Consider the following 108621-nt stretch of genomic DNA (forward strand, 5'->3'; position numbering starts at 1 on the left):
TAGAAGATTGTAATCCCTGAAACGTCAAAGATTAATCATAATCATCGTCATCACCATCACCACCATCATCATCACCATCACCATAATCATTATAATCATCATCATCATCATCATCATCATTATTATTATCATTATCGAGACTTGATCCAAACTCATGAATACAACATCAAAAAAAAAAAAAAAAAAGAGAAAAAAAATCATATGCAAAATCCAAGTAATCAAATAGAGTAATAAAAAAGTAAACAAAAATGAAAAGAAGGTGGAACGAACAAATAAATTCCGTATTGTTTCGTATTTACGTAAGGTACATGTAAAACGTGTTAGATAAGATGCTAGTGAATAAGAGATGAAACAAAACGATTCTACGACGTTAAAATCTTTACGCTCGATCGATCGACGAATACGAAAATAAAAGTTCACTCGTCGTCGAACGAACAGACGACATATATATTTTTCAAAATATTCCTACAAATTGTACGAACCTAATTGCGTATTTATATAAATCTAAAAAATACAATATATAAAACAAGCACATACATACGTATTACGATTCATTGAACGTGTGATCGAATTAAAAGGAAAAATTATTATTCATCGAGTGCAGCATCAAGAACGGAAAATAAAAACTCTCTGTTAACGATTATAAAATTTAAAAAAACATAGCTACGCGCGCACGCACACACACACACATAACACACACGTATACACTTAAATGGATGCATGCACGTGTGTGTATATGTGTTTATACAATAGGTTGTTTTAAGATAACAGAGAGGCTCTTGTAATAATAGTTACATCAGCATTGAAAGAACCACGAACCGACTATCACGTTAACGTCGTAGCAGTTTTAATTGACGCGTTGAACGGAAAAAACATTCCACCGTTCGATCCTCGTCGTCTCATCCTACCGATTAATATATCGTGTATATGTATATATGATGCGTGTTATATGCACTTGCAAGAGAGAAATACTTACTATGCAATACTGACTAGATCGTAATCGTTCGTGCATCACGGATAACTCGTCCATGAAGAGACATTTAAATAGGTTGAACCGCGAATTGGACCATGCACCTCTTTTTTTTCTTTTTTACTTTGTTTTCTTTTTTTTTCTCTTTTTTATCGTAATCACCAAACACCAAAATCCTTTCGAATTCTAAATCGCGTTTTATACTTTTTTCTAACGAGTGTACATTTGTATGTATTGTTATTTGTTTGTTATTTTGTATCTTATACGTGTATATTATAGATAATACACGTGTGTGTGTGTGTGTGTCGTGTGTTTTTCTTTAATGTATGTGTGTGTGTGTGTGTGTTTATAATACACGTGTCGTTGTTGCATAAACGAGCTTCGTATGAATATCCTCTTGCTTAGGATCGCTAAAATCAAACGATACTTTCGTGAAAATTCCGTACCCGTACCCGTACCCGTACTCTCTCTCTCTCTCTCTCTCTTTCTTTCACTCGCTCTCTCTCCTCTCCCTCTTCTCACGACGGTCTTATAAACACTGTTCTATTGAGCCGTCTTCCTCGATGCTAAATGAGTGTGAATAACAAATTTCCTAAACACTAGCCTAACGACCATATGCTCGATCTCCCTTTATCCCTCTTTCCCTCTCTCTCTCTCTCTCTCTCCCTCTTTGACTCCCTCTCATTCCCTTTCCCTTTCTAACTTTTTATTTCTTTATCAGGTGTGTTGACAAATCTTGAATTCTTTAACGGAGACAAACAATTTCTTTTTCGATCAAATTCAATTCATATGTTTTCACATAATCTTGAAAAAAAAAAAAACAAATTCGTTTCGAAGGAATAGGATAAAAAATTTGTTTTCTTAATATATTATTAATTGAATATAATCGTATAATTATCGTATATACATTTCCGAAAGTAAATTATAAAATATTTAATCTTTGTGATTAAAACCTTGATCACAATTATATGGAATTCATTCGATTCGTTCTATCTAATGTACGAATTGTCGAAACAAATAAAACGAAATAAAATCATTATTCTCTTCTTTTTTTTTGTTTTTTTCTTTTACCTAACGTACAAATGTAAATTCGTATCGTGCTCGTAATACTCTTTAAATTAATCTAAAATACATAAGCTCTTCGTGTAACTTTGAAGTCTTTTAACAAATAAATAATTACTCATTCATTCTCTCTCTCTCTCTCTCTCTCTCTCTTTTTCTCGTAATTTCACAATTATGTGAAATAAATCGCGAAAAAATGTGTACACGTGCATACACATCCACCACCAACCCATCCACCCCCCCACCCCGAACAAAGTATAAACGACAAAGGGTAACGCGTGAGAAAGAATAAACGAAAAGAGAAAAGGGGGAGAGAATGAACGGTTCAAACGAAAAAAAAATAGAGAAAAAAGAGAAAAAGTAAAAAAGAGAGAACGAAAGAGAAGACGGGGGGAGGGGGTGTATATATTCCTAAGGGTGAATTCGTAGGGATTTTCATGCGCACCGGGTACGGGGAAAAGCGCGTAGAAAACGTGCAAGTTAAGAGAAATAAAAAGAAAAAGAAAAAGAGAAAGAGAAAGAGAAAGAGAAAGAGAAAAACAGGGAGGGGACCTAGAGAGCGAGAAGAAAACTAAAGAGAGAAATGGGGGGAAAGAGAAAGAGAGAGAGAGAGAGAGAGAAAGCAGTAGGATAAGTTAAAACGCGCAGACGCGAACGCTCGGCTCGACTCGATCCATAATTTCGTTGGTGGACCCACGCACGCACTTTCCAAGGGGCTCCCTACGTTCTCCTCTCCCTTCTTCACCTCAACCCTAACCCCCGAACCCCCCGAACCCCTCCTCATCCTCACCCACCTACTCTTCCTTCACCTCTTTCCTTCTTCTTCTTCTTCTTCTTCTTTTCCTCTCGTTGACTCTTTATATTTTTCTTTTTTTCAAGATAGATAATTTTTATTTGACCCCGATGTGCTTTTAGAAAAACATATATATATAAATAACTCGATCTTACGTGTGTAACACTTTGACTTAAAAAAAAATTAAAAAAAAATAAAAGGAAAAGAAAAGAAAGTCCTCGTAAGTTTAACAAGTTTCCAACGCGAAGAAATAGATAATACGAAGACGAACAACAAGCTTGTTTGCTGTTTCTCTCTCTTTCTTCGTTTTATTATTACTTTCCCTTTCTTCGTAGTTTCGGTAAAAAAACAAAAAAAAAAAGATTTCTTTCTCAGGTACACGTGTCTTCCATTACTGTACGACAAACACAAAACAACACGCGCAAACGTTTCCGGAAAAGAAATATATATATATGTTTTCGTATTTTAAAATGATTCGTGTGATATCATATCCCAATGGTAAAATAATTTTATTATCCTTGATAAATTAAAATGATAACTATCCGGGGGGAGGTAGGAAGGGGGGCTGGAGAGAAGAGAAGAGAAGAGAAGAGAAGAGAAGATAAGATTTGTTATAATATAATAAAAAATCTTTGACAAACCCTCGTGTCCAATTGTCTTTTAAAAATTACCTACAACATAATCGAATGTTTACGAAAAAAAAAAGAAAGATATCACATCTTAATCGTGTAAATAACAAATCTCAAATTGAATTATATCGAATTACGAAAAATAAGTAGAAGATAATAGGAGATACTATGAATATATATATATATGAAAAAGAAGATAGGAATATTATAATAATAATAATAATAATAATAAAAAACAATAGTATTAATTACGTAAATTACGATGAAAGTAATTATTTAACGATTCCACATTCCTTCTTCTTTTATTATTTTTCTTTTCCCTCTTACGATAAAAGTTAAAACGAAGGGCATGGAAAAAGAGATAATTGCGTCAGCAGAGAAAAAGAAAGAGTGATAGTGATAGAGAAAGAGAAAGATAGAAATGTCGAAGGGAGTTTGTCCATGCCAGCACTCTCTCACGTAGGGGGGCCGGAAGATACACAGCGTTCGGCCCGAAAATCGATTCCTCGATTCGCTAGAGGAGAAACGACTCGACGAACGACCCTCTCCTCTCTCTCTCTCTCTCTCTCTCCTCTCTCTCTCTGTTCGTACGTACGCCCGCCGATAATATACGGTGGGTCGATGCAAGCCACTAGAATAGACAAGCACGAGTGACTGCATAGCATCGAACGAACGAAGGGGGCTGCTATCCTGAGGGAACGTGCCATATATACCTCTATTTTCGGAAACGAGTAAAATTGTAAAAACAAGATGGTGGAGAGGTGTATATATATATATATATGAAATCTTGACTAACGAACGACGAATAATAATTCATGTTATTTTTAAGTGCTCTCTCTCTCTCTCTCTTTCTCTTTCTCATTTACATATATATCGATTTTGTCTCACATTTTTCTCACACTTTCACTCTTATTATGTTTATCTTCTTCTTATACTTATTCTTATTCTTGTTTGTATTATCATTAATTGTATAATTATAAAGAGTAATGTATTTTTAAATGAAAACAACAAAATCCACGTGTTGTTATTAATTAACGGGGGATCAGTGGATTTATAATAAAAGTTAGCATTAAACAGGACAACTCGAAAAGTCGAATGAGTGGTCACAGAGGGACGGACGGGATCGAGGCCATGCCATCCTACGTTGTGTCAGAAAGAGAGAGAGAGAGAGAGAGAGTAAGCAACAACGAAACTGAACAGAACAGAACAGAGAACAGAACAGAGAACAGAATAGTGTACTATCGTATGAGTAAGAGAGAGAGAGAGAAATGGGAAGATAGGAAAGATAGAAGTAGATAGAAAAAGAAGGGGGGATAAAAAAAAAAAAGAAAGAAAATCTCGATTCATCTCACCGAACTAAACGTCGTCGCCGTCCTCACCGTCGTCGGCGCTCTCTCTATTAATATCCGCGCCTCGACGTCGCCGACACCAACCAACCAACCAACCAACCAACCAACTAACCAACCAACCAACCAACAACCAACAACCAATGAACCAACGAACGAACGACTGCTACCTTCTTCAACTAGCAAAACTCTCTCCTTACCTTCGTTAGTACAAAATCCTCGATGAGTGCAGCCCACCTCCGAATCGTGTTTTTTTGAACAAGCGTGACACGTTGGGGTCACCAAACAACTAACAAGAAGAAGAAGAAGAAGAAGAAGAAGAAGAAACAGAGGAAAACGAAGAATCAGATGATGGAAGAAGAAGAAGAAGAAGAAGAAGAAGAAGAAGATCAAGGGAAAGAAGAAACAAATGACGATGACGATGACGATGGGCGATGACGATGGTGGTGATGATGATGATGATTGTCTCCAAAAATCCGTAACGCGAAGATGTGTTCTAACTTTTGTCGCACTAAATTGTAATCACTAATGATGATAACACCGATCGTTATGGTTTCCCCTTGTGCACGTTCCCCCGCAACCTCAACTTTAATAATGAGATTAAAAGAGTATGATAGAAGGAGAGAGAGACAGACGGACAGACAGACAGACAGACAGAGAGAAGAGAGAGGAGAAGAGAGAGAGAGAGAGAAAAAGAAAGAGAGTTAAAGAATTAAGAGAGAAAGCGTTGAAAATGTGCGAGGAACGAGGTATATTAGGTACGTGAAGAAATTGGTAAATACTTTTGGTTCGCGTCAGAGGGGCACCGAGCGTAGTCGTGCTGTTGGGGCTCCCTCGACCGAGTCGCGACTGATATCATTTCCAGCGGGGGACTGTGGGGTCGGGAGTCCGAGCCCCACCAGGGGGTCTCCGTGCAACCCCCACGCGGTATCGTGCCAGTGGTCGTGCCCGTTCTCGTCCTCATCGTACTCCCCGTCATAGTCATAGTTATAGTCATAGTCATAGTCATAGTCATCCTCGTTCATATAGTTATATCCTCGTATTTTACCATAAACCTTGTTGTCCTCATCGTCATCGTTTTCTCTCTCCCTCTCTCTCTCTCTCTCTCTCTAACTCTTTTTCTTTTACTCTCTTTTTCTCTCTCTTTTCCTTTACTCTCGAAACCCCCCGTGGTAAAACGCATACGAAACTAAATCGTAGATGTGTTGGTAACGTGTATTACACTGTACGGAAGCCTTATTCTACTAACACTCACACACATATACACAGAGAGTATGTAATATATATCTCTCTCTCTCTCTCTTTTTCACTCGTGGAAGTGTATACTTCGTTCGACAAACACACAAATACAAACACGTACCCCTTCCTCCCACCCCATACACATACTGAGAAAGAGAGAGAGAGAGAGAAAGAGTGAGGTGCGCGCGCGCACACGCAGCGTCGTACGCTTCCAACTTCTCCTCCTCCTCCTCCTCCTCTTCTTCTTCCTCTTCCTCCCCCTTCTCCTCGTCGTCCTCTCTCTACCTCTTTCCTCCGTCTTCGTCTGATTAACGAACAAAACTCACTCGCTAGCTCACTCGCTCACTCGCACTTTCTACCTCCCCGCGCGTATTCCAGTTTCCCCTCTCTTTTGGCTACCTCCCCACCATGGAAAACCCTTGTAAACTCCCTCCCCCCTTCTCCTGGCTCCGCGTACCCGGCGGCTTTATCCACCCTGAACCCTCCCGTATATACATATATATATGTATACACCACGAGGGGTTGTTGCCTCGACTCGATCGGGGACTCCACCGAAGAAAAATCAAATTTCTTTCTTTTTTTCTCCCTTCTATATTTTGTTCTTTCCTTTTCTATTACACTTTTTATTTATTCGCGATTATTTATTTATTAATTTATTTATTTATTCAATTATTCATTTAATTTATTTGTCGTTTCATTATTTTTCACGAAAGAACGTCCATTTAAAGGAAATGGCGCAATCTCTTGGCGCGCGCCTACCTCGAAACTTTTCCTCTTCGTTGATCGGATATTTTCGGATTTGGATGCCACGCGAACACCACCACCAAGCTAATACCGTTGTTCGTTCTTTTATATTTTCATTTCATTTATTCTTCTTTCTTTTTCTTTTTTCGTCTAATAAAATACGTATTTTAATTTTTTTTCTTTCCTAATAATAATTGATTTTTTATTTAGGGAAAACACTTTAAAGCTTGCGCGACAATCAATTTTGATCTGCCTCCCCTCGTGCCTCATTTTTTAATTCTTTACGTTTACTTTTTTTCTTTTTTTTTTCTTTCTTAATTACCTTTCGTCAATTTTTTTGTTTTTTTTTCAATTAACGCTCGATTAAATAAATTTTTGGAATTTTTTTGACAAGGCACGATTGTTCGAATATCACGTTGTGTGATATTACGAAAATGATTTATACGAACGCAGTGATACAAATATTTTTATAAAAATTGCTCGCAGAGAGAGAGAGAGGGAGAGAGAGAGAAAGATAAATCGAATGGAAAAAAAAGAGAAAAAAAAAACAAAGAATTTTGTTAACGAACAGTTAAAAACCCGATAGCAGTCCGTGCCCGTTTTTCGTTGTCTTTGCAGACGAGAACCGAAATAGACCAAAGCATGCGTAGAATGCTTAAAAAGGAGGAACTAATTTTGTATAAATGCTGCTAGTTGTTAGAATGAATGCAGAGAGAGGTAAAACTTGCTTCTCTAATTAAATTATATAAACAACAAAAATTGAATTTTCCCTAATGAACGTTGGAAGAAACAAACTAAAAGAAAAAGAAAAAGAAAACAAAAACGAAAATGAAAACGGAAACGAAAACGTAATGCGCACGTGAAATGAGCGCAACGCACGTACAAATATTTTATTTAAATAATTATTTTCTAAAAAGAGGTAGATGAATCGAAAAAAACAACAACAACAACAACAGTTAGTTCAGTTGTATCAATTATTTGTTAATAAAATAAAATCCAAAACAAAAAGAACTAAAATTTCATCGACGTATTATTCCCAAATGCAATTCCTTTCGTCGATCGAGAACGTGTCAGTTTTATTCGATATTGAAATCTGTTAGTCATCGATAAATTTGGAAATAAAAAAAAGACAAAAGAGAGTACGTAGAATCTCTCGTTGACGAGGAGAATTAAAACACACCGTTAACCCCCCTGAAAAAGTAAAAAGAAAAAACACAAAAAATGAAATCAATTTAATAAAACGAATTACTTACGAATCAAATAATAATACGATAATATAACGTATAAACAAACAAAGAAATACACGAAATAAATTATCTCGTTCGCATTCCAATATCACAGCACATAATACAGGACAATAATTATCTCTCGTAGATAGGAAACGCGCGTTAGGGTTATTCAATATTCAAATATTATTAGTCATCGAGACGAATAATACGAAGAAGAAAAAAATAAAGTAGTACGTAAGCTTGTAAAAATTAAAGAAAACTTGTCGGCCATACTAAACGACGAAGTATGATGACAAAGAAAAGATATAGCATTGTAGATAGAAGGAAGGGAGTGGACTGAGACTGAAGGGGGAGGAAGGAGGAGGTGAGGGGGGTAAAAGGGGGAGTAAAAGGGTATTTAGGAAGGAGGGTAAAAGGGGGCAAGAGGAATAATATAAGCATCGAGACGTTAAGTTGCTCGTCTTGAGAAAGAGCTATGAGAAGAGCACGTAGGGGCCTTGGAACATGAAACTGCTACTCGTTCGAGGAATGTCGCAATACGATGAGCAGAGACTGCAACGGGGTGCTGACGTAATCGTTCGCCGCATTTATGCGTACACCACACCGTGAAAGAGAACAAGATCGTTTTTCTCTTTCTCTTTCTCTTTCTCTTTCTCTTTCCCTTTCCCTTTCCTTTTCTCTTTCTAGTTCTCATCCATCGTTCGTTTATATTTCAATTCGAAATTCGGACAGGCTACTGCTATTCAAATATATTTCTCTAAATAATTACGATATAGTTGTTCCTTAATCATATTGAATTTGTTTAAAAAACGTTTTAATCTAATTAAACGTAATTTGTAATTTTTAATTATATATAAACAATACGATAAAATAGTATTGAATTATTTTCTCTTTTTTATCGTATCGAAACGAATTATTTGATCTACGTGATATCCTATCGTTTTTTTGTTTTTTTGATTTTAATTTCTATCTCATTTCATAATGGATTAAATAATAAATATGTAAATGATGTTTAATATACGGAGTAACAAAAATTACGTCAACGTGTTAAAACATTTAAAAGAAACTGAACCGAAAGAAGGACACGTAACGACGAGATATAACATAAGCGTATTTTTTAATGACTGTTATAAAAGGTATTTTTATCGTAAAGAATTATTTAAAAACAAAATTAACGAGACATAAAGTCTCGCGTGAAGTTAAAGAAGACAAGAGAAGGTTTCGTAAAAATTCATTTCGACTTAACCGACCCGTTATCAAGAGTTCCTGATTAAGGTCAATGTAAAGACTCGACACACATGAACGGGATCGGGGGTTAACGTAATAAATTCGTTCATACGAGACGAAGAAAGAAAAATGATATTTTACGGTTAAACAAAATTCTTGGTTCGTACTTTTAAAACAAAAAAGAAAAGAAATAAAAGAAAGAAAGAAAGAAATAGAGATTAAAAGCAAAAAAAGAAATATAAAAGGGAAAAAAATACTGCGTATTTATTTACGTATAACAGATAAATTGATTTTTCGTGCAGCAGGAGGTGACCGGAGCGACCGGTTTGGGGGCAACGAGGAAATATCGATTCGTTATTTTTAGGGGAGGTTCAATCTACGGACCCCACCTATACTTTACTCCAGTATCTTCAAAAATTCAATGTTAGCGGACCATCCCTTTTTGTAAACGATTCGATCCTACGTTATATATATATATATATTTGTGCTTTCTCTCTTTTCTTTCATTTTATTTTATGGTCGCGCGTTCAAATCGCTAACAGCAGATAAAAAAAGAAAAGAAAACAGAAAAAAAAGTACGATGAAAGTACGGCGGACATCTTTCTTAAAAAGAAAACCATTAATTTATTTATTATTCGTTTCATTGACGAATTTAATTAATTTTATTTTATTTCTTTTTATATATATATATTTTTTGTATTGTTTGTTAATTTATTTAGACATACTCGTTCGTAGACTAAAAAGAAATAATAAATAAGTTTTAAATAATTGCATTGGAATAACTTTAAATAATGTATGAAATAGTAGATTAAGTTTTACTTTGACAATTCAATCGTTCGTTCGTTCGTAATAAAGTAATTTGAGAATTTGAATTACAGGCTCGTTGATTTTCATGTAAATTCATGATATATTGTTTTCTTATAAAGATTCCAATTAAAAATATCTCTTTTATATGTGTTTACGGGTTTTACTACTAACCTGCAATCTTATAATTTAATAGTACAGAAAAAGAAGAAATATAAATAAAGCAAAAATACCACCATAAATAAAAATTATTCGCCTGGACATCTAAATATATATATATATACGATTATATTTTACAAGGCACTTATCGTCGAATTCATTTAAAACTATCTCGTTGATTATCTCCTGAGAAATAATAAAGTCTCTTAAATAAATAATTATATTATTATATATCAATTACAGCCGATACCTTTAGTCATAATAATTAAAATGATTTGTTTAAATGAAACACCCATATAGAGAGAGTTTGTGCACTTTAAAAACACTTTCATTTTCTTTTCTCTAGTAGAAAATTTTATATCGATGCTTTGAAGCATCGTTAATAATTATTACGACAATGTGTATACACCATTAGAATACTTAAGCCCTTCTACAAGTTCGATTTTAGTCGGATCTGGATTACAGAAATGTCGTAACAAAATGCTATTAAATCCGCAATCGCTCAAGTTTTCTTGTCCGAATATATTTTGTTGCGTTTTCGCTACGTCCTCCGTTTCTATTTCTTCTAAGATTGTAGGGTGGAAATACTCATTATATTATTGTTAATAAAATTAAATAGAATTGATAAAAAAAGGTTATTTACCCAGACCATGTTTAGCAGCAGAAAAGGATGTCGTCGTTGACAAATGAGCACAACTAACTGAAAACTGTTCTAATTGACTTGATTTCATCAGATCGCAAAGAGAAGGTAATATGTGAGGTAAAAGAGGACCTTTCAACTCCAAAGAATAAAATCTGTCCTTATCCACTCTAACTATGCTTTCTTTAACCTTTACAAAATAATATGAATAGTTGATAATTGTTATTTAAAAATGTCAAATAAAATAAAAAATAAACAAGTGAATTAATTAGTACCTTCAATGGTCTTAGAGTAGCTCCGTGAAACGCAGATGGTGCTAACAGAGTTGGTGGAACACCAGCCAATGCACCGGTTGATGTTATAGCTGATTTACAATTAATTAACAAATTGAATAAAGCTTGAGCTTCGACACCTTTGACAAATACCAGTGACTGTCTCATACTGTCCACTTCGCTTTCCTTTTCTAAGATCATTCTCGCCTGGGTAATGAAAATTTTATGACAAAATGCACGGTCAAATATTAACCATAATATTATTAAGCATCTACCTGAGAACTATTAATTTTTTTAATTTCTGAATTCTCTACGCCAAGACTCTGCAACCATTTATCTTGTGCCTCGTCTTCTTCTTCATTAAGGACCGTAGATGAAGAACAAGAATCCAAAGTTTCGCAACCGGAATCACTTAAATTTAATGTCTTTTTGTGTTCTTTCTTTAATGGCATAGTATACTCTATCTCTAAAATAAATATGTCGTGCATAAATGATACTATTTCATTTAAATAAAAATAATATTTAGAAATTTTTGTTATACCTTCTTGTTTCAAAGCTTGTCGAAAACCACGTGTTGTAGGCGTCAACAAGGCATGCATTTCAGACAGACCGCATATACCAGCAGCACGGAAGAGAACAGTGAAATTATTTGTACAGACATAAAAATATGCACATTGTCGTGCTCGTAATAAATGAAAAAGCGATCTGAAACTATCACACCATTCTCTGTACAAAGCATCTCTTATCATTTGATTGTTTGCTACTGCGGAATTGCTTCCTAAACTTGCACTCACTTTGCCAGCAGAGCGAGGAAATAATTCTAACCACGGTAATGATGGATGCTGCCATACGAGGCAACATTGGTGAAATCTAATAAAAAGATAACGCAAAATTGAATAGCATAAATGAAACACAAAGATATAATATTAAAAAAGAATCCTATAAATTTACCTTGCATTTGGGCTAGTATCTAACGTAGTTTCTTTTTCTCTAATATCTAAACACCTTACAAAACTGGTAGTACCAGAAGCCTCTTCGCTTGTTTTCAATTTACTATTCCAAGGGAACGGCTTAGGAGACATAAACCTCATTTTAGTTTTCAACGACCAATCAATTGGAACATGCTTTTCACCTTTCTGAACTTCTATTTCTGGTACGCACACATTATTTTCTAGCTTTGCTAAGACACTGGTAAAACTTAAAGGATCGTCTGGTGTACTATCCTCGACTACTTTTTTTTTCTTAACATTAATGTTTAATAATTCAAATAGAGTATTGTCATTGCTTATTTCTAAATTTTCTTCTACTACCATATCTTTTTGTTCCTTGTTTGCGTTGTTTTTTAAAAAAGGATTTTTACGCTTTAGCGATGCTGATTGGTTCAAATTAAAATCTGAATTATTGGGTGAATTATTAATTGGTGAGGATGATCCTTCATTAGTATTACGCATTCTATTATTCATACGTGCTTGCAAAGCACGCTTCTTCATTTTTAAACGATGCATTTGCATCACTTGATCCGGCAGCTTCCATTCCAGTGTATTTGGACTTTCTACGTTCTCCATTGGTGAGTTTAAAGTTATCTGTGCCATGCTGATATATAAAAAAACAAATATTAATCATTTAAATGATCTCTTATTAAAAAATTGTAAATTAAAATTTCAATTGTAAAGTAAACTTTTTAAATGATTAGGCTATGTTATACAAAAACACTTAATATTTACGTTGACATATTTACATGGAATAATAAATATAAATTAGATTATTATTACGTACCAATTAATTTAAAAATTCATCAATAGGATGATTATCACTCCTAAATTTCGTTTTAAAACTTTAATACATGCATTCCTAACACCAAAATAAATACCCCACCTAAAGCTGATAGAGCATCCATCTTGATTTGCAATAGGCATGCGTAATGAGCGTCTACAACTTGGCGCATGTAGTTTGCAGCGCCACTCCACTGCGTACCAAGAAACTAATCGCGCGCGTAATTCAATTATAATATATAAGGTGAAGTAATAATAGCGTGTGTATTTAGCATATAGATATATTAAAAATACAATTGTAATATGAACAAATCTATGAATAATAAATTCAATTAATTATGAAAAGAATTATTTCAATAACCGAGATAAATAAATAATTGTTATACTTTATTACATATGAAAAAACAAAACAAAAAAATATCAAATAAAAATTGTATTTTCGTCGAACGCCAATATTACTTCTCGCTGTACGCGTATCGTGATAAATTTCATATGATAATCTTTCGAATTTTGTAATTCAATTTTTGCATGAAATATCTACTGACACATATTAAGGATTTGGCACGGCTTTTAATTATTCGAGTAAAGTTATACGATTGTACGATTACGCGCTCGCGTTAAGGATTTACAGATGGATACGAGTAGCAAAAAGCTTTCTATTAACAAGTGACATTACTTCGAGAACTCGTAGATAATATTTCGACATCATTACAGACCATAAATCATAGATTGGCCGAAGTTAAAAACGCTCGTCGTATGTAGTATAATATACTTCTCATTAAAATGAAGTATCTCTCTAACTGTGTGAGAATAAGCGTGAACGAAGTTAAGTACCGAGTTATAATATAAAACTTTTGCTTACTTATTATTTACTTCTCTCGAAATACTTCTAACAACGTTCGAAAATGTTCTTCTTCTCGGAAATTTTCTTTAAAATAACGTGGACAACGTAAATATATATATATGTTAGCGTTAAATTGTATAATTCAGTTAAATCGTGGTAATAACTAAATGTTTTTATGAGAAAGCATTGAAAAAAGAATTTTATTATACATTAAAACTTATTAAATTTTAGGAAATAACGATGCTATATATGAATTCCAACAAGACGCAAGTAATTAAAATATGAGATTGAAATTTGATTTGTTCTTAAAATCTATTTTTATTAATTCTACAACAATGTTCATAATTATTTCTCGTTTTATCTCATTCTGTATTTTGAAAACGAATGTTCAATTAGTCGTATTATTTTATCGGATCTAATCTACGAATCAAATTTCATACATTAATTACTCGTGTACATACATTAATTACACTGCCGAAGTATGTAATTCTGCTTTCATTCATATTTAAACAGAAGTCAGTATAATTATTATCGGATTTTATCTAGTCATTTACGCGAATTAACAGATTTACATAAAATAACGCCAACATATATAAATAGTAACGATTCGTCGATGGGGTGTATTTTATTTTCTCATCTCTTTTTTATTTCGAAACATCGATTTTCGAGACGTCTAAAACGTCCCCAGCGCTTAATATCAATGACAAAATGATCGTTTAATTATTATCGACGATTCTTGTATGCATGTACGAGTATTTGTATGTTGCGCGCGCGTGTTTGTTGTGTATGTGTATGTGTGTTTTTTTTCTGTAAGCATGATTAAAAAGGATCACAAGCATGATCGGCGCGATCCTCCTCATTATTTTTATTTATTTATTTTTTTTATTATTATTATTATTTTTGGCGGCAAGTTTCTTTTCTTTTTTTTTTCTTATTTATTTATTTATTTATTTATTTATTTTAAATTTTATTTTTTCTCTCCCTCTATCCATTCATTATCAATCGCTTGTTATCCGCACAACACAACAACAAAATGTTGTTGTTCTCATCGATTCATGGCGATTTGCAAATCATTACGTCGAGACGCGTACACAATGACAAAACATCCATTGATCTCTAAGAATTTTCTTCTCGTTCGGCGCGTAGTAGGAGTAGGAAAAGGAAGATAGGAGAAGAGCTTTTTAATTATTTTTATTTTATTATTACCTTTTTTTCTTGTTCTTTTTTCTTTTATCTTTCCCTATTCTCCATATCTCTTATTTTTCTCTTTCACTTTCTTCACGTTTCCTCCCTCCATCTTTTGCTTTCTTCTTATTCGCTTTTTAATCTCCTTTTTTGTTTTTTCGTTTTTTTTTTTTTTTACTTACACACAAATTACACGCACACCTACAGACACACATTAGTAGGTACAGGCAAACAGACATACAGACAGACAGAGACAGACAGACAGACACACGTTTCTCGCGCTCGAACGACACTTTCGCGTAAATTTTTATTTTTTTTTTATTTTTCCAACTCCCTCCTCCTTCTTTTTTCTTCTTATGGAGAAACCCCTCTCTTTTGGCACACAATCATCCGGTACTCAGCAACTTTGCAGCGAACAGGAAGGGATGCCTTTCTTCACCGTGGCCAGAGTACCGGTATGAAGAGAAACATCGATAGAATATGCGACAAGCTGCTAGTGTATCCTGGAACTTTTCCACTTGCATTGCTTGCACCGGAACTTTGAGCGGCTTCTGCTAAACCTGAAAAAAAAAGAGAATTTTATATTTATTTTTTTCATTTTTATTTTTATTTTTATCACATCCTTATATACTCGAGTATGAATAATATTATATATATATATATATATATATATATATATATATATATATATATAAATTATATGCAATAAATATAATAATATAAATAATATATATGATATAAAATATATTATTGGATCGTTGTTAATAATTTTTTTTTTTGTAAAAAACAAACGTCTACCTATTTTGTCATTTAAGAATATATATTATTCCCTTAGATATAAATAATATTAAATGCACTTATCCTTATATACTCGAGTAAGAATAATATTATATATATAAATTATATGCAATAAAATATTAATATAATAATATATATGATATAAAATATATTATTGGATCGTTGTTAATAATTTTTTTTTTTTGTAAAAAACAAACGTCTACCTATTTTGTCATTTAAGAATATATATTATTTCCTTAGATATAAATATTATTAAATGCACTTATCCTTATATACTCGAGTAAGAATAATATTATATATATAAATTATATGCAATAAATATAATAATATAAATAATATATATGATATAAAATATATTATTGGATCGTTGTTAATAATTTTTTTTTTTTTTTTGTAAAAAACAAACGTCCACCTATTTTGTCATTTAAGAATATAAAATATGTTATTCCCTTAGATATAAATAATATTAAATGTTAGATAAAAATAGAACGATATTGACAAGCGACATCGAGTAATCCACTCACCGCCTATGATAGACACATGTTCCTTCCCACGAGACGTTCTGTTCGTCAAGCCGATTTTGATCTCTGTAACAGTCAAGGGATAAGCGTTACGTCGATATATCGACTACGTGCTTGTACTAAACGTGTAAGATAGACGATTTTCTTTATTTTTAATGACATTTTGGAACACGCACACATATTTGTCACGCGTACGAATGCATATATTAATATTAAAATTATTAAAATCAAACCAATTAAAATTAAAACCAAAGAAATATGTAGAGAATGCTACGAACGTATTGTGATAAATAATATTTTGTTTATTTCTTCAATTAACATTTTTTTCTTTTCTTTTAACAAAGTCGTATTCATTTAAACCGATCCAATAAAAAAAAGTATATAGTAGAACCTTTGGTATACGAATTTTTGAAATGCATTGACTCGGGGATAAAGTTTCTTCGTATTTTCTTGTATAGACATATTCGGCATAGCATAACTTCGTTGATATCAATAAAAATTCAAAAATACTTGGGTACGTTTGAAAGTTGACGTATCACAGTGTAATTAAAAACAATACGTTGTTATATTTGTTTGCTCGGTCAAAAGTTATCGTGCTTTTAAAAATGAACGAAAATGTAGAAGAAATTCTGTACGTTTTAAAATTTGATTACAAAAAAAAAAAAAAAAAAGAAAAAATAGAACCGAGAGATTGATAAAACAATTTGTTACGTTTGCGAACATGATGCAGTATCGAGTAAGAGTATGGGCACAAACCATGGTTTAAAATCATTTGATAAAAGTTGCATAGTAGATATGAAAAAGAAATTAAAAAAAAGAAAAAGAAGAAAAAATAAAAAGGAACAATTTTTCATTCAAATTACGAAGAAACTTATTATTCAATTAAAAATTAATTATCATTGATATATCAATTGTTAAATAATGATGATAATGATGATGATTATTATTATTATTATTCATGAAAATATTTAAGGAAGAATTATTTTGACGAATAATCGTGATTAAAAGTATAATATAAAGTTACTTCGTTATTTTACATTTTATCGAATAATACATTATGAATGAATTCGTTGAAAGAATTCTTTCTTAAACGTTAGTTGCCCTTTTATCCAACATACCATACAATCTTAAGGTACCATCGGCCCTGCCAAGACTGTTAGTAGAGATGCATTTGTAGCTACCCACATCCTGTTCCGTGAATCCTTTGATCGCCAACTCCATTAGGACTTTATAACCCGATCGTTCCTCGCGAACACTGTACTTAGGTCTGTGTGTATATAACGAACGATGGATTACTAACTTAAATCTTCATTAAAATGATCCCCTAACTAAGACTGATGAAGATAAAGAATTACCAAAGAATTATTTACAAAGAATCTTTAATATATATATATATATATAAACCTAAAGAAAAGAAGTCAAAATAAAACACACAAAAGAAAGATTGACTTTTTTCTTTTTCCCTTCGTTAGATTCAAAGGATAAATGAATAAATGAATAAATAAATAGATAATAGATGGTTTCTCACCCTTCCAACAGCATCTCGTCGTTAGTTCCACGACGATTTTTCATCCAATAATTGATCGTATTTGGAAATGCTTCGACGTAACATTTTAATGTTACTTCAGTATCCAAAGGTGCTCCTAACAGCTGATTCGGTACCGTCACGCTTGGTGCAACTAATCAAATTCAATAAATACGATTTTAAATAAAATAGTATTGAAAGCTTGGCAGAAAATATTTTCTATGTTTTTCAATATAAATAATACTCTAATAAATATGTGCGAGAATGATTTAAATATAAATTTAACTTATATTAGAAGTAATAAATATCGGTTAAATTTAAGGAAAGGATTACTCGACGATTATTATGCCAATGGTGGTTTTATCTTGTAAATATGCATGATGATCCATTTGTAAGGAGTACACCATAATAGTACTAGTAGTAGTAGTAGTAATAGTAGTAGTAGATATACGTCCATTTACAGATAGAGAAGTTTCTAACGCGAAACGTAAATCCAAAGAGATAAGATAGGAGACATGCGATGGACGTTAATACGCTTTTGACTGTGTCAAACTCGAATTTTCCCAGGGTACAAGTACTACTCTCTCTCTCTCTCTCTCTTTCTTTGAACGAGAAGGTTGGATAACTTTCCGAATAATTCGTACCGTTCTGTTTATTTGAAATACGCGAGTGTATATATATATATTTATAACATATAAAGATGATATAATATACGAAAGGCTAAAATGTTTAAGATACCATTCACGAGAAAGTAACACGATCATTTTCTATATATATATATATACGTGTATATATACATGTTTTAAATCTAACATGAATATTATTCGAGGTGAAACACGTTTTGTCGTTCGCTCGTTTGTTCACTCGTTCGTTTATTCGTTTGTTCACTCGTTCGAGTACGTGGCCAAACGAAATTTTATCTAGGCAGTAGTAGATATTGTTTTATTTTATGATTTTGTTGTTGTTGTTGTTGTTGTTGAATGAAAAATATATTTCTCTCGGATGATTGGTTTCGAGGGGAAAGGAGGGGAGCAGGTTGGGAGACTAAAAAACATTTCTGACAAATAGAAATCGTTGGTAATCGAGCGCGTGTCAACGAATACATTTAAAAGATTATCAAATTTTCTTTATAACAGATTATTTTATCAGGTGAGAATTAATTCACTGGAATATTCGTATAACTCGTGTCAATTATAAATAGTAAATAATTGATATTTTTTTTTCCTTCAAATTGATATCAATTTTATTTGAAAAAGCAGAGAAACATTTTATTCTTATTAAAAGAATATCATTTAAACCTAAACGATGAGAAAATTGATCTATCGCAAAAATATTCGTACCTGCAAAAGATATATATATATAAAAATACAATAATTATTTTTATAAGTAATATTTTTGGCTGGGACCCTTCTTCTTTGCATTTAATATTCTTATCAGTTATAATATGTCAAAGTATACTTCTCTTACGATAAAATACTCATTTGCAATAAAAAATATTACATTACAAGAACAATTAACAATTGTTTAAAATATATTTTAATTATTAGGAATTAGGACTTTTTTTAAAAAAAAGAAAAGAAAACAAATTAAACATTTAATTACGATACCGAATGAATTTCTCGCGATAAGAATATACTTCTTCCTTCCCTCTCGAGATTTAATTAGATTATATTTAATATTCGAATGACTTTGAAAAGGGAAAATATTTAGAATTACGATCTCGAATTTCGTTGAAATGGCACAGACTAGTAGAGGTTGGAATTAATCACGTAAGATATCAAAAGTACTATCAGGTTATAGTATATGTGAAATTTGAAGATGTTCGTTTGTATTTCCATAAACTAAGTAACGTCGTCGTAGCTTATTTCGGTGCTGCGAGAGGAGGAGTGCACTCCAATTCTATGTTTAATTCACTAGTAATATCAAAGAGATAAAGGTAAAGGAATAGAGAGAAAGAGAAAGAGAAAGAGACAGAAAGATAGAAAGACAAAGATGGATAGAGAGAAAGAGCGAGTGGTGAGGGAAGTTGGGTGGTTGAATGGGTGGTTGAATGAAAGGAGGGATAGAAAGGTATTCTATATTTTCTTCTAATCATACTCGAGGCAACCAATTTAATTATGCACGTTGCTATTTCTCATCGCAATACCTTAATAGGAAACAAAAGCGACTCTAGCTAGAAACGTAGGACACACCGTACAGGTAAAAGAAAAATAATAATATATAGAGAAATGTATACGCGCGTAATAGAAACGTTCAAAGACGGATAAGGAAAATGAGAAAGAGATAGAAAGATAAAAAGGGAAGGAGAAAGAGAAATTATATTCTCCGAACAGTCGTTTCGAAGTCCGCATTGAAGCGCGACTCACCGATGCAATCGATTTGCCCATCCCGTACCTTGTCATCGTTGTCGTTGTCGTCGTTGTATTTTAAAACCCTTCGAAAAATCGGTTTTCCTATCAAATTTAACAAACTCGCGAGGAGATACTCCTCGACAAAGTATTATATTATATTTTACGAGATAATGTAATATGTTTATTTATTATTTGTATAAATGATCATACTTTAAACTGTCGATACGTGTTTAAAGTTAATATAACGTGACAAATAATAAAATAGAACAAATTTCAACGATATTCTAGAACATTTGAATAATCGGTAAATTTTTAAAAAGCAGCAACACCATCTACGAAATTTATTTCGTTATTACATACGTCAACGTTATTATTCGAAAAAGAATATAAAAATAATTTTTCTCCCTTGGGCAAAGCAATGCGAGAAAATCGATGATAACCGAGAAAATGAAAATTCGAAAGAAAGTATATAATATTTTTTCTGAAAAATATAATCTCAATTCACATAAATTATACTTATTTTTTTGCATTTGAAAAATTAATCTTATACACAATGAAATTTAACGCATCTTTCCGTAAAATAAATCCATTCCAAATTAAATTACCTTTTGTAATCATAAAGAAATTTGCACGAAAATAGTATAAACATTTCTTTTTTACAATGAAAAATCATAAAAGTACAAATTGTTCTTGTTAATTTTCTCTTATTTGGAAGTATATAGTATATAAATTAGAAAAAACAAATTGATATTTCCTTTTTATTATTTTTCATTCTTTTACCTTAACATATTATACTATTTTCTTCGTTAATAAGATAAAAAGTAGGAAAAGGAATAGGATATATAAAAGATACGTATAACATTTTCTTATATATATATAAATATATATACATAATACTTCGTTAAAGCACCTACACGTTAGTGTATTATCAGCAACAATATTACCCTGTAGTTAAGGAAACTTTGGTACGCGCGACAAAGTCTCGTTACATCTCTTTGTGATCGGAACAATGAACCGGAAGTATCGCGATTATGATAATGACAATAGCGTAATTAATAGCTGAGCTTTGTACCGAACAGCGGGAGCCCGCATACGATGGGATTAATTCAACATCAAAGTTTCACGGGAAAGTACGATGAAGAAAGACAGAGACAGAGATAGGGAGGGAGGGAGAGAGAAAGAGAGAGAGTGAGAGAGAGAGTCAGATAGAAAGAAAGAGAAAGAGAGAGAGAGAAATTTCAAAGACGGCATTAGAGAGAGAAAGAAAAAAAAAGAAAGGAAAATGATAAGAAAAGAAAAGAAAAGAATAGAAAAGAAGGAAAGAATCTGAAGTGATCGATAAAGAGATCGCAGGATAAAGGGGTAAGGAGAGGGATGAAAGAAAAGGAAGAGGAAGGGGGTGGTTAGAGAGGGTGGGTGGAATTGAGTTTGGTCGAAGTCGACGGTCAGCGTCTTCAACCTTTCGACGCGTCGTAGTCCGCAGTGCCAGGTCGTTACATCACACACACACAAACACACACACACCCTGACGGAATTCGAACACATACACACGTATATAGAGTAACAGTAAAGTAAGAAGGATTGTAGAGGAGGACAATTCGTAGTTCTTGTAGATATGTAAGTAGGTACAAAGGAGTAGGAGGAGGTGTGGGTACAACATTGGTTTCTTGAAAAAGGGTATTTTCGCGGTAGAAAAGAAAAAAGGGGGCTGGGAGTTGGGTGGGAGGAGGAGGAGGAGGGGGGGAGGGGTCACGATCGGAAATCAGAGAGAAGAAAAGAAGGGAAAGATATAGAAGTAAAATAGGAAAAGTAAGAGAGGAAAAGGTTTGGAATGGGGGAGGGGGAGGAAGAGGAAGAGGGTGGTGTTTGAAGGCGAACTTACAATTCACGGCGAGCGTCACTCGCTTGCTAACGGCCGGCGGCACGTCGTTGCTGGCGATGCAGAGATACACCCCCATTTGTCGTCTCTCGACGCGATGGAATTGCAGCAGGGAACCGTTGTAGCTCTCATGCTTCTCGAAAGTGCTTCCACCTGCGCGCACGTAAGAAAACGTTACTGTCAACTCCTATTTTCTACTCTTCTCAAACGCCACCACCACCACCACAATCATCACCACCGAACAAACGCCCCACCCTCTCTTCCTTCCTTTATTTTTTTTTTTATTTTAATACCGATACCTTTTCTCCCCTCCCCCCATTCCCCGTCTATCAATCACTATCAAACTAATCCCTCATTCTCATATTTTATGTTATTTTATTTTATTTGATTTGTTTCTTTTTTTTATCTTCTTATTCTTCTTTTTCTTTTTCTTTTTCTTATTCGTTTTCCTACCCTTTCTTAACATCGATCGAATCTATAAGCCCCATTTTTTGTATTCCCTTTTTATTCCTTTTCCTTTTCTTTTCTTTTCTTTTCTTTTCTTTTCTCTCTTTGAACTCTCTATCACCGATAAGATAGAGATATATTTGACTAGTCACGTAACTTGTTACCTCACGGAGTATCTCGGTTTACCCAGAATTCGCGAAAGATTCTGAATGGAGTTTTAGATAAATCGTTTGTTGAAACGTTTCGACAATTTTTGTTACCTTTTCCCTTTTTTCGTTTTGTTACTGTTATCGTTGTTGTTGTTGTTGTTGTTGTTATTTTTTCCATTCGAAATGTCATGGAGAATTTTTCTATTGTTTTCGGTCCTACGCATTTTTGTTTGCACTCAATTCATTTTTTCTCTCTTTCTCTCTCTCTCTCTCTCTCTCTCTCACTCTCTTGATTGAGATTACATTGTCAATAGAGAAAGAATTTAATTAAATAAAAAAGCGGAATCCTCTTTCTATTGCATATTGGATAAAAAGATAGATTTTGATTACATTAAATTACAATTTGTCTCTTCGTTCGCGTATTAAATATTTCTTTTTTTCTTTTTTTAATACCACTAGGGGGTGGTAAATATTGAAGATGAGTGGAAACTCGAAAGACAGGGTAGGGAAAGGGATGGCAAGGGAAGAGAAGGGAAGGGAAGACATTTCGAGTATCAAAGACCACCAAGATGAAACGAGATAAAGGCCTTAAGGCATCTCTCGTTGTAATTGGTCTAACTTCCAACTTCCCCCGGTGGAGAACGCAGATATAAACGTTCCTACCGGTAATGAAAGCGACTCGACCGGATACGGTTTGCTACGAAACGGAATACGTTAACGCGTTAAACGAGCAAAGTACGTAATATTACGTAAGCGAGACCATAAGTTTATCGATGAACGGATCGTCCTAGATTATATCCTAACATTTTATATTTATATATTAATTTTTCTCGTTAAATTATAAACGCGTTCGTTATATATTTTCTATGTTAAACAACGTTTTGAATAAACGATTACGCGTGATATGTGTTGCGTGCACGGTTTATATGAGAACGAAGAAACCAAGGATGGGGAATGGGGGAGGGGACTAGAGGGGGGGAAATTGATGAAAACGATTAAAAAAAGAAAAAAAAGAAAGAAAATAAAAATCGGCTTTGATCTTCCCGTAAAACTTCATTTAACGCTACCCGATCGAAACGTGTTTCTAGCCCGCTCGTATATTTCTAAACGAAAATTAATACGAAAATTCGTAGGATAATTCGCGACGTTATAAAAGAGAAAATTAATGAATAACAATAAAATGTTAGTACTTCGTCTTCTTTATCGTCATCGTCGATCGTCGATCATATCAATTAATAACGATTTAATATAAATGATAAATATAAATATCGCATCGATGAATATCGCGGAAAGGGATGATAGGTGCGTCAAAATTTCGATATGCACGCACGCCTCGTTGGACCGATGAAAAATTCAATCTGTTTTCAAGTTCTCTCTCTCTCTATCATTATACGCTCGATTTTATGTTCATTAAAAGGTTGAATGAATACGATATCAGAGAGAAACGTTTATGCGTGTGTAAAAAGAAAAAAAGAAGGAATGTATTGGGGTAATAATAAAAGTGTTCGCGCGTGTAAAATTATAATGTGAGAGATTTATATACACATATATAATATATTTAATATTATATACATTGTATTTTTTGTTCTTTTTTATCTATACAAATGTTAATAATAATTCGATCGGTAATATTCGATTCGAATTTCGAGATAAATTGATAAATATTTAAATACACGTTAAACGTGAGATAGAAGAAGGGGGAATAAGAAAACACGGGAATATCCGAAAGTAAAATTATCCTCGAAGAATAAGAAGAAGAAGAAGAAGAAGAAAACGAAGAAGTTTCGATAAAGGAAATCCGAAAGTTTTCGAAAGGTAAGAAGTAAAAGTCGTGAACGAATAAGAAAAAGCAATAGGAAGAGGTAGAGAAGGTGGAAAGGGGGAAAAAGCAAAGTACCAGGAGAAGGAGGAGGAGGAGGTGGAAGCAAAACTAAACGCGCAAACACTAGAAGCGAAAGAAGAAGAAGAAGAAGAAGAAGAAGAGACGAGAGAAAGATATATGCTTAATTCACTACTTAGGCAGCTTTAACGAGTTCGCTAAGTGAGCGAGCGCTAACGAGTTTGCCGAGCTCGTAAGAAAGACTGTGGTGGTGGTGGTGTAGGGTGGTGATGGTGATGGTGGTGGTGGTGGTGATGGTGTAGGAGAAGAAGAAGAAGAAGCTTGCTCGCGCACGCAAAACTTAGGCGTGAGCGAGTGAGTGAATGAATGAATGAATGAATGAATGAGTGAGAAAGCGAGACAGTTAGAGTCAGTCAGTCAATTAGAAAGAGAGATGGTGAATAAGGAAATGCAACCGTAGGGTTTTGCCATCTGTGGTTTCGTCCTTTCAAAGGACTAAACGTTGATAAGGCCGTACCGAAAAATACTTTAGCTGAAGGAAAATAGTCAGGGGGGTGGGTGGGGGAAATTGGAGAATAGAAATAGGAAAGCAAGCGCGAGAATGAGAGAGAAAGACTAACGTAAGTAAGTAAAAGAAAAAAAGTCGAGAAAAAGAGAGAGAGAGAGAGAGAGAGAGAGAGATAGGTTAAAGGAAAACTACGTCGGCCAAAGTTTTGCCAACTCGAGCCAACTATCTTCGTAGCAACTATCTTTTGCGTTTGTCTCTCTCTCTCTCTCTCTTTCTCTAGGTATACGTATGTATGTATGTATGTATTTGTCTATGTACGTGGACTTTTTTCTTAGCGTCTTATTGTTACACGTTCTAGCTCATACATATAGATAGAGAGAGGCTAGTTCAGTACTTTTGAAGACACAGCCCCAAGCCGCGGTACATACTGGCTTGGTGCAAGTACCATCAAGAGGATTCTCCTCCTTTTCCTTCTGTTTTTTCTTATTCGCGAACGGCGTACTACTATTACTATTACTACTACTATGATACTACTACTACCACCACCATCACCACCACTACACCCTTTAACGTCATCCACCACCTTTCCCTTTTCTATGTGCTTTCCTTCTACCTAAGTTCACCAACCAACCGTCTTCGAAGAGAAAGAGGAAGAGAAAGATAAAGAGAATGAGAGAGAGAGGAGAGAGAGAGAGAGAGAGAGAGTTCAAGAGGTGGAACTTGATTCAACGACCTTCCTCGTTATACCCACTCCTCTCTGTTCTCTTACATCCAATCTGTGTACTCACGTTCGAAAATGTTCTGCCTCTTGACTTTACACCTTACCTTGACTCACGAACCTTACTTGGTACCCGAAATATCGCGCAAAGGTTTAGCCCTTCGATAACCGACCTACGTGTTTGTGTGTTATTTCTTTCTTTATTTCTTTCTTTTTTTCTTCACTTTTCTCTCCTATTTTGATTTCGTTTTAAACCGTAGTTTGTACTTTGCGAGATAAATTTGCGCATAGATTTACAACCATTAAAATCTTAAGGAGCGAACGAGCGAGTAGATAGATAGAAGGAAAAGGGTGGAAAAGAAAAGAAAAATAATAAAAAGAATTTCTTTTTTTCGAGATCTTTGATATCTCTACAACATCGGCAAAACCGTTTTTCTATTCCCACCCACACGCTCTAACCTTTTCGTATTACGTTACTTTTTTTTTTTCTAATACTTTTAAGGGTTGTTTTTCCTTCGTTAGATTTATTTAACGTCGTACGTTTTAAAAGGATCCCAACGCAAAGATCGCTGAAACGAGATATAGATATATATATAAAAAGGAAAATCGAGATAATATTGCGTTAGACTTTACTTTTCCCTTCCCTCTCTTTTCTTAGTTAGTTTCTCGAAATCCAGGAAGGTACAAAGTATCTTTCCAAACCGATAAAAAGTTGAAACGACGTAACGTCCGTGGTTGTTGCGTTTATCGCGAGAAGTACCAAGTTTATATCGGCTGTTCAACGCAGACCCTACTTCGTAGTTCCGAGTGGTCCAACGAAACTCGAAACCTGCTGAACGATATACATCTATGTATTCACCTGTGTGTACACCTATCTATATGTGTGTGTACGTGTATATAAATAGTTCAATAAGCGACGATAAATCGTAGGGGAGAGTTACGTTGAGAAACGATAATGGCGATACGATGCTACATTTTTGTCCTTACCGAACCATTTTTTAACGAAAATATTTACGAACTAAAGAAAAAAAAAAAAACGCACACACACGCACACAATATAGAACTCGGGACAAATTTTATTTAAAAATTTACGAGATACTTTTCTTTGTAGAGATAAAACATTCGGTGAAAATATAATAATGCAAGTGGAAAGAAGGATGAACGTTACTGTTCTTCTTCTTCTATCGTAAAAGCCGATTTTCTTTGAAGAACATTCGAATATTTTATTCTAATCCTTAAAAGCATAATCGTTCTCAGACGAATCACTTTTATATATATATATATATATATATGTATTTTAAAAATTTACGCGATACACTAAGCGGAATATTCGTCGTTGACTTTTCCAAAAGGTGTCAGATTCAAGTGCAATTAAATTATACAAAACTGTTCTTAACTAAGCGGAGACGAGTTGAGGCCGTCGTCGTCGTCGACGTCGTCGTCGTCGAGTTAAAGTTTTTGATTATTCGGAAAGGCCATTATTCGAGTGTAAGCCATTCTTGAAAGAAAACTGTTTTCGTTGGTTCTAATTTACATACGTCTCGCGTGCCACATTTCACGCTGCTAATTAGCTTCTCTCTTTCTCACACACACACACACAAATACACATGCACGCTCTTTCCTTTCTACATTTCGGTTTATTCTAAATATACTTTTTTATATTTTTTCTTTTCTTTTTCCTTAACCATAACGAAACTTACTCTCATACAAAAATAAGCTAACCCATTTTCTTATTCTTCCTATATAAACGTAAGTATTCCCTAATTATCCAATTTATCTGATAGAGACAAAATATATATTTCAAAAACAAACAAAAATATAGAGGAAAGAGTAGTGGTAGGTACACGGGTACAACAATTAGAAACAAACGAAAAAATGATAAAGAAAGTAAGTACGATTAGTATCCTTTTTTAGGTTGTAACATTTTCGAGTCGTGCGTCAGCTAAATTTAATAAAACGTTGAGAAATAATAATAATAATAAAAAAATAGCAACTGTTGGTGCGTCGTTATATATTTCTAGATGTAAAACTCTCTTTCGGATTTTTTCTTGTTCATTTCTTTGCTTATTTCTTTCTCTCTTTCTCTCTTTCTTTCCTGTTCAACCACTCGTTTTATTTATACCGGTTAAACACTTCTTTAACCGCACGAACGAACGTGCAAGCCTGCTTCGAATTCGTTCAAACGAATATATCACGACAAATGAGGTAAAAAAGAAAAAAGAAAAAGAAAGGAGAAAATAAAAAAATTAACGAGCATTACCGAAGTATAATATTACCGTGAAAATCGTGTCGAGATTAGGAAACTCGGTCAGACCGAAATATTTCTCGATAATTTCTAATTATTGTCGCAATAACCCTCTTACCCTTTTCTTTATTTTATTTATATTTTTCCTTTTTATTGAAATGTTTTTACCTTCGTTTCATTTTTCTTTCTTTTTCTACGATTGGGAAGAGAGAAAAGAAAAAAACATATTCTTATCGCGACAATCGATTGTAAAACAATTTTTATATTTCGCACAGTACGAGCGTTCTATTTTTTCTTTTTTTTTCAATTAAAAAAATAATAACGTAGATTTAATTTCTTTATATCTTACGAGAGAGAAAAAAATGAAAGAAAGAAAATTATTCAACGCGCGACAATTGATCCGTTCGAGACAAATAATTTTAATATTCATCCAAAAAACGCGAGATTATTTTTAATAAAAAAAAAAAAAAATATATATTTAAAGTAGAGAAAAACAGAAAAATAAAGTATGGTGAAAAGAAAAATGGTTACGTCTCGTCATAACCATGATGCTTTTAGATCGATAGACGCACACACACACACACACACACCTACACACACCTACACATACATATCTAAGAAGCGTTCGACGATGTTCACAGGGAATAATACTTTATCGGTATTAAACTGGTATACTTGATAAAGCTGTTAGGTGAAAAGGATTCTCTTCTAGGATGATGTTAGAAATGGCAAGAAGAAGCAAGAACGAACGGGAGAGAGGGAGAGAGGGAGAGAGATTATGGTACTTACAGTTGCTGACTAGATTCTGAAAAGACCCTTGCGAGATGCACACGGTACGTGAAAGTATAAACCTTGCACACACCTGCTTCCCCATCGGTTCTCTCGAGGACTATCAACTAATTACCCTATTAATATCCCTAGATTGCTACACGAACGTTTAATATTTTGACTACCCAAACATTCTGCCTTACTGCTTACACGAACCCTTCTTCATTTTCTTTCATCTTATGCATAAGTTTGTAGTTTTAAGAAGAAAATCCTTTAGAAAAATTTCGTTTAATTAATGAAAGTGTCACAGATTGTGAAGTTGGACAGATTTAAAATTTGGAGAACGTTATTTTAATCTTATCGAACGTTTTTTTCCCTTCATTAAGATTTCTTCGGCGACTCGATCGTTAATGTTCAGAATTTTTTTACATATTATTACGAAGACACATATATTTTTATATTGTTTAAAAAATAAACCGTACTTAACGATTTTTCTTTACAAATCGTTATAAATCCGACATTTTAAATATGTAAAAAGATATATTTAAATTCGCGATATTAATTATCGGTTTATCGGTGCATAAGATGCGTCATATTTTTCTATCGCACGCGTATTTTCGCGTGTGTTTCGCGAAAGAAAATGACGAGAGAAAAAAAAGAAAACTGACAAGGATATTAAAAGACACATTATTATTGGTTTTTCCTTGCCGTAAACGTGATTTATTAAATTATCCTTTCGTTTTCGTTTCTTTTGCACGTATTTCTCGCTTGCGAGTAAAGAAAAAGAATATTCCAAAAAAAAAAAAAAAAAAGAAAAAGAAAAATGACATGAATATTCAAAGACACGCGTTGTTATTGGTTTTCCTTGCTTCGAATGCGTTATAAATTAAATTATTATTTATTTTTTTTTTTATACGTTTCACGTATATACGCGAATAAGAAGAATAAGAAGAAGAAGAAGAAGAAGAAAGAAATGAAAAGAAATGAAAAGTATAATATTATTGCTACTCATTGCGGTTACCGAGGAGAAAAAATCAAATTTATTTTATTTCGAGATGAGTTTTCGATTGTTAAAAATGTTGCTTTCACTATGCATGCGTTCCAGAAGCCGCGAAAAACTTTTCAAAGAAATATGTATTATAGTTGTAAATAAACGGCTATCGAACGTGAACATAAAAGGTAGCTCCGAATATCCGGCTGTAAAGAGTTGCTGGCTTTCTCGGTGAAACTCGATTTACGTCAAAGTCTCGGTATCGGGGAAATATGGAAAATAGCTGTGGGAAGAAGGGGGAAAGAGAGAAAAAGAAACAGAGAGAGAGAGAGAGAGAGGGAGAGCGATGAAAGTCTTTGTTAATGCGAGTTACGTTTCAACATTGAAAAAAAAAAAAATAAAAAAAAAACAAGAAATAGATTTTAGGAAATAAATAAAATATATCTTAAATAACGAAATAAAAGACAATTTTTTTCATTGTTCGTAATTAATATACATTGAATATTATCAATGATCAATGTAAAATAAATTAATACAATTTTGTTGAAATAAAAATGAATAAAAATCTGAAGCGTCTAAAAATATAAAATATAAAAAAAAAAAAAATGAAAAGGACAAATTCTTGACGATTGATATTCATTAAATATTAGTGCGATCAATGTGAAAAAAATAAATATTGGAAAAGAAATGAATTGGTAAGAGATCTTCTGAAATCTTCATGAATAAAATATACGAAATGTCTAAAAATGAAAAAAGAAATAAATTAATGATATCCCTTTTCAATCAATCGGAAAGAAAGGAATAATTTCTGTAATATTTTTTAAAACATAATAACATCATATAAAAATAAATCATTATTATTATTACTATCGTATATTTATTAAAATATCTAACGAGATCTCTCTCTCTCTTATTGACAAGGGTAGTCAAATTTGTTAAAATTCAAATAAACGGATATCGTCTGCCTCTACGTAAGAATAAAAATTAAATATCCGTGAAAAGTTGCATCGGTGAAGTAGTGTAGGAGAGATGCTATACCTTTAATATATTGAAAATTCGATATCGAAAAAATATGGCATGGTTACGGTGGAACGTGCAAAAAAGAGAAGAAATAAACCGCGAGATAGTTCCAAAGATAGAAAGAAAAAATGAAAAAGAAAAAGAGAGAGAGAGAGAGAGAGAGAGAAAGGAAGGGGGTAGAGTGGGTGGGTGGGTGGGGAGTTGTGAGAAAAGGAAGGAGGAGTAAAAGAGCTTTAATATGAAGGTGAATAAATACGTTGCCGTGCTTTGTGCACGCGTTGAGCACAGAAAAGACGAATAAGAAGAAAAAGAAATAGAAGAAAAGGAAGAAGAAGAAGTAGAAGAAGTAGAAGAAGAAGGCAGGCAACCAAGTGGGTGGTTGGGAGTATGCGATCGTTACAAAATAAAAGAAATAAACGTAAGAATAGAGTGGAATCTTGTTGGAAGTAGAAAGGATAAAAATAAAGTAAGAGTAAGACTTGGATGGTCTGCTTTACTAGAAAGAAAGGAAGAAAGAAAGAAAGAAAGAAAGAGAAGATAAGAGAAAAAGACGGTTTCGCAAAAGGTGGTAAGGCGGTAAGCCGAAGCAAACAAAATTAAACCTTCGTCGTCTCTTCCCTGTAACTCTCTTCTTTCTTTTCTGACACGAAAAAGAATAGCAAAAGGGACTCTGACATGAGAGTAGAACCAGAAGAAGAAGAAGAAGAAGAAGAATAAGAAGAAGAAAGGAAAAATTGAAACATGAAAATGGGTAAAAAGGAATCAAAAAGAAAATATATAATATATAAGAAAAATGCAATAAAAAGAAAAGAAAAGAAAAGAAACAAGAAGTAAGAAGAAGTTGTTTTTTTTATTTAATAGAGTTTCAAAAAAGATATTATATTAAATTTGATAGTGTCTCTCATTATTATACCTGCAGAAGAGGCCCTTATGAACATAGGTTCGTTATCTTCTCGTCGCCATGATACTCTTGGAGTTGGTCTACCAGTAGCTCTACAACTCAAGGTTGCATTGTCACCCTCCGAAACTGCTAAATCCGCGGTGGTGTCACCCCCGTAAACAATGTCCGGTGGTACTGTAACGAAGAACGACAACAAAAAATCAATTATTTTTCTAATATAATCGTAGAAACGGTTGGAAGTAAATATACTCGAAATGACGAAATGAAAAGCAAAAAAAAAAAGAAAAAGAAAAAGCATACGTCAAAAAGAAAGTGATATTCTTTCGACGAATCATATTTCTTATTCTTTTACATTTTTTCTCTCTCTTTCTCTTTCTCTACTTTCTTTCTTACTTTGTTCTTTTTTTTTCCTTTTTTTTCTTCCGTTAGTATTCTTTTTGCTATTACGTGCCGTAATTTACCCTCGCGAGTAAGTAAAAGAACACGCGGCGGGGGTGTGGGGAGAAGGAGGGGGGTCAGTGTCTACCATTCGAGATGATTGATTACACAAAATGTGGGACGATAGCCGAACTTGCGAGATGAAGGGGATGGTTGGGGGTGAGGGAGGAAGAGGGAAGGGGATAGGTATAGGGAAAAGGTACGATCGATTTTGGTTCTCGCGAAATATGAATTAACGATTCCTAGATACATATATATATATTAAATTGTCACGTTAGTTTTTCTCCTCGTATATCGTTTTAACCCAACGATAAAATATCTTCAACAAGTTATTGTAGATTTTTGTTGACCTATTACCTTTTTTTTATTTTACTTGTGGAAAGGGAAAAAGGGGTGAGTAAAGGTGGACTGAAAAAGTGTTGTATTTTTGATAAAGTTTCGATAGCTTTTATAAGAAGATGAGAGAGGTAGGTAAATAGATAGATAAATAGATAATGAAAGTAAACCTTTACAAAACGCATGCTTTCGTGAAGGAAGTTCGTAATGAGATAAACGTTAATATGTAGTATGTTATAATTATACTCGATTCAGGTTTCTAGGAAATAAAGATCTAGATAAGATATCTAAATTATATAATAATTATCATCGTTGACCATGTTACTTGATTTCATGTAATATAAAAGGATTTGGAATGAGCATATAACATTTTAATTTAATTTGATATATATGATTCTTATATAATTAATTAATTATTATAAATATACACCCTTATTTTTTTATCAAAAATTTCGAATCCATTTTGCATCGATTTTAAAAATATATTCATTTCAATTTTATTCTTTTTTTAAAATGAAATAATAAAGTTACATTAATGATAATTATGTCACTCGATCTACAGTTGAAATTATAGAAGATCTTAGTATTAGTGTGGGTGTATGTGTGTGCACGTGTATGATGATATCTGAGAAACATCGATAGATAATTATTACAAAATGAATTTGTTTATGAAAGAATGGGTGGTGGTGGAGAGGGGTGTGATATGCTTTGAAAATGTTCGACATATTTAAAAAATTGTTAATTAATTGAAAAAAAACGTATATTGCAGTCTAAAAGTATAGAGTATAAATTATATGTATCGTTCTCTTCGAAATCCACTGTTAGAATGACTCGTATATCCTCTGTGAAAGTTCTTTTATTGAATATTATTTATATAACTTTTCGATGGCTATATGTACATAAGAAAAATAATATTCGGATTTCCTTTTAAGGAAAGCCATATAAACAAGAATCAATAAAGAAGAATTTCAAATGACTTTCGTAAACAACAACGAGTCAGTCTTTTACTGTTGGATTTTCGTAAGAGACGACGCATTTATACTTTTTTCTTATAATTTCTTTATTCTTTTTATTCATAATAAAACTTTCATTTTATCAATCGTAATATCATTAAGGTGTAATAGGAATTAATAATCCAACGTGACTAATATAATTCCTTGATTATGAAATTATTATTATACATAATTTTAGAATTAAAATAATATATTTGAATTTTTTTTGTTAATAAAAAGCGTAGAAACGTATTTGATTTTTTCTACGCATATTAGGTATAATATACACGTTCTATTGTTAAATTACCTGACCGAATTCTATAACTTCGTTCTGTTTAATATGTAAAATAAAAAAGAAAAAGAACAAATGATAAAATAAAATAGGTTGCGTTATTTAACGAGTTCTATCATAAAGTATCGCGGAGTTTTTGTTTAAAGTTCATCGATGCAGTTGCAAGATCCACTACAACAAAAAACAACAAAGTTATAATCCCCAACTGCGCGAGTTATCGTATATACATTTTATATATAATATAAAAATAGAGAAAATATAAAATATTTCTCATAATATTCCATTCTTTTCTACTTTGCATGATAAAAATGTATATATATATATATATAAAACGTATATCAAACTTTATCGGCAGATTCGCGCGAACTAAAAGTATCTATCGAGTTTGAAAATTTCACTTAATTTACATCCCAATGCCCTAACCCTCTCCCCCCTCCCACCCCCAGCCCCCTCCTTCTCTTCGTAGGTCGTGACAACGATCGATCAAAATTTTTACTAAAGAAAAGAGATAATCAATTGGTCGTTGAATGAAACGATGTTATTAATCATAATGACAGTTTATAAAGCAGACTTAAAACCGTAACAGTCATTTCTATTGTCATAAGCGATGACAAACCCATAATCCAACAGGAAACGTATTAAGAAAAGAACATTATTTTTTACATTTGATTTCTCTTAGATCATATCTTAGATCATATATCTATGTGGTAACAATACATTAATGCAAGTTGCACATTAGTTAGGTTGTTTCTTTCTAATGGACATTCTAATCGAATAATTAATATTCTTTCGTTCTAATCGTTATGATTTTATCTCTTGCTTGTCAAATTTTCTAAATTACAATCGAGTTTCTTTCTTTTTTTATTTTTTTATTTTTTTTTAATACTTGCGATAAAACAATTTTTAAAAGGTTATTTTTTTTAATGGTGTAATATATATAAATATAGTTATGTGGGACACACCTTGTATACTGATTAGACAATTAAAATGATGGAAACATACTCGTGGATGAGAAAAACAAATTGTAATTCGACTACAAAATACAAATAAACATTTTCTAAGTTTCATATTTCTAAGTTTAGTAAAATTAAGAAAAAGAACAAAACGAAAAGATAAATAATGAATTAAAAAAGAATAAAAAAGAAAGAAATAGTTGAAAAAGTAATAAACTCTTGCGATTATGTATATCTCATTCGTGTTGATTTATACATAACGAACGATTATGCGAACTCGGTGAATAGTGGATTTTCTCTTCTTGCAAGGAATAGAGAGAGAGAGGGAGAGAAAGAGAGGGAGGGTGGAGGGACCACCATCGTAAGGAAAATATTTTCTTGTCGTTTTCTTCCGAGAAAAATATAATATTTTCTCGTCCCAGGTGGCAATAAAAGGGAATAATTTACCATGGAGTATGCCATCGTGCTATCTCTCTCTCTCTCTCTCTCTTCTCTTCTGTATTGCATGAATGCAATACGTTAGCATCGGATAGAACAAAAAAAAAATAAAGAAAAAAGATCGGATGGAATGAAATAAAAGATCAAAGAAAGAGAGAGAGAGAGAGAGAGAGAGAGAAGAAATTTTCTGTCAATCGTATTTATTAAATTCTCAGTCGAGAAATCACCGTTCGTTTTTTCTCTCTTTCTCTCTCTCTCTCTCATTCTCGAAGAAAGGAAGGAAAGAAGGAATTATTTTTCACCCCTCACTTGAAAACGACGACCTTACTGAAATTCGCGATGATTTTGCTCTGTCACAAGCGTAAATTCGAATCGATTCAACGAATCATTTCAGAATCCAGAAGGAAAATTAATATCCCGATATATTTATTCGTGTACGAAATTATTTCCATTCGAGAGAGAGAGAGAGATATATATATATATACTCATCGCGCTTTTCAAATCTACCGAGAAGAAAAATTTAACTGAATTCAAGCTATTAGTTATGGGTCATGAAATATCTATTAAGAATAACTTTCCAATATTTCGAAAAATACGATATTAAATACTTAATATATACCGTTTTGTTTTGTTTTATTTTATTTTATTTTTCCCCATGATCGTATATAACTCGAATAAAAAATATTCTTATAACCAATACTTGTAATTTGTAATTAATCATTTTCAGAGTATCTTTTTCCTTTTTTCTTATAATTAAAGTTTTCATAATTTAACAATAAATGTAACAAATAAATACGAGTATTTTAACAACGATATCGTTAGATAAAACATTTTTCATTTAAAATCAAACATTACACTCGTAGTATGATCCTTTATTTTCTATCTTTTTACATCTCGAATGAATATCATTTATGGATATCTTAATTATTTTTCGAACAATTAATCTATTGATACAAAATAATCTGTATTATCAACATTATAATATAAAACTTGTTATTATTATTATTAAAATTGAAAATAAAACAAAACAAAAATGAATCTGAACGGTGATAAAACGAGATTGTCGTCAAATAGTTGACGATATATATACATATTACAATATATATTTTACAAAATATCATAAATGAATAATTAAATAAAGATTGAAATGATTTCAATTGAAAATGAAATGAACCATTTATATAAATCAATGTCGCCAATAGTAAGCCGTTATCCGATGTGGGAAAGCCGGACTAACGATTTCATACCACCGGCGAACAAATTACGCTCATATTCGCGGATAGTGGTGGAAAAATTGATCGCACCAAATTACCATACCATTTCTCGGCCCATGTAAGCTTTATATTACATAAAGGAACGTTAAAACTTACCGCAAACTTTGCACGCGATCTCTTCAATTCTTCACACTTTCGCGAAGGAAACGTTCCTCTGCTCTCTCTCTCTCTCTCTCTCTTTATTATCGGAACGATTATTTTAACGTTATACCGGGTGAAAGGTGTTTTTAAAACATTCTACTTGAATAAACTCCGATTGCTATTGACGATACAAACAAATGTCTCGGATAAGAAAATTTACTCGTTTCCGTAACAACCATAATCCAAAGTTTAATAGTTTCCTATTTTTTTATTTTTTTATTTTTTTTTATTTTTAACATAAGACTTTATCGTTTAATAGTATATAATTCTTATATGAGTTAGGGTTGTATCAGAGTTTTCTTTTTTACATACGAGAAATTCATATGATTCGCTAGTAACCAAAGGATTTATTTCGTATTTTGTTTATAACGGAATGATATAATTTTTTTTTTGTTTACGTACCATCTAACGTAGAATTTTTTTTATATAAAAAAATGATTTTATATTTATATATTATTTGAGATATATAAGATAAAAATGAAGGCACATTAATGGGAATCGAGTTGTTCGTATAATTTGTTCGAATCGTTTCACCCGTTATAAAGATTTATATAACTTAGGTGTCATAAATTAACGGAGAAAGAGATTTCGATCTCTCATGGACGTTAAATTTAAAACGTCACGTAACTTTAAATACGTAACGAGATTGGTGATTCGCGAATCGCGTCTGTCGACTTTCTTATCAACGTTGACTCGTAATTGGGGGATAAAATAAAATGTTTGAAAAAAAGATAACAAAAAAAGAAATATTGAAAAGAAATAAGAAGCCTTTTTCTATTTCTTTTTCTTTCTTCTTCTTCTTTTTCTTTTTCTTTTACTTTTTTCTTTTTTTCGAGAAGGATAAAGAATAAAAGTACGACGTTAGTTGCTTTATGAGTTAAAGGCTCGAAAATGTGAAAGGAAAAAGAAAAGGAAAAGAAAGTTTAGGGTGATCGTACCGCTAGGGCGAACGCAAATGTTGGCACAACTTATAGGACTTAAAAGAACGATCCGAAGGAGCGAATGACGAGCTACTTTACTGAAAGGTTCCTCCGTTTAACAAATCCCACAGCTTTCAAAAGTTACGGATTAAGGGAAATACGATAGAAATACGATAGATTAGACTGTAACAAAATTGAACTAAAACTTTTTCCTATTAGAGATATTTTTCTTCGGGTTTTCTTTTTATTTTTTGTTTTTCATTTTTTGTTTCTTTCAATTTTTTCCCCAGATTTATTATTAATAAAAATAATCAAAGAAAAATCGAAAGAGAGAAAAAAGGCAAAGAATAAGAATGAAGGCAGGCAACTTGCAAAAATTCTCATTTCCGATAACAACACACAAACGAACATACACACACACGCGCGCGTATATGTGTATATTTTATCTATACGCAGATAGATCATATTTTTTTATTTTCATTAAATAATACTACAGATGGAAATTTTCTTTACGGCTTTGCAGAATGAAATAGAAGTAAATGTTTGTTCGGTTATAGGAAAAGATGAAAAGAAGATTAGTAAAAAAGAAATAGAATATAAATAAATAAATGAATGAATAAATAAATGAATAAATAAATGAATAAATAAATAAATAAATAAATAAATAGGAATGAAAGGATAGGTCTCACCGAGTATATCGACGCAACCCAACTCGGATTTCATTGGGCTGGTGTTGATCTGGCACATGTAACAGTCCCTGTCGGACTCCTTTAGTTGACGAATGTGCAAACGCCACGTGCCGTTGACGACTTCCTCCGTAGCTTGGCTACTTCCTGTCACACCGAAGGCGCCGGACGTAGCACCGGACCCGGAATTACTGCCGGTCTCATGAGATATCGAGATACGTGCATTGTGCGTCACCGTTCTCGTGTGCACCGTCAAAACCGTCTGGTCCGAGGCTCGTAACCATGCAACCTGTACAAAAATAAAGAAAAAAGACAAGAAACAACACGTAGGATCAAAATTTCTAATACTGATTGAACGAGAACAAATTCTCCTAATATTTTCTATCTTTAAATCGTTCGAGAAGAATTTGAACGATTTTTAACGATAACGTAAAATGTAATAATTAACTGATGTTAACAAATTTTATTGTTATTATTATTATTATTATTATTATTATAATATCCGTTAAATGATATAAATTAGAATATTACGTTTAAAAATTTTCCACCAACCATCTGGTATTTTCACGCTAATATACAGGATGAATCAAAAGTAAGTGGATAGTATACTACCAGGTAAGATTTATATTTTATTTTATACGACGTACTACTTTTCTTCCTTCTTTTCTTTTGGGGGAGGGGGAAGATAAAATTTTCATTACTTTTACACCGTATTATTTTATAAAATAAAACATCATAGTCGACGTAATAATAATAATAATAATAATAACTCTTAATACATTATTCATCAAATGTTATCCTATAAAATAATCTGAAAATATAAATCTTATTATTTACTTTATCCAACTACTTTTGGCTCACTCTGTATATTTCGAAATAGCTTCCATTTCGTTATACGCGTAATTTATTTTCTTCCCGTTTTCGTACATAGGGAGTGACGTTACGTGGTATACCGTGCTCGTCGAAATGTCCTCTTTACCACGTAGAATGCATTGCATTTCATGAATTCCTCTTTCTCTCTCTCTTTATCTCTTTCTCTCTCTATCCTGTTTCCTTTTCATATATATATATATATATGTATATATGTATGTATATATGAAAAGTACACACGTGTTTTGCCTTTTGGACTATGGTGCGTTGCATCGCGCGTTGCGGTAAATAGTAAACTGCACTGTGTGTACCGGTATTATATTATATTACAATGAGAAATTTTAAGCGACGGTATTACGTTCGTACGACACATTGTACACTCGGTACGTTGTAATGTTACCGTGCGTACAAGATCCGTGGGTTAACCGTAAGTGGCTAATGCGAAGCTAGTGTGCAATGTATTTAGATTCAAAAGGATGAAATAATGAGTTAAAAAGGGCTAACTTTCCGCCGTGTTATAATCTACTTTTTATTTTTCTTTCTCTTCTTTTTTCTTTTTTTTTTTCTTTCCCCCCTTTTGTTGTTCGCAGAAAAACTTCGAGTAAAAAAAAGAAAAGAAAAGAAAAGAAAGAAAACAATTAAAATATTTAAATAGAAAAATAATATCCTTAGATATTACACACCCACACACTACTACTACTATTACTACTACTCGCGAACCACTTATATTACTATAATTTTTACTTTACCCTTCTCGACCTATCGAAATTGTATCACCCTATGGAAAATTGTCAACGATATCAACGATACAAGAGTGAATTCATTTCAAATGATTGTTTTGATAATAGATTGAAATATAAATTGAATTTCTATTCGTGTAGTTATTCGAGAATCGAAATATTTCAAACTTGTACGCGTTGCAATGCAATAATACATTTTGATAAAAGTAAAGAAAAAAACGTTGACGAATATTTCGAACGGAATTGTCATTCCTAACGGTATAACATTTGTCTTTACTTTTTATCGTAAAAATATTATCGAGAAAGAGAGGAATTTTTGATCAGGATAAATAACGGGGTAGCGTGTAATTGTTAACCTACTTTTTCGATGTACTTTTCGTGCATTCCCCTGAAAACGTGCTCAACGCCCGCCCCCGACCGGTGGAAGATGGGGGAACGGGGGAGGAGAGAGTTTCCTTTTTAATCGTACGTACATGTTGAGTTCATGTAAAATGCGGTCAGCAAACTTTTGTATGAATCTTTCGAAAACTGACAGACAACCGGCATATAGCTTTTACGAACCTCACGGCAGTCTCTTAATTAACGTTTTATCGTTACTTTTCGCGATTGCCAGCAAAAGAGGATAGGAGGAGGAGGAGGAGAAGAAGAAGGAGGTGAAAGATACGAGGGAAGGACGAAGGGAGAGAGGAGAAGAGGGAAACGAGGGTATCCCATTTATTTTAGCTAACGTTAAAAGTTCCCAGACAGGGTTATACATCCGTGACAGTAATAATCTGCCAAACTCGATTTTCGGAGGACAGTTTGCGTTTTGTTCGGATAACCCTTCTTCTCTCTCATTTTCCTCATTCACATCTCTACGATACCGATTTTTAAATAAAGAAGACGAAAAGAAAAGAAAAAAAAAAGAAAAAATACCTAAATTTATATTAAAATTATAAAATGAAATTATTTCATATGAGAGTTGAAACATTGATTAAATTATTTAACGAAGTTTAAACACACCGTTGTTAATCGCGAGTGGGATATTATATTATTCATAGAAATTCATACGAATTTCATTATAATGATATTTTAATAGTGTAAAATATAATGTTTATTGTTTGATAATAATATATTTTATTAATATATTATTTGATCGTATGAAATTTTGTTATTATTATTATTATTATTATTATTATATAAAAATTAGATATAAATGGTTTATCATTTTTCTTTTCATATTAAATGTAAAGTATTCGTTTTCTATATATCATGGATGATCATTTGTTATAAAAAAAATTTCATTTTTCAATTGATGATATATAAAATATATAACTATATATATATATATAGATATGAGTAAAAGCACATACACGTTGGAAGGATCGATGTCGAATTCTCCTCGTAGCTTTTCCTGGAGTGTACGAAGCTCGTACGGATCTACCAACGCGATATTAAACTTGATAATAACATTTTCACTACCACAATAGCGTACTTCTATTATTATATCGTTACGTATCGTAACGGAGCACGACATTATGAGATAATAGCGTACCGAGATAACCAACTTGTGTAATATGAAAAATATATACCAAATTATCCTCCAATACAACACGTTATAGAAACATATCATACTTTTTTTTCTTCTTATTTCAAATGATTAAATGTGGACTTTACGAATCTCGATGGTTCGAATTTTCCTCAAATTTTGATTAACTTATATAGAAAGAACTTTTGATTGCTATAACTCTCTCTCTCTCTTTCTATTTGTCTACAGTATGAGTAACTACAAAATCAAGATAAATTTTCTCGTCTTTGATGCCTTTACGTTTCAACCAAACGAACGATTTCATTTGGAAAATACACAGAGAAAGGGAAACGTAAATTTAACAAGATTGCACGTATATTTCTAAATATACAAATTTTTGACTTTTTAGATTGGATATTGTAATGATTCAAGATAAATGTAAATTAAGAAAGCTCTCGATAATATTTTATATATATATGGTAATCCTTTAGTCGTTTCTTTATTTGAATTTATTTTTATAACACCGTTATTCGTTCTTATCTATTTTCTGTACTTTGAAAACCCAATTCGGTTAGTCGTATTTTATTATTGGATTTAATCTACTGATCAAATTTCAATTTAATATTTTAATTATTCGTCTCTCGCGCGAATTCTTATATTACCTATTTGAAATATGTAATTTTATCTTGTTTCATTTCCAAACAAGTCAATATACTTATTTCATGGTTTAGTTGGTTATTTCATAAATTAATAGACTTCACGTTTTAATAATAACACATAAATATACACATATTTCAAATATTCAAATTCCATATTAATATTTAAACGATCGTATTATACGTATGTTTATTTCATTGATAAAATTTCATATTTAACGTGCATACACGTACACATACATTCATGAAATATTAAAATTTCATTTCCCTTCGATGAGATCATTAAGAAAACTAACTTTCCAACGAGAGAAACACACTTTAATAATACGGATTTATATCGATCGATTAACGGTGCTTACTAAAAATAAACAAACGGTCAGACCTTTTCAGAAACATTTTCTAATTATCGATAATTCCATCAAATGAATTATAAAATGTTACCGAGTGTTTACGTAAACGTAGAAATTTTCGATTCATCCAAACAACGATACCGTTGCAATTAGGGTAGATATTTTTACAGAGTTTTTTTTTCTTTTTATTATTATTAATCTTATTAAAATAAGTGCATACGCTGTATGTCCTAATTAAATATATTACATCTATACACACACATATATATATAATTATTTCATTAATAATAATTTATTTTATGTGTGTGTGCACATATATAAATACGTGTTATATTTGAAATATTATTTTAAATTGTATAAATAGGTGCTACATATATATACAACGTCTACGTAGTATGTTATTATATTTATAACACATACATGTATGTTATATTCTGGACGTAACCCAGATCCAACAAGGAAATTTGCGAAAGATACAAAATTGGCAGAGCTAGGTCGGGTTCGAGTCGCTTAGGAAAACATTAAAATTTCCAATAATTAGTTGAAATTAACGTAAGCCGCTTCAGTAATCCACACAAGGGTAACACAGACATAATCATTCACGATCACGCACACGATCATAATAATTTCGCATCATTTTGAATTAACCACTTCGGTTTAAATCAAATCAATTAGCAATTAGCGAATTTCCGTAGTGCTCAGCGGTAAATCTTTTTATTCCACGATAATATTCCACGAATTAGCCGAAATTTCGATCAAAATTGGAAACTGGAAAGCTTCGGCTTTATGAATAGAAACGAGATCGATGCAGATAGTAATGGGACTTCCTCTCTAACACTTCCCCCTCCTCCACCACCCCCACTTCTTCTTCCAACCACCCCCTCATCCCCCCATTCCCTCCCGCCTATATTCGTGCGTTTAACTAAAACGAGACTTTACTACTCTCTACTTTGCTTTAACATCTGCATCACGAATTTCCATGCAATTTCTCCAAATCAACTCGTTCACAACGCGATGATAATGATAAAATAAAAAGAAAAAAAATAATAGGAAAAAATACGTTAGTCGAAAATCTTAAAGAAAGTTTTCTCGTGAAGAAAGAGAGAGAGGGAGAGAAGGAGAGAGAGGGAGAGAAAGAAGAAGATAAACGAAAATGTAATTACAAAATTTCGAGCAGAGTAATTCGCATATTACTAACTTGATGTAAGTAAAAGTGGAAAAATAACGAAAAAGAAGAAAAAAAAAAAGAAACGAAATAATGTATCCAGCGTAAGGTAAAATCAACGCGTTTCAACGCGCTTGCGATAAAGTGTGGTTGTTGAGAAAAAAAAAAAAAAAAAAAAGAAAAGTTGAAGAAAGTTTTTTTTCTCTCTCTCTCTCTCTCGCTCATTCTCTTCGTTAAAATAAAAAAAAGAAATATATATATATAGAGAGAGAGAGAGAGAACAAGAAAACACAAATTTCAATTTGAAACGAATTACACTCCGCCCCATTTCTGTGGGCGCGGATAGAAGAAGAGAAAATAAAAATAAAATATTTTCCTAGAACGGTGATGATAGATATAATTCGTTATAACAACGAAATAAAATACATTGAAACAATATTATGCAATATCGGGAAACGTTTTAACTCGTCCGATCGATGAAACGTGCGTTGTCGCGAATTTCTTTAGTAAATTTTTGTACTTCGAAATTTTTCTCTCAGCAAAAAACAAAGAAGAAAAAAAGGGAGAAAAAATTAAAGGAATAAAAATAATTTCAATTATATTATAAAAGTTAATGAGAGACAATTTTCCCTTTCGTCCAACCCCCTTTATTTTCCGGGTGGTAAAAAGACGTATAGAAAAATGAAAATAAAATATTTTCTCAATGAATACATATATATATACTACTATATATACTACTATATATAGTATACGAGGTGATCTATCATCATCGGCATGCTAAACGTCTCTTCAGAAGCCGTATTAAAAGCGTGACAGCTTAGCCGTCGTCGTCGTCGTCGTCGTCGTCGTCGTCATCGTTTCCTTTCGCCTATCTCTAGCTTTTCCCTTTTTCCCTTTTTCCCCACGATGAATGGTTAGAATAGGAAAGCTCTCCTAGGCTTTTGCGAGACTTAAAGTACGTCCCATGAAGGGTCATAGTTTCGATCCAGGAACTGGCATCCTGTTTGCGCGTGCTTTTACGCGCCTTTACTCATTGTGTCCTGCGGCTGCTGCTGCTGCTGATGCTCCTCCTTGCGATGGAATTAGAATTTTAAATAGATAGAAAGAGAGAGAGAGAGAATGAGTGAGTGAGAGTGTGAGTGTGAGAGAGAGAGAGTATCGGGTTAGAAAGCTTTATCGTAACGGGGCTTCCAGAAACTATTCGAAAGCTTTCACTGGTACCCATGGCTTATCTTAATCCCAAGCAGACCTTCCCCCACCCCCCGCTTTACTACCACCACCCACCCACCGATCTCATAGTTGTTACTTCTACCTTCAAGCTTCCTTACTCGAGAGGGAGAGAGAGAGGACGAGAACTTCTTTCTCCATGAGCCGAATATTTCATCTAACCGGATATTTTACGACCTGGAATCTGTCGCCATGTTCTCTCTCTCTCTCTCTCTCTCTCTCTTGCTTCCTTATCCATAGTTGCTTTTTCCCTTTTTCCTTTCTTTCTATCTATCTTTACTTTTCACGATTATCCCATCCTTCTTTTTCGACTTTGCAACTCATTTTTTTCTTTCACTCTGTTCCCTTGGTTTTTTTTTTTTTTTTTTATTACCTTTTCTCGTTATTTTTGTTCCTTTTTGTTTTTTTTTCTTTTCTTTTCTTTCTCTCTTTCATAGCACAGCAAGTGGATTCTAATCGAAAGGGATCGTACTTTAAACGACAAGACGTTGTTACGGTAAGAAAATAAGAGAGAGAAAGTTTAATTTCTCGGTTCGACAGGCACGTTACTACGTTCGGTTGGAAAATTGGATGAATTAAAAATGTATGGCAATAAGGAGAAACCGTCTGGGGACGAAAAAAAGGTTTGTCTCTAATAGAAAAAATCATTCTTCGAGTCTAACGTTATTTTTTTTTTTACTCCAAATAAAAATAATTATATATATATATATATAGAGAGAGAGAGAGAAGAGAGAGAAATTAATATATTTATCGTTGGAAAACGTTCATTCACGTTCGCGAACGTCAAACTGTAAAAAGTTAAAACCGTAGCGAACGAGCTGCCACGATTCGTTTTATTTTCTAGCAAGCTACTTGCGGCCACGTAAACGCGATATGAAGACTAAGTGGTAGAACGTTGATGTTAGTAGAGAAAGAGAAAATGTGTGTATACGTGTATACGTAACTCTGTCTGCGTGTATTTGTGTGCGAGAAAGAAAGAAAGAGAGAAAGAGAAAGAGAAAGAGAGAGAGAGAGAGAGAGAGTGAGATGAAGAAGACAGGTCGTTGAAGGAATTCGTGGCGGGATTTTTCACTTGGCCCGATTCAATTTTTCTGCCAAGGGGAAAAAGATGGATTTCCATACCAACGCTACTGGTATGTGTGATATATTTGATCCCTTTTTCTTTTTTTTTTTTCTATCTCAATCATTATATTTCTATTGAAATGTCGATGAAAATAATCGAACGCGAACATTTTTATCTATTATTTATTCGTGAACATTTTTTTTTTTCATACGCACTCACACACACTTCGCGTGTGATTTTTATTTTAATTATAAATAAGAAACGTGTGGAATACTTTTAAAGTATTTTATTTTTTTTTTATTTTTTTTTAAGGAACAATTGTAAAGTTGGTATGGAAATATTTTAAACATTATCTTGTATATTATATTTAAACTGCGAAATAATTTGATGAATGTTTCCAAATGTTATTGTAAAATATTATTTCTTATGAGAAATTTGTAATTTTTCTATATTTTATCTTTCCTCATCTTTTTTTCTTCTCTCACTCTCTTTCTCTCTCTCTCTCTCTCTCTCTCTCTCTCTTTTTATCGTGAATATATTTTTACGAGATGAAGAAGATATATATATACATATATATATATATAAGTTATCGCGAGAAAAATTCTTTTCCAACGCTGTGAACTTTTCAGAACGTTTTCGAAAGATATTAAAACTCACAAACGGTCGAGGAGTTTTCCTTCCGCGAAACTACTTTGAACTATTACTTTTGCTAGAATATTATCGATTCGAAGAAAGAATATCTGGATGATGTTGGTGAATCATAGGTTTGGCTATATACAGGGTATCTAATAAAGTATAAGTATGATTTCTTTTTAAAGTACTTTATGTCTTCTCAATTAGGATTTAGTTTACCATGTACTTTCCGATGTTTCGAACGCTGCAAGAGAAAACAACTTCTCTTCCAACAGCAGCAGTTTGATTTCCAACTGGTGCAACGATAATCGGTCCACTGTTTGCACTCAAAGATTCTGGAACAGAAATAAAGTTTCCTAATTAATTCAACGAAAGATGTAATTGTCATTCCAACGTTTCGTTGATTAACAATAATAATTAATAATAATTAACGATATAATTGTATTATTCTTTGGATTGGATTCTTGATTTTTGAGTTAAAGTTAAGAAATATTTTTCTTAAGAAATAATAAATAACCGGTCCCGCGTCATCATTAAGAGTACCAATGAAATTGTAATTTTATTCACTACTTGAAGAATTATAAGCGGTGGAAAATAAGCGAAAGGGTAGAACATTGGGAAATAAATTATTCATACCCGAGGTAGAGGGATAATTAGGTTTACATTAGAAAGTAAATTTTCAATGGGCCAAATTCGTGAGGCTTAAAAGATCGTAAAGATTATTTTAAGATTATTTTAGTACGTTTAGAAAGTATAATGAAAATGCCGGTAGTTACGTGTTAATTACATTTACCATCTTTCTTTCTTTCTCGAGTAGATATCTCTTAAGGTAAATATCATTATACAGATAATAGAAGAAGAAAATAAAGCTTTGCGTTGGTGGTTTAAATGAAATAATTATTACAACTACAGTTAACGTTATAATTCTCTCTCTCTCTCTCTATCTTTTATCTTTTTTTATTCTTTTCTCATAGCAAACGAAAAATTTTGACATGATAATCTTTAAAAGCGTTACTTTAAGCTGTAATAGGAATAAATATCAAATACAAATTTTTTGTTCAAATTTATGACGATTATTTAAATGATAACGATTGTCTTATAATTGATTAATAAAATTTGTTTAAAAAAAAGGAAAAAAAGGACACATCCAGTGTAATATTTACATTTAAAAAAGAAATAAAAATTATTTAAACGTCTCGAGTAACGTTTGAAATGTGTATTTTTTTCTTTTCTTTCGTTATGGGAAACATTTTTACTGATAATAAAATTACGATAACATGCGAATGTATTATAAATATATATATATATATATATATATTACTGTAGATAAGATTAAACGGAATTAAACGAGTAAAACGGTCAACGGCGTTATGTATTTCAAATGCATCATAGGATTGCTGCTGCTGCTCTTAACGAAATCATGAGTTCGCATTAAAAATATTAAAATATATTTTTACCGGACATTTGAACATTTTATATTTTTTTTCTACTGGTTTGCTATAAATTCAAATACGAAATAATTCAACTCGAATTATAGAAAACTCGTTAACAAGGTTGTAACAAGATTTTCTTTACGTTTACGTTTACGTTTTCGTTTCCTTTTCCTTTTCTCCCTTTCTGTAATTTTCTCTCCTGTAACTACGAACAAGAGTAGTTAGTTTTGTGGAAAGTTTAGTTTACGGATTTTTTAACGTTTACGTTTCACTTGTTACTAAAGCTTTAAGTAAGCGTTATTATTACGTCATGCATTTCTCAAGATTGAATAAGAATTTTGCAAAAGTTCGATGAAAAATAAACCCTCCCGAAAAAAAGAGAAAAAAAGAAAAAAAAGGAAAAAAAAGAAAGTAAATTAGAAAAGAAAAATATTAGCCACGGGGGAAAAAGTTTTTCCGTATTTTTACAGGCCGCGAATGAATTTAAAATTCCATAATTCCGGATCCGGCGATACTCGCACAGGGTTTCAAAGCTGGTGTATAATGGGAGTAATTAAAATAAAAAAGGAAAAAGAAAAGGGGGAGAAAAAACATTCGGATATTCGTTTGTCGGATGAAAAATTACACCGTCTGGAAGATGTATTTGTTTTTAAAATAAACAAAAAATTCGATACGTTCGAAAATTTTGATAGATAAAAAAAGAGAAGAAAAGGGAAGAACTCGACCGAGATTGATAAAACAATTTGTGACGTTTGCGAACACTATCCGTTATCGAGATATTATACGCGTGGCGCAAAGCTGTGGTTGGAATGTGTGTTATCAAATTTATTATAAATTTGGACGTCAAAGATGCACCCCACTATTCAACGATCGACCAATCGTTGGGAAAATAATCGATTAAATGAAAATGAAACAAATCGAACGATATCGGTAGGTTATCGTTGAAAAGAAAGAAAGAAAGAGAAAAAAAAAATTAAACATCAATAACAAAACGATACGAGAAATCATTCACCGAAAAGACTAGATTAAAAAAAAAAAAAAAAAAATACAATAAAAAAATAAAGCAAAAAAAGAGGCTTATTTTTTCACTTGTGCATCGAGAACAAAAAAAAAATATAAATATTTAAAACGAGATTTTATTGAAAACTGATACGATAAAAATCCAATGAAACAAAATATACGTTTAATTATAACGAACGATTGAATCTTAGGATGAAGCTTGCTGGGATATTACCAGATAATGAAAATACATATCGTCAAATATACTATTACGTGATAACAACGTCGGCAATAGGGATAGATAAGCTTTCGTAATACTCACTATGCAGTATTACCAATTGCAACGAGACGCTATAGATCATCCTCCCGTATTATACGCTTTACCGACTCAGCGTGTGCGTAATACGCTACATTCAACGATTAGCTCATATTCATAGATCATAATCTCTATTCTTCCTAGACCAACGATATATCTTCTCATTAAAATGAAAAGCCGATTTATTATTCAATCTGTAATAACAAATAGACAAGTGTTTTTTTTTCTAAACGATCATTTTAATCAAAACGCCGGGGATCTTTTTTACGCGCGTAAAATTCTTATTTTATATTTTTTTTTTATCGTTGTATATTGTCTTTTTTTATAAAAAGAAAAATAGAGGGGACGGAGAAGGAGGAAGAGGAGGGAAGAAATGTTTGCAATAGAGAAAGCAAAGTACTGGAACTATACTGGCAACGTGTCTTCTCATTTAAATAACAACGAGTTTCTAGTAAGAGCAATCGTTTTTACAGAACTCTAGCAAACCGATTGCAGTTTATTTCCGAGAAGAATACTTTCTCTCTCTCTCTCTCTCTCTTTCCCTAGATACACAGACGTAACACGCTAGAAGAATTGCACTTCGATTTACGGGAAATCGACTTTGAACGCGGTATCGGTTTTCCTATCGATACAGCAGAGGAGACAGAGATACAAAAAAGACAAAGAGTGAGAAAGAGAAACAGAAGAGAATAAAAAAATGAAAAAAAAAAGAAAAATAGAAAGAGACAACTTCTTGGTTTATAGTTCTATTCTACAGGACTTCTTCCGTATCGCAAAACACACAAAAGATTCTCTGCCCTTGGAAGAAGGAGTAATATCAAAATTGACTGGACAGCAGCAGCCCCACTACTACTACTACTACTACTATTACTACTAGTACTACTTGGTACTTTTGAGGTTTCCCAACTGTGATCCTAGTTCATTTTCCTTTTGACTAAAACCATGAATTAGTGAAACGAACTGTGTTGCTGAATTAGACGGAAAGTGTAACACGATACAAACCGTTGTTGGATGTAATATTTCACTGATATTCCTTGTGGCTTTGAAACAACAAATGGATCGAATGATATAAAGAGAAAGAATAATATGAGAAGAAAATAAATCGAGAGAGAGGGAGGGAGGGAGGGATGAAAAGTGATGGAATGAAAAGGAAAGAAGAAGAAAAAAATAAGAATAGGAGAGGGGGAAAGAGGAAGGAACGTTTTATTCTCAGGTCTCAACCCTTATTCGAGACTGGAAACCCCCTTCTTCTTCTTCTTCTTCTTCTTCCTTCACGTCTTTCTATCTTCCGACAGTGTTCCGGTACTCTCCTCAAGCAGGTGACCCAAATTCCAAGGATGGGCGATGTGACAGGACCGAATGATGGAGAGGAACCTGGAGTAAAACTGGCTTTGCTTGGTCTACCCAACGTTACCTAGCTGCTAGCAACGCTGCTGCTGCTGCTGCTACTGCTGCTCTGGGAATTTGTTATTACACAGATTGCGTATTTCTGAGAGTGATAAGCGAGCGTGCTGAGAAACTTACTGCTACCATGAAAATCTTCTCTTTTTCTTTTTCTTTTTCTTTTTCTTTCTTATTTTTCTCCTACTACAACTACAACAACTACTACTACTACTATTACTATATCATCTTTTTACTCTTTATCTTTTATTTCGTTTACCACCCACAACATTTCAACGAGATTTTCAACGGGTTACTGCGAGACCAATACCAATTCAAAGATTTATATATATATATATTTATTTTGTTCTCACTCACGTTCTTTAATGAGCTTGGGAGAGAATAAACGTTCAGGTCTCCGAGGGATCCTCCCCCACCTGACTTATCTTTTTCCTTTTTTAATGTTTTCTACTTTTATTCTTTTTTTTTATCAATTCGGCGTTGTAGTATCTTGCACCAGATATATCTCGATCAGAGTTTTCGATTAAATGCAAGCTTGAAGCGAGCTTGAAACGAGCTTGAAACGAGCTTGAAACGAGCTCGTCTCCCGCGTCTAGGTCGAGCCTGATGAAGAGAAGGAAAGGGGGTCGACGAGTAAATACGTACATACATACATAAATACGTATACATAGATATATTATATATGTACGCATACATACGTAGAGATAGGTACGATGAAGGAAAGGAAAATCAATCGGTAGGTTTCTATATACCTACACGTTGTGTTATGCACATACTACCACTGTAGATATTTTCAAAGTCTCCTAGATCTATCCATACTGGTGTTGCACGATCAACGCGATAGAAAGAGATAGAAAGAATTCCAAGGCGTAAATGGTGAAAATCCGTAAAGTAATGAATGGTTAAGCGAAACGAAAAAGAAAAAGGGCAGAGTTCAACGGTGCACTTTGCAAAATTATTTCCAAAGAGAATAGAATTCTATTATTTTCTTCTTACTCTCTTGTTAAAGTGTATACGAACACACACACACGCGCACACACACATATATATATATTTATGTAAATCCAGAATTTTAATGATTTTATATCAAATAAAATTCGTATTTCAATGCAAACAACACATATTTTATTTGATTTCAAAGTTATTACTTTATTTCTATTTTTTATTCTTTTTTTCTTTTCGTTTCGTTTTGTTTCTATTATTTTTATAACACGAGAGAACAATCCATGAACAAATTGTCTATTACGAATCTCTCTACGAATTTTTGTTTGTCAACCATGGTAATACCATTTTGAAAATTAACGATTAAAATTAAATGTTACATCGAGTATGGGAAAGAACATGATTTCTTTTTGAAAAATTTAACAAATTCCTGTTTAATACTTTCGTCTTTCATTAACGTACGATTTTATTTATTCATTATATTTGTTTAACCATGGATGAACCTCTCTCTCTCTCTCTCTCTCTCTCATTTTTTTCTCTCTTTCACTTTCTCTATTTCTCTCTCTCTCTTTCTCTCTTGATTTATACGTTTTAATTACATACTTCCATTTGCATACGCAGTTATTTACGTCGCTTTTAGCGAGTTTACAGTATTCCGTTGACGTTTGAGCGTTGTTAACGCGCGAAATATATCTGGATTCGATAAATTGTGAGTAGGCGTGTACGCACGCGCGTTCACGAACGAATAAACGAATGAACGAACGAACGAACGAACGAAAGAACGAACGAATGAACGAATGAACGAATGAATGAACGAACGTAATTTGCCCTCTTCCCTCGAACGACAAATAAATTCCCTATTTATTTGTACCACCGCGAAAAATCGACTGGCATTTGTTTTACTACTACATTCTCACGTATTTCGCTTCGATCGTTCCTGAGTTATCCAAATTTAACCAACGCGACTCTAACGTACTTTAGAATAATGATGGTTAATGAGACATCGGTTTAAAAACATTGCCCTTTGTTTTTCCATTTCTTTCGTTTTATTTCTTCTTCTTTTATTTACAACTCGATAGAAAATGATTAAAATGATGGTTAAAGTCGGGAGACTACGTTCGCGAGCAACGTGAATATTTTTTATTTTGTTTTATCTTACGCATCGTTTCTTCCCTTATCTTTCTTATTTGTACTTTTTTTTTTTTTCTTTCCCTTTCTATTTTTCGTATCCGGTGAAAAAATACACGTACACTTGTAAAATGTTAAGTGTGTATGTGTGTGTGTATGTAGGATAAAGAGATAACAAGCAAGCCACCCACCCACACACACACACACACACACATACACAAGAAGCCAGCATTTCTTTAAATGAACGTTTTAATGAATGGCAAGTTCAGTGGTGCGTATTTTGTTCGGTGAAAATTAGCGAGGGTTTCATTATAAAAGTAAGTCATTCCAATGATCATTCATATATAAAATAGAAACACCAAGTATATGCGTGTATGTGTGTTTGCCAATGTTTCTCTCTAAGATCGAGGGAGAAACACGCATGATCGGAATCAAATGATTTTCTTTCAGAAAAGAAAAAAAAAAAAAAAGAAAAAATAAGAAAAAAAAAAAAAAGAAAAAATATTATTATCGTTGAAAACGAACTGACGTTTCATCGAGGGTATGCGCTCGTAAGAGTGATTATTTACGAGCTCTCTTTTTCTCTATCCATCCTTCCTTCCTTCCTTTCTCCCTTCCACCCCCTCCCCCTGCCCCTCCGCCCACCGTTTTCTTTCCCTTTGGTATATATATATAGCGAGAGAATCGGTTCTAGAAATGAAATATCATTGTCTATGTTAGCGCCATTTTTCTCACTGGGTAGGATGAGAACCAAGACGTATGGTTAATACGTCAGTCCTGCTAGGATAAGAAATAATATATAAGAAGACCCTAAGATGGACGGGCTAGGAAAGTAGAAGAATCAGGAAAAGAAAATTGCAGAGTGTCGACGGGTGATTGATATTTTTCTTTCCACTTTAACACTGAATTGCTGAACTTGCTTTAGGTATGACGGTTTGTCCGATAAAAAAGAGAAAAAAAAAATACGAAAGGAGAGGAAAGTTTGGGAAATAATTTGTATCATCATCATCATCATCATCATCATCATTATGATCATTATTATCATCATCGTAGTTGTTATATTATAATTGTCATTATCATTATTATCATGAATCCAACAATTTACGAGATTATTATCTTCATTTGATAAATTATATAGTATGAAAGTAATTATGTGTATTCCATGTGGCATACGAACTTATCCAAATAGATACACATTCCAGAATGAGATTTCTCATACCTCGTTACTCGGCATGTTAAACATTTCATTCCATTCCAGTACCTAGACTGATTTTCCTTTCCAACGATGATACCAAACTCCACTACGTCCTTCAGAATTACATATTAAAAGTTATACCAAATTCGATTTTGACTTTCGCAAATTTCTAATCGAAAACTATCTCTATCCCGATGTAACATATTTTAATATATACTGACATAGAAATATATATATATATATATGTATATGTATATGTGTGTATGTGTTATTTAAAATCTAATTTTGAGAATCAAAACTAATCTAAAACATTAATAATGTTCTTCGTAATCAAAACTGTAATTTCGATTACAGTAATGTCGAGATATTTAACACTTTACCATTAAATAAATGATTTGATAATCAAAACTAATAATTATATCGATACTAACTGTTATTTACATACGATTGAAATTGCAAATATTACAAAATTATCAATAAAATCAATCTGAGAATCAATAATAACGATGATACTATTGTTTAATAATTAAAAGTTCATCAAAATATGAAGTTCATTCAAAATGTGACATTATAAATCAAAATTATTAGAATATTAGATTATAGTAATCTCTTTCTCTCTCTTTCCCTCTCTCTTACTCTCTCTTATGTATTCTACTTTCCGTTCAATGTTTCCACCATAGGATGCGGGTTACGAATAAGATGAAATGCTGCTATGGATGAGAAGGGGGAAAAAGAAGGATAGTAAGCAGCTTGAAAAGAGTAAAACTGGGAATACTAGTTGTAAAAGAGGAAAGAAGAGTGAAAAAGAAAAAAGAAAAAGACAAAGAATAAGGATAAGAGAGAAAGAGAGAGAGAGAGAGAGAGAAGTAGAAGTTGGATTCGGCAAGGGCAGAAGGAAATCCCCTTTCGGGAATTCCTTGTTTCCGACCTCGATCGATTTTTTCCCTCGTCGTGAGGTGCAAGGTACCGTACGCGGGACCCTTCCTTCCTTCCTTCCTTCTTTACGAGACGTTTCTTCATCCCTTTTTCTACTCTCTCCCTCTCCCTCCCTCCCTCCCTTTCTTTCTCTTTCTTTTCTCTCTTTTCGATGCTATTTGACCGATCTTTCCATGAGAAACAAATTTAGGTAGAAAGAAAAATAAAAAAAAAACAAGAAGTCTCACGCGCCTTTTTATTCCAAAAGACAAATATAATATATGTATAGATATTTCACAATTTTTCAAGTTATACTTCTTTTGGCGCGTTTGGGAAAATGTAATGGGGGAGTGATTTTGTTCCGAGCGTCTGGAAAAACGACACCATGAAGTTTGTCAGTATTTAAGATGCGCGGCAAAGCGATTTCAAGTATACGGCATGAAGTTGTCTTCTCTTCTTCTTCCCCTTTTTTTCTCAAGCGGGTCACCCATCCAAGTACTTAATCGTACTCAGCGCTGCTTTACTTAAATGATTGAGCGGGAACTAGTGCTACCACAGCGCCACCATGGCCGTTGAATCATAAAGTAATTCGATATATCTCTCATATATTTAGTGTGGACTGATATCTATAATATATTTTGATATTTTTTTATTCTTTATTATATATATAGATATATCGATATTATATATATAATATAATATTATTATTATTTTTTTTAAGTTATTTTTGAGGTTATTGAGGTTATGTTCGTTTTGGTACGGCAAAGAAGTATAACTTCTTACGTGCGTACATAAGTACACACACCAGTTTTTGTCTTTTTTTTTTGTTTTTTACTTTACTTTACTTTCATTATTTTTTATGATATATATTTTTATCCTCCGATCGAAGAAAGGAACGATATCATTATAGTTTGATAAGTTACACAAGATTATATATACGTGTAGATTGTTGCGACCATAACAACCGATACCTTCTTCCTAACACGTTTCCCTTAAAATAAAAATGATTTTCTGTTATTCTTTTATTGTGAGAAATAAAAGGGAAAAAAAAAAGAAGAAGAAAAAGAAACGGAATGGGAAATAGAGGGTAGAAAATAAATCGATAAATAATTCCGTAGGATCTTTTCTTAATAAAGCCCATACACGATACCGAAAATGAAGGATTCTTCTTTGACATTAAATTATCAAAACTACTACATTACAAAGATTGTTTATTTCCTGTTACATCGAATCAATATTAATATTACATATTTAGTTAATTATTAATGGAATTCATTTATAAGAATTCTTTTTCCTCCCGTATACTATTGTTACTTATTAATTTTATTTTCGCGTTTCATTTTCAATGAGAATAAAATATATAATGGTATTTGTATTATGTATTATATGTTATAATAACATTCGAACTAAGGAATAACCAATGGAAATGATTTGATCAGTTTGCAACAGGTTCTCGTCAAGTTTTAACCATTCTCTCTCTTACTCTCTCTCTCTCTCTCTCTCTCTCTCTCTTCATTTTCACGGGAAACCGTATGATATCGTAAGTGAAAGCTTTGATACCTAAAATCGATACATATCATCTTTATCGATAGTTACTATGGTATCGTTTGAACTTTATATTATTTGTAATTAGAATCAATTGCCCGGATCACCAATATACACCACGAGTTTCAATTTTATGCAATTTTTTTTTTTACTATATTTCTCTCTCTCTTTCTCTCAAATCCTATCAATTGGCACGATGAAAGATCAAACAACACCGACACTGACTTTACAATGCAAATTTAATACGAAATACAAAGTTCAATCGATACTACGAATCTATCGATAGTAATCAATAAAATATTCTATTCGATTAATGAATTCTATTAGTTATTCGTTTTCTTTTCTTTTTTTCCTTTTTTTTTTTTCATCGTATACAAAATCCAAGAAGATTTAAATGATCGGCGAGCTCGAATCGAATTTTCTTTTTCGTAATTTTAATTTTTCGAAACGTCTGAAATGTTTGTCGGTTAGAACGTGAAATAATTTTATTAGTATGATTATAATATGACATGTATATTAATTAACAAATTTCTATACAACGAAAATTTCTAAAAACGAAATTACTTCTCGAACGATCTAATATATTTCACCCTTTTAGATACGTGAAATAGTATTTAATGAAATTTATACAGGTTTTTCGATGTAAACAAGTATTAGACAATGGATACCTGTGATTAGAATGAACGATAAGTGCTTACCATGCGAATACCGCTTACTTATTAGAACTTGTGCTCTGTACTTATCGTTTCCCCTATTTCAACGTTCTCGCGTGGCGAGAAAAGGAAAATGGAGAGGTAGCTATTAGAAAAACAGAATAATTTTACGTTGAAATATATACCTAAACTATCGGGTAAAAAGCTTCCGAAATGACTACGTAAATTTCGAAAAAAAAAAAAAAACAACATATATTTCCTAAGGAAAAATGAACACCTATGGTATAACCGAGATACAAAATTTATTTATCATTGAAATTTACGAGAAATATTTTTCACATTTTATATTATTTTCTTTCTTCTTATATTTTTTTTATTTTTTCTTTTCCAACGAAAACGAATATTTTATAATTGTTTTTTCGTCAATAAAATTCGCTTTTTATTTTAAACAACGGTACGACACACATTATTCTGGCCATTCTGATAATTCATTTTTCGCGTGTTTTTAATTAAATATTATATTATATATTTTTTTTTCTCTTCGTGCTTCATCAAACTGGTGGTAATAAAAAAGTTCGTTGCTTTTCATTGAAAAACGTGAGACAATTATTTTCTTATTCTTCCTCCACTATTACTTAATTCTTTTTTTTTTATTTTTCTTTTATAGTAGACAAACTACTACAACTATTACTACTACTACTCTATTATCTATTATAATTCTTTCGAAAAACGTTTAAAATATATTTATATATATACTTCTTCGAAGTAATATGAATTTATAACGAGACGTTACATTATCCCTACCCTTACCCCCCCCCACCCCTCACCACCCCGAACGCATTTAGTTCGAGTAACTTTCCAAATCAGCTTGTTTGCTATGCGATTATTAATTAATTCAAGAGGCCTGGTCCGAAGCTTAAATGGACTTACTCTTGTAGAAAGTTATCGCAAGTTGAGGGCCGATTAAGCTTCCAAAGAAAGCTTGTACAGGCAGCCACCAGCCCATGGTCAGGTTCCAACGACCACATAGATCGATAGATATATAAGATTTATTATCATCGCGATAAAGTTTGACAAATTATATGGATCTAAATTAAGAGAATAAGACAGAGAGAGAGAGGGAGAGAGAGAAACTAAAAGAAAAAACTTACAAAAATTATTCGACATATTTCTTTGTAAATAATAACGATCATACCACCCTCGTAAAATTATATTTTTTTTTCTATTTAGAAGAAGAAGAAGAAGAAGAAGAAGAAGAAAAGGGGGGAAAAAAGAAAGGCATAAGAAAAATGGGCAGACTTTTTCTATTTTGTTTTTTTTTCTTTTCGTTAGTTTTCGTTAAGAAAAGAATTCTCGAAATTTCGAGAAATTTATCAAAGGGAATGGTCTTTATTGCCAACGTTTTATCAGTTTTGCGGTAGTAAACGGGCAATTACGGTCGAGGAAGCTAAAATACCACAGCGGTGGCAGAGAATAGAGAGAGAAACGGAGAGAAAGAGAGAAAGAGAGAGAAAGGGAGAGAGAAAGAATTTAACGTTGGGTAAAACGAAGTATTCTCAGCCACGAAAAGGTAGTCGATGGATACTTTCAATAAAAGTTGATACTCTTGCACGTGGTTATGTTGTGTGTGTGTATGTGTGTGTGTATATACGTTTATGTCTACGTGTAAATGTACGTGTACGTTTACGTGTAAGTATGTACACGTACTATTACGTGTTTATATATATATATATGGGTATGTACTGTAACTACGGCAGCTGACGTCGTGTTTTCCGCTTGCTAGAACGCTTTTACGTGCTTCGCTAGACGTCGTCATACTCACACACTAACACCACCACAAAATGAGTGTCCACTTTTACATGATGTCTCGTGTCTTTTCATTTAAAGTCTCCTCGAACTAACTATTTCAATTATTAACACGTAGCTATTACATTTATTCATTTCCTTTCTCTGTTTTTTCCTCAACTATTACTATTATCTCTCTTCTGAACAACGTATGAATTAATTTCGACTACTCGATATTCTTCTCGTTGATTCTATTCATTTTTAAGTAGGTCTGGGCGGGGTGTGAGGAGGAATTAATCCAAAATATAACGCGTCATTTGTTTTCATTAAAAAAAAAAAAAAATAAAAAAGAAAAAAAAATTTATTTTCCTTCGAATCTACATCGAATATTTTTTCTTCATATTTTAAAACACTTCAAAATAATTGTATAATGGTTTAAAAAACTTATTATTATTATTATTATTATTATTATTATTATTATTATTATTGTCATATTCTAATATTATCCTCGGAGACCATTATATAATATTTTTTTATAAGATATTTACTGTCTTTCTTTTTCATTTTGAAAAAAAAAAAGAAAAAAAAGACTGTTTTTCCTCGAAGGAGATGACAATAATAAATGTCTAGGATCGAACGAGCTTAGGTTAGAAAAGATAGTTCGTTCTCTCTAGCGAACGATTTCCCATTGGGAGACAATATTGAAATCTTCCATGAGTAAATCAGATATATCAACAAAGAAAGATTGCAAATTCCAAGATATATTACACATTGCGTAACATTCCTATTATTCCTGAGTATAGAATGGCATGCGAGGATTTCGTTTAATGTATATATAGGCATGTAACATACACACACACACATATATATATATTTGTGTATCTATAATACCTTTTCCCAAGAATCGTATAATCCAAAAATCGATAGATACAACTTAACGGTATATTAGCTTTATATGGATAACAGACACAAAGTATGTTTGTCGAGTAGCATATGACGCTCGACGTTCTCTAGTGTAAACGTTGAAAGTGAAAATTTCTCGCTTCATTCAGTGCACAAGTACGTGTTGACGTGCATCTATGCGTAGTACATGTTGTAATGCGTTATATGCATTCGCAAATTCTCTGTCTTTTCAATTTATCTTTTATTTTCTATTTCTTCTTCTCTCACATTTTCTCTTATTTCAATCTCTTTCAAGTAGTTGAACTTATATGCAACCACTACCACTACTATCTAACCGTGTAAACATCAATGAAACTTTGTTATTATTAAAAAGTGCATTGAAGAAATTACGAGAACGGTAAAACGTCGTTTTTTTCCGAATAAAACGTTTTTCAACGATACGAACTAAATTTATTAATTTAATTTGATCAAATAAATATGAGATCATCTATTAACATACATGCATGCATATTATTGTTGTATAGTTTAATTTTGTATTAATATTGTTGTTTAGTTTAAAATTGTAGTTCTTTTCTTTTTTCTCGTAAAATAACGAGTTACTTGTATACCCATCGTCGTTATAACTATCTCTCGTTCTTTTTCTCTCTTTAATTTGATCTGAAATATTTTGTTTCGTAAACTATGAAGGTTCCTATCGATAAGAAATTTTATATATTTGATGGGAAACGAACAATGAACAAATAATAGTTGTTCAACGAGTATACCTATGATAAATATATATATACACATACCCACACACACACACACACACACATAAACATAGAGGATCATTCTTCCTTTATTACATGCTTTGGTCGATGCATTATTATCGTGGCTGTTATACATGCATCTATGTGGGTATATTGCCTTTGAAAGGAATATAGAGAAGGTATTTATTCAGTAAATATTCAATCTGTAAATACTTCCTGCTACATGAGCGACATGGATAATAAATTGATATTAATTTGTTACCGGAATACAGAATATCTACTCCATTATTCCCCAATATTCAAAAGCCGATTTCACTTTTCACGCACTAACGCGATCCTCGTTAACCAGTCGCATGTTTGATCGAAAGCATAAAATTTGGTGGTACTTAAAAATCGATTAATTTATGGTACATAACTCTTCAACTTCATTTTCCACAAACTTTCCTAGAAAATATGTTATATGAACGATATATTATACTAAGTTTCTTATCAAAACTATAAATATTGATTAACAACGGTTTCAACAATTTTATGTTCTTTTTTTTCTTTTTTAATGAATAATTATTATAATTTTGAATTAACAACGGTTTAGGACGTTCGCACTTGTGCGTAATAATAAATTGTTGGAGCATGAAATTTCATAAAAAATAGTTTGCACTTGGCGTTTAAACGTAAACGTGAGTTGAATTTCAAGCATTTTTTTATTTTGGAAAGCCCTATTCTTTCACTTTTATCTGGAAATAATTTTGCAAAAGTATTTATTATGAAATTGTAGGGGTTTATAATTCATAATCGTCATCAAGAATAAATAATGATTAATAAAGATACACGTAGAGACAATAAATAAAGTATCAGTCGTTCGTAGAGGATTAATGAATCGAAATAAAACGACGAAGAACAAAGTTTCTTTTCCAAATGGCTAAGTTAACTATAAAAACGCGTTTACTCGATGGTTCTGTTTTTTAAGAGAGAACGTACAAACACAAATCTATTCTGAGGTCTGAGTTGTTTTTTTCTTTTTTTCTTTTAAAGAAACCTTTAAAGTGAAGCTTTTCAAGATTTAATTAACGGGATTATTTTCGATGTTTCTTTTTTGAATTGGTTTTTTTTTCGGTTGGCAAATAAAAAAGTAGAAAGTAAATGAAAAAAAAATAAAAAAAACCGAGAGAGAGAGAGAAAGAGAAAGAGAAAGAGAGACAGGAAGGAAAGAAAAGAGAAGGAAACGAAAATAGAGAAAACTCCGCAACAGGTTCTCACGGGAATTCAAAGTTCCTTCTTCGTCTCCTTTCTAAGAGCATTCGTACTGAACCAAAACCACAAAGTATATCGTAAGAACGAACGTAGATTTTCCCTGGAAGTAATTGCGCAATTGACCAATCCACTAATCGCGTTGAAAAGATTTCATTCGTGTCCTTCAGTTGCGGTTGGTTGGTCAAAAAAATCTTCTCTCTATCTCTATCTCTATCTCCCCCTAATTTCATTTAATGAGATTGAAGATGAACGAATTCAATGAAATAGAGTGTGTTATTTTCTTTTTAATCTCTACGAGAACACCACTCTTTGCGATTTCGAATGAAAAATAACCCGGGGAAAAAGATTTATTAATATGATTTAAAAAAAAAAAAAAAAGAAAAAAACAAGAAAAAGAAGAAGGAAAAAGAAAATTTAACTTTAATGAAATGTTGATGAACGAAACGTTCGACGGTATTTTATTACCGGCAAGAAGGAAAAAAAATTCAAAAAAGAACTAACTAACGTGAAATTCATTCTAAAGATCGTATTAAATTGAATAGGAAAAATTAGACTTTATTCGTTCCTTTTTTTCTTGTTTTTTTCTTTTTTTTTTTTAATCTCGCATTAGATTTGTCAGTAGAAATTCGAATGAATATAACATTGAATCGAAATAATTCTCTATAATTATTGTACAAATAGTTAATCGAGTAAATATTGAACTCTATCGATATTCCTTGAGGCGAGATACTAATATATGTGCAGGTATCTAATAGCAAATACTTCCTATGTATTTTAGTATATCACTAATTAAACACCAGATGTTTGGGCGTACAAGTTTGGTTGTAAACTTTCCAACCTAGGTCGTCGATCGATTCGTTGCTCGAAATTAATTAATCAAATGTACAAACAACACTTTTTACTCTTGTAAGAACAATTGTAACAGATCTATCTAAATTTAGTAATAAACTCGAATCTTCTTCATTTCGTTTCGTTTAAATTATTTTTGTACTAGTATTTATTCGAGCGAAATATTCTTACGATTCCTTCGTTGAAAAATTCATAAACTTTTGAATTCTAATTATAAGGGGGAAAATAAAACAAAATGTATTTAACAAAGTTTAGACAAACTGTAATACGTAAGAATCTCGTAAGATATAAAATATTTGTTGAAAATTCGAAAAACGTTTCCTTCCAAATCTAAATGAGACAGAGAGAAAAAGAAAGATAGAAGAATCGAGCAATTCAAGGTAAGAGAAAGTTGAAAAGAACAGTCGAGAGCAAAGTAATCGCTCGTCCAAGCTTTTTCTTCCTTGCCGAAAGAACCGTCGTCGTCGGCTTTCCACAGGGGGGGACGAGGGGGGGACGAGGGGAGAACGAGAAACGTGACAATGCTGGTGGTTGCAAGCAGATGCTCCCATCGTACTCCTTACATACCGGGTGTTCCTACTAAGTATGTTCTTTTGTACGAGAACAAAAGTTAAATGGAAGGAGCCAACCAAACGGAAGAAACATGAATGCCAGTCGAAGACGGATTATTAATCGAATGGACATTTTTTTCTCTTTTAGAAAAAAGAAAAAAAAAAAAGAAAAAAACTCCCCAGAGAAGAAAACTAATATTTTTCTTACTTACTACTCGAACGTAAACTTTCTTAATTATTCGCATCTTTAATTTTTTTCTCGATCAGTAATCTTTTACCAACTTTTCTAATGTACAACTTTATAAATGACGACAAATTTATGAATCGAGTGTAAAAAAAAAGCAAAAAAAAGAAAAAATACGTCGAATAAATTATTTATACGTTTAAAATATATATATATATATATATTTTTATGAAATATTTATGAAATCGATTTTATGATAACGATATTATTGGTGTAATCCGATAAAAAGAGCACATTTTTCCCTTTAAAATGATATTTTATTCATTTTTTTACGACCACTGGTTCCAAAGATATCGTCTTCGAAAGATTTCATTCATCATATTAATACGCACGTTGTACGTAGTAATGCGAGTACTAAGCGTAGTAAGTCACGTGATCTTTGCGTAAATCGCGTAAATTCCAAGAAATTATGTAGGTCAGTGGGCCAATGACCTTATTCAATGAATTATGTAGGTCATTTGTCAACATAAAAATATGTTATTTTTAAATTAGAATATCTTTGAAACTAATGGTCGTAGAAATATGATAGACGTATCGTTTTAAAGGATAAATTTGTTACTATTGTTTAAACGTATTGTTATAAACAAATTGTTATAAACAAATTGGTATAAATAAAAAAATTTTCATGAAAAATAAAAATAAAATAAAATTTACCCAAATAACGTGTGCAAACGTACGTTTACTTTCGTCTAATACAATTTGTTGTTAACAATTTGTTATAAACAATTTGTTTTAATAAGAAATTGGAACAAACAATTTTTTTCCTAAATGGGAAATCATTTAATCGAGATGATTATATGTAAATCTGTTCATTTAAATATTAGTTATAATTATTTTGTTATAAATAATTTTATAATCAAAGTATTGTTTAAATGATTGCCACGACCAAACTAATTGTCGTAGAGACTTCGCAAAAAGACCGTTTTAAAGTGTACATTTGTTACTATCGTTTAAACATATTGTTATAAACAAATTGTTATAAACAATTTTTAAGAAAAAAAGAAAATTTTTTTCTTTCGCACAAACAAATCTTCAAATCCAGTTACACGAACGTAAGCATACACGATAAACAATTAATTATGAATAATAAATTATAAACAATTTCGAAAAATCTAATCTCACCTAAGTCACGTTTTACTTTCCCCAAAAATAAAATCATCGCTATCATCTATACGATTTATTTACGAGTACTTAAGAAGTATAGGAAAAGAAAAAGAGAAAAAGACAAAAAAAATAAGGAAAAAAAAAGAAAACAAAAAAAAAATATAAAAAAAGAAAATAATCTACTTTCTAGATTCTTTCAATAGATATCAATAAATTGCCAAAAAGTTACTCTCCCTGCCACGAGATAAAAGGAAAAATCTTCTCTCACAGTAAATTGAGTTAAGGAGAGGGAAGGAAAAAAAAAAGGGTAGAGCGAGGGGTATGGGTGGGTGGTAAAAAAAAAAAAAAAAAAAAAAAAGAAGAAACACGAATAGAAGAAGTAAGAAGAAGAAGAAGAAGAAGAAGAAAAGAATCCTCGTCGGTCGAAATCGATTTTTCCTTCAGCTGGTCCTCTTCTCCTTTTCCTTAAAAATCCCGTCTACCCCGTCCTCCCACTTGCCCATTCCTCCCCTCCTCGCCATGGTACTCCGTAGATTTCTCTTTTTCGATTTCCTAGAAAGTAGTCCCGATTACCGTTCAACTTCTAAGAAGAGCCAAAGAAAAAGTACGACGCTAGCTAACCCAAGACGGCAGCAGGCAGACTTTTTACGTACTTCGGATGTTCGGAAAAAGGGTGGGTTGGTAAGGGAGGAAAAGGGTAAGGTAACTCATTCCCCAGTGTTTATATTCTAACCCGTATCATCGAATCTGGCTGTAGGTAACGTTAGGTATTGCGGCTAAATACAGCTGGAGGAGGGTTCTTAAAACTCACGGAAATGAATTAAGAGTGGTATGTGGTGGATTATCGACTAATCCGACGATGTTGCTGTTGCTGCTGTCTTAGAACTTTGCCTGCGAGTTTGAAGAAAATTAAAGCAAGTTTTCCCGAATATAGTCGATGCTAAAACGGTGCCACGAACAACACGAATAGATATCGTGGAACTATTATTTCTTAGGAAAGGAAGGAATCGTTTTGCCAGAATGACGAGAATAGTGGGTGGGTGGGTGGGTGGGGGGGGGTAGAGAATAGAGGAGTCTAATCAAATTTTTTTCCGCGATTAAATCTAGTATCACGCGATAATACCTAAACGCGAGAGTTATAATCCTGGTCATAGATAATGCAACAAGGACACGAGATGCATTGAAACTATAGTTATATCGTTGTTCCAGATAATGGAGCTTATTGAGGAATGGATCTAAATCGTGATAAACGATTATCCCTCCTATCTTTTTCTCTTAATCTTTCATTCACCCCATTCCCCGTTTTACCCTAAACGTTCTTTCGGACAAACCATCGTACGAATTAAACGATTATCTTGATTAGGTTAATGGATCTTTCTATCTCTCTCTTTCTATCTCTCTCTTTCTCTCTCTCTCTCACTCACGCTCTTTGCTGGTAGGATTCGAAGCGTGCAATCGGAAGAGCGTCAAGTTTTATATTCGTAATACGAATATAAGTAGGTCGTACCAATTTGTTCCTCTTATTCGATTTTATTCTTCGAGAGGAAACCTTAATATAGAGATGAGAGAGATGAGAGAGATGAGAGAGAGAGGAAAAATAAAAGAAATATAAAGAGAGATGGAAATTGAGAACGAATAGGAAACGGGGGAGGAAGGGGGAACGTTTATCGCGTTTAAACATGCACTATTAAACAAAATTTTAGTGGTAAAAATAAAGAGAGGATTAATTTAAAAAGAAAAACATCCATATAGAATGTGATTTGAAATACGAAAAAAAGAGGGAAATAAAAAGCAACGTAAAATGTTTACCACCGGTGTTCTTTTTTTTTTTCTTTTTTTGTTTCATTTTTGTTTTTTTTTTTTATATAACGCTCTTCGGATAATCCAACGTAACGATTCGCGAAAATGATGGGACTCGTGGCAACTTAATAAAATCGTTTTACATTTTCTTTGTTCTCTTTTTTTCTTTTTTTTTTTTGTTACGAATAAAGGAAGATTCCAGCTCGATGATTAATTTTCAACGGCTCGTTAACGGATAATTAATCCACTTTCGAGGAGTTGCGTCGTCGAGGTAGGATGACAAAAAGTCCGACACGATTTTGTGATAGGAGCCAATAATAAAGGATATATAAAAGAAAAAGTGGATGGAAAATGGTAATAGAGAATAATAATAATAATAATAAGAAAAGAAGAAAGAGATAAATAAAACAAAACAAAAAATTAAAAAAATAAAAAGAGACAGGATAAGAGGACCGTAGAGAAATAAAGAGATCGTAGTGGGTTGAGAATGCAACGCGTGTCGTCGTCTCGTCGTTGCATCGATGTGTGTTCCATCGTTTTACTCGACTGTAATTTAGCGAGAGCAGTTATGGCTTTCGTATTAAGTGTCCGTCGAGAGTACTCGTTAATAACCGAGTTTTATATTATTCAGGTCTCTCTCTTTCTCTCTCTTTCTTTCACTTTGACTTCGTAAAAAGAGCGTGGTCTTTGCACATGAAACTGCTAGGAGAGAAAGGTTCTGCTAAAAAGAAAATAAATTAAAGAAAGAAAGTGATGAACGTATGTCTGTGTGTGTTGGAATTATGTGACACGCGTTATCACCCTCAGCGAGAGGACAAGAACGGAAACTTGACATTTTCTTTCCTATTTTTTCCTTTTTTCCCTTTTTTTTTTTGTTTTCTTTTGAGCCCCCTTGTGTGCATTCATTTAAACGATTAATTTATATTCTTTTGTATATCGTTTTAATGTCATATAAATACAGACGAAATTTATACACGTAAAATTGAATGATATGAAATAAATTATTCATTTTCTCTGGATAAAAATAATTTCTTGTATATTCTTTTTGCGTGCAGGAAAAAAACAAAAGGCAAAGAAAATTATTAAAAATGAAATTACTATAAAATTTCCTCTGTCGCTATTCGAACGATTTTTTTATTTTATATCAAGCAACTTTGAAAATGAATTAAAGAAATACGAAGAAAATAAATCTAACGAAATGATTATAATGATATATATATATACATATACATACAGAGTAAGGGGTATTTTCTTTCAATTTGACTATGCTTTTGAACGTTCATTTCCTCTATAGAAATCTATAATCAAATAGTCTGTTGAGACTCTTGAAAGATGATTACTTGCAATCCGCTTGGCTTAAACGCCTTCCGAAATCGATGCCGAGTGAGAACAAGGAAAACGAGTAGATGAGAGGAAAACAAAGACGCGAAGCTGAACGAGTCATTAATTGGACTTGACAGGAAAGTGACTTCAAATTTCTCTCTCTTCTCTCTCTCTTCTGTCTCTCTCAGTCTCTTTCACCTTTCATCGTGATTAACTGTCCACATACTTCGTAATCCTACTTGGCCGAACACGTGCTATAGAACATTCGTATATGTGTATGAAGAACACGCATACATTGACAAAGTATTTATGTAGGTGGTAAAGCACGCACGTAAAGCTTGACACGTTCCCCGGTGTAAAATGAAAGCGGAAGAACGTGAGTCCTGCGACGTGAGTGTAAAAGAGAAAGAGATAGAGAGAGAGAGGGAGAGAGGGAGAGAGAGGAGAAAGAGGAATTACGTCTCGCGTGATAAAGGAACTTATTTCCGAAATTGCTTTAATCTCCCGTCGGAAATTTCCCTTTTCGAGATTTCGAACGTGAACACGCGCGCTCGATCCTCGTAGTCGTTAAGCTCGTTCGTTCCTCGAGTTATTAACTAAACTATGAATAAGAATAAGAAGACACACCAAAAAAGAAAAAGAATGTATATATCGGGGTAACAAAAATTACATTTAAGATTTGAATCAATTTTCTTTTCTTTTTCTTTTGGGGAACACCTTTCCTTCCTCCTTTACAATTTATAAACCTTTCCAAATGATTAAGCATACCTATTCTTACGGGATTAAATATTTTGTTATCGTCTATATCGAATTAGATTTACGTTTTAAATCATAAATATTATTTTTAAAAAATAATAAAATTGATATCAATGTAAATATTAAAATAATACTTAAATATATATATTCGTCTTGTATAAAAATTGAAAAATATTGTTGCATCACGAGTAAATATTAATTGTTACAAATTGGCAATGAGAATACGAATATTCCTATAAGTTTAATGTGCATTGACGAGGACTCTCTTCTAACGAGACTTGCTGGAAGTCAAACAAGTATCATATCTATGCATTTATCCTATGTAATATCTCTGTATATACATATCTATACATATAGATATATATATATATATATATATATACGTAAAGCGTTTTAATTAATTACTCCCGTACTTTAGCTTATGTCCACGTAGACCAGGTGTAATTACGCGATCGTATATTAACTCGTTAGATCTATGAGCTACGTTAAAGGTAACTTCGTGATATTTAGTCGTACAGTTGATACATGTATATACATATATATATATATATATATCAAAATCATTTTATTCCTCGTTAAAGATACCACATACACCCTGTTATTAAACAATGATAAATCTTTACAACGAAACTTTCTTATCATCGTTTAAATTGTCCAATCATTTTATCCTTATCGTACAAAGATATTATTTAATTGTATTTTAATGAAAGATAATTGAACGTATTTAAATTCTAATAATACTAGCGATCAAAAATTCAACTCGTTATTTATATCGATCATGCGTTTACACGTCCGAAAGATTTGTATCTATAATTTTAATTCTTCTTAAACATGACTGAAAGTTCAAGTTTCTATCTGGTAAGTCCACGCGAGTTGATTTACAATTTTGGGAACAACCAGTGCGCCTTTGGGTTCATCTAGGTTGTAGCCAAGTCCCCTAACAAACTATGATAATCCCTTTCATGCCTTTACTCCTTTGACACTACTACAACTTTATATATATTATACATGTAAATGTATATATATACGTATATATTATACAAGCACAAATTTCTAATTATCACGAGTATATCTTTCTATCCTTAGTTGAATTATTTTCGATATATTTTACTTTTTCTTATTTTTCTTTTTCCATATTTTTTCAAGAATAAAGAAGACCGTTTAATCCTGATTGTATATTATCAAACTTAATTAAAATTAAATGTAATTTGATCTTCTCTAAGGAAACTCAATACCCCATCACCTAACCTTCACCACCACTCCATCTCTCCTTTGAAGCAGCTAAGTTTAATATATAATTTAATAATACTTATGAGATTGAAAAATTCGAAAGCAAAGTCCTCTGATAACTCGATATTGCTATCGTTTAATACACAAATTAAACAAACGTTATATTGTGCTAAACTTATTTAACTAACACTTTATCATATTCATTAAACAGTATCCTTTTAATATTTTTCTTACTTATCGACACATTATCATTTCCATATTTAAGTTTAATTATTCATTTTAACTATAACAATACCCGCGCGCCTGTTACGAGTACTTTCAAACAACAACAACAACAACCACGAAGACGACGAAATAGAAAATAATTAGCTATATCGAAAGAAATAAGAACACTAGAAACTTTAATGAAATTCGATTCACCAAGGTTCGAGTGAAATCCTGCCAGAAACAAGAATCGTTGATTACTACTACGTTCTACCAACTACCATCACCACTACCACCACTTTCAAATAAGTTTCTAATAATGAGTTTATTGGAAACTTAATTGTGATACTTTAAACTTTTACTTAACGAGAAGAAATAAGGATTGCAATGAAAATTTGATTTTTCGAATTAAACATGAAAGAAGTATTAAATAAAAATTACAAATATGTACGAATATATTTTCTTTATATATATATTCATAACTTTGACTATTTTATTCTCTTTCCCTTTTTTAGGATTCTTTACAAGATAGCGAAATATTTGAGCAGAATCTTTGAAATGCATGCGCTAACAAGAAGCAACTTTCCTACCCTCCTAAACCCCCTACCCCTACCCCTATCCCCAAACCCCCTTCATCCATCCACTCATTCGTTTCGTCCACTAAAATGCAAGATGTATTTCGAAAAGTAGCTCGACCGTAGACTATATCGTTGGAGTAGATTTTCTAAGAAAGGATGAGAATATTGGAGTAGTCGGGCATTGTGTACCAAAACTTTTCAATGAATGCTGAAGGAAAAGCATTTGAAGATTCTCGTTTACTTATTATATTTCCTCTAGAGAGAGAGAGAGAGAGAGTGCTTGGTTAAGATTAATGATCATTAAAATGAAATCAAATTATGGACATTTAACGCGATCCAAAATGCACAATAGAACACAATTCCCGTTAGTATTATTATTATTATTATTATTATTATTATTATTTTCTTATTTGTAACAGAAATTCGTTATTTCTGAATTTGTTTCATTTATTTTCTCGACAACAATATTCTTCTCTTTTAATTATTCCTGCGTATATATTTATTTGAAAGAGAATTTAAAAAAACATTGCACGGATAGAAAGGGATTTAATTTATTGATTTGTTTTGATGCTTGAAATGTGAATATGTATGTGTAAAAATAATAGGATTTTATATAAGAATCGTAACACACGATCATGTACTATAAAAATTACAAAATTTATTATTTATGTATTGGATTGGCAACTGAGTATGGTTACCTTAATAAAAGCCTACAGGTTCCTGGGGGACCTCTCTTTCTCTCTCTTTCTTTTTATCTATTTATCTATATATTTATCTATCTCTTTGTATAAATAAGTACCTACATAAATATATATATATATAAAGAAATTATAAAGAAGAGAAGAAATTATTAAAATAAATTTGTAAAATGTGCCAATTTTTCGGGTTTTTGTTAAAATAAACACCCTCGCTTAGTTGAAACCCGAAAGGCTGGCACATCTCTTAGTATCAGTTAAGAATTTAAACAACAATATTTATTTTCTCGATGTTTTTCATTCATTGTTGATTTGTATTCGTTTCGTTTCGTTTACCGAAGGAAACATCCCCTCCCCAATCTTTCTCACTTTCATTCCTACTTTTAAAAAGAAAGGATCATTTACTTGACAACCCACTAATACATTACATTCTCAATTCATTATTATTATTTGAAATCTTATATTCAAACAGAAAATATTATCTGATATGTGTTCTTAATATCTGTATGTGTGTTATTAAAAAATATTTGAAATAAAAGTAAAATCACGTTGAAAGTTTTGATATGGATTACAAAAAATATACTGTTCGACATTTTTATTTTCTCTCTCTCTCTCTTTTTCTCATCCTTTCTCTCCTCTTTAATCGCAATAGCTGTTAGGTTTTCCCTATTCTTTGAAAATAACCAGCCAGCCAGGCAGCCAGTCAGCTCACCAAGGACACGTTTCTTCGGGTCGGCAAGTTTCTTCTAAAAGCCGTCGTCGTTTCAATGTCTCTCATCTGTCGCGAATAAAGAAATGTGGTAGGGTAAAGAGGGAAAAAAGGGAGATTGGGATGGGTGGGTGGGTGGTGGAGCGTTTGTAAGAGAAAAACAATCGAAGAGAAAGATGTTCGAGGGTAGTAGTAGGAGGAGGAAAAAGAAGGAGATGGAAATAGACTAGGAGGAGGAGGAAGAGGAAGCGAGTGGGGGTTGGGGGAGAAAAAGGGAAAAAAAGGGAAGAAAGGAGGAAAGAAGGAAAGAAAGAAAGAAAAATAGCCAAGAGCTCCGAGCTGACATCGCTCGCTTCTTACCAAGATTTTACAATGCATCTCGGCAAGGAAATGAGAGAAAAGCTAAAGAGAAGGAAGGGAGGAAGGAGGATGGAAGGGGGAGGGGCCGTGGGAAAGATAAGTAGGTGGATGGGTGGAAAAAAGGGGGAGACAAGAGAGAGAGAGAGAGAGGGAGAGAATCGCGTCTACGGATGAGCCAGCTCTCGAGTGGATAAACGTAGTCGCGAGTCATTAATCGAGAAAGACAAAAAAAAAGAAGAAAAAAGGAAAAAGAAAAGGAAAAAAAAAATAAAGCAACTCGAGAGTGGAGGTGTTCATACGGCAGGTGAAGAGTACTCGAAACACGAGCCCACGATAAGTGGCCGATTTGTTTCGGCCGTGTACGTATGTGTGTATATATGTGTGTGTGTGTGTGCGTTGATTGCATTACCATTGCTCTATCTTCTCTCTCAAGGTTTTTCTACTTTATTTCTATATACTGTATATGGCTTTATTTGTTATGTATACGTGTGCGTGAGTGTGTATGTTATATATACATACATTAGTTTTGCATATCTATCACATGGATACGTGTGTATAGAACGCATACGGTTTCGTAATTTTCTTGACTTTTTCCTACCTCTTAATATTCATGATACGAATGAAAATCTAATAGTCAGAGTTGGCGGGAGAGTATTGAGAAACAACCACGTTGCGGGTGGCAAATAAATTTTTTTTCTATTATTCTTTAACGGCAAAACACAAAGCACCAATGTTTATTTAAAAAAAAAAATAGAAAAAATCGTTCGTACCAATCAAATGGGAACTAATATCGAATTGGGAGGGATAAAAGTTTCTTCGTATTTTAATGTTAAAATGAAAGGAGTTATTTTTCTTTTTTTCTTTTTTCTTTTTCTTTTCTTTTTCATATTCTGTACGCAATTTTTTCCAACCGATTGAAAACTTTTCCAACGATTTATCGACAAGACCGAGCTGCTTCTTTGACATCCCCGAGTTTACCGATTGAAAATACTCTAATTGGTTTTGTTTAGACAATAGCATTAATACTGCAATCATGTTCACGAAGATCACACATTTTACTTGGAAATTATTCTACGATACGTCAGTTTTCAAACTAACGCAAGTATCATCTCTCAGATCAGATTAATATATTTTAGAAAAAAAAAAATAAAGATAAAACAACAACAATTCTAATCAGACTACACAATCTACAATTTTAACATAAGATATTATTTCCATTAGATTTAATTTGTTTAATTGTGTTTTCACTTATCCAAATTGTACAAAAATTCTTGATAATTATTTATAATAAAATTATTAGAAATATATATATATACGATAGATCGAATAACAGAGGATTGGAGAAACGTACACGTATAAATACATTAGTTTTGCGTATGAATTTGTGTGTGTCCGCATATATGTATAAGTGTGAATATCATCGGTACATGAGTATACGTTGATCTTCTCATGAAGGATCCACTCTACCTTCTAGGTTCAAACGACTACAACTACGACGAAGACAACTAGGGGTCGCTTGATTCAACCCTTAGTCACCGTCGTCAAATCACTGTCATGGAATTACTGTCGTGATGTGTCTCTTAGACGGGTTTAATTGTCTCTCGTGCGAACGTTCAACTTGGGAGACACGATCTATCCGTGTTGAGAGAGAGATATCGACGAAAATTAATGGATTATCGCGTTAATATTAGGTCTACACGCATTCGAATACAGTTAAAGAGAGAGAGAGAGAGATAGTCGTAGACACGAAAATTATCTTGAATTCTGCAAATGACAGAAAATAGAGGAGATGCCTGTTGAGAGAATTGAAGAACAAAAATAATAATAATAATAATAATAATAAAAAGAAGAAGAAGAAGAAGATGAAGATGAAGAAGTAATTATCGGAAAAATCGATCGAACTCGTTCATGTCCAATTTTCACCCCTCTATTATTTTAATTTCCTTTTTCTTTCTGTTCTTTCCTTCCTTCCTTCCTTCCTTCCTCCCTCCCTTCCTTCTTTGATTTTATCGTAAAACTTCCTTCCTTATTCTTTCCCTTTTTTTTCCCTAACACTCCACCACAACCACCATCACCACCACCACTCACTCATGTTTATTTCTTAACTGTTCCGTAGAATTGCACCCAGCCGACACTTTCACGTAATACGAATTCACGTTCCCTAAAATATCACGGTTGTAACTTTGCCATACAGAAGGGACATGCTAATGTAACTCCGCTCGAGAAATCTGAAGCTTAGTTTGCCTTTGGCGTAACTGTAATACACAAGAAGAAAGTTCTTGACACTATTTAAAATACGACACCTACTCGTGTTGCTGTTATTTGTTACCAACGTTGTTGTTCCTGTTCGTTCACGAAAAGTCAACATGAACAATTACATTTTATGTTCTTTCGTATCATCGTATCAACGTGTAACGTTCGTTAAATATTTCATTAATCATCGATAGTTCTCGATACGAGAAATAATATTAACAACATTTATTTTAATATAAGTACGAATATTTTGTATTCAACTTCGAAGAAGACAAATTAAGGTAAAAGCCCCCTCGGTTGGCCAGGCCCCCTCTATTGGCCACTTTATGCCACAACAGTGATTATAAATTATATGCTGATGTGCACATGGTGACAGTTTTTAAAAAAAAAAATTCTAATTTTAAAATATCATTGAAAGTAATTCGGATTATTTTAAAAATATATTTAAAAACGAAAAAAAATAAAGTTGTGCAAGACTTCTGTTTTTGGATGGTTTCTTGTTAAGTAAGGTAAGGATACTGTGATTTTTATTAACCTATATATTTCATTTTTGACAATAGCAACCAAAATATTTTTTTTTCTGCAATTAACATAGCTTAAAATTATTATAGAAATTGAAAATTAAGTGATTTTTAATTATTCTCCATTAAAAATATGGTGGCCAAGCATGGAGACAGTATTATTGCCTCTGTTTTTATCATTAGCCAACTTATGGCTATTCGCTTTGAGGTTATATATATTTGTACATAAAGTATTCAACTAGTTTTTTTAATACTAATGAGTAATTAATTTCTTTGTACACGAGTTTTGAATTATTCAATTTTGATTTATTTAATAAATTAGTTATTAATTAATTATTTATTTTAAATAGGAAACATGGCCAAATGAGGGGACATGCGTGGCCAAAAGAGGGAGAAAGTTGGCTAAAATAGGGACATTGCAAATCTATGTTTTTTTTAATTTATTATTAAAATATTTATGAATAATTTGTCTTTTCTTTATTTTTATTCAAAGCTGAAAGCTCAAGCTTACAGGTTAAACCATTAGTTTAGATGTAAGTTATTTTATTGAATGAATATAATTTTTCTAAAAAAGAAAACGGCTTAACTGGCCAACCGAGGGGGCTTTTACCTTATTTGTCGGTTATTATTCAGGAAAAAAAAAAGAAAACCTCGACGAACGAAAATTTGTTTGTATATTTTTAACGAAAGATAGTCGTTCGTTGAACGAAGAAATATAAAATAAAAAAAAATGAAAAAAAAAAGAAAAAAAGAAATGTAAAAACGAAAAAGAATCTATCCTGACCTTTGAATAAATTTAATCGAACGTCGTTGACCATAAACTCGTAGAGGGAAACATAATATCGAATATCGTTCGAATGAAAACCCGATAAAGGTTTTCGTATAGAAGGGCACGATAATGGGGGGAAAATAACGTGTATCTCAAAAACGTCTTGTATAACGTTAGAAAATAAGCGCCCTTAGAGAAAACATTGGATAAGTACCTAACACGATTCCTAGCGATCACGGTAAAATACCTTCCTTTTTTTTCTCTTCTTTTTCTTCTTCTTGGTTATCACCTTCTTTTTTATTTTATCCTTTTCCATGCATACACACACGTTTATACACGGATAGGACAACTCACGTACGGATACACATATAGAGAAAAGTGGTTGGTCACGAATAGACACACGTGTACGTGTATATTACGCATTTGTTGAGAGGAAAAGTGGGCGGGCGTCCCCGTGTGCGCATATAAAATTTCAACGAGACGAGCATCGAATAAAAAGCAAAAGCGTGTAGGTAGTAGAGTTAAAATACGTCTGTCGTAACATTTTTCCCCATTAAAAAGAAGAAAGAATATGAAATGAAAGTGGTGAAGAGAAATCGAGATTAAAAAAGAAGAAGAATGAAGAAGAAGAAGAAGAAGAATGAGAATCGAACGATAGGGAAAAGGATAAACGAAAGCGTGAAAAAAGAAAAAAAAAGATAATAAAAGAAAATTCTATGAGAAATAAAATGAAAAAAAAAAAGGTACGAAATTAATTTGTCGCAAAATTTCCTGTTAAAAAAAAAAAATGAAAAATGATTTTTCAATGCGTTGCGTTGCCGCGTCACGATCGAACCTTTGATAAGAGAAAAATTAGAGCACCAAATGAAACACGGGGGGAAGGGGTGGGGGGGGGTTCAAAACGAGCAAGAAAAAAAGAAGAAAAACAGGAGAGAGAGAGAGAGAGAGAGATCAATAGATTGAAAAGTAGAAAGAGGAATAACGTAAAAAGGAAGAACGTTCGTTTCCAGGCTCGTACCGACCCTAATTACCAATTCCTTCGGGTTTTTGCGTGTGAATATGGAAATCAGGTGACATACTATATGACTCATATATAGATCGTTTGAAAATCGTGAATAAGCGAGAGAATTGAGAATGCGAGAGCGACAGAGATAGAGAAAGAGAGAAACGGAGAGAAAGAGAGAGAGAGGGAGAGAGGAAAAGCCAATCGAGATGGCTTCTTGTAACGCTATAGCGAATCGATCGGCCAACGTTGTAACGAGATGTGCCACGCGCATGTTGCTCGAAATTACGTTAGAGAAATTGCAGCAGATTTGTGTGTGTTTGTGAATGTGTGTGTATGTATTTTCCTCGACGCGGCATGCGTTCACGATCTAAACGTTAAAGGTTTTTACATGTACGTGTGTACACTTTCACGTATATTCCCATACACTTTAACTTTACCAACACATCTTTAAATGTTTCCCTTTCCTCTGATCTCTCTCACTCTCTCTCTCTCTCTCTTTCAAGGCGTTTACGATAAAATAGAATACAAAATTGCCATGCACTGTGCTATCTAACGATAATATCGTTTGCGAATCATTGAACATAGTTTCGGTATAATATATTTATCGTACATGCGAAATGATACAATCGTTTTAACAGGCGAAATATAATACAATAGAAATAATAAATGCAATGTTAATATTTACTGATTTTGTTTGTATTGTTAATAGAGGGGAGGAGGAGGGGGGAATATATCTCGTGGAATAGTTTATGCAATTTTATCCGTATTTGTTTATTATTTGTAAATTTGCATAGAGGAATTTTTCTTTTTATTTTTTTTTTTTTTTGTACGAAATCGTTTTATTACTTTACGGGTCAATTTAATCGTACGATTATTCGATTATTTGGTAAACGTATTATTTATATAATTTTGAGAAAAATCTATTGGCACAATTGAAAATATTAAATCCGCATGGAAAAGTTTTCCTCGAATAAACTTAGTATTAATATTTATTATTATCTCTCGAATATAAAACGTATACGAAGTTATATATTATAACTTTGTACGAAGATTAAAAAACATCGTGGATTAATTTCTATGTTTGATTAACTACGTTAATAAAATAACATCATCGATAAAGAAGTGGGAAAACTTTAAGCAGAGTTTTCAATGAGAGAGAGAGAGAGAGAGAAAAAAAAGTATATATGAATGATCAAATATTACGAGAGCTAAAAGGAATATTAATTATCAAGACATCCATGAACTCTAGTAGTCTACCCTATGTAAATATAGAGATAGAAGAAGTAGGGTTAGTGGGAGGAGGGGGTGAGTAGAAGGGACTTAAGGTTGCCTTGAGAATTAAAAGAGGTTTGGTTGAAGGTAGACGGGCTATCTAATTAGCCGACATTTCAAGTTCACCGAGTTTTCATCGAAATCAAAGAAACGGCAGATTTAACCATTGCATCTTCTACCAACTTCTCCTCCACTTTCGTTTTTTTCTTCCTTCGTTCGTTCGTTCGTTCGTTCGTTTTTATTTTATTTCTTCTTTTTTGTCCTCTTGTTTTTTCTTTTTCTTTTCCTTTTTTTTTTTTTTTTATCACAGTCTTCCTCGTTTCCGTGAAATTTAATTACGTCAAAATAAGGTCCAACGAAGGTAATTAATTTTGGATTCCTCCAATCCTCGTGTATTCCAGAGACTTCTTCTCCATAAAAGTTTGATCAGGAAGTTTTCACAGTCGAGCACTCATTCCTACCCTTCTGTTTATCTTCTCTCTCTCTCTCTCTCTCTTTCTTTTAACGCAAGCGTGCATCTGTCTGGATCGAGCTATTTTCAAAAGTATCTTTTTAAGATGCCGTAAAGACTCGAAACGAGGAATGAACTCAAAGATATGGAAGAGTGGATGCCCGGACCTGGACCTGGACCCGGACTCGGGCCGGGCCGGGCCGGGCCATCCCTTAATCTTTTCTCCTTCGTAAAACTTTCTCTCCTCGCAAATCTTCCACCTCGCATTTCGTCTAACATCAGACCTCCTGGGAGTACCTTTCCCCTTCCCTCCCATCACCCCACATTTCCCATTCCCCTACGGAATACAAGAAACGAGCGTGTAAATCAGAGAACATTCGACTTTTTAAACAAATTACATTCTTACCGCGGAAAGACCAGGAGGAAGATGAGGGCTGGTGGGTTTTCTAGACGACGACAACGACCAAGTTGAAAAGAAATTAAGAAAAAGAGATATAAGAAAAGAAAACAAAATCTCGGACGCGAGTGGATACGAACGGATAGATAGAAATAAAAAACAAAAAAATAGAAATAGGGAGCATACCAAGGGGAAGGAATACATTTTCGCAAACTCATTTTCAACGAAACAAATGACATTTTCTTTCCAAGTCTCAAATGTTTTTTCGTTATTTTTTTTTTATTTTTTTTTTAATATTTCCAACCGTTTCTCTCTTTTTTACTTTCTACCATCCATCTCTTTCACTTTCTTTCTAAATATGTAAATATATACATTCTTTCAATATAATATAAAAAATATATATATAATTTATAAAAATATTACACTTACAATATGATATAATCATCACTTTTTCTTTCAACTTTATACAATAATAAACACGCACACGTTGCAGTAAGAGTGTGGTTGAAAAGTTTTGAGCTAACCACCATGAATAGGGTTGAAAAATGTTGAGTTTGATATACATGCTCTCAAAACTTATTTATATATATATACTATATGGGGTTATCCTTCGTCGTAATTTTCCAACCACGAAATGAAATTCCATCGTACTCGTAGTGTCATAAACGCGAAACGGACGTATTTCGGGGGGAACATTAAAGCTACGAGAAAGGACAGACTCTTTACGATCGGATTAATCGTTACTGTATTCGCTCTGGAATATAACGATCCAAACGGGATATACTTAATCTACCTCGATATACTCCTGAGATCACTAAATTCGTCGAATACCGGCGTTTCGATATACTACTTCGTCCTAACCTTCTAGAAAGCTGTTGGTACAAGTGGCTATCGTGAAATTAATTAAAAGCAATCGACTCCTTGGGACACACGTAGGAAGAGGAGACTGTCGAACCCAATATAAATACATACATACATGGATACATACATTATATATATACATATATAAATACATATGTAAGTAAATATATACAAATAAGGGGGTGTAGGAAACAAACGCGGTTTACGCTCGATCACCAACATTGGAAGACTAATTAAAGTCCGGGGGTGTGTGTTCGTCGTACGATTAGTACCATCCGTTCACTGACTGAGTAATATCTGACGATGTAAGCAAGAATGTGAGAGAGAGAGAGAGAGTAAGAGAAAGGAAATAAGAGGTAGATGGTGAAGTGGAAGTGAAAACCAAGACAAGAAGGTTAGACCATGTCGAAAATTTCTCCAACGGCGTAACCTTACACTCCGAGGGATTTCTCAATTAACCGAATGGAATGTATGATGAACTACTACTACTACTACTACTGCTACTGGAAACGGGAGAAATGTTTAAAAGGAAAACTCTATGGGAAATGGAACGGAACGAGGAGGAGGTGTATCTGTGTGTATGTGTCTATATATATAGGGAACGTCACAGAGAAAGAAAGAGAGAGAGAGAGGGATAGATGGATAAGGAGAATGAGAGAAAGTGAATGAGAGAGAGAGAGAGAGAGAGAGAAGTGACAGCTCATCCAATGGGACTTTAAGCTCAAGACGTCAACGGAGTTTAGCGAAACGGTTAAAGGAACGACCTAACGAGAAGTCCCATTGTCCCAACGGATAACTTTCCCCTCCATTAACCGGTCCACGCGATATGCTCCCCGATGTATCAGGAAATCCCATAAGAACAAATTAGCTGAGCTCTGACCTCTGTCACGATACTGGCAACGATCCATAGAGAGAAGAGAAAGATATTATCTCCCTGTTTCCTTCTCCTTTTATTTTATTTCTTTGTAATATACTTTGGAGAGAGAGAGAGAGAGAGAGGAGAGGGAGGGAGAGAGAATAAAGTTGTCAGTGGAATGGCGAGATGATTATTTCATAGTCCTTTTCCTTTCTCTTATTGAAAGAACATGTATATAGTTATTCTGGTTTTTTAATATTGAATGCTTGATTTTGTTCAATCTTTTGTCGAGAGCTGTAATATCTTCTTATTTTTCTTTCTTTTTGTTTTAAAGAAAAATTTTGATTAAAATATGATATATTGTTTAGTACTTTTTCTTTTTTCTTTTATTCGTATATGAATTGTTTAGGCTGCTTGGTAAAATTGTAATTATTTATATTAAATGGCTTAATATTTATTTCATAGAGAAATATTCCCATTGAATGAAATAAATATTATTATTGATAATTTAATAAATATATTATTTGCAATATAAATTAAATCAAAAATGTATATATTATCATTAATCTACACAAATCTCTATTATATAATATATATTTATACTGTATTATTTACAAAGATATCGAATTGTTTGAAATAAAATAAAATGCTATTCCTATATATATTAGATAAAGTTACTTTATGTGTGCTTTTATTGCAATTTAGGAGCCTGTAATTTGGTAGATTCATATTCGTTCAGTCATTGACGAGCTAAAAATATCGTTTATCTCTTATCATCTTTATCTCTCTCTCTCTCTCTCTCTCTTCTCTCTAAAGCTATTCTGCTCGTCTATAAATTACGTGTCTCATCGAATATGCTACGCTTCCCAACGTAATAACAGCGCGTTATCTTTCTCAAGCGCTAAATGCAATATACCTCATACCGTTCCACGTAATTTTATCGAGCTCGACGTAATCCGTCCTCCTCCTGATCTCTCTCTCTCTCTCTCTATCTCTCTCACACTCTCTTCGTCGTTTTCTGGTTCTCATGGGATTCAAAACGGTCTCTCCCGTCTATTGGAGTTCGTTCGTTCGTTCGTTCGTACGTACGTTCGATTATATAATATTTATATCGAAAAATGGTCAGTTTTGAACGAGAGTATATTATACCAAATTAAATCCAAAGCTTGATCATTTTCTTTTGAATCAAAGATAATACGATTTTCCAAGTATATATATATATATATTATAATAATTATTAAATTATACAAATTCCATGTTACACGAAGATAAAAAGAAGTCTAATGTAAACGTATTTAAATCTACAATCTACGTATTTAAATAATCGTATAGTCTATTGTACAATTGATAGATAATATGAAAAAAATCAGACAAAAGTCAACACGCGATACGAGTAAAAAAAAATCGTATAATTCGTTAATTAGATGTATCTTTAACTCTCCGGCAGGCATCTCCTGGTTACATTTCGTTCCGTAAAGAAAGAGAAGAAAGAAAAAAATCGAAAGAGAGGTAAACTCTGCTTAGTTTGGTAAATTTAAGAGGAGCAAAAAAAGAAAGAAAAGAAAAAGGAATAAAATATAAGATGCTTTAGGCATCATCTTTCGGATTCAACCGCATCGAGGTAAGCGTGAAGAAACCTACGAGAGAAAGCAGAACGAATGCGAACGAATACGAACACGAATACGAACACGAATACGAAAGAAAGAAAGAAAGAAGGAAAAAGTTGGAAAGACCGGTCGAGAGATAAGATAAGGCAGTGAGTTTAGCGAGAAAAGCCGAAGGAAAAGGTACCGTGCGGAGAAACGTTTAACGCTTCTTTCCATTAACTCGTCGACACCGTTGCAAAGTCTTCCTCTTCTTCTTCTTCTTCTTATTTTTTTACTTTTACTTTTACTTTTTCTTCTTTTCTTCTTCTTCTTCTTCCTTTAACGTTGCCGTTCGTCGTCAGAATCGTATCGCGGAATCCCCGAGGAAGGAATTAGGCAAAGGGCGCATTTCTAGACGTGGCGGGAACTTAAAGGAGCACGAGACCATCTGATAAGCTCGACCACCTGGCTCGTATTTCAACTTCACCTATCCTTTTCTATTCTACATGCAACTATTACCACTACTACTACCATTATACGTGTCTTCTATCTCTCTCTCTCTCTCTTTCTCTTCTCTCTCTCGGTTGGAATTGTCCGCCACGGTACGAAAATCCCCACATTTTCCACCCTTATCATCTTTTCTCTTCGTAAAATCGAAGAAAAGGGCCCGTTATATCTTCCGTGGCAAATAAACGATCGAGGTTACCAATTCTCTTTCGAGAGAATTGAGAAAGAGAGAGAGAGAGAAGGACGACGTAGAAAATTAATTTCAATGATCGTAGTCGAACGAGAATTTAAACGCCACCGTCAGATTATTCCTCTTCTTTTTCTTTTATGTTTTTTTTTTTAACTTTAATACTATTTTCTGTTTGAAAACAAATCGAATATAATCGGGGTGATGATGACGTTCCTTCGATTATCCTTATTTAATTTGTTGATTCGTATCATCTAATTGATTTATTTCCATTTAACGAATTGTCATATCTATGAGGAAAACAAAAAATATTAATCGATTTACAGGATAAATTATATTTAACTGGAAATTTTTACGCGTTCTACGTATCAAGGTGTTAAACAAAATCACGAGACATAAACGGGAGATATAATTTTGATTATAAGAAAATAATTGTGCAATCTATTAAAACAATATCCGTCGATCCTCTCGTTGCATATAAATCGCAATAAAATTTCTATGGTAGATTGCGAATTTTGGATACCGAGGTACCGCGCCCGCGTATGGTGTTAACGTATGCCCGTAAACTTTAATCAAGAAAATTAAAAAAAAGTAGTGACATTAATCTGATAAAAGTTGCAAAACTTTGAATTACTTAGAAACCCATTTGAAGTTTTAACCTAAGCTGCGATAAAACAAAGCGTCTAATAATCAAAGACAAAGAAGCGAGATTAATATAATAAAAGATTGAAACTTTTAAATGGATCGTCTATCTTTCTCTCTCTCTCTCTCTCTCTTTCTCTCTGTATGAATACATTTTAAGTCATTCCACTTAAATCGTTATTAAAACAAAACAAAAATCTAATCACGAAAATCGTTCAATTCTCGATCGTTACAAGAAAAATACATTCCAACGAACATAACATTTCGCGATTCGATTTAATCAGATTATAGAGAGAACAACACTGGTTGATAGTATCCCGTCATCGGTTGAAAGAAAGAACAGAAAAAAAAACGAAAATCTCCCCCAACTCCTCATCCGCCCGCCCCCTTCCCCCGACAGAAAAAAAAGGAATAATCGATAGGTTGATCTAATCGTAGAGGCTTTAGATGGCTTAGGGAATACCAAGAGGAATCTTCTCGTAGAAGAGTCTCTCCTCGATGCAGGGTAATTCGAGCGAACATCGATTCCCTTGTCGCCGAGTTAAAAGCCGGATCGTGCGAAGAGCTCCTGCTTCGATCGAACGTTCAAATTTTTTTAGGTTAAATCTGTCTTACACCTATCCCCACAATGTCCTATACAACTTCCTATCCAACATTCGATGCCAAACTGAATAAACTGGAACTCTCTCTCTCTCTCTCTCTCTCTTACAGATTTTTTTCTTTTTCCATCTCTATCTTTTATTCTCCGATGTAATACAATTTCCGATATTTTCCGTTTAGTGTGTTTCCCTTCGCGTTAACTCGACAATTCATATGTGTGTTTGCGAGTGTATATGTGTTTATACTGTGTATTACGAGATACATCAATTTTTCATACAGGATAGATCTATCTCATTAAAGTAGTATAAAATAGTATCGGATTGTATTGGAAACTTCCTGCCGATAAATGTCATTAATATTTAATCAACTTTTTTTTTTCCCTCTCCTCCATGAAATTGGAAAAGAATCTTTCGAGAGCGATCGGATGTTAGAACGATTTATATAGAAAAGTAATATCAACCGAATATACGTGGGTGATATTATCAAAATCTTTGTTTTTGTTTTTCTTCCTTTTTTATTCTTCAAATAAAAATCAATTTAATCGAAAGAAATGTTTGTTACGTTAGGTTATACGTTATATGTTTTTAAATTAAGATCAAAATTATTCAACCCGATCCGCGTACAGTTTATTACAAATATAACGATTAAAATAATCATTTACTTTAAAATAACAATTAATAATAATCAATTTCAAATGTAATAATAATAATTAAAAATTATTCAATTAAAAGTATATACAGATATATATATAGAGAGAGAGAGAGAGAGAATATTTATTTGCTGATCCATTAAATCGACGCAAGGTATCGGGGGAAAAACCTCGAAATAATAATAATAATAATAAATTTGTCGAAAACCTTTCCAACGAGTTCAACCCAATTTCTTCCTAACCCCCAAAATATACGTTCCAACAAAATATATGTTACGAGAACTAATAAAGTAATATACTTTATCGAAAGGTACAGAGATACGTTCTTTAAATAAATAAATAATATCTTCCTTGAGAGGTAGAAATTGAATGAAAAAAAAGAAAAAAAAAAAAAAAGAAAAAGAAAAATTTGCCAAATATAACGCGAAAAATCGAAAGAACAAAAAGGAAAAAGAAAAAAGAAAAAGAAAAAGAAGAAGAAGAAAAAAGAAGAAGGATGACAAAAAATACACGTCAATCGCATTTCTTCTACGGTTAGGCGAATAATCCTCATAACCAATCGTAGTCACGCCGATGGGATTTCAACGGTGGTAGAATTGCGGTCGTTACACGATATCAAAGGAAGGGCGCTATCGGAAACGCGGCGAACTAGTAACGAGAGAAAGAGAAAGAGAAAGAGAAAGAGAAAGAGAACAAAATCGAGTGAAAGAGAGAGAGAGAGAGAGAAAGAGAGAGATAGGATAGAAGTTTTATTCCGACGTAGGCGTTAATCTTGTAATTGGGACAGACTCAATCACCGGACCGAGTTTTGGCTCTGGCGTTCTTTCATCGTTATCCGCATTCTAATATAGCTGTCGCTGTTACCGAGAACGAGAGACTACTACTACTACTACTATTACTACTACTATCACGACGAGTAACAACCACCACGACTACGAGATATTCTGGAATTGCAACACTGATGTAACCCAAATCAGTCACTCCTGCAATCGTCGCTTCGACCGATATGTGTTGCACGATGAAGAGGAGGAGGAGGAGGGGGGGAGGAGGAGAGGAGGGAGTACTATATGAGGTCCGTAGCTACCCACCAACTGGGTGAATATACTGGAGATGAAGGAAGGGAGAAGAGAATTGGGTGGGAGGGGGGAGGAAGAGGAGGAGGAGGATGACAAGAGGAATGAGGAAAGGAAACAAGAAGAAACGTGGAGAAAACGAAGAGGATGTGCTACTGCAACTTGGTAAGGATGGGTTGAAACTGTACAAGAGGAAAACGAGTGAAAGATGAAACGAGAAATAGAGTGTTTGTGTGGGTATGTGTGAGTGTGTGTGAGAGTGAGAGAGTGTTGCTGGTGTAACGATAGGAAAGGCAGGGAAACGTTGCAGGGAGAGAAAACGTGCGAAACCTCGGGCGAAACATCACGTTCGACCTCACATCGAACCGGAAAATTGTACGGCGCGCGAAACAGACTCGGACCAATTTTTTTTTCCCTCCCCCCCCTTTTTTCCTATATCTATATCCCTCTCTCTCTATCTCTCTCTCTCTCCTGTTCTCGTGTTCAACTCCCCCCCCCATTCCACCTCGTCCTACTATCCCTTTTACCATCCCTTTTTTACCCCACCCTTTACTCGCTTTTTTATCCCACCACGTTTCGAATATATCCTCCTACGCGTTTCATATACAGCAACCACTGCGAAACGAAAATATATGCGATCACAAGCCTTTCCCCCTCCCCCCCCTCTACGTCCTCGTCCTCGTCCTCGTCCTTTTGCTTCTGCTCTTCTATGTTTGTTCGTGGAAAAAACGAAACTAAATTTTCGCGGGAACGCAGAAAAATTGCAATCGAGATTTCAGCAACGGCTTTGATCGCATACATTTGTATCGGTTTCTACGTATTTTCGTCCTACGTTGTATCAACGAATACGATTCCTGTGTATAAATTACCAACTAGAAAAATAAAAAATAGGTATAGGGTATATTATGGTATATTTTGAGAAAATTAGCAAAAATATGAGGGAGTCGGATAAAAACATTAAGCAATTAGAAACGGTAAATAAGAATTTTATGCGAATCTTTCGTTACAATGTTAAATGAGTTTTTGTAAAATTATCGAAGAAGAAGAAGAAGAAGAAGAATTTATAGGAAAATTTGTAATCATCTTCAGACCTATTTTTAAATAAATTCGTTCATTTTGTATAAACGTAACGCCACCACTAGGAAAAGTTCTATTATCGTAAAATTTCCACACCACGTGTGTATAAAAAGTTCTTCGTAAAATGATTTATGCATTCCTTTTTTTTTTTTTTTCCATTTTTAACATCTCGATTTCACGATTTTTCGTTTTAGCACGGTGAAAGAAAGGAAAAAGAAAAAAAGGAAGAAAAAAATGATTTTCTTTTTCGATTCTATAAAAGGTTTGATTAAAGGGAAACGATTGCATTGACAGCATTACCACGAATTTAAACTTCTGATATTTCGGGTAGATCGTCGAAGGAAGAAGATAAAAAGAAGGGAAAAAAAGTGGACACACGTATACGTACACACACACATACACATACATGCTCGAATTTAATTCATAAGCCTGTAATCGTCCGAGTTCAACTAACGAGTCTATTCTCTCGAGCAATCTAAAGGCAAAACTTTCATTGAAATCTAAAATTATCACCGTCGCGATGTCAACAGTTTCTTTGCTTTTTTTTCCGTTTTTTTTTTTTCTTTTCTTTCATACTCCTCCTTCTTTTAAACTTTAAACCGATATGCAATTAAACGCGAAAACGTATTAAATGGGTATCGTTTAAACGAAATATTATCCTGTCTCGTAATAAAAACAACTATACTCCTCTCTAAATCGATAATAAATATTAAGACAACATTTCGTGTTTTTTTTAGTTCATCGAACTAATTCTAGAATTAAAGTTCGCAAGATTAATACGAATGGAGAAAAATAAAAAAAAATAAAAACACAAAAAAACAGTAAATAAAAAACAACAACATAGAAGATTTAACGTAATCGTTCGAAAAAGTATCGATCAATTATGTTGTTAACCGTAAATGCGTACGATAAATTGTACAGTATGATCAAAAATTCAACTCGCGTGTTCTATATCAAAAGCTCGTGAAGTAATTAACGCAATGATCGATCGGACCAGTGGTGCTGACCCTAAACGAAATAACTTGAGTTCTTCTCGACAACAAAACATTGTTCTTGTTTGTGTTACCCCGTTGTTCGGTGTCCTTAAGCTTTCTGCGAATTGGACGCGTGGGTGAAAGGGTTACATGTGGTTTGTTCTCTTGCCGTTGCTAAAAGAGGGTTCGTTAATTGACAACCAAGAGAAAGAGAGAAAGAAAGAGAGAGAGAGAGAGAGAAAGAGAGGATGATTAATTATAAACAATTAAATGTTATTCCTTGTTGTAGAAATTAACGTTGAACTCGTGTTTAGTAAATCAATTGAAAATTTTATTAATCGTATTGATTTGTCGAACGATTAACTCTTATTTAAACCCCCTCCTCTCTCTTTCTCTCTCTCTCCCATTGAAACGTGAAAAAAAAATCCTTGAAAATTTGATGATTCTCGTATGAGTATTCATGCGATAGGATCGGAACACGTCATACACGGTAACGTTGATTAAGTGAAGGATCGATTAGTCGAAAGACAAATATGCCGAAGCATCGATTATTACTAACAACGAACCACCTTTCCCAAGTATAACCCAACGCAAATTTATCCATCAAAAGAGATCCATTGTTTCTAAAAGAAAAAAATAAACATATTAATATAAACTTCATAGATAATAATTATTGTCATTTTATTATTACGTTTATCGATACATCCTATGTAATGTATTTCGTGTATTATTCTATTTGTAATCTACGTTTATGATATATTATTATCATTATTATTATCATTATTATTAACAGATTGCACCTCATTATCATGCTCGATTAAATGTATTTAATAAAAAAATAAAAGAAAAATGTAATATATCCGTACCTATTTATTTATTAAACGATTTAATTATTTTATGGTTATACTATACGATTTAATGTTCGGTGATATGAGAAATAATTTGTCGACGTAAAAAAAAAATAGAAAAGAAAATAAAGAAGAAGAAGAAATGCTTTATTCCGGATCGACTTTCGATTTCGGACATGTATCCAGGATCGTATACCTCGATCGAGGATTAAATTTATCTTCCTCTAACGTACGATCTTCAACGATCCTTTCGGAAACGATCGTTCTTTCGGCTCTTGGGATAGCACCTAGGGTGAACGAAAGATGACAGTTTTGCGATAAGATCTGACGTAGCGGAAAAAGACAACTTTATCCAAACGTTAACCTTCTCTCTATAAATATCAAACTATTTTTCTCATAGGTTTATTTTAAAAGTATCCGATCACGTGTTTGATATTTATTACCCTACAAACTTTGACATATTTTTTTTTAAATATAATCACGTAATTAATTAAAATAAAATACACGCACATAAACACACAAAGAACGAATTAACGAACCGTTCTATTCTCGTTGTTATTCAAATATAAATTTATATTATATATTATTTTATATTACATTAAGTTAATATTATATATATATAGAATATTAACAACATTTTTTCTTTTTTTTTCTTTTTCTTTTTCTTTTTTTTTTTAAGTGTAACAATAAATAAATTTTAATTATAATTCTGCTGATAGATTCGTTTACCCAACGAACATTATACAGTAGACGATTCTCGTATAACGAGGATTCCTATAACTCTTCGAAGATATTGCAATTACCGTTCTCGTATAACGCGCGAATCTTCCACCAACAACTACTACTACTACTACTACTACTATCAGCTGCACAATCAAATGTTGCAATTTGATATACATTTAAAAATTAAATTTTATTTTATTTTATTTTTTCCTTTTTCTTTTTTCCTTTTTTTCTTTACTAATTAAACATTGCATCGTTCTCTCGGTTGTCGGCAATTTTTAATGAGATTGCAATTTGATCTATCTATAAGGTATCTGCTTTTATTACTACAATAATATACGTAATTATTTCTAGTACTTTGAAAAATCAATGTTCTGTTTATTAGTACCGTTATATCTGATCTACTTCAACAGATCAAATATCAATTTCATACTTTAACAACTACACAGTCTATCGTAAATTCTTATATTACCTAATGAAAATATGTAATTCAATCTATCCTATTTTCTCTTCTAATTATTTTTTTTTTTAATCATACCTCAAACAAGTAGTATCGATATACTTATCTCACGAATTCATTCATGAATTTCACACGATATTTTAAACGATAAAATAAATAATAGAATGTAATAGGATAAATGAGAAAAAATTAAAATATGAAAACTATTCGTTCTAGTTACTAATAACTACAATTCAATTTGATCGAGAATATCTCCCCTCCCCTTTCTCACCCACCCTCTGCCTACCCCTTTCCAAAGATGTTCGAACGATGATCGAGAGGAGTAACAAAAAGCTTAGGATAAAACTATCGAAACTTTCCAACCATGTGGGTTATAATATCTAATGAAAATATGTAATTCTATCTATCCTATTTTCTCTTCTAATTATTTTTTCTTTTAATCATACCTCAAACAAGAAGTATCGATATACTTATCTCACGAATGAATTCATGAATTTCACGTTTAAACGATATTAAGGAGAAAAATAAATATAATGTATTAGGATAAATGAGAAAAGATTAAAATATGAAAACTATTCGTTCTAGTTACTAATAACTTACAATTCAATTTGATCGAGAATATCTCCCCTCCCCCTTTCTCACCCACCCTCTGCCTTCCCCTTTCCAAAGATGTTCGAACGATGATCGAGAGGAGTAACAAAAAGCTTAGGATAAAACTATCGAAACTTTCCAACCATGTGGTTATATTACCTAATGAAAATATGTAATTCTATCTATCCTATTTTCTCTTCTAATTATTTTTTTCTTTTAATCATACCTCAAACAAGTAGTATCGATATACTTATCTCACGAATGAATTCATGAATTTCACGTTTAAACGATATTAAGGAGAAAAATAAATATAATAATGTAATAGGATAAATGAGAAAAGATTAAAATATGAAAACTATTCGTTCTAGTTACTAATAACTTACAATTCAATTTAATCGGGAATATCTCCCCTCCCCCTTTCTCACCCACCCTCTGCCTTCCCCTTTCCAAAGATGTTCGAACGATGATCGAGAGGAGTAACAAAAAGCTTAGGATAAAACTATCGAAACTTTCCAACCATGTGGTAATATATAATATAATACATAGATTACTCTCTCTAAAACATTGTTCGTGAATTCGTCGTCCTTAAAATCGAGGTTCGGTTTTAAACGAATCGACGTCGAGAAAGTACGTACCTACGTACGGGTTCGCGTCATTAGCGCTTACACTAACTCCCATTAATTCTTTCATTCGGCAAAAAAGGGTGATCGATCGTTTTCCCTCGTTCTGGTGATGGGTTAAAGGGAGTTTAGTATATCTATATACCTACGTTTGAAAAAGAAAGAAAGAAAGAAAGAAAGAAAGAAAAAAAGAAAGAAAGAAAAAGAAAAAAGAAAAAGGGGAAGGGAAAGAAAGGACTAGGTGGAGGGGGATTGGGGGGTGGTTAAGAGAGGGCAAATAGGTAGAAAACAAATCGTTCTGTCAGCCGGTGTGTACTACGCGTTCTTCTAGCGAATCGCAAAATTCATACTCGACGTTGGAAACTAGAAAGTTTTCTTAATAACGAATTCCAACGTCTGTTAGCCTGTCTCCATTGTGTAAGTAGGTCGGTGGTACCGCATACGATATCGTAGTAACAACCGGCAGATTGTATCTCCTTTACGATTACAATTGTGCTTATTTCATCTCTGATTTGACTTCTTCCTGTTTTACTTTTATTATTATTATTATTATTATTACTATTAGTATTATAATTTCAAATCATTTTTCGATATCAATCAAATGTGCGTCTAAACGAAATGAAATTAAATGAAATTTCATTTGAATATTATCTTTTTCAATTATTAATGTTAATTATAATTTGTTAGAATATACAATTATTTGTACTTTCGTGATTCGTTAATTAGTTTTGTTGTTGTTATCGTTGTTAATCTTTCAAACGTTATTTTATTATAATGTTATAAGACATAGAGAAAAGCAGAAATGCGAAAAGCAACAGCAACAGCGACAGCAGCAGCAGCAGCAGCAGCAACCCCTCTGCTAATTCACAAAGAGAAATAATATACGTGTCGTGTGGTAACGCGTGTATTTGGCATATAGTATGTATCTCCTGGTTCTCGCACTTGCAGGGAACAAGTAAATACGTAACGTTGACGCATCCAACACGTCGTAATACACGTGTGAGCCGTAAAAAAAAAAAAAAAACATAATACGCGAAGATTCATTTGTGTATGTAGAGTATACGTTAACGAACCCACGTACCAAAACTATATGATTATAGAAATTTTACGTATTTGTTATTACACATCATCAACAACAACAAATATCGTAACGCTTGCTTGCCGATTTATCGTAAACACTCGAAACTATCGAAACTATCGAAACAAATTTTCCAACGATATATATCGTTCTTTTTTTTTTTTGTATCGAACCTAAAAACAAATTGATGAATAACGAAAATTTTCAAGATTTCAATAACTTTTAACACTCAAATACTTGTAATACTTTTAATACTAATAAATATATACATATTTTATAAATATTCCGTTTCCCTGAATTTACGTAAAAGTTTCAAACATTTTAACCGATAATGTAGGGTGTTGTATGCATGTGTGTACGTAAATGTATGAGTATGCATCGCTTATTCACCATTCTAAAAAGAAAGAATGAAATATAGTGAAAGGAATGTTTCTAAGATTGCCACTCGATTTTGGAAAATATAGTGAGCAGCGTCACATGGTGCATCTTTCTTTCCTTCTTTCTTTCTTTCTTTCTTTCTTTCTTTCTCGCGAAGGTAAAAAGTGTACCAACGACAAAATCACTTTTTGCCTGGTGAACTAAAGCGTCGAAGGGTTGAACGATCGCCACGGGGGACTCGAGTGCTTGGAATTCTTTTTCTCTATTTTTCTTCAACCCTCCCTCGTCCCCTTCCGCCCTGCACTTTGCCTCCTATCACTCTTTTTCTTTCTTTTTCTCTATGTTTTTTTCTTCCTCCTCTTCTTCTTTTTCTACCTTCGATAAATCTACGCTCGTCCTTACGAAAGCTTAAACGTTCTTTCGCGATAATTTTATTCTATCTTACGCGCCCTTTCTTTCTCCTCCTACCCCTCTTTCCTCTACCCTTCCTCTCCTATTTTTGTAATATATTATTATTTGTCAGATAATAGTTAACATTTTATTTTTGTATATCCTCGAACGTGTTTTACGAAGTTCTAGTAAAACAAATTATCGGGGAAGAAGAAACGAAAAAAAGGAAAAAAAAAAAAAGAAAAAAGAAAAAGAAACGCAGATATACCCGTGAATATTTAATTACGAAGTTATAACGGAGATATATCAAAATTATAAACGACTAGTTTCTTGTTATCTGGTTACTGCATGCAACTCACAAACTCTCTGACAAATAATAGTTGAAACAACGTTTTCATGCTGAATCAAACAAGAAATTAGTCATTTATAATATGAATAAGTTTCTTCGCAATTGCAAATAACTTTGCGATAAAACATTTACAATTCCATATATTATCATAAATAACGCGTTTGTTATTATTTTGAATCGTGGAATCTAAACGATAACGTTTTTGATGGAATACAAATTGACGTATATACTGTACACACGTAATCTCTATGCATATGTGTGTGTGTATGTGTATATATATATATATATTTAAAAAGTATTTTTTAATTCAATCGATTTGTCTTTTATTCAACGAAAAAACGACACTTTCGATTACGTAGAAAAAAAAAAAAAACTAATACAATTCTTCGATGTTTAATTGTCGTTGAATCGATGTTAACTGGTCGTTTAAATTTCTTCACGGTTCGTTGCTGGCATAGAGGTTTGTATTCACGCGCCAAGATTTTAGCCGGTAAAATTGCCGAAGAGGTGACAGAAAAATAGTAAAATAGAGATACGCGAAGAGAGAAAGAGGAGTGAAAAGAGAGAGAGAGAGAGAGAGAGAGAAGTTGGTTCCCATCGAAAAACTATCAAATTTCGAGAGTGCAGTCGATAGACATTTACCAATGACACGTCAAAAATTCATTTTGCATCTTTCAACTTGTCAATACATATTTACCATACGTGTAAATATAGATTTATATTGTTATTTTCCCAATATTATTCGTCCGAATAGAAGAGGAAAAAAAGAAAAGAAAAAAGAAAAACAAAACTAAAAGAAACCAAAAAAAAAAAAACTGCATCCTTATATCTCATTGAAATCGTTATCAACGCACAACGCAAATGCGATTTGTCATTTAACGATTGTTTTTACCCGCTTTTAATTCATCCCCGAGCCAGTTATTCTCTCTCTCTCTCTCTCTTTTTATCCCCTCCCACCCTCCCATTTTCTACATTTAATTCATTTTGATTCGTTCGAAACTCAAGCTCTCGCTACCCCACGTTCACGTAGCACAAGCGTTATCCCATTCGTACAATGGGACTTTGATTATCCTACGTGAATTAGAATGAATAAAAAATCCTCAACCGTGGCTATTTTCGACGTACATACGCCCACCGATCTGGATATCTTCTTCTTCTTTTTTCTTTTTTTTTTTTCTTTTTTATTTCTTGTTCCCTTTTAGACAGGTCAATAATCCCAAGGATGAGAATCAGAGCAAAAAAATTAGAGAGAGAGAGATAAAGGATACGACAATTTTAGCTCGTTGTCCGTTCACATCTTTCAAATTGGACCATTTTACTATTCAACGAAAGATGTTCTATATATATATATATGCATGTGTATGTGTGTGTGTAGACTTCATATTTGGAATCATCCTAAATGCAAGTTTAAAACTCTTCACAACCTCTGACGCGTTTCTAGACATTCGGTTTCATTTCATTATTTTGAAACATTTTAATACCTGAGGAACTTTTTAAATCATAAATAAAAATGAATAAAAATTACAAATGCGTTAGTTGTTAATGAAATGAAAGATTATACTACGTCCTTCTCGAAGAGATTTAAAGAATATGTTGTAATTAATGTATTAATAAGAATTATAATAATAATAATAATAATCAGATAAAATCCTTTAATTTAACATACTAGCAAATGTAACAATTTTCTAAACTTTATCAAAAATATCTTACTGTAGATAAAGATAATCGAAATTCTTCTTCTGTAAGCATCGATAAAGGAAGAAAATATCTAATCTTAGATCGGATCCGTGAAATTCGATAAGTCGTGAGCAAACGTCAAAATTGTTCGACTCGAGAGAGAGAGAGAAAGAGAGAGAGAAAGAGAGAGAGAGAGAGTTTCTCGTCAAAGAGATGAAAAGGAATTCTCTCATGCACGAATTACCAGGAACAACGTAACTTTCTACCTTTCGCTGGTTCTGTATCCTATCCTATAAAGAGTTAAACTATTCGAACTATTTGGAATTCTCGTTGCTGATGTTCGGCACGTTCTTTGGGGGGAGTTTACGAAGAAGAAGAAGAAGAAGAAGAGAAGAAGAAGAAAGGCTCTTTTCTATCCGACCGAAGTCAAAATACCAGCAGCTCAATAATCAACAAACACAATAACGTTAATCGCAAACGATAACAAAGATTAATTAGAATATTATTAAAGGTAAATCACATAGGGAGAAAATATATATGTAAACGAATGAATGCGAACGCACTGACGAATCTTAATTCAACGAATATATCTTACTAACCTGGATGAAATGCAGTTTTGCCGGAAGAGACGTGTCCAACGGCAGGATAAGCGGCAACAACGGTGTGTCCGATCCCATCGAAGCCGAGGAACGTCACGAGGATTGTCCCTAACACAAGGATCATCTGGACAGTCCTGTCACCTTTAGCGTCAAACTCGACGGTACGAGCACCAGGAGAACAACGACGAGTTTTCCCACTCATTCCTGAGTTCAACACTTTATATAGACACTCGAGAACGAACAATTCACCGATCCTCGAGAGCAGTACAGGAGGACAATGGGATTTAAAATTGAACTATACGCGTGAATAATATAGAAAATGAAGGAAGAAGGAGGTACGAGGAGAGGGTATTGGGAAGAAGGGGAAAGGAGGGAAAGGGGAAAGAGGAGGAAGAGGAGGAGGAGGAGGAGGAGAGGAGAAGGAGGAGGAGGAGGATAGAGAGAGAAAGTAAAAAAAAGTAGAAATAGAAATAGGTAAGGAGACGACAGATTAAACGTTCTCTTTCTTTCTCTCTCTTATCTTCCCCTCTTGCGTCTCGTATTAGCGCACCTGATGTCGCCTGGAGCGCCTTCTGCGTGCGTGGCACGTGCTCCGAGCAACTCTCGGCCAAACGACTCCGCACATCTCCTTCGCCGCTTATCTTCGACTACCTCCACGAGGAAGTAAGTACTACGCGGTTAACCTCACCGCACCACACACGCTTTTCTTCCAGTTTCCCGCTTGGAGTTTCCCGCTTGCTTGCTCTCTTCTTTTCTTCCTCTGCTTCCTTGCTAGTTTCCTCGTTTGCTTGCTTGCTTGCTTGCTTGCTTGCTTGCTTGCTACCTTGATTGCTTGCTTTTGCTTTCAGCCCCTGGCGCTTCGAGTCGAGCACCACGCACTATTACTTTCTCTTCTACCGCTGAGATACGAGAGTTTCAACAAATAGTTCGAGAAATATGTACTACGTGAAAACGATGTGACACGAGTAGAGTAACGTGATAACCACGCGAAACGTTACACCGAAGTGGCGGAGTCAACTCTATAGCCCCAAGGTCACGAACACACGATAATCAAAAACACGTTATATCCCTCTCTGTGCTGTCCGTCCTGAAGAGAGAGAGAGAGAGAGAGAGAGAGAGAAAGAGAGAGAGAGAGAGAAGTGATAGATGGATAGAAACCAAAAAAGAAAAATTTCAAATAGAGAGGCAGAATGAGTAAGAGAAAGAGAGAAAATTGAAGACAAATAATCCCAGAGACTTTTATCAAAATCCTCGCGCAATGTTATTAAAAAATAATACAAGAACGATCGGGTAAAAAAAAAAGAGTTCGTTATAGCTTGTAGATCTCGCAAGACTTGAGGACGATGATGACGAGAGAAATCCTCGGCCTTCATCCACCACTCGCCGCCTCCTTTTCACTCCACTTCACTCCTCTCTTCTCCTCTCCACTCCACTCCTTTCCTCTCCTCTCACCACCACCACCGCGCACACCACCTCCTCCTTCTCTCGAGACCGGTCCTGGTCCCTCTGTCCCGGGCCGTAGACTGCTGCCTGCCTGCTCTTCAAAAGCCTCGGAGTACTGAGTACGCTTCGCGATCCTCCACCTCCAACTCTGGAGCACAAGCCGCCACCACCACCACCACCACCACCACCACCACCACCACTGCCAACCGCCGTCGATCTCCTCTCCTACTCCAGCCTGCCTACCTACCTACCTACCTACCTACCTACCTACCTATCTACCTACCTACCTATCTACCTACCTACCTACCTACCTACCTACTACTACTATCATACTCCTTCTCTACCTACAGGAAAGACCACCCTCCGTTACTTGCCGCCGATAAACTTCGTACGGGCATCCCCTTTCCTTCTCTTTCTCTTTCTATCTATCTATCTATCTATCTTTGCTCTTTCTCTTTCCATCTATCTATCTTTTCTCTTCCTCTCTATCTCCCTTTCTCTCTTACTCGCTCGCTCTTTCTTTCCACCTCGCACCCTTCCCTTCTTCTTCCTCTCCTGCAGGTAGAAAGCCGTCGCACGGGGAAAACGTCTCCCTCCCGGCGCAAGCGCCAACGAAAGCTCGTGCCCTGATGCCCGGGCACTGCTGCTGCCACTGCTGCTACTGCCGGTGTTGTTGCTGCTGCCACTACTGCTACTGCTGCTGCTGCTTCTGCTGCTGCTTCTACTCCTGCTATTGCTCTATTGCTACTCCTGACTCCAATTCTCTATCTATCTCTCTCTCATCCTCCACTACCGTTCCGGAGATCGACTCTCTTCTTCTCTTTCTTCATTCTTTTTCCCCCCTCTTCCCGTTTCTTTTCTTTTCTCTCATACCTCCCTCCCTTCCTTCCCTCTTTCTTTCTTTCTTTCATTCTTTCTTTCTTTCTTTCCAGATGAATACTTCCTGTTGACTACTTTCGCAAATTTCACTTCCGATACTTTCCGAAGCGATCTATCGATCTTCCAGATTTATTTTCTTTTTTCTTCTACCATAACAATCCCGAACTACTCGAGTGTTATTAATTCCTAGAATACTACTACTAACCCTTTCCATTATTAGATGCGAGAAATACGTCCCAACCGTAATGCACCGGAAACACTGATTTTATTACTTCTCAACGTGCAATTTAATTAAAAGTCATTATCACTTTTCTTTCTTTCTTTCTTTCTTTCTAAACGTATACACTAATTTCACTTTCATTTAGCAGGTACTTTCTAGGTACACGTACTACATACATGCATACATATACGTATTAGAATGTGTTCTCATCGATGTGCGATGATATAGTGTCGCGTGACGTGTCAAAGACATTTTATATTGCAAAAGATTAAAAGGGAAAAGCTAAAGAGATAAAAAGAGAAGGAGAGAAAGAGAGATTTTTTCGGTCTTTGCATTTCCAACGACACGAATCTAAAGAGGTGCTGTTAACTTTTCTTCAAGGCTTTGCTTGCGGTCAAAGGTCAAAGAAAGACGAAAGCGATCGTCTGGAAATGACGAGCACAGTCGCCCGCGTTCCTATCAAAGTTTTCTGCAATACGGTACTCCTATACGTGTTAAAAACCATTGGCTCAACCTTGGAATTCAAATATTATTTTTTATTCTCATTTCTTCGTTATAATTTTTTTCTCGGACAACGAAAATGACTAAAATCAAGGAAAAGAAACGGGTTGTATTATATCACACCCGTTATCACTTTTCATCGAAATAATAATCATTTTCTATTATCCGATATAACATTTTCACACGTGTCGAATGCATACAAGTATTTTATATAAATGTATAACGAGCAGTTTTTTCTATGTATGAAAAGGTTGAAAAGTTCAGAATCTATCATGCAAAAGGGAGTAGAAATTTTTGTCACGATTTTTCAATGGTTGCATCGAGATATTTTTCATACACTAAAGTGAGACTTTTCGTTCGTTCGTTCGTTTTAAACGATGCTAATCAAAGTTCAAATAACGAGTTAGAACGATAATTGCAATCAAATGCGATGCATATATATAATACATAAAATATGTGTACCTATACATTTAAAATATCCAAGTATACGTACGATATATTATATTATATCTTTCCTGTCTACCTATTTCTTTCTTTTAATGCATGTTTTTTTTCCTCTTTTTATAAACCGCTCGGTAAATATTCACCTCCCACAAGTTCAACGAACTCAGTGTGTGTGTGTGTGTGTATGTGTGTAACATTTCTGCTCGCTCACGTTAATGTATTTATATATATATATATATATATATATACGGTCAACGTTACTAGAAGGTACCACCACCACCCTACTACCCCATGGTGAATAAACAAATGAATTTATTTTTAATGTCGATGAAAATTACATAGTAAATTTCGTAGCAACGACGAAAATTCACGCGAATACTTTCCGACGAATTATTTTCTCTTCGTCAAATTTTGATTAAATCCCCGTAAAATAACAACAGTAGGAGGGAGAATAGGAGGGAGGGGAAAAAGAAAAGTACGACCGAAAAATAAAAACAAAGAATAAGGATAGAATAATAATAATAATAAAAAAAAAAGAACAAAAATTAGGGAACAAATAAATCCAATGGCCATAAGCGAATGGGGTTGGAGAGTTGTGAGGGGGTGGGACACGATCGTTAAGAATTATTATATTTCGAATGTTGTATATTACTATATTATGTTTGTGCAACGTATTTTGAAAATTTTCGAACGAATACGACGACAACGGTGGAGAGGGGGTCGGTGGGAGAAGGGAGTTATAAAAAATATTGAAATACACAGTTTAATCGTTTTTTAAAATACGCGACTACATGTACCAATACTAATATTTTGTTGAAGTTGACTTTTTTGCTTGGAATTAATAGCGTGTTGCTCTACCTCGTCGGAAATGACGCAGTCGTAACTCGTTACCGATCGGACATTAATATTAAACTATCGAGCTAACGCCTCGGCTTTCGAAGCACGAATGATTTGTAGTTAACGTCTATGCTAGGAGCACGACCTCTCACCTACCCTACCCTACCCTACCCTATCCTACCCTTTCCTTCCTATCTACCTACCTACCTATCTACCTACCTTCCCAACGAACTCCCACCCTTCACCACCCCACTTTCCTCTTAAACCTTAGACTACGACCTTACCTCCAAACTGACGACTCCTTTTTTATTTCCTATTTGTATTTACAATTCCAATATCGAAATATAAACGATAACGATTGATTTCAGAATCGATTTTATATTATACATTAATACGAATTTTAATAATAATTATTAATATTGTTTTTAAGTATTAGGTTGTCCCATAACGGGACACGAATTGTGTCTTATTACAAAATGAATCGATACAAAATTTAAATAGTATTCCGATTTCTACATACACTTACAATTAGTCATAATCGTTCTTATAGGGTAATTAACGGGAGAGATTTATGCAGAGCAGTTAAATCGATTTGTGAAGATTGCAAGAGAATGAGACGAAATTTAAAATGACGGAAATGATCGTCGGGGAATTACGAGGTACGATCAGTAGTCTCGTTAACGAGAGCAGACGTCTGCGATCAACTCGACCCACGTCAGTGAGGGGGTGGGTGCCTCGTGAAACTACGGAGGGTAAGGTAATGTGTAATCGACCTTGAACACTGAATAGAAACGTTGCACGTTCTCAAGAACGTTTAAACAGTACCCGTGCTCACGTTTCTACGATCATCACTTGACGAGAAATTTATCCAAAAATTTATTACTATTATTACTACTATTATTAAATATTATAATACTTAAATAAATATTATTACTTTTACACAACATATGCCAAAATATTTCTGAAATAATTGTATACCATTAGAACTAAAAACTAATTCGTTCCAAAAGAAAAAAAAAGAAAAAAATATATTATAAATAACATAAATGAAATTTGTTTCGTTTAAGTTTTCTTTTAACATTGTATACGAAGCTTGTACGAATAAAAAACAAATCAAAAAGGAAACATTTTAATGTAATAAAGATGGAATCGCAAAGTTGAATGCGATTCGAATGCGAAGAAACAAAGAAAAAAAAACAAACAAACAAATAAATTAGGGGTGGGAAAATAAGAAGATGATCGTAAAAATATCGGCTAAAGTAAAAGAAAAATGCTAAGAAAGTTAAGAAAAGAGAGAAGAAGAAGAAGAAGAAGAAGTTTGTTGGGATTTTGAGAAAGAATCGAAAAGTATTGGAGCATCTTCTTGGTGGGACAGTAACGTCCAAGGGAAAACGATTTAGAATGAACGACGATCGACAAAGGAAAGGAGTCTCCCTTTAGCGAAAATAAGAACTTACCTTGGCTAGGTTTGTATCGAAGAAACAACTTTGAGAAAACGTTATTACCACCATGCATCTTTCGTATCGTTTCTCTATCTTCTCTATCTTGTTCTTTGCTTTTCTATCAAAGGCTCGATTGATTTTCTAAGGTCGAAGGGGCGACTCTCCCTTCTACGACTGATCTCCTTCGTGTTTGGTTTCGTTTATCGAGACAACTCAAACAACAACAAGCGATTCTCTCTTCATTTTCTATTTTATTTTTCCCCCTTTTTTTTTTCTTTTTCTTTTTTTTCTTTTCGATAAGACGGGATTTAATCTGAATTAATTTATTGATTCTCGACTCAATTAAAAATGTATTCATCGGGAAAAGAAAAAGAAAGTAAAAGAAAGTATAAAAGAGAGGCAGAGAGAGAGTAAGAGAGAGAGAGAGAGAGAGAAAGAGAAAAAAAATAGAAATTAATATCTGAAACAACAGAGTAAAGTACGCTTTTAACGACTACACCGTGAAAATTTTGCTCGACGAAAAGTAATAAATGAAATGTCGGCTAATTAAGAAAAACGAGATGCACCGTAAGGTGTTCTCGTATCAAAAAGTTGAGAGAACAACTCCGATATTGGCTCGTATTAATTGAAAACCCCCGTCGCGCGCCCCCAGAGGGATTGTGATGGTGACGGAGGAGGGGGGAGTAGAGGGGGGGCGGGGCGGGGGTAAGAGGGTGATAGCCCCGAGATCTCTATCGGATAAGATAAATAGAAAATCGAAGTTCGGAGTAAGTTCGACGAGATGGAATAACTCAAATTACCGGAATTAACTTTAGTATTGCATTAACTTTCCTTCTTCCGAAGGAGTTTTCCTTTAAATGACGTTCGTAATATTTGCCAAAATGTTAGAAACGTTCGAACGCGCAAATATACTAATATATATATATATATCTATATCCGAAAACAATATTTTTACTGCAAAGAATATTCATTTAATTTAATTTAATTTAATTTATATTGAATTTAATTTAATTTATTTAATTTAATTTAATTCAAAATAATTTAATTTACGTTAATGTAATATTATTTAATTGAATTTATCACGACGAAAATTTGCTACGTTAAAAACTTATATTCAAATGAATTAATCGAGCTAAAGTAAGGAATATAAGGTTTAGTAACGCCGCGTCGTTGGGATTAATTTAAACAACACCGTGCGATACCTTTCAAAAGTTTTTAATTGTTATGCATATACATACATACATACATACATACATACATACATATAGGGAGAAAAAGGTTACCTTGTCAATCAATTTTCCTACTACTAGATGAAAAGTTTTCGGTTGAAATTTCTAATGATACGCGTTAACGAGATTTGTGTTAATGTATTAAGCTTTATCCTGTCTCTCTCTCTCCCTTACCCCTTACCCCCTCCCACATTTCTTCTCTTCGTTGACTAAAAGACGAAAGAAAGGAATTAAGGACGATGTAAGCGATTGTTTCGAAATTGAGACCAACTATTTCATCGTTAACGTTAAAGCTCGTGACAACAAAGAAGACTACGACGATGAACCCCCTCCTCCCTCATCATCCCCTCCTCATTCTTCTTCTTCTTCTTCTTCTTCTTCTGCTTCTTCTTCCCCATGACTAAGATTTTTGTCCTTTTAGGAAATTTCTAACAAGCACGATTATCTAACAGCTCCATGCATCGACATGTTTCCAACTAACGAGAAAAAGAAGAAGAGATAATTTATAATATTAATAAGAAATGAAATATAATATCTTAGCAAACACATTGAGAAAATATTATTATCTTCTCAATGTAGGAGAAAACTAAAATATTATAATTAAAATAAGTTCTTCCTTTTTTTTTTTATATAGTTTTATATAGTTTTGTAATACAAAAGTTACATTACTTTTGCAAATTCGTTAGTAACTGATTCAAACAAGCATAACCCATAACATATCTACGAATACTTAATTTCGAGAGGAGAGTTTGTAAAAGCTCGTCGTTACTGCCATCGTTTATATAAACGCATATACACATACACACACACACACACACGTATTATACATATACGCATGTCAACGCATGCGTCGTACGTACGCTTGCGTTGTTTGATTTCTCGTTAGCCCTGTCTAAAATAAATTCACCCTACAGTGTCGATTCGTACTGTTTGGAGGAAAACGATGAAATGACTAAATATCGAATATCAAAATGAAGAGGAAAAAATACGAATAAAAATAAAACAATAAAAAAAACAACGAAATATAAAGAACGTAAAAATGACAGGAAGGGGAGGGAAGGGAGGGTGCGAGGAGTCGGGGAAAGGAAAAGATAAAAAAAAAAGGGGCGGAAGTAATAATTTTTTCAGTTAGTCTCGCCATGAACACGTACGAGTGTTAAACGTTCGAGCGTGACGCATTGCGTGAATGACCATTACAAGGGGAATAATAATGATTATCGTTAGCAACGTTACACGAAGTGATGTCGGGAAAGGAGGGTGGGGATTTGTAGAGAGAGAGAGAGAGAGAAACAGGAGGGATTCTGAGGGGAGGAGGGGTATACTAATTAAAAATAAAATTCCTCCTCGTAGCCGAGGTTCGTGACACTTTTAGCAACGATTTAGCAAAAACCCTCCCTCCCTCCCTCCCTTCTCGTATTCCCTCCTCCTTCTCCTCCTCGCCATTCTTCTCCCCTCCGACCAGTGTTTACCCTTGCTAATTAGCGCGAACGTCGTACAAATTCGTATAATATTTCGAGCATATAGGGTAACAAATGAAACTGCGCCGAACCGTGAAAGTAATTAATTGCTCGCATTAGCAGAACGCCAAGGAAAGGCCATTGATTAACCTATTGCATGCGCCAAGGCATGATGTGTTAATTTCTAATAATTATTTCCGTACGTTTAATGCGCTAGGTTCCTATCAATAAACCCGATGTCGAAACGCGTTTAATAGTTCTCGTTAACGAGAGACGTTCAAACGTATCCCATCTGGACATATAGATTAATATAACACGTTTATGTATTTTCCTACTTGTATTAGGATGTACACGATGTGCATATATACATGTGTGTGTGTGTATGTACGTGTACGAGCTTGTAACATTGTTGTGTTACATCGTTGAATTTAGTTTACGGTTCGATACGGATATTATCGTCTCTTTGTTGGCATGTGTGTGTGTGCTTGCTTGCTTGCTTGCTTGTTTGCTTGCTTGCTTGCGTGCGTGTCCTGCGTGTCCTGCGTGCGTGTGTAACGGTAATTATTATTATTATTATTCCCTTATCTTTCTTCGTTCTTTATACTTTTTATATATTTTATATTTTTTGTGTCCTTTCCGCTTTAATTCCTTCATTTTTTTTTTTTGTTATGTTTTTTTTTTTTCTTTTTCTACGTTCGCCACCGCAACGCCGACCTTCTCATAATCACCGTAATAAAATCATGGCGGCTGCCGTCGTGGTAGTAGCTGCTCCCTTTTATGACCCCTTTTAACGCGTCTCTAATTAATTCTTGATATACCAGCTAGACAGACCTCCTCGCGATAATCATATCCTATCTTCCGAGGTTTATTCTCCGTTGAAAAGGAAAATAGTAAGGGTTACTTTATTATTATAATCATCACCATCATCGCCATCATCATACTTTATTAAATTATTGTCACGTTGAACGATCCCAAGTGTCAGATGTTTAATCTCTATATTCTTTCTTTTAGTTTTTCTATTTTTTTTCTTTCCTTTATTTCATCGGTGATAATAAAAAAATTAGGAAAAATAAAAAAAGAAGAGAGTGAGAAAGAAAAACGTATATAAGAGTAAAATAAAAATAAAAAGTTAAGTGGGGAAGTAAAAATAAAGAATAAAAAGGGTGGGAGAAAAAAGGAGGAGGGAAGGAAGAAAAAAAAAAGGAAAACTATAACAAACTTACGCCATTTGAAAAGCTACCCCACCTCGAGTCCTCCCCCTCCATCCTCTCCCGCCGTTCCTCTTCGAGTGGCTCAATTTCAGGATCGCCAAAGTTCATGCTCGCTTCACTTTCGGAACAGGGTAACTTTTCAAAATACTTTGCAGAAGAAAGCTGCTGGTCTCTTTCCGAGGTATAGTTACGTGTTCGTTCGTTCTCTTAAAAAATGTACGCTAGAATAGTCCCAAGTGGGTAAGCTTGTGCTACATATATACGTATGTATGTATGTATATATGTATGTATACGTATGTGTATTATAATATATTAAAAAATAATTGTATGCGTTAATATAAGGAATATCAATGAATTCATCGATGAAAAATGTAAATATCTCGAGTATGTGGTAATAAGGAATGTTCGTTCGTGTATATACACATGTGAAAAGGTGAGTGAAAAAAGTACCAATATTCGTTTGGTTGATCGAAAGAAAAGAAATGAAAAAAAAAAAGATATCGAGAATGTGTCAAGGATGTGGAATGATTTAGTATCTGGTTCGTAAATCCTTTACTCGTCAACCATTCGTAGATTAAAAGCAACCACCACCTCTAGTCGAGATCCATCGAAAACAACATCGACGCGTTTACAATATCGATTTATACACAGTGACCTGTAATAAATAAAATTAAAAAGAAACGAAAAGGAAAAAGGAAAAAGAAAGAAAAAAAAAAGAAAGAAAGAAATCATCGTTCGATCCCCACCCCAAGTCGGGGAAAATAATTTTTCTTTTCCTTTCGTTCGTTTTAGAGAATACGTTTAATGAATATTAATTAAATCGACTAGTATTAAATTCGCGTTAATAACATTTACGTTTCTCATGGTAAAAAAAAGTAAATGAAATAATAAAAAAAAAAAAAAAGAAGAGAGAGAGAGCAAAATTCCGATAAGATTTATAATTAGATACCTTCGAACTGAAATATAATTGTGTCGGGTAATCATATTACGCGATTGAAATGTTTTTAATGGTAAATACGATTATTTCAAATGATTAAACGAATGATGAAAAGAAAATTTATAAATAATCGTGACGAACATAAACGATGAGATGAAAAAATTGCTTGAAAATATTATATATTAATTAAGGTATTATGTAAAATCACGTTCGTATTTTTTAATGCAAAATGAAACGAATATTTCTTTCATATTTTCTATCCAATCATCTCGAAACGATTTAAAACCTTTTTCCAAATAATGTTTAATTCCATACCTAAAGTGTGACCGTTAATGTACCTATCGATTTTATTAAATTTTAGTCGATCATTTAATCGACTTTTTCAACGATCTAAATGCATCTTTGACACATCAATTTTTCATTCATTTCTAATTCAACGTAAGAAGAAAAATTATATCGAGACGTTGAAAAATATTTTCATTAATTAACCGTATCGTTATTAACGATACGTAAATACTCAGAGTTTCTCTTATTGAAAATCTCAAAACTTGTAATATTCGATCTTTTCCTCTCCCGCCCCCCACCCTCCTCTTTATCGAAATCGTACTTTTATATTTCCGCAATGTAGAAACAGTCTAACGGCAAAGAGCCGTTAATTGAAAAGATTTTCTTCCTCTCGGTAAAGGAAAAGGTAAAAGAAGGTGGAAGAGGAGGAGGAGGAGGAGGAAGAGAAGGAGGGTAAGAACAACCGTAAAATCGGTATACTCTAGCTTTCGGTAAAAGGGAATAAAAGGGAATCGAGGCATGTAAATGGAATGCAAATTCTCGCAGTATTATAATCCAGGGAATAAAGACGATATTCAATTTTACTGAAATTTAGTACAAATCTTTGGACGATCGAATGTAAGAAAAAGAAAAGGAAAAGATAGAAAAAGAAAAAGAAAAAAAAAAATAAGAAGCCGTTAGTCGGAAAGGACAAAAAAATATCGTTTGGATAACGTTGAAATATAGAAAGAGAAAGAAAAAAAGAAATGGGAAGGGGAAACAAAGAGGGGAGTGGGTGAGTCGAGGGTGTGGGAGACAAAAAAAAGAAAAAAGAGAAAAATAAGATTAAAGAAAATGTAAAAAAAAAAAAGAAAGATACGATTGGTGTTCCTATTATACGAGTAAAAAAAATAACAAAAAAGAAAGGAAAACCAAACTCCTCGGTGAAACGAGTAGAAGAGAAGAGAAGATGGTTAAATTTTGGTGGGAATTTTTGGGGGAACGGGAAGGAAAGTAAAGGGTGGGAGGGCGAGGGCGATGGTTGTTGGTCGAAGAGAGAAGTAGATTTTTGGTGAAGTTCGTTAATTACTTAATTAATAATTTGTACAATGTCCACGCGAGCAGTGAAAGACAGCAGTGAAATCAAAATGAGGTTTACACAGGTACTCGTTTACTTTACTTCCACGGTCGTCGTCATTCGACGTTCCACAGTTGAGATCTCAATTTCCGGGATAGGTAAGCGTGTTACAAGAACCAGCATCAGATGGAGGAGAGGAGGGAGGGAACCCAACAGGAAGATAGAGTCAATGTGAAAGTGTACGAGTGTTAGAGTATTTGTAAATGTGTGAGTGTGTGTGTGTGTGTGTGTAAGAGAGAGAGAGAGAGAGAGAGAGAGAGATGTACACGGCTTAAAGCGAACTCCTTCTCGATAGTTAATTATTGGCGGGAAAACTGATTTGCAAGTACATCCTTTATAATCCACTTAACCGCTAATCGAATACCGGGAATCCCGTTCGTACCAAGAGAACAACCGAGAAATCGCCTAAGCTCGTACTATAATCGTACGGGGGAAATCAACCTGAATTGCACATATATATATATCGAGTTCGAGTTATTTGATTCTCCTATAGAAAGTCATACCACTAATAAAACCATTAACCATCAACCCGTCTTACTTCACACCGTCATCAACACCATTATTCTTCGAAAGTCGATTCAAAGAAAATCCCCTTAACATTTACCATTTACTATTATTATCTCTCTCTCTTATCCATAGAAATTGAGATAATTTCGAGTATTTGATCGTATCTTGATTATACCTAATGAAACGTTTAAATTCGACGAGAGAACGTTTATTTTCACCCTCTCTTATTCTTATTTTCTTTTTTTTTTTTCTTTTTCTTTATCTAATAAACACTCGACGTTCCGTAAAATTATATTTCCTTTTTTCATTTTTCCTCTTTTGTTAAAGAAAAAAAATAAAAAGCAACACCGATAGTACCGCGATAATCTCGAACGGTAAATAATTTTTCCTACCAAAATCGCGTACAATCGATAAACACTTATTTTCCATCGAGTGTTTATATCGGCTCGTTAATTCGCGTTAAGAGAAAATCGTGAGACACAATTAATCACACAAAGAAGAAAAAGAAGAAAAAGAAGATGAAGAAGAAGAAGAAGAAGAAGAAGAAAAAAGAGATTATAATCATACTGAAAGAATCGAAACGAAGAGAAATGAGAAAGAAGGATGAGCGGGGGAGGAGAGTGGAAAAAAAAAATCTAACGTTTCTTCTTCTCTTTGTTTTTCCTTTTTTTTTCTCTCTCTCTCTCTCTCTCTTATTTTATTTTTATTTTATTTCCACCCCGAACGAGTACGACGAACTTCGACGAAGAAAGGCAGGGAGGAGAAACATCCGTGTAATGAATGAAACTTGCGAAGAGAAACGATGAGCCGAAATAAAAAAGAAAACATACGCGGGGAAATCAG

General features: G+C 33.3%; 2 protein-coding genes and 1 long non-coding RNA gene across 5 annotated transcripts; all 3 read right to left on the minus strand.

Annotated features, from left to right (window-relative positions):
• Positions 1-1299: 1299 nt before the first annotated feature.
• Positions 1300-5872, minus strand: LOC122514270. The gene is made up of 2 exons (XR_006303018.1): positions 5583-5872; positions 1300-1380 (listed from the first exon to the last, which is right to left on the minus strand). It is a non-coding gene; the product is annotated as an uncharacterized LOC122514270 (long non-coding RNA).
• A 4161-nt stretch (positions 5873-10033) lies between these two features.
• Positions 10034-13223, minus strand: LOC122514271 (protein downstream neighbor of son homolog). 2 transcript variants are annotated; one of them, XM_043630983.1, is made up of 7 exons: positions 12891-13223; positions 12066-12707; positions 11656-11984; positions 11390-11580; positions 11118-11321; positions 10846-11032; positions 10034-10764 (listed from the first exon to the last, which is right to left on the minus strand). In XM_043630983.1, exons 2-7 carry the CDS (start codon positions 12704-12706, stop codon positions 10592-10594), a joined length of 1725 nt encoding a protein of 574 aa, XP_043486918.1. In that variant the 5' UTR covers position 12707; positions 12891-13223; the 3' UTR covers positions 10034-10591. The 2 variants fall into 2 exon arrangements, with proteins under 2 accessions (XP_043486918.1, XP_043486917.1); XM_043630982.1 differs by having other exon boundaries at positions 10034-10767; positions 12891-13221.
• A 1838-nt stretch (positions 13224-15061) lies between these two features.
• Positions 15062-97058, minus strand: LOC122514272 (lachesin-like). Of its 2 annotated transcripts, XM_043630986.1 has the most exons (11): positions 96604-96715; positions 95820-96288; positions 95270-95473; positions 46477-46592; positions 38050-38335; positions 31589-31750; positions 21993-22142; positions 17763-17913; positions 17353-17501; positions 16238-16300; positions 15062-15475 (listed from the first exon to the last, which is right to left on the minus strand). In XM_043630986.1, exons 3-11 carry the CDS (start codon positions 95469-95471, stop codon positions 15351-15353), a joined length of 1404 nt encoding a protein of 467 aa, XP_043486921.1. In that variant the 5' UTR covers positions 95472-95473; positions 95820-96288; positions 96604-96715; the 3' UTR covers positions 15062-15350. The 2 variants fall into 2 exon arrangements, with proteins under 2 accessions (XP_043486921.1, XP_043486920.1); XM_043630985.1 differs by lacking the exons at positions 95820-96288; positions 96604-96715 and adding an exon at positions 97028-97058.
• Positions 97059-108621: the final 11563 nt, after the last annotated feature.

The sequence above is a fragment of the Polistes fuscatus genome, unplaced genomic scaffold (genome assembly GCF_010416935.1).
Source record: "Polistes fuscatus isolate 324 unplaced genomic scaffold, CU_Pfus_HIC Scaffold14, whole genome shotgun sequence".
Classification (NCBI taxonomy): Eukaryota; Metazoa; Arthropoda; class Insecta; order Hymenoptera; family Vespidae; genus Polistes; species Polistes fuscatus.

Bases quoted from the DNA above. Each gene is read 5' to 3' on its own strand.
- LOC122514271 (XM_043630982.1), bottom strand. From the start codon at position 12,706: ATGGCACAGATAACTTTAAACTCACCAATGGAGAACGTAGAAAGTCCA. The intron at 11,985-12,065 runs GTAAATTTATAG...TCTTTTTATTAG, and splicing joins GATACTAGCCCAAATGCAAG to ATTTCACCAATGTTGCCTCG. The intron at 11,033-11,117 runs GTACTAATTAAT...TATTTTGTAAAG, and splicing joins CTACTCTAAGACCATTGAAG to GTTAAAGAAAGCATAGTTAG.
- LOC122514272 (XM_043630985.1), bottom strand. The intron at 31,751-38,049 runs GTGAGACCTATC...TCTTCGTTACAG, and splicing joins GGGTTGCGTCGATATACTCG to TACCACCGGACATTGTTTAC. The intron at 15,476-16,237 runs GTGAGTGGATTA...TTTTTTTTTCAG, and splicing joins ACATGTGTCTATCATAGGCG to GTTTAGCAGAAGCCGCTCAA.